General features: G+C 47.4%; 2 protein-coding genes across 7 annotated transcripts; one reads left to right on the forward strand and one right to left on the reverse strand.

Moving 5' to 3' along the window:
* Window positions 1-5,242: 5,242 nt before the first annotated feature.
* Window positions 5,243-73,302, forward strand: adar (adenosine deaminase RNA specific). Of its 6 annotated transcripts, none has more exons than XM_078534097.1 (16): window positions 5,243-5,422; window positions 37,344-38,951; window positions 41,037-41,217; window positions 44,628-44,794; window positions 48,396-48,531; window positions 49,390-49,604; window positions 52,189-52,342; window positions 54,210-54,381; window positions 60,158-60,251; window positions 63,463-63,582; window positions 64,379-64,512; window positions 65,393-65,575; window positions 66,745-66,857; window positions 67,915-68,042; window positions 68,959-72,170; window positions 72,217-73,302. In XM_078534097.1, exons 2-15 carry the CDS (start codon window positions 37,447-37,449, stop codon window positions 69,197-69,199), a joined length of 3,543 nt encoding a protein of 1,180 aa, XP_078390223.1. In that variant the 5' UTR covers window positions 5,243-5,422; window positions 37,344-37,446; the 3' UTR covers window positions 69,200-72,170; window positions 72,217-73,302. The 6 variants fall into 6 exon arrangements, with proteins under 6 accessions (XP_078390223.1, XP_078390227.1, XP_078390226.1 ...); XM_078534101.1 differs by having other exon boundaries at window positions 5,253-5,270; XM_078534100.1 differs by lacking the exon at window positions 5,243-5,422 and adding an exon at window positions 5,841-5,949.
* Window positions 73,303-74,885: 1,583 nt separating this feature from the next.
* LOC144672301 (neuronal acetylcholine receptor subunit beta-2-like) lies at window positions 74,886-84,148 on the reverse strand. The gene is made up of 5 exons (XM_078534158.1): window positions 84,104-84,148; window positions 83,698-83,742; window positions 81,579-81,688; window positions 78,947-79,931; window positions 74,886-76,846 (listed from the first exon to the last, which is right to left on the reverse strand). Exons 1-5 carry the CDS (start codon window positions 84,131-84,133, stop codon window positions 76,682-76,684), a joined length of 1,335 nt encoding a protein of 444 aa, XP_078390284.1. The 5' UTR covers window positions 84,134-84,148; the 3' UTR covers window positions 74,886-76,681.
* Between the last annotated feature and the right edge of the window lie 32,758 nt (window positions 84,149-116,906).

Genomic DNA, 116,906 nt, shown 5'->3' on the forward strand with positions numbered 1-116,906 from the left:
GCCCTCCAGGAAGCAGGTCTTACATTGAACATTTAGGCCATGTCATCCAAAGATGGGATCATGATGGACCCTCAAAACAAAAAAGCCATTACCAACTCTTCCTCCCCACCACCCCCCCCACCCACCAACAAAGTGATCACAGCTGTCCAGCAATTCCTAGGGATGGTAAACCAGGTAGGCAAGTTTACCCCAAACCATGGCCACCATCACAGAATCTATGGGATCTCCTACAGAAGCCAGCAATGCCTTCCAATGTATTAAAGACAGGCTAGTCTAAAGATGTGCTGGTGCATGTAAGATCCAACATTGCCCACCATAGTGGCTGCTGACTTTCTCCACTGGCCTTGGCATTCTTATCCAATGTCAGAAGAATGGTGACAGGAAGCCAGTATACTTTGCATCGAGATGGTTGACAGAATAATGTTGTTTCTCTATTGAGAAGGAAGCTTGAGCTGTTCTCTGATAACCTGATGGACTTGCCCCTCCATGTAGCGACACCACAAACCCCTCATTACCCTCTTGAATTCCACAGATTGTTAAAGTGCCCCTATGCATTCAACAGTTTTGCCTTTGCTTGGGCAAAGCAGGCTCAAGGGGCCAAATGGCCCACACTTAATTCATAAGCATTATCAATCCATGGCTGTCTACATACCAGGAAAGTATCAATCCACAGCTGATGCTCTCCAGAGCTACAAGGTATTGCCTTGGATTTCACACTCTTCTCAGAAGTGGAAGCATTCTCTTCATCTTGACCATGAAACTCCCCAAGTTGTCAGCGCAATGTGGCATGTGCTGAAGTACAGAATTTTTCTGCAAGGTTGGTCTAATATAGTCCTGCAGACCAGCTCCTCTGAATACCATGAGTGATGCAGACACTAACCAGAATGGATAACCATTTTAGTTCATGCAAGCAGAGATCCTCTACAGCCTCCATGGAGTCACCTAGGGATTACAAAGTGCAGAGCCCAATGCACTGCCAGGCACTGTACAGGCTGTCCAAGATTGTCCTATTCTGTCACCTACTGAATTAACAGCCAGGCACCCACTGAGCTCCAGGTGTCATTTGGTTTTCCCATACTGTCCTTGGCAGAAATTAGGTTTAGTCTCATTGATCATCAAGGCAAAACATACCTCTTGCTGTGGATTACTTCCAGCCATCTAATAGTCAGACTCCATGTCACTAAGATCAGTTGGTGATCACAGTGCTGCATCCTCCATACCCATGGCTTCCCTGATGAAATCATTTCAGATCAGTCCCCAATTTTCCAATGACCACCCCAGAAAAGTCACTTGTCTAAGTGAGCAGTCAGGACCAGCAAGACCCTGATGTCCAAGAATCCTGACCGGCATTCAGCCTTGTTGCATTATCGAGCTGCACCCAATGAATTCTCCCCAGCTGAACTATCATGGGCTAATTGTCTAAAGATGCTCATTCCTTTAATGCCAAGGAATATCCAACCAAATGTTACTCCTACTGACCACATGAGGGTGAGAAAAAGGGATATGAACCTCTTGAGAAATTTGAGCCATAGGGCCAAGACCCTACCACCTTTAACTCTGAGCCAGAGTTTGGATCCTTGATTGCAGATGGTAGAATGTGCTCCTTATCAGAACGGAGTACCCATGATCATACCTGTTTTACTGTCTAGCACTTTCCAGCACAAGAGATCTCTGATTTCACTGGTACTCATGAGACCTCATATCTTCAATTACCACATGATGTGGGATGAAGACCCCCAAGAATATTTTGAGCAGCTTGTAAGATGCTAATCTACACCAGGACCCATTCCAGACCACTGGCCCTGTGTGGCAGTGACAACAGTGGGCAGGTTTGGCCTCTAACTTTGGTGGGGGGGGGGGGAGGGCAGAGCTGATGTGATGGAAATAGCTTAGACATAGTTTTTTTTTGTAAATGTTTATTAAATGTTAAAATAGATTTGGGAGAAGGTGTAGTGTAATAGGTTAAAAGAACAGTCTATATCGGTTATTAGCATTGATGCACCTATTGTCAATGGTCATGTGCCTGTACAGCAACCAGATAGTACTCAGGAGTGATGTGCCTACTCAGTAACCCACCTACTGTAAATAAACCAGTTAGCAGTAAAGTCAGCCTATCGACCCCCCTCTTAAGATGCATATCCACGCAATACCTTTCACCACTCTGATGCTGCCAATAAAATGAACTACTCAAACAAAAACAGAAAATTCTGGAAAAACTCAGCAGGTCTAACAGCATCTGTGGAGAGAAAAAAATGTTTGTTTCAAGTCCATATGGCTCTTCTGAAGAAGAGTCATATGGACCCGAAACGTTAACAGGTATAAAAGCATCTGTGTAGAGTAAAAGGTTAGTGTTTCAAGTCCCTATGACTCTTCTTCAAAGCTGAAATAATGTGGACTTGAAACGTAAACATTTTTTCTTCTCTCCACGGATGCCGTTTAGACCTGCTGAGTTTATCCAGCATTTTCTGTTTTTGTTCCAGATTTCCAGCATCTCTAGTATTTTACATTTTATAATAGGAACTACTCACTCTTAATGTAAGAAAACCAGGACCCAATTTGTGTACAGCAAGATCCCAAATCAGTGGCAGGACCAAGTCATCAGTTTTGAGCAGATGAGAGCTGGCCTTGAGGCTGTGCAGCACAGCACACCACCACCACCTTTCTCTTCCTCCCTCTCCTTCCTGCTCAGGCCTTTACACCTAACAGGGGCAGAAGAATCTATTGATGCAATAGTGCAAAACCCCATCTCAGTCTAGGTGAGGGGTTTCTCAGTCACTTCCTAAGAGGCCATCAGAATGCAAGCCTGTCTTTTCACTATGATTACACCACCCCCCACCCCACCCCCACCCCCACCCCACATTTTGTTTTGATTGCATGACCAAGTCTACCGTCTTGAAACTTTTAGTTTCAAACCTCCAAACAGGCGGCACTGCCGTGCTTTTGGGAGTTCCTGATCTCCGTCTCGCCTTGAACAAATATTTTTTTTTTTTTTTTTGTAAAAATATACTTTATTCATAAAATATCTTCAATCACATTCCAAACCATTTCAAAAACATTACAAGGGTACAATCCAGGTTAAACTTTTACAAAATGTATCACCAGGTGCATCAGTACAAACAATATTACAATCATTTACAGCCTTTCATTTTGATCTGTACAGCCCGAGGGGCTCTAAACAGTTCCCAGTCTCTCGGTGCGCTGTGGTAGAAAGGTCTTAGACAGCGACCCTTCCCCATTGCGCCTTTGCGGCAGCTGCCCCAAGCTTTAGTGCGTCCCTCAGCACGTAGTCCTGATAAGAACAGATTTTTTTTTTTTTTGTAAAAATATACTTTATTCATAAAATATCTTCAATCACATTCCAAACCATTTCAAAAACAACATTACAAGGGTACAATCCAGGTTAAACTTTTACAAAATGTATCACCAGGTGCATCAGTACAAACAATATTACAATCATTTACAGCCTTTCATTTTGATCTGTACAGCCCGAGGGGCTCTAAACAGTTCCCAGTCTCTCGGTGCGCTGTGGTAGAAAGGTCTTAGACAGCGACCCTTCCCCATTGCGCCTTTGCGGCAGCTGCCCCAAGCTTTAGTGCGTCCCTCAGCACGTAGTCCTGGACCTTGGATTGTGCCAGTCCGCAACACTCGGTCGGGGACAACTCTTTGTGCTGGAAGACCAACAAGTTTCGGGCAGACCAAAGCGCGTCTTTCACCGAGTTGATGATCCTCCAGCTGCAGTTGATGTTTGTCTCGGTGTGTGTCCCTGGGAACAGCCCGTAGAGCACAGAGTCCTGTGTCACAGAACTGCTCGGGATGAACCTCGACAGCAACCACTGCATCTCTCTCCAGACTTTCTTTGCAAAGGCACAATCCACAAGGAGGTGAACAACGGTCTCTTCCCCACCACAGCCACCTCGAGGGCAACGTGCAGAGGGGGTGAGCCTCCTGGCGTGTAGGAAGGATCTGACGGGGAGGGCCTTTCTCACCACCAGCCAAGCTACGTCTTGGTGCTTGTTGGAAAGTTCTGGCGATGAGGCATTCTGCCAAATGACTTTGACAGTCTGCTCGGGGAACCATCCCACAGGGTCCACCCTCTCCTTTTCCCTCAGGGCCTCTAGGACGTTACGTGCTGACCACTGCCTGATGGACTTGTGGTCAAAGGTGTTTTTCTGCATAAATTTTTCCACCAGGGACAGGTGGTACGGCACGGTCCAACTACTTGGAGCGTTCCGCGGCAGCGTGGCCAGACCCATCCTTCGCAACACCGGGGACAGGTAGAACCTCAGCACGTAGTGACACTTGGTGTTTGCGTACTGAGGGTCTACGCACCGCTTGATGCAGCCACACACAAAGGTGGCCATCAGTATGAGGGCGATGTTGGGCACGTTTTTTCCCCCTTTATCTAGAGGCTTGTACATCGCGTCCCTGCGGACACGATCCATTTTCGACCTCCAGATAAAGCGGAAGATGGCTCGAGTGATCGCCGTCGCGCAGGAGTCTGGAATGGGCCAGACCTGCGCCACGTACAGCAACAGCGAGAGTACCTCACACCTGATGACCAGGTTCTTACCCGCAATGGAGAGGGAGCGTCGCTCCCACATGCCCAGTTTCCTTTTCACCATAGCCACTCGCTCCTTCCAGTTTCTAACGCATGCCCCGGTCCCTCCGAACCATATCCCCAGCACCCTCAGGCCGTCAGCCCTGACAGTGAAGGGGACAAAGGATCGGTCAGCCCAGTTCCCAAAGAACATGGCCTCGCTCTTCCCACGATTTACCTTGGCTCCCGAGGCCAGTTCGAACTGGTCGCAGATGTGCATCAGTCTGCGCACCGACAGCGGATCCGAGCAGAAGACGGCGACGTCGTCCATGTACAGGGAAGCTTTTACCTGAGTGCCTCCACTGCCTGGGATCGTCACTCCTCTTATGCCCGGATCCTTCCTGATGCCTTGAACAAATATGGCCGATCTCATGCCCCGAAAAAAGGCTTCAGCGCGGGTGTGCGCAGGCGCGAGTGCCTCGCTCTTATATTTTTTTCCCGCCTCCTGCGAAAAGACGCAAGTTCCGGCTACGCCTCCGCCGGGGGAAAAAAAAAGAGAGGGAGAGGGGGAGAGAGAGGGGAGGAGGAGGAGGGGAGGAGCGAGTTGGGGGTGGGGAGGAGCGAGTTGGGGGTGGGGAGGAGCGAGTTGGGGGTGGGGAGGAGCGAGTTGGGGGTGGGCGGGAGGGTGGGGGAGGGGTTGTTGTCATTTGAAGCCGGAATACAATAGGATCGGGTGTGTGTTTTTTTTTGGGGGGGGGGAAGGAGGGGGGGGTTTGGGGTGAGGTGTTTGTATTTACTATATAAAAAAAAAGAAGCGGGAGCGAATCAAAGCGCGGGAGCAGCAAAAGGGGGCCCTCCCCACACACCCGGCGATGCGGAGCGTAGGTAAGAACCTAAGGAGGAAAGGGGAGGAGAAAGCACCGGCGCTCGGGCCTAGCCCGGTAAATATCGGAAGAAGTCACCCTCCCGCCCGGTGGAGCCCGCCGCTTGTATGTAAATATTTAACCCCCCCCCCTCCCCCGGTCGAGGAGGCGAGAGTAAGAAAGAATTTTTGGGGTTTTTTTTTAAAAAATGATAAGGTTTAAAATCATCGCCTTACCTGAGGAGAGGCTCGAGCCACTGCCCGCGAGGGCCGGCGCGCGGACCAACCGTCATTGGAACGCGGTGTCGGCGAGCACGCGGAGAGAGGGGGCGGGGAGGGAGGAGTAGGTGGGTGGGGGAAGACAATGGATGGCCAGAGGGGGGGTCGGGGTAATGGATGGTCAGAAGTTAGTTGGGGGGTGGGGGGGGTGCTGAGAACATTGGGCGCCCTGTGGGGTTCGGAGTGAGGAGGGGGAGGGACAGCACCTGGCGCGCACGCGCCGTCGGCCCCATCCCCGGCCCGGCCGGCTGGCTCGCTCGAGCGCCACAGGGTAGGCCGCGTGTTCAAAGCACCACTTTTTAATGCCTTTAAGATCCTAATAATGTGCATGTATCGCAGTAGTGTGACCTTAGTTATTTATTTCGGCACCTTTTGCTGCATTTATTGTATTGCAAAGTCAGCATTTCATTTTTATTTTTCTGAAAAATGTCCTTTTGGGAGGGGGAGGGAACGGGGCAAAACTTTTAACGGATTTTTTTTTTCGCAGTGCTTCTGTTTTTATTTCCTTTTTTTTTTGCAAGCGGGATTGCAGCAGGCTGGCGTTTAACCATCTTTATTTGCAGGATGTTCCCCCACACAACCAACCCTCAAACCCCCCACCCCCCCCCCCCCACTCTCTGGAGTTGTTGGTAGCAAATCAAACAGCAATGGTGTAGTTTGGTAGCAGGCTGGAGCCCTGTGTATTATTCTGCTGCTAAACTGAAGGTGTTTTGGAGAGATATTATTCCGCTGCCAAGCTGGAGCCGTCTTGGGACGGTATTATTCCGCTGCCAAGCTGGAGCCGTCTTGGGACGATATTATTCCGCTGCCAAGCTGGAGCCGTCTTGGGACGATATTATTCCGCTGCCAAGCTGGAGCCGTCTTGGGACGGCATTATTCCGCTGCCAAGTTGGAGCCGTCTTGGGACGGTATTATTCCGCTGCCAAGTTGGAGCCGTCTTGGGACGGTATTATTCCGCTGCCAAGTTGGAGCCGTCTTGGGACGGTATTATTCCACTGCCAAGCTGGAGCTGTCCTGGGACGGTATTATTCCGCTGTGAAGCTGGAGCCGTCTTGGAGCGGTATTATTCTGCTGCTAGGGTGGAGTTTTCTTGGGGTGGTATTATTCCGCTGCTAGGGTGGAGTTTTCTTGGGGCGGTATTATTCCGCTGCTAGGGTGGAGCTGTATTATGCTGTGACATACTCTGCTGCAAGTGGAGCTGTTAGGTGGAGCAGTGATGTGGCACAGGGTGTTCTTGTACTACAAAGGTGGAGCTGTTGCAGCCTGTGTATTATTCTGCTGATAATACGGTGGAACTGCTGTTGCACTATTATTCTGCTGCTGCGGTGGCACGACAGCTGTGTTGTAGCATGGTTTTCTGCTGTAAAGCAGGAGATGTTCAGGTGTCCTTTTAAAGCTTCAACATCTAATTTCGGAGGATAATTTGCATTGTATGAAAGTTTTGCAGATGGGTGACTGCTTGTTAATTCCTTTGTTGCGTGGAACCAGTATTAACTGCTTGGCCTTCTGACTCCCCTGATACTTTGGTTATGTTGAAGTGTGACATGTACACAGTGTTTACTAGACTTCTGCCCAAAGAGAATATAGTTTGTAATTCTGGATCTTGCAGGAAGCATGCTGTTAGTTTTACTAAACAGTGTGAAATTCTTAGTTATTTTGAATTTCTTAAATTCTTTTACATAAGAAATTGCAGACTGTACCCTCGTACCTTTTATTTTATTTTAAAATTAATCTTAAAATATGCAACTGTGGGTGCATACTTGTGCTGTGAATATATTCTAATAGTGTAAAATTCAAATTTAAAATCTGTACCTCCAGAACTCAAGCTTGTGTATAGTTGCTTGGCTTAATTAATTTTAATCATATTTGCGTAGCTATTTGTGACTGTTTGCAGTTCTGGATGTCACACATCACCAGCAGCAAATTGTTTTTATATATTTAAAATTTTGAGCTAATTTTGAATGTTTTCATTTATGGATCACAGGCATTGCAGTACCTCACCTGTGTGTATTTTGTTTCTGCAGGTTTTATAAACCACATGCATTAATATTTGTAGTTCTGGTCAGAAATCTTGTGCACTACTATTTAATAAATAAGTGTTAAATTGTTCATTTATTTTAGAGGCTTACTATTCTGGATTCAAAATAGTTTGTGGTGGGTTTTTATTTTGATTATTGTATTTTTGGACTATGGGTGACACTGGCAAAGAGTATTAATTGTCCATCCATATTTTCTCAGAGTGCATTTAAAAGTCACACTGATTGTGGGCCGGCCCAAGTGGACATGGCAGAATCCCTTACCTGAATGACATTACTGGATTGGGTTTTGATGAACCAGTGGTTAGCTTAGTTCTGTATTTTAATGTAGTGGCTGGCTGTTATATAATTGGCTAGAAATCTGTGATGCAGGATAGCAGTTCATGTTGTTACTGTACAGAATACTTGCTGACTGATACCTTTGAGAATGATTCAAGGACATGTGATATCTGCATGAAGGGGACTGAGCTGGAGCAACAGCCAGGGTGGCTATCGGTGACCCCTCTCCTCTGCATTCCTAGGGAAGGAGAATTATCCAGGACTCCTGTTCCTGGTCACTATCTAGTGATGAGTTGGTAAGTGCATGTGTGCAGGGACGTTGAATACAGGAAGGGTTTGGGTCCAGTGTGACAATGTGCCCTGCATTTCTCCACACCATCAACCCTAATGTGAATATTTGGCTTTGTTACTAAAGTATGCCCTGTGTCTGTAGAATTTGACCTAGGCAACATCACGAGACAAAAGGGAGGAATGCAAAAAGCTGTAAAGCTAGACATAAAAGTTTGCAATTCTATAGTTCCTCATCACCTTTACCCCACCCTCCCAAAGCACTTTAAGTACTATGAATTTAAATGTGTAATTTCTGTTTTATTGACAAAAAGCAGCCATTTGTAGGACAGCAAGGTCCCAGAAACAAGTGAGAGAAAGTTATTGTTTGGGAAATTCTTTCTTTTATCCATTTTCCATGTCTAACCTAAACTTGGATGATGTAACAAGCAAAATACTGCACATGTTGGAAATACTCAACAAGTCTGGCAGTATCTGTGGAGAGAGAAACCGCATTAATGATTTAGGTCAAGGACCTTTTTTTACTCTGTATGTAACCCCATGCTGTACCTGTCCTGGGAGTGTATGATGGGGACAGTGTAGAGGGAGCTTTACTCTGTATCTAACACCCGTGCTGTACCTGCCCTGTGAGTGTTTGATGGGGACAGTGCAGTGTAAAGGGAGCATTACACCACATTATAGACAAATAGACGTAGCTAAGTGATCACACAACTAATGGATCAGATCAAAGTTCTGCAGTCCTGCCACATTGTCATGGATGATTAAACAACTAACCAAAGGAGGTGGCTCCACGAATATCCCATCCTTTATGATGGGGGAACCCAGCACATCAGTGTAATAGGCAAGGTTGCAGCATTTGCAATCATCTTCAGCCAGAACTGCTGAGTGGATGATCCATCTCAGCATCCACCAGAGTACTACAGCCAATTGGATTCACTCCATGTGATATCAAGAAACAGCTGTATGCACTGAATAACCCTGACAACATTCCAGCAGTCGTACTGAAGATGGGTGCTCTAGAACTAGCCGTGCCCCTAGCCAAGCTGTTCCAGTACAGCTATCCGACAATGTGGAAAATTGCCAAGGTATGTCCTGTCTACAAAAAAACAGGACAAATTTAACCCGGCCAACTTAACATAAGTCTACTGTTGATCATCAGCAAAGTGAAGGAAGGTGTTGTCAACAGTGCTATCAATCTGCACTATTGTAGCGATAACCTGCTCACTGACGCTCAGTTTGGGATCTGCCAGGGCCAATCAGCTCCTGATCTCATTACAACCTTGATCCATTATGGACAAAAGAGCCGAACTCGAGGTGAGCAGGGAGTGATTAATCTTGACATCAGGGGAGCTTTTGACTGAGCAAGAAGACCTAACAAAACTGAAGTCAATGGGAATCAATTGGGAGGAGGGGAATCTGTCCACTATTTAGTGTCATACTTAACACACAGGAAGACGGTTGTGGTTGTTGAAGACCAATCATCGCAGTCCCAGGACATCACTGCAGGAGTTCCTTAGGGTAGTGTCCTAGGCCCAAACGTCTTCAACTGCTTTGTCAATGACCTTCCCTCCATCATAAGGTCAGAAGTGGGAATGTTTGCTGATGATTGCATGGTGTTCAGTTCATTTGCAATGCCTCAGTGAAACAATCCGTTTAGAGGGAACTTTACTCTGTATCTAATCCATGCAGTGTCTGCCTGGGAGTAATGTTAGCATTGACTACCTGACTGGAAAAGCTGCAGGTTTAGCTCAGACTGAAATGTATGGTTTGAATGTACAGTGAGTAGACACTGCAGTCTTTGACCTTGTTATCGTAATATTGACATCAAGCGTCAGAATTGCCTGAGGTGCCTGTCTATTACTGTTCAGGCAGTGCAGTGAGTTGAGCTAGGACTTGCTGCAGAATGGTGGGACATGCTTTCCAATTTACAGGATTCATACAGGATCCAAGGTAGGCATTGACTATCTTGTACTTGTCAAAAGACAGAAGGTTTCTCGTTGTCCTTGACATTCCTCTTTCAAGCAACACTGCCAAGAAACTGATGCATTCAATACTTGTCTTGTTGCTGTTTTGTGGGATCTTTCATGTGTAAAATGGCTACGAGGTGTATGTACATAAATCACTATTTCAAAAACAGTTTGTTGAATGTTTGGCGTAATCAGAACCTTCTGCATTGATGATGTTGTATAAATGTAATTCTTTCAGGAGCATGAATTTTCTCAGAGGGAGTGTCAGTCTCATACACAGAAAGCACCCCCCCACCAACCACCCCGGCATTGGCAAAGACCTGAGAAGATTGCTTGCTCCATGCTTCATGATGGCAATGGGAGGAGGGCCAAGGAGAAAGATACCTATAATTGTAGAAAAATATTTTAATAATTACCAGCAAGCATTGAAGTCTCTAGGAGGTCCTCCTGAATGCTCAAGAGTTGAAAACATCCTCTAATCTAGAACTGAACTGTACAGGCACAAGTGCCCCAAGTTACATCATCGTCGCTGAGTTATGTAATCTCAGCAGAGGGCAGCTGGGACCTTACAATTAGTGTTAAGACCTAGAAAGGGTAATTTTTAATGCAAGTCCCTGCTCCCAATTTAGTGACCCCCTTGGTAAAGTACATCTGTCTGGATTTATGATGAATGCGATTTGTGTTGTCCGTGATTTTTTCTTTCCTCTCAGCCACAGTCCTCCCCAGGTGGACCTCCTGGAAAAGTACATGTGTGCAGATAACTGGTGAGGGCCAGGTTGGGCTCAGCTATCACGCTCCACAGTCAAGTAGTCTGACGTTCGCTGTCTAGAGTCCCACATGATGTGGGGAATTAGAGTGGTGATGATGACTAAATTTGTACACTATTGTTATGTATTTTTAAGAAAAGGAGGAATGAAAATTAGACAGTAGGTGATGGAGGAGAGAGCAAATTAATTGTTCATTGGTTTCACAAATGTTGGGTTAAACATTCCTCATGCCCACCAGGTGCAATTGGTCAATATGAACAGATGGTAGTCAGAACAACAGTTCGGCCTCAGTCGCTTTATTGGGCAGTCTGGCTGTGAGGGGACAGCACAGACCCCTTGCCAAGTATATCACTTTCAAAAATGGCAATTGAGCAAAAGAATTTGCTTTTCTTAATTTCTGCTGGTTCACTTAACCATTTATGACGTTCTTCATAACTCAACACATAAAGTTATCCCATTGCCATCGTTTTTTAGAAAAAGCTAACAGGAAAACTGTGTGCTGTTGGAATACATCTGACATTGTCTTAAAACAAAATAAATAGCAGTAACAGATAGGATTGATTGACTTTGCAAACTGCAATTTCAGTGCATTGATTTTATGATGTCCTCTAATGAAACAGGCTTACTTGCCGTGAAGCAATATCTGTAATGCAGCAAGCGTTGCTAGTGATACACAAATACTGACACATAAAAGTATAATTTGGATACAGTAAAACCTGTTATATTGGGTGAGTCAGACTGGTTGCTGCCCTGCTTCCTTTTAAAGCAAGTGTGCGGAGATGCTTGTCACTTCTCCCTGAGGAGTTTGTTTTTCCGTAACTATAAAAACTTTAGTCTTGTTGTTGGGCAGCTGAGAGAGTAGTGCTCAATGTGGAGTCCTGCGACTTTGGGGGTGATTGGAATGCCAGTAGGATGGTGGTGCTTGTTGTCTGCTGCATCCAGTCTTGTCATTTTGGGGAGAGTTCAATTCCTTACATTCCGTGATGCCTGTACGCCTCATTCTGATGATGCCATGAGATTTTAAAGTGCCCTTAATGCATTTGGATACCATTCCCAGTATTGGGTCAGGTACCTGATTTGCTTGCTCCTGTCCACATGATACCCAGAGGCTGTCTGTAGGTTGATGTGAACTAGCACACATACGTGTAGTTTTCGCAGCCTGACATCTTATCATTTAATAATTTAAGTAGGGCTCACAAGGGACCTTTCAGTTACAAAGCTTTATCTGAGGGCCCCAAACAAATAATATACGAACAAGGAGCAGGAGTAGGCCATTCGGCCCCTCGAGCCTGCTCCGCCATTCAATAAGATCATGGCTGATCTGATAGGAACCTCAAATCTGCATCCTGCCTACCCCCGACAAACTATCCCTCCCCATCTTGCTTACAAAAAATTTACCCACCTCTGCCTTAAAAATATTCAAAGATTCTGTTTCCAACGCCTTTTCAGGAAGAGAGTTCCAAAAACTTACGACCCTCAGAGAAAATATTTTGCCTCATCTCTGTTTTAAATGGACAACCCCTTATTTTTAAACAGTGACCCCTAGTTCCAGATTCTCCCACGAGGAAACATCCTCTCCACATCCACCCTGTCAAGACCCCTCAAGATCTTGTATGTTTCAATCTTGTTACCTCTTACTCTTCTAAACTCCAGCAGATACAAGATTAGCCTGTCCAACCTTTCTTCATACGACAACCTGCCCATTCCAAGTATTAGCCTGGTAAACGTTCTCTGAACTGCTTCCGACACATTTACATCCCTCCTTAAATATGGTGACCGATACTATACACAGTGCTCCAAATGTGATCTCACTAGTGCTCTGAATAACTGAAGCATAGCCTCCCTACTTTTGTATTCAATTCCCCTCGCAATAAATGATCACACGCTATTAGCTTTCCTAATTACCTGCATACTAGCCTTTTGCGATTCATGCACTAAGATACCCAGATCCCTCTGCATTTCAGAGTTCTGCAATCTCTCACCATTTAGATAATATGCTTCTCTTTTATTCTTCTTGCCAAAATGGACGATTTCACATTTTCCCACATTATACTCTATTTGCCACATCTATGCCCTTTCATTTAACCTATCTATATCTTTTTATAGCTTCCTTATGTCCTCTTCAACTTACTTTCCTACCTATCTTTGTGTCATCAGCAAATTTGGCAACCATCCCATCCATCCCTTCAACCAAGTCATTTATATAAACTGTAAATAGTTGAGGCCACCGATCCCTGTGGCACACCACTCGTTTTATTTTTATTCATTCACGGGATCTGGGCTTCGCTAGCTAGGCCAGTGTTATTGCTCATCCCAAGTTGCCCTTGAGAAGGTGGCGGTGAGCTGTCTTCTTGAATCACTGCAGTCCATGTGGTGTAGATACACCCACAGTGCTGTTAGGAAGGGAGTTCCAGGATTTTGACCCAGTGACAGTGAAGGAACGGTGATATATTTCCAAGTCAGGATGATGAGTGACTTGGAGGGGAACTGCCAGGTGGTTGTGGTCTGCTGCCCCTTGTCCTTTTATAGATGGTAGTGGTCATTGGTTTGGAAGGTGCTTCTAAGGAGCTTTGGTGAATTCCTTACATCTTGCCAACCTGAAAAAGACCCATTTGTGCCTACTCTCTGCTTTCTGTTAGCCAGCCAATCTGTTATTCATGCCAGTATATTACTGCCTATACCATGACCTTTTTTTTTATGCAGTGACCTTTGATGTGGCACTTTATCAAGTGCCTTCTGGAAATCAAAGCGCATTACATCCACCAGTTCCCCTTTTTCCACAGCACATGTTACTTCCTCAAAGAGCTCCAATAAGTTGGTTAAACATGATTTCCCTTTCACAAAACCATGTTGACTCTGCCTGATTACCTTGAACTTATCCAAGTGACCTGCTATACCTTCTTTAACAATAGCTCCTAACATTTTTCCTATGACAGATGTTAAGCTAAGTGGCCTGTAGTTTCCTGCTTTCTGTCTCCCTCCATTTTTGAATGATGGAGTTACATTTGCTATCTTCCAATCTAATGGGACCTTCCCCGAATCTAGGGAGTTTCAAAAAATTAAAACAGCCACTTCTTTTAAGACCCTAGGATGAAGTCCATCAGGACCCAGGAACTTGTCAGCCCGCAGCTGCAACAATTTACTCAGTACCACTTCTCTGGTGATTGTAATTTTCCTGAGTTCCTCCCTTCCATTTCCTGATTTACAGCTGCTTCTGGGGTGTTACTTGTATCCTCTATACTGAAGACTGATGTAAAATACCTGTTCAATTCATCTGCCATTTCCTTGTTTTTGTTATCAATTCTCCAGAGTCACTTTCTATAGGACCAAAACTCATTTTGTTAACTTGTTTCTTTTTAAAATGTTTATAGAAACTCTTACCATCTATTTTTATATTTCTGGCTAGCTTTCTCTCGTACTCTAATTTTTCCATCCTTATTAATCTTTTAGTCATCCTTTGCTGTTCCTTATACTCTGTCCAATCTTCTGACCTTCCACCTATCTTTTCACAATTATATGCTTTTTCTTTAAGTTTGATACTATCTTTAACCTTTCTAGTTAACCACAGATGGTGTGTCTGTCCCTTGGACTTTTTCTTACTTGTTGGAATGTATCTATTGTGTATTCTGAAATATCCCCTTAAATGTTTGCCACTGCATCTCTATTGACCAATCCCTTAACCTAATTTGCCAATTCATTTCAGCCAGCTCTGCTTTCATGCCTTCCTAATTGCCCTTATTTAAGCTTAAAAACATAGTCTCGGACCCACTCCTCTCTTCCTCAAACTAAATGTAAAACTCAGTCATATTATGGACGCTGCTACCTAGGGGTGCCTTCACTATGAGATCATTCATTAATCCCACCTCATTGCATAATATCAGGTCTAGTATAACTTGCTCTCTGGTTGGCTCCAGAACGTGATGTTCTAAGAAGCTATCCTGGAAACAATCTATGAACTCCTCATCCAGGCTACCTTTGCCCATCTGACTTTGCCAGTCCATATGTAGATTAAAATGTCCTATGATTATTGCTGCACCTTTCTGACAAGCTCCCATTATTTCTTCTTTTATGCTCCATCCTACCATGCGGTTACTGTTGTGGGAGTTGTGTACAGGCCCCTTAAGTGACTTCTTGCCTTTACCATTTCTCATCTCTACCCAAACCGTTTCCACATCCTGGTTTCCTGAACTTCAGCCATCCCTCTCTATTGTGCTCATACCATCATTAACTAACAGAGCCATCCCTCTACCTTTTCCTTGCTTCCTGCCCTTCCTAAATACTCTGTATCCTTTAACATTCAGGTCCCAATCTATGTCCTCCTGCAGCCATGTCTCCGTAATGGCTGTCAAATCGTAATTATTTATTTCTATGCGCACTCTCAGTTCATCTGTTTTGTTTTGAATGTTTTGTGCATTCACATACAGAACTTTTAGTTTTATCCTTTTATTCTTTTTATAACCTCTAGTCTTATCTGTTGATTTACTGTTAGATTTGTACACTCTATCCCTTCCTGTCACAGTCTGCTTTTCATTTCCTGTAATAATACCTTTCTCTTTGCCTTGTCTCTACTCTTTGATTTACCACATCTGCCCAAATTTGATCCCTTGCCCCCACCACTTAGTTTAAAACCCACTCCGCTTCCCTGGTTATACGGCTCGCAAAAACACCGGTCCCAGCACTCTTTGAGTGTAGACCCAATGGTACAGATCCCACTTCTTCAAGTACTGGTGCCAGTGCCCCACGCGCCGGAACCCACTTCTCCCACACCAGTCTTTGAACCACGGATTCACCTCCCTAATCTGATTTGTCCTATGCCAATTTGCATGTGGCTCAGGTACTAATGCAGTGATTATGACCTTTGAGGTTCTGCTTAATTTGGTGCCAGGGTCCTCATACCGACTAAGCAGAATCTCCTTCTTTGTCCTGTCTATGCCGTTGTACCCAAGATAGACCACAACAACTGGGACCTCCCCCTCCCAGCGCAAGTTCCTCTCCAGCCCCGAGCAGATGTCCCGAATCCTGGCAACGGGCAGGCAACACAGCTGCCTTGACTTGCGCTCTTTGCTGCAGAGAATGGTGTCAATCCCTCTGGCTATACTGTACCCTACTACTGCTACATTCCTTGTAACTCCTCCCACTTGAATGGTTTCCTGTATTGCGGTGCCATGGCTAGTCAGCTCATCCACCCTGCAGCCCCCACTCTCATCCAAACAAGCTGAAAGAAACAAACCTGTTGACTAATTGCAAGGGTGCAGTCTCCTGCACTCCTGCCCTCTGGGTCCCTTTACCTGCCTCATTTGTAATCACATCCTCATGTCCCTGGACACTGACCAAATCCTATGGGGTGTGACCACATCCTGGAATAAAGTGTCCATGTAACTTTCCCCCTCCCTGATGTGCTGCAGTGTCTACAGTTCTGCCTCTCAGCCAAAGTTCTTGCAGCCACAATCACTTACTGCAGACGTGTTGGTCCTGGATCGCACCGGTATCCAGAAGCTCTCATATCCTGCAATCACAGCACATCACCTGCCCTGCCATCTCCAATATGTGTTAGTTAATTATAATCAATAAAGCCTATACCTCCCAATAGGTTTCAGCATTGTGAGTAAACTTTACTGATAAGACAATACAGTAGTTACAATACTGATAAAACTAATGATACCAGTTGTTGGTTTACCTGTTCTTTCTGCTGCACCAAAGTGGAAATCAAATACTGGAGGCTTGGGGGGAAAAAGTAGAAGAAAAAAGCATCTTGTCCCCGTCCTTCATTGAACCCCCCACTCAGCACACTTTACTTCCTGCAATGAACCTTACCTAAAGCACCTCCCCCCCCCCCCCCCACCCCCAATGCACCGAATTCCCACTTTGAACCAAATTCCCAATATACTTGCTTGGTCTCTGTCTTACTCAGGCCGAAGTCTCCCCTCACTGTGCACCTCTTACTAACTGTGTGCTTTAAAAGATGTGCACCTATTCAGGCAAGGGCTTTCAGATGATTGACAGTTGACTGCCACTAAGGCAGCTGACTGTTTAACTAGGCTATTTAACTTGCTTAAAGGCTGTTAGTTCTAGGTTGTTATTTCTAGGTCAGAATCTGACTCTTAAAGTTGAACTTGAAAAAAGATTAACCAGTTGAATTCTCACTTTGAACCAAATTCCCAAATATACTCACTCGGCCTCTGTCTCACTCAGGCCGAAGTCTCCTCTCACTGGTCGTGCGCCTCTTGTGAGCAACAAATTATCCAGGTGATCTAGAAAGCCTAAGTGTCAAGTAGAGTTGTTGTGGGTTAAGTTGATCTGCTACAGTAATATTTGCTGAAAGTTCTTTTGTTAAGTGATTGCCGTTCCGGATGGCAGAGGCTGTTTAGGTTGCTGTCCAGCAGCATCGTGCTTAAGGGATGGATTATCTGGTGTGGAATTTCCTGTAGTGTCACTGAAAGAAGAGGAGCTGTTGGAGATTGATTGACAAAGGAAAGTGTAGGTGTTGTACATTTTATCCATTTCAGTCCGTCGCCTCTGCTCAAAAAGTTAACAATCCTTTGTGGGTTTTTTCAAATGTCAAATCTACCTGAGTGGAAACTTGCCAGATCTTTGGACAGGGAGAGGCTCTGTGATACACATGAGACAAATATCACTGGGTGCCTCCGAGTGCGGACATGCCTTCTATCTGAAATGCGCTAGACCAGTTGCATTACCGACCCACTGCAAGTCAATTCCAGTTTCACTTCTACAACACAGCGTAGGAGGCTCATTAATTGCAATATGGACTGGAACTGAAAACTGCCCTTATGCAGTGAAACCAGACCCTGAGATGCAGTACTGCCACTGGATACTGTATATTCAGGTATTTTCTTTGACTCTTTTAGGTACAGTCAGCCTTTCAAATACATTTGTACTTGGTTGAGTTCTTTCAACAGGAAATGTTGATTCAGTTTCAAACACTGGTGGAATCACTTCTGGATATTTGGATTTTCCACTTTGTATGTAATCCACACGTCTCCTTACTATTCAATCTTTGATTTTCCCATGGTAAGAAAGAGGTCCCATTACAGCACTTATTTCACCAAACAACCCCATGCTGGTCCTTCTCTAAAATTTTTCACAAATACCTTCTCTCCTACATTAAATGTTCTGTCCTGACTGTGACAATCATGATCCCTTTTCTAAATATTCTGCCTTCTTTCTACCTCTGCGCACCCCCCCAACCCAAGTTTGGCATAATTAGGCTCAGTCTCGATCGGAGATGGCGCTTCATCAGCAATTCAGGTGTGACACCTGTTGTCAAATGAGTGGCGGCGTTCGATAATGGAAGAGAAATCGTGCTAATTTAGTCGCTAACAAATCTCCAGACAATTCCTTCATACAGATTTGAACATCTGAACTGTTCTCTTGGCGAGTCCATTTGAAGAAGGGTGGTATGGAGATGTTTTAATTTGAATAATACCTTTGAGACTTGTAAATCGGTTAAATTCAGCACTTGTGAATATTATCCCATTGTCTGATACTAGCACTTCAGGTGATCCAGTCATAGCAAAGCTTTGTCGTAGCTTGTCTATTTTCACTGAGGATGTGGGTGACCTTACTTCGTCTATATCCATCTATTTTGAATGAGTGTTTGTGAAAAGGAGAAACATTGTTCCCATGATAAGTCCCACACAGTCGATGTATACTCATACCTATGGTCTTCCTGGCCATTCCCAGGGGTGTAACGGGCTGTTGCAGGTAATTTTTGTACTTGTTGACACTGCATACAACTTCTTGCTAGGTTTTCTACTTCTCCATCCATTCCCGGCCTACGTGCTATGACCTTCATTTTGGAAATTCCGGGATGTACGCTAAGTGCAGGTAACAATGGCTTTCGTCCTCTTGGAGGAACAATCACACGAACTCCCCACAATAAAATACCTTCTTGGCTGGTTATCTCATATCTTCACTGGAAATATGGTTTCATTTCATCAGATTCTTGTGTTTGTGACCAACCATAAAGATCTTGATTTCTCACTTTGGATAAGACTGGATCTTGGTGTAGCACATATCAGTGATGAGTCCAGGCAGTTCAATAACAAGACATATTGCAGAGGAATTGGAACATCCTCATCTTTTACTTACAAGGGTAAATGAGTGAGTGCATTTGCAATTTGACTTCCAGATCTATGAATAAAAGTATACTCACGCTGCCAAGATCAACGCCCATCTTTGAACTCTTGCTGAGGCTACCGAATAGTCCTAATAATGGCTCGTGGTCCATTATGGTAATAAAATGACAACCCTGCACATACTTGCGGTGTTAAAAAGTTTCATCAATGATCGCCAGGCCTTATTTTTCAATTTGTGAGTACTTTTTCTCTGCAGTACTAAGTGTTCACGACACACAACCTATAGGTCATTCTGATCCATCATCCATTCGATGGGAAAGCACTGCTCCCACTCCATAAAGTGATGCGTCACACGTTAATATCAACTCTTTCTTTGGATCAAAATGTACTAGAAGTATAGATAACTGTAACAACTTTTACACTTTTGTGAAAGCTTGTTGTGGTGTTTGCCATGACCATCTCTGGTTTTTCTTGAGCAAGTAATACAATGGTGCCAGTTCTGTCAATTAAATTAGGCAAGAAGGGTCCATAGTAACTGATCATCCCCAAGAATGATTTCAGTTCGGATGTATACTTTGGTTCTGCGGCTTCTTTAATAGCTTTCCACTTTTTCTTAAATTGGATGCAGGCCTTGTGAATCTACCTTGTGACCTAGGTAAGTTACCTCTTGCCTGGATTGTGCACTTTTCTCAATCTCATTCCAACCTGCGGAAAATAATTCAAAACATCTTCCAAGTCCATCAAATGTTCCTTTCAGTGAGTCAGTCATGAGAACGTCATCCAAATAGACTACAACTTGGGGCAATCCCTGTTGTAAACTTTCCATGGTTCTTTGAAATTTGGCGCAAGCAGAAGACACGCCAAATGGTAAATGGGTGTATTGATACAATTCCTCATGTGTATTTATGGTGACAAACTTCCGGATGCCTTCTCTAATTGTTGGTAGGCATGACTCAAATCTAACTTTGTGTAAGCCTTTCCACCTGCCAGTTTAGTATATAAATCTTCAATTTTAGGTATGGAGTGTCTATCCAATTTTGCCACTTTGTTAACTGTTAATTTACAGTCCCCACATATTCTAATGCTTCATTCAGGTTTGAGGACAGGTACAATTGGAGCTGCCCACTCTGAAAATTGTACTGGCTGTATCACTCCCAGTTTTTCTAATGTGTCCAGTTCAGCATCTACCTTATCCTACAAGGTACTATTCTTGCCTTAATGAAACTTGGTATTGCCTCTGGATCTCCATGACTCTTTGCTTGCCCTTCAATTTTTCCAAGTTAAAAACAGAGGCATATTTTTGTAGTAGCTGTGAAAGCCCATTAGCTTTTAGTTGGAAGATTTAATTCCGTTCCAATTTAATTTCTTTCAGCCAGTTTTGTCTGAGGAGACTAGGTCCTTCGCCTGCTACTACCATCAAAGGTACTCTCACTGTTTGACCTTCATAGTTTACTGTGACTTTACATAAGCCCTTGACTTGTATGTCTTCTCCTGTGTAACTCTTTAATTTTTCATCAGTTTCTTCTAAATTCAGCTTACGTTCTCCATGATTCAGTTATTTAAAAGTATGCTCACCAATTACTGTAGTGGCTGCACCGGTATCCGCCTCCAATCTGATTGGCTTCTCTTTCACTCTCATGTTTACATAGGCTCCATTCTTCCTACCTTTAAATTATATAGTGAATAGATATCAGCATCTATTACTTGAGGCTTTTCAATGCTGTTTATCTCATTGGGTTTTTGCCTTTGCCTGACAGTCTGCCTGATTCTGTCTTTACAATGTCTCATGAGGTGTCCATATCGATGGAACAAGAAGCATTCAATCTTTTTAAATTGTTTCTGCCTACTTCCATCTCTGTTACTATTATGCCATGCTTTTGCTGCTAAGTTTTCCTTTTTAATTTGCTAGCGGTGGCTGCTTCCCGCTTCGGAACAAAGCTCTGCACTGTCGCGGTCTTGTTAGTTGAGGCTCCCCACCCAACATGGAAGACGGTGTCGTTTTGCGTTCCTCTAATGGCTGCTGAGTCTCGCACTGCACCTTCCATTGCAAGAGCGATTTCCAACGCATTCTGAAAATCTAGATTTGTTTCAGCTAACAATCTCCTCTGAATCGCATTTTCATCTGTACCACACACCAACCGATCTCTAAGCGTATCATTAATAGATGTACCAAACTCACAATATTAAGTTAATATTCTTCAAACTTGCCACATAACAAGCAACTGTTGTCCCCCGCAGCTCTAATTCTTGAGTCAAATTTAAACCGTTACATCGTCACCGACAGCTTAGGCTGGTAATGATTCTTTGCGCGGTTCACTAAATCATCAAAACGTTTGGAGTCTGGGGCACTGGGCACCAACAGATTCCGAATTAGTCCGTATGTCTTACTCCCACACGTGGACGGAAGGAGCACGCGCCTCTTCTGCCCTGCAGTGTTGCTTGCCTGGAAGAAGAACACAAGGCGTTCAACATAGTGAGACTAGTCGTCCGAGGTTGGATCGAATGACTCCATTCTTCCAAATTGCAGCATGCTCTGACGGGACCACTTCAATACTCGGAAGGAAATTTTCTTTTACTTACAACTACATTGCATGGTACGGCCCGATTTCGGTTTTTTCAGTGCTTTTTCATGCTTTTACTCTTGTCGCCAGTTTGTTGGATCCAGTGCCCGTGGTCTGTTGGGGCTGAAGGATCCGGGTTGCACACTTAATTTGGGATGGCCGAGTTGGTACAGAGAACATCAGGAAATCGTTGTTAGAATAAACGTGTTTATTTACAAACTAATGTGTGCTCACAACATAAAACTCTGTCTTCGTTCATCAGTGACAAACTCAAGACTCTCACATAGAGGTAGCCCACGCTACTCTGCTATTGGATGTTAAGATCATGTGACCTTACATTACAATACTTGTCTTAAAGGTATATTACACATCAGATTACTATACCTCTCTCATTATTTTTAGTTTGTATTCAATTTTATATCTTGTGTGGCGCACTTTTGTAACTTAGTAATTAGCCATAATCCACAAAGGGCCATAGGCAATTATATCCTTTGGAGAGAGACAATTGGTTATATATAGCTTGTGGGGCAAGGTGAGGAGGCAGGTCTCCATGGACTACCACAGCTGGCATGGGGATTGAACCTGCATTGTTGATGTTATTCTGCATCACACTCTAGCCACCTGAGGTAACCACCCCCTACTTATGCACATATAGAATCCTGGAATTGTTACAGCACAATATGAGACCATTCAGCCTGTCTTCTCTATTCTGGCTTTCTGCAGCAGCAACTCAGCTAGTCCCACTTTCCCACCTTTTCTTTATAGTCCTGAAATTTTTTCTCTTCGGGTGTTGCTTCAATTTCCATTTTAAAACCACAAGTGAATCTGCTTCCACCACACTCTTAACGCATTCCAGATCTTGACCACTTGCAGTATAATAAAAGTTTTTTCCTCATGTCGTCATTGGTTCTTTTGCCATTCAGCTTATGCCAGTGTCCTCTGGTACTCCATACTCCTGCCAATGGGAACAGTTTCTCGCTCTCTCTCTCGCGCGCTCGCTCGCAACTGTCTAGACTCCTCATAATTTTGACCATGCCTGTCAACTCTCCTCTCAACCTTCTCCAAGGAGCGCAACCGTGGCTTATTCAATCGGTCATCCCTGGAACCATTCTTGTGAATCTTCGCTAAATCCTTTCCAGAGCCTACACATTCTTCCTAAAATGCTGTGCTCAGCTTTGGACACAATACTCCAGTTGAGGCTGAACCAGTGTTTTATAAAGGCTTGTGTGTGCTCTATGCCGCTATATAGAGCCCAGGATACCATATGCCTTTCAACCAACTTTCTCAATTTGCCCTGCTACTTTCTATGATTTGTGCACAGTGGGGGACACCTCCAGACCTCTGTTCCTGCATCCTCTTCAGAATTTCATCCACTATATTTTGATCCATTCAATGTACCTCCTTAATATTTCAATGATTTTGCTTCTTGCCCTTTTCTATTTTTAACCATTTATCAGTATTCACTGTAACTTTCATCCACTTATTTTAGTTTCATCCAGTCAGCTGTATTTTTTAATGGAAGGGTTATCCATCTCCACAACATTAACAACTCTTTTGTCTTCGCAGATGCTGGCGGACATGCTTTGTATTTTCTATATTTTCTCTTCCATTCAGATTTCAAGCGTTTGTGGGTTTTGTTTTTTTGGTTCGTGTAGCTCTTCATTCTGATTTTCACTCTCTAGGATCTCTGTGCTCATCCAGTTCTGGCATCTTGCGCATCCATGATTTCCTTTGCCTAGCCATTGGCGGTTGTGCCTTCAGCTACCAATACTGAGAGTTCTGAAATACCTTGCCTATGTGTTAGTGATGGCTCAGTGGGACCCTCTGTCCCCTCTTATTCAGAAAGTTGTGGGCTCAAATCCCACTCCAGGACCTGAGCACAATAATTTAGACTGACACTCCAGTGCAGTATTGAGGGAGTACTCCACTATTGGAGCTGCCATCTTTTGGATGAGATGTGAAACCAAGGCTTTGTCTGTTCTCTCAGATCAATGTAAAAATAATCCCACGGTTACTATTTCGAAGAAGAGCAGGGGAATTTTCACTTGTTTCTTGATTTTGTTGCGTATTGTATTTTTTCAAAATTCAATGTCGCTTGTGTGCTCACGGGTGGGTTGGGGTATGAGCAGTCTTTGTCCCTGTGCTAGGCAGTGGGTGAACAATCAGGCCAGGTCTTGGTGAAACAGCATTTGGAATGGTTCAGGAGATTGGTTAGTTTTGCTGAGAATGGAATTGGGTGGGAGGTTATGGAGAGAGTTGTCCTGCAGATGACTAGAATCCATTGTGATGAGGTGCTGAGGCAATAGAAATTGAGTGAAAGGTTGGACAATCATGGAGGTTGGGTGTCAGGAGCAAGGTCTGATTAGATTAATTGACTGCAGCCAGACAGAGAGGATGGAACCCAGCTAGGTCAAGATTGAATTATTCAGTGGGTGATTGATCATGGTGCCCTGTACCTTGGTTTGAAATTATGCCTGCTTTAGGTAGTGCTCTTGATCTATTTCCTGCATTTGAAAGTCAGGAGCTAAGGCCAATTAAATGCAAGAAACTTAATTTGACCGCAAACAAATCAACATCTAAGGTTTGAAGTATGATGGGTAGGAAATATAGTGTGATGGACTGTTATTAGTGAGAGTTGCGTATACATACTTGAGGAAGTTGACCGAATATTGCCATTGACCCTCCTTACTCTTTGGGCGCAGACTGTCAACAGTTGATTCGGTTGCCGTCGAAGTGTCTTCGTTGTGTTTTGCTATCTTCTTGGTCCCCAGGTCTGCAGTTGATTGAATCCAGATGAAACTACTTTGTCTCAGTTATTATTACTATTATTGAGCTTGTACATTAATCTGTCCTTGTCTCAACTTTAGTTGCAGAATCTGGTCCGCGCTTTGAGCTGGTTTTTGCATTATCGGGTGGCTGGGTTTAAGGGGCAAGTGACCCTGCTCTGACCACGAGAGCTTGATGAGGATGTGACGCATTTCCAAATCGGTCTGCTGAATTGGTCGGGGGTGATATTGAATCTATCTACACAGCACCCATAATGAACTTGTAGTTTGATATTATCCAGCAGTACTCTGGTTCAGCGAGTCAGTTTGATTTGAATTTCTGACCTTAGATAATTGGATAAGTTCTTTGGCAGTAAATGAACATTCATTAATACATGGAATGATGGTATCTACGAACACAAATTATAACAGCCAACTGGGAACTTGTTACTGGTAGAGATAATCCAGTAAATCAGGCATCCTATATGCGGAGTTGTGTTAGTGATGTCTTCTATTCCTGTTTTTTAGTTGTGGTTATTTAACTTTGCTATGTGAGGAATTCCAGTTCTAACTTCCAAAAGACCATGTTAAGAAATACAAAGAAAAATAACACTCATTGCAGAAAGTATATATTTTATAAATAATACCCAAGAACAGAAATACTGCTGGCAAAAAAAAACTCTCAAAAATCTAGAAATGAGAGATAGGTACCTGCCTCTCAAGAACGCAGGGACCCAGTTTAAAACACTGCTTGATTCAGTTTTCCAACGCTTCTGGGTATTTTTCAAAGGTCTGTAAGGGAATAAGATGGGTGATATAAATCACCTGCTGTGAAATACTAAAGAATGTGCTTGAAATGTTTTTCCTAGAAGGTAGCGTCCTCTAGAATTTCAGGTTTTGGAAGCGCAGGACACTTGATGGTTGAAGCTGTGCTAATGTTGCAGGTTACTGATAGACACATGATCTCTCAGTAATATCTATTCCAGTGACCAAAGCAACAGTGAAATGAAGGGTCACAGACCTGAAACGTTAACACTGTTTCTCTCTCCACAGATGCTGCTTTACCTGCTGAGTATTTCCAGCACTTTCTGCTTTTATTTTTTATTAGTGAAATGGAAGCTGCTTTCTTAGCTATGAGGCAGGGTGTTAAAATTCCAATCACCAAACTCTTCCTTTAGTTGAGACACTCGAATAGACCACCCATACAATTATCGTTCACATTTTTAGCTGTTTGGTATTTAACATAATTGGCAGAATTACACCCGTAACTTCACAAAACTCTCTTTGTAAGTGGCTTGCTACCTCCAAGGCCAAACACGGCAGGTTTACTTTTTTATTTATTCTTTCACAGGATGTGGGCATCCACAGGCTAGGCCAGCATTTATTCCCCATCCCTAATTCCCCTTGAGAAGGTGATGGTGAGCCATTGCCTTGAACTGCTGCATCCATGTGGTGTAGGTACAACCACAGTGCCGTTAGGAAGGGAGTTCCAGGATTTTGATTCAGTGACAGTGAAGGAATGGCGATATATTTCCAAGTGAGGATGGTGTGTGACTTGGAAGTGTGCAGGTAGTGGTGTTCTTGTTCATCTGGTGTCCTTGTCCTTCAAGATGGTAGAGCTTGCAGGTTTGGAAGGTGCTGTCTAAGGAGCCTTGGTGAATTGCTGTAGTGCATCTTGTAGATGGTGCACTCTGCTGCCACTGTGTGTTAGTGGTGGAGGGAGTGAATGTTTAAGGTGGTGGATGGGGTGCAAATCAAGCAGGCTGCTTTGTCCTGAATGGTGTCCAGCTTCTTGAGTGTTGTTGGAGCTGCACTCATCCATGCAGGTGGTGAGTATTCCATCACACTCCTGACTTGTGAATGGTGGACAGGCTTTGGGGAGACAGGAGGTGAGTTATTTGCAGAATTCCTAGCCTCTGACTTGCTCTTGTGGCCACAGTATTTATATGGCTAGTCCAGTTCAGTTTCTGTTCAATGGTAACTCCCAGCATGTTGATAGTGGGGTATTCAGTGATGGTAATCCCACTGAATGTCAAGGGGAGATGGTTAGATTCTGTCTTGTTGGATGTGGTCATTACCCAGCACTTGTGTGGCATGAATGTTATTTGCCACTTATCAGCCCAAGCCTTGATATAGTCCAGGACTTGCTGTATCAGTTGAGATAACTGCATTGAGACTATAACACAAGCCATTTGGCCCATGGAGTCCATACCAGAGTTTATATTCCACTGGAGCTTCCTCCACTCCTCTTCCTCCAGCTGTGGCAGCATTTATTTTGTACAATTTCCTCCCCATGACCCTAGACTTGTGACGGGGAGTGGCTCCACATCATTTTGTGTGAGCTTTGAGAATAAGCTTTGGCATGCCATCCTTTGGAGGGGAGCATGGCTGTGCTCTCTACCAGCAGGTTGAGGGCTTGTTTGTGTGTATACACCAGGGTCACAGGATAGCGATCAACAGCTATAACGTGGTCTTTTTTTCTTTTGTGATTTTCTCCTCTCTAGTCGGCGATGCTCAGGATAATCAAAGTATCCTCATTGCAGCCTTTGCAGAAATTAGCAAATTCAACACCAACTCAGAAAGCCAGCCTGGGCCCTCATGGTTGCTCGGACTCAGACACATGTTTCCTTCACCAACTAAGTGGTCAAGACTTAATTTAGTCTGGAAACATCACTGAAAGGGTTGAAAAACTGGGACTGTTCTCTGGTTTTCCAAATTACTTACATTCCATTGTGCGTGTCTCAACAAAATAAACCTAATTCCATACTGATGCAGTTTTATCCCCTACTCTCCCTTTTAAGTTTGCTTTCTGTCTGGAGTCCTTCTATCATCTCTGAGCATTCTTGTTTGAAATCCACTCCAGGAGTGACAACTTTGCTCTGTTGTTTTTGAGCTGCACAGCTAAACATGTTGGAAAAGTTGAAGAGACCGCTGCTGAATATACACAATGGTTCTTTGACTTAATGGTTTAAAAATATTTTGCTGGTAAAGTTTTCACCAAGAAACTGCTTCTATTCTGGTTAAAGGCTGGAGTGTGTATTGGAGAGATTTTTTTTAAAAGACAAAATTGAAAAGCTTGCAGCTGCAAAGCTTCTTGAAACATTGTAAAAAGCACGGTGTTTCAACAGTAACTCTTGTGATGTGGTGATCGTTATGTAGAAAAATTGATAACTGGGGTGTAGTTAACACACAGTCTGAGAAATAAGCTCTATTTGGTCCTTCAAGCTTGGTTCTTAGTCTGGTTGTTGTGGGGTTCCTCAAACCCGTAAAATCCTGCTCTTAACAGATGTAAAAGCAATTCCTGTTCACAAGTTAATTGATCCTGGAGCACATACTTTTTAAACCCAATCCATGTGTTCAGCATCATGTGCATAAGAGATGAAGTTATGTGATATAATTAAAGAAATTAGCATAGAAAGGAAGGAGGTTCTAAGTGGTCCGGCAGGCTTAAAAGTAGATAAATCTCCAGACCTGTATGAAATGTATCCCAGGCTGTTGAGTGAAGCAAGGGAGGAGATAGCAGGGGCGCTGGCAATAATTTTCAATACCTCTCTGGACACAGAAGAGGTGCCAGAGGACTGGAGGACCACCAATGTGGTACCATGATTCAAGAAGGGAGGAAGGGATAACAGGGAACTACAGGCCAGTCAGCCTAACCTCAGTGGTGGGGAAACTATTGGAAGCAATTCTGAGGGACAGAATTAATCTACACTTGGAGAGGCAGGGATTAATCAAGGACAGTCAGCATGGTTTTGTTAAAGGGAGGTCATGTCTGACCAATTTGATTGAATTTTTCGAAGAGGTGACCAGGTGTGTAGATGAGGACAATGCATTTGACGTAGTCTACTTGGACTTCAGCAAGGCTTTTGATAAGGTCCCGCATGGGAGACTGGTAACGAAGGTAAGAGCCCATGGGATCCAAGGCAATTTGACAAATTGGATCCAGAATTGGCTGAGTGGCAGGAAGCAGAGGGTGATGGTCGAGGGGTGTTTTTGTGACTGGATGCCTGTGTCCAGTGGGGTTCCACAGGGATCGGTGTTAGGTCCCTTGCTGTTTGTGGTATATATAAACGATTTAGACTTGAATGTAGGAGGGTTGATCAGTGAGTTCACGGGTGACACGAAAATTGGTGGGGTGGTAAATAGTGAGGAGGATAGCCTTAGATTACAGGAGGATATAGACGGGCTGGTCAGATGGGCTGATTTGTGGCAAATGGAATTTAATCCGGATAAGTGTGAGGTGATGCACTGGGGCAGGACAAACAAGGCACGGGAATACACGATGAATGGTAGGACCCTGGGAAGTACCAAGGATCAGAGGGACCTTGGTGTGCATGCCCACCAGTCCCTTAAGGTAGCAGGACAGGTAGATAAGGTGGTAAAGGTGGCATATGGGATACTTGCCTTTATTAGCCAAGGCATAGAATATAAGAGCAGGGAGGTTATGCTGGAACTGTATAAAACACTGGTTAGGCCACAGCTAGAGTATTGTGTGCAGTTCTGGAATCCACATTATAGGAAGGATGTGATTGCACTAGAGAGTGCAGAGGAGATTTACCAGGATGTTAAAAACAAAAAGCTAAAAGCTACTGCAGATGCTGGAAATCCAAAACAAAAACAGAATTACCTGGAAAAACTCAGCAGGTCTGGCAGCATCGGTGGAGATATTTCACCTTTCTCCTAACTATACTCAGTTCTGCCGAAGGGTCATGAAGACTCGAAACGTTAACTGATTTCTTCTCCACCGATGCTGCCAGACCTGCTGAGTTTTTCCAGGTAATTCTGTTTTTGTTTTACCAGGATGTTGCCTGGGCTGGAGAGTTTTAGTTATGAGGAGAGATTGGATGGACTGGGGTTATTTTCCCTGGAGCAGAGAAGATTGACAGAGGGACATGATTGAGGTGTATAAAATTATATGGGGCATAGATAGGGTAGATAGGAAGGAACTTTTCCTCTTGGAGGAGGGATCAATAACCAGGGGGCATAGATTTAAGGTAAGGGGCAGGAGGTTTAGAGGGAATGTGAGGAAGAATTTTTTTACCCAGAGGGCGATGGGAATCTGGAACTCTGCCTGAAAGGGTGGTAGAGGCAGAAACTCTCATAATATTTAAGAAGTATTTGGATGTGCACTTGCGATGCCACGGCATACAAGGCTATGGGCCTAGTGCTGGAAAATGGGATTATAATAGTTAGGTACTTGTTTGACTGGCGCAGACTCAATGGCCAAAGGGCCTTTTTCTCTGCTGTAGACCTCTATGACTCTGAGGTTCTAATCTCTTGGGTAACAGTTTGTGCTTCTTATTTTTAAATAACTATATTACTGAGCTGTACTTGAATTTGCATATTGAACTTGGTCACCGTACTTTCAAGTGCACACTGCTTTGTAAGTTGATTAGTACTTGGAGGTGCCTACACTTAGGATCCTGATACAGTTCTTCACCCCGGGAATGAGGGGATAATATTTATCAGGATCATTCCTTGGCAAGGCACAATGTTCTCAGAAGAGCAATAGTGTTGGCAGTCTTGGGTGTGTGATAGTAATTGGACAGGGTTGTACCCTCTGGGAGGCTTGGGGAAGAATGCAGGGGATCTTGTTGGCAACAGGCCTTTGCTTGTGCTCTTTGTTCCAGTGATTTGGTACATCAGTGTGGACTGGCAAAGAGTGAAAATGAAACGTGAAATGGCTTAATGGGTTCTAAAATAAACAGCCACCTGTTTTGCACGTGTAAACTGCAGTAAGTTTGAGAAGTTATGTGGAGTTTTAATTTAGGAAACTAGGATGATTAAAAGTATCTTCTGAATCCAAATGGAAAATGGCCCGCAACTTGTGCTCATTCCTCAGTCGCACCGGCTGTTATTTCAGCGCATCTCAATCATCTTTCACACACCAACAGTTGCTTGGAAAAGGAACCATTTATGTGCAGCAGGGCTCTTATTTTGACTATATTCTCAGTCAAGTGTAAAGACACTTGTTTGAGTGAGTTATATGTTTAGCAGGGTGTGCATATATTTGCAGGGTATTGAATTGGTTTGTTTGCTCTGCCTTGGTTTAAGAGGGACTGTGTGCAAAGGGAAAATCCAGGATCTTAATATAGCTCAGCCCTGGAAGATGGAAATTGAAACTGCAAAATAAAAATGCTGAACTAAGGAAACCTCTTCTCCATTGGGAACCAGACTAAACAACACTTTTTCTGGGGTTTTTTTCTGTATTCTTCAACAGAGACCTGGTGTAACTTTCAACAGATTGACTTGTTGCTTGGCAGTATGGAACTTGAATATTGCTGAAAAGAGACATGTTGCTGAAGCTTTTTGTCTTGCACTCATCAGGACAAATGCAACAATTTCAAATGATCACAGCAATTTATACTACAGGAGAAAAATGAGCTGATTGGTTGGCAAGTCCTCTTCGATTGGACGAGACGTTGCCATGGAGAAAGTAATGGGGAACTATGGGCTCCCCAAGCTCCTGGATAATTCGAAAAGACGCAAGGCTTGAACATATTCCTTTTCTTTGCTGAGAACGGGATCCCTACATATGAATGTATGTCACTTCTAGCAAACAGGGACCCATTGTCCATGGCCACATTGATTAGCTGAGGTGTTACAATGGAGAAAGCAGGGTCGACTTGTCAATCAATCAGCTCCTTTTTTCTCCTGTAGTGTAAACTGTTGTGATTGTTGAAATTTGGCATTCTGATGTCCTGATGCGTAAAAGACAAAAGGTTTCGGCAACATGCCTCTCTTTACATCAATATTTCAGATTGACTTCAGGTGTCTTTCATTTGACAATGAGATTTACATAGAAAAATTTCAATCATGTTGCTTTATTGTAAAAGCACTGCTCATATGTAGGGTTTGATGTAGAATCATTGATTTTATTCTCTCTCTCTTTGTTCCACGCCCCAAAGCCACTGTGTCCTACACAGCAGCACAGTTTTAAATTTGATTCTCTAATTTCTGCTGATTTGGCTGATGTCAGTGGTGAAGGCACATTGCATTGCTCTGAGTTAGGGAGTGGGGTGGGGGGGGGTGGAAATATCTTTATATGACTTAACCTGCATGCCAAAGGTGGCCCCTTTGGGTGCGTAGCAGCAGTGCTCATTGCTGATCATTTTCACCGAAGCTTTAACTTACAACTTAATATGCAAAATCATTTGAGAAAATCATGAACATATATATCTATCCCACTGTCCCTGGCTCATTTCACAGGTGTCCCCAAGCCCCACACAATTCCTCAGCCAAGAGAGTGGATAGGCTGCTTCTTCCTACTCGGCACCCCACTCATGTGCGAGGTACAAACCTGTGGGTTTAAAACCTGCATTGCACCCCATCCATGCTACCTTGGCTAGCTTTGTTCAGAGTAATATTACTGCTATAGCAAAACACAGCAAAACAAAGTTGATGCTCTTAATTCATCCTGTCAAACTGCTTTCATGCCACCAGTGACAGACCTGTAACCACCACACTTATTCACCCTAATATAGAACACAAATCATACTTGCCAAGCACCGACCACTCTTGTTTAGAAGCCTCAAGTCTAATTGTACTGCTGAATATTTTTCAAGCTCAAGTGGATATTGTGCAAGTATCACACACCCATCATACTGGCTGTAACACCACAAAATGTGAAGGATAACGGAACCCTGCAGTTGATCTGAGTTTGGACCACAAGATTAGAGTCTGCCTGTCCACACTTGCCTGTCCACTTATCGTATGTTCAATCACTATGTATATAAAAATCACTGAAATTTAATCTGTAGTTGATGACCAACGTTGTTGTTAATGTATAGTATCCAGCCTCCAGTTTCTGGATTTAATTTTTGTGTTTGCTGTTATCCATAAATATTTTAAATGTGGAGCTTTCAAGCCCAAACGGGGAGTGCCAAGGGGCCTCCACCACTAACTAGTTATTGAGGCAACCTTTTCTGGGTGCCCAGGACTATTCCCATCTTGGAGAAAAATCAACATGTGCTATAACACAGCTTCTTTGTCAGTTTCCAACACTTTCCTCCCTAAAACATAGAACTTGCAACACAGGTACTTGGCCTGTGCTGGCTTATGCTCCACACCTGTCTCCTTTTATATCATTTATTTCATCATCAAATGAACATATCCTTCTATTCTTTTCTCCTCCATGTACTTACTGAGCTTATCCTTAAATTGGAGTGTTTTAAAATAATTCTGAATCCATTACTGAATTTATCCAAAATCTGAACTTGTCAACCTCTGTGCCTTTTTGCTCAATGTTCCACTTTTTCGTGCCTTTCCCAGCACATGTCTCATCCAGCTATACTTAATGGAGTCTAGAACATCTCTGCAATACTGCATCCTCCGCAAAAGAAACCTGTAACCCAGTTGTTCTTCAAAAGAAAATTCCAATTAACTAGCTTTTGTAGCAAAGATTAACAAATCTTTGTGCAAGAGTTGCCCCAAATCTTTGTGTTTAGATTTGATTGTCTTATCTTCCATAAAATGTTGAAATAAAAACCCCACAGAAAACAAGAACTGTTGTCCATTTTTGTGTTGGTCAATTCAGCAGCTTGACACAAAGACTTGTCACCTTTTTGGGCCTCCAAACCAAGCCGCTGGGATGCTCACTGGTAGAGTTTCTCTTTGTCTATAATGTGAACTGCATTCTCTCTCCCCAGAGGAACACACCTCTGGTATATTGTCATTGGACACTGTACAGAAAGCAAGACGTGCCTTTCTTTATGCATTCACGGGATGTGGGCTTTGCTGGCTGGGCCAGCATTTATTGCCCATCTCTAATTGCCCTTGTGAAGGTGGTGGTGAGCTGCCTTCTTGAACCGCTGTAGTCCCTGTGGTGTAGGTACACCCACAGTGCTGTTAGGAAGGGAGTTCCAAGATTTTGACCCAACAACAGTGAAGGAACGGTGATATATTTCCAAGTCAGGATGGTGAGTGGCTTGGAGGGAAACTTCTAGGTGGTGATATTCCCATCTGTCTTTGCCCTTCTCCTTCTAGGTGGTAGCGGTCATGGGTTTGGAAGGTGCTGTCTAAGGAGCCTTGGTGAATTCCTGCAGTGCATCTTGTAGATGGTACACACTGCTGCGACTGTGTGTCGGTGGTGGAGGGAGTGGATGTGATGCCAATCAAGCGGGCTGCTTTGTCCTGGATGGTGTTGAGCTTCTTGAGTGTTGTGGGAGCTGCACTCCTCCAGGCAAGTGGGGAGTATCCCATCACACTCCTGACTTGTGCCTTGTACATGGTGAACAGACTTTGGGGAGTCAGGAGGTGAGTTACTCACCACAGGATCCCTAGCCTCTGACCTGCTCTTGCAGCCACAGTATTTATATGTCTAGACCAGTTCTGTTTTTGGTCCATGGTAACCCCCAGGATGTTGATTTCCATACAGTGCCATTCACGACTTCGGGAAGTTCCAAAGCGTTTTACGGCCGTTGAACCGTTGTCAATGGGAATATTGGGAACCTGGGAGCTGCTCGGTGCCTTTACGTCTCCAGATTTTTTTTTTCAATCCTGTTCCGTAGGATCAATGTAGCTCATTGCCCTTTAAGGTTTGGCATTGGTTGCTAGTCTCTAGCGCTTTGATATGCTGTGCGGAGAGGCAATGCTAGCCAGTTTGCTTCAATGGATCCAGTGGCTCTAACTTGGCGACAATTTACAGAACCTTTTATCTTGATGTTCTCAGAACAGTGCGGCCGATCGGACAGAGCTGCATGTGCATTGCACACCGGCACTCGGAATTCCGTCCACCGCCAGCGATAGGTCCCTAGCTGTGGTATTCTGCCGCTAAAATTGTTCTGCCAAGTTTGGAGAGAGCGAGAAGACAATTCTGTGCCTGGGTGTTTTCAAGGAAACCCAGAAAATTTTGAGCAGCCACCGTTACACTTCACTGCCACCCCAGTGACGGGCGTAAGATAGATGTAGCAAGTTGCGTGGAAGCGACCAACTTCTAGAACTACTAATGTTGCAGAGCGGTAGTTTTTTTTGACGAAACGAAAGTGAAACTTGTCACGGTTCCCTATAAAATGGTTTTGCCAGCAGGAGAGGTGGAGCCTCTTAAATCACATAACCAGTGTATGATCAGGCCCTGTAAAACTCCCCTCGGGTTAGGGATGGGCAAGTCACTTCCCATTACCAGGCAGTGCGGAGCGGAATCAAAACTGAAACTGGGGCCTAGTTGAAGGGACTGTCGAAGGCAGTATCTGCAGCTAACTCTGCTTGAAATCAAGTAGGATTCTTGTGGCAAAAACTGTGCCATTTAGTCTTTGTGACTGATCAATATAAAGATAAGTAACTGTTAGTAAGAGATCTGCCTGTATGTGACTTGTTTTTATGTAGAGTGAACTGTGGGATTCCAGAAGTGAATGCCCTTTCCTAGGGATCAAGTTAGTTTGAAATCTTGGTGTCCTGTGCCAAAACAATTGGCTAAATTTTAGACTCCCAATGCCAATTCACACGTGCCCCAAAGTTTCAGATAGAGATTCATCTGACTTTCATTGACTAGGAAGCTTCAAGCCAGTTCATTTCCAGCAACGCCGTGACAGGGAGACTCGAGGCTGAAACTGCTGCTCCAAACTACAGACCCTGTCAGGGCTTCCCCCTCTGCTTAAAGGTGGTGCTGTTCCAGGAGTGTGTTTAACCACAGGTACTTTATGGTGAAGCTTGTTCATTTGTGCTGTGACTTAAAATTCTAAGCATTTCATTCAGCTGGTTCCCTTCTGCGGAGCAGTTTATCCCAGCTTTGTTTTGCTAAATATCTGATGATCTAATTATCTGCGCTTGCTCACTGGTGTGTGTTGTTGGTACCAATACACAAGCTGTTTTTATACCGTTGTGTTGGTGTTGGCTCTTGGCATGCAGTCTTTGCGCAGCCAGTGATAGTAAAGTAAATATGCCAGGAACAGGAGGCTGGAAGGTCTATTTTTTACCAGGTCTTCTGTCTGTTGGCCTTAGAGAATTGCATAGAAAATACAATGCAACAGACCATTTGGCCCAACTGATCTATGCTGGTGTTAATACTCCACATGAGCCGGCTTCCACCCCATTTTATCTCATTCAATCTGTACATCTTTCTATTCTTTTCTCCCTCACGTGCTTCCTCTTAAATACATCTCTACTGTTACCTCAGCTGTGAATTTCACATTAGGGATGGGCAATAAATGCTGGCCTAGCCAGCGACCCCCACATCCTGTAAATGAATTTTAAAAATTCTCCCCACTCTCTGGGGAAAGGAGTTCCTTCTGAATTCCCTATTGGATCTATTAGTGACTGTCTTACATGTAAAGCCCTCAGTTTTGGCCTCACCTCACCACCTCGCTTTTCCTCCCACCTCTCCCCCCAGGTAGTGTCCAGTGACTGTACTAGCTGACTGTACAAGGCTCACACAGATGGCATCAGTATGACATTGCAGCAATATACAAGTAGGTTCAGCATAGATCCACAGCAATGTGAGTGATTCTTAACTGCCCTCTGAAAAGGCTGAGCAAGCCATTCAGTTATTAAGAGGGTGGTTCATCACCACCACCACCTTCTCAAGGGCAATTAATGATGGGCAGTAAATTCTGGACTTGCCTTTGCCCGCATCCTATGGATGAATTTTTCTTTTAAATGTGTAATGGAATAACAAACAGCCTGTGGAGTGGCTGGTTCCAAAATATTTGACCCAGGGAATATTGGAGAGGAGTTAACAAAATTATTTTTATATTTAAAAATAAAATTTAATTACAGAATAAGTTTCCTTTCCAAGTTCTTAATGCCTTGCAGTCTCCCCTTGATTTCTGTAAGCCAAGTCCAGTTCCATCAGAATTAGTGTTTGTGATGTGATGGAACTGAGGTGCATGTTCTTGTCCAGCTGAAACTTGACCCCACTTCTTACCCCATCACCACTTCCAGGTTACCTGACCTGAAGGAATGTGGATCTTGGCAGAGATCGTGTTGTCTTCATTGCTTTCCATAGTGCTGTTTCTAGAATTTTAATTGTTTTGTTCTCTGGAGGGATATGGAGATCAGTAATTGAAGCAGTAGGTTTCAATACATTTTCTTAATTAAAATATAATTGTTCAGCAGACAACTTGCAGGAATCCTCATTCTCCACAATCTCCCAGCCCTAAGTTACTCTCCTTTTCCTGCCTCTGCCTCTTCCCTAACAGAATGTAATGCTCACTACCATGTTGATTGGTTGATGGCTCAGCACAGATACACTTCGGGAGAACCTGAATACCTGCACGGGGGCGAAAGTAATAGGAGGATATGTTGATGGAGTGAGATGCAGGAGGAGATTGATGTGGAATGTAAACCCTTAGCATAGGCCTCTTGGGCGGAATGGCTGTAAAATTGTGTGTGTGTGTAATAGGGTTGTGAGCATGCTAAAAAAAAATACTAGCAGTTTTCACCGAATCTTTGCCTTGTGCAAATTAATCAGAGATCAGCACATCAGGGAGGCACTTAACAGCTTATACCGGCAATTTCATACATAGAATTATATAGAAAGCAAGCTACCTGGTCCAACCAGTCCATGTTGTTTATTCCCCTCATGAAATATTTGTACAATGTGCTGTGAATGGCTAAGTTCAGTACTGCTGATACCACCACATTAAGACAATAAACCCTGGGGTTCAGTAGCACCCTGGGCCTGAATTGCATTGAGAGCTATGGATGGATGCAGCACAAAACATAGACACACCCTCTCACTGCAAAAATGTGTGATTGCACTTGTACTTAGCCCAAATGGCTGTTCTGCCTGACCATCCCAGCTCGTGAATGTTGACAGGTATCATAACCCATCCTGTCATCACTCCAAAGCCCTCACGCTAATTTTCCAGCAAGAGTCACTGGGTGGCCTTCAGGATAGGGAACCCTAGCTTATTTTATGCTGTAGATCTATTCTGTGTCCGTAATGTTGATTTTCTTTTTTTTTTAAAGGTGTATTCAAGTGATTCGATCAATTGAACCAAGATTCTGGTTCCATCTGCATGCCCTTTTGTGTGTTGACAAAGGCAAACCCCACTGCTCTTATTAAAGAGCTATGAGCAGAGGTGGTGGCGGTGATAAAAGAGCACGTAGAGGTAAAGGAAAAAGTCGTCTTCAGTATTACCAGCCCCACGATCAGTACAACTACACTTATCCAGCTTATCCCTTCAATCAAGGAACGGGAGCTGATAATTTTCGAAGCCAGCAGATCCGGTTTCTCACCGGGCAGACCGCTCAGGCACCTGCCTTTGTGCTTCAGCTGCTAAACAGGAACCAGGCATCATACCAGCAGAGGCAACGAGATTTCTGCCCAGTGGCCAAGAACTGGCATAGCAACTGCTGCCAGCAGCCAGTTAGATCCCCCCGACCCCTGGCTACCCCTGCCCAGAAAGGGAACAAGAACCTCAAGGTTAACAAGGAGTTAGATCAGCTGTTCTCAAACTTTCGGAACATTTCACTAGGTGGAAACCATCGACAGGAAATTGTGTCCATTTTGGGAAAGCTTAGACCAGGGGAAAGGCTACCGGCACGTAAAATAGCCAAGCAGCTCTGTGTTGAGAAAAAAATAGTCAACCATGCCTTATATGGTCTGCTGCAAGAAAACCGGGTGAGAAGGGAAGGCACTTCACCTCCCCTGTGGTGCCTTGCAGACCAAACCAAAGCCAGAAAGGAAGTTACAAACCCTGAAAGCCAACGATCATCGCCTGAGGGCACAGCTTTACCTCTCCCATCCAAGGTAGAGGAGCAGGAGTCCGAAGACGAAGACAGCTCTGAAGGTAGCATGGCCGACCAATCCAATATTGGAGATGGCGAAAGCCAAAAAAACAAAATCTTTTCCTTCCTTTTGGAGAAGGAGAAGGCCACTGCTCTTGAGATTGCCAAAAATATTGGGCTGAAGTCAGCCCGGCAAATCAACCCCACCCTTCACTTATTTGAAAATCAAGGTGATCTCTACAAAGAATCCGCGTTTCCGCCTATTTGGACCCTTTCAGACCGAAAGAAGGAAGTGCTACTGAGGAAGAGGAAGGTACATGAATTGGGTGAGCCCAGAATTGGAACTGTGGAGGTAATGCCAATGGCAGTTCCAGGTGAAAGTGATGTTTCTCAAGAAGGCGTTGAAGGGATCACAGTCAGGGAAGAGGGGAGCATTGGGAATGGCCAGGCAGTTGCCCTTCAAGGGGAAACAAATGATTTGCAGCCCCTGTCCACTTCTGCTCTATTGCTACTTGATGTTAAAGGGGAGAGCAATAGAGCCAATCATGCTGAAGCAAACTACTACGACAGCACCACAGGAAATGGCCAGTGGGCATCTGATGATATCCCTGATGACCTGAACATCATTAATCGTGTGAGCGAGGCTGGGGAGACAGTTGGTTTGCCGCAGGGCGTGTTAGCCGGCAAGCCCGGTTCCGATCAACACCCGGCGCTTTCACCGACAGACCGGCTTCGTGCCTGCTTAACGAAGAACCCAGTCAGCGGCCTCATGGAATATTCACAGGGCTCAGCATTGCAATGTGAATTCATTCTCCTCGCCCAGACAGGGCCATCCCACGACCCTCGGTAAGAGAACTCTCTTTTTTACACGCCTGGCGTGCTGACTCGGTTATTGATGTGTCTTTCTTGCCTGAGTTAGCTGAACCATATGTGCAGAGGAATTCCTGGCCTGTACTGGCGCTCATTACTGTTGAGGCAGCAAGCAGGGCCCGGATGTCCCAGGTTAAAGTAGGACGACAAGCTGCCGAATGATTCTCTTGGTGCGTGTGCATGCATTTCCCATCACAAGTTCACACTTGACTGATCTTGCCTCTGATAAGGTCACATTTTATAGCTAAACCTCTGCTAAGAAATTTGATTATAGTGGAGGAAGGGGGTGTGCTGCTACCCCACTCTCTCAGCTGCTTTTGCACGATCCCAGAGGCGAAGAGATCCAAACCGTCTAGGTAGCTTGACAGCTGCAGTGGATGGCTGGTGCAAGGTGTTTCTCTGCTTTCGCCCTTTGTCACGGTCCCATTACGCCATATACGCTAAAAGTACCAAATATTTAGATTTTCACCTTCCATGTTTGCCCTTTCAACATCTGTCCTTCCAATGTATGGTCGAGGTTAGCAGGGGTCACCAGGAAAAGGGTGAATTGCACTTGGTGAGAGGCTTAGATCCAGAGGTGACTTCCAATCAGATATCAGCTGCCTTTTCGTTAATGAAGCGTTAGCGAGAACCCTGCTGGTAACCTAGATGAGAGTTGCCTCGCAACCCCCACCTCTGATAAAATAGCCTACTGGCACTTAATATTGACCAATGTAGAGAAACAGTTCCTTAGGTGTAGTGAGTGTTGGAACATGAGGCCATTCAGACCCTTGAGCCTGTTTTGCTATTCAGTTAGATCATGGCTGATCAGCATCTCAACTCCATCTACCCACTTTCTGTAACCCTTAATGCCCTCACTCAACAAAAATATCAATCCCAATTTTTAAATTTTCAATCTTACTTGGGGCTACAAAGTGCAGCGTTAAAAATGGAAGTGTCACCGGTAGGGTGGTCATTCTCAGTCTCTAGAAAGAGATTTTCTCCATGTCTAAAGACGTCCTTGTGTTTAATCCGGGCTTTGCTTTGGGGGGGGGAACAGCACATGTATCCATGTCGGTTTTATATATCGAATAGCCATCTTGTTCTTGGCTCTCAGAGGAACTGTAGACAAGTTTGGGGAATTACCTAATCTGGGTGGCTCAGCATCATACTGGATGCTGCACTGAAGCAGTAGGGAAGCATTGACCTTTTTTTTTGGAATGGGAACCTTTGTTACTGAGCGCTTGTTGCTCCTGGTGCAGGTCTGAATCGGCCTCTGAGAAGCTTGTCTGATGCAACTCCCTTGTAGATTTCAGGCCGATATTTCAAAACCACTCAGCATAGGAATTGCCTGGGCGGTTGTCTTGTCCAGCCCTCATGTTCCCCCCTTCCCCTCCCCACCCAATGTCCACGATCCAGGAGTCGCAGCAAAAATATAGACCTCAAAGTGCACTTGGGGTTTAGCTGTTGGTAGGTCTTCTTCAGAAATCTGAGTGATGTTCAGTTTGAACGGATTGGGATCTTGGGCAGATCAGAGCCAGCAAGATCCCAGGTCGCTTGATGGCTTTGACTCACTTGCCTGAGACCTTCTGTGGGTCAATGTTCGTGAATCCAGGTTCAGAACCGGGATTCAGTCAAACCAAGGCATCAGACCACAGAACAAAAAACAATTCAGTAAATCAGCCGCTTTCTATCCCCGTACTTCTAAAAACAGCCCTGAGAAGGTGCATAAAAATACTGAAGCCTCCACAGAGGTTTATTTCAGCATTGGCAGTTTGTTGGAATTTCCATAAAATGGTGAATAATGCAGCATTTCATTGGCCAAGGGCTTTTGTCTCTGCATCTGATACCAATTGCAATATAGCGGTCTGACGGAGTGCCAGTTCTCATAGGAAACTGTTGAGTGGACACCCGTGAGACTGCCCAATGCATCTCGTATTGCGTTGAGAGAGCAAGGACACTTCAAAAGTACTTAATTGGCTGCAGGGCTCTTTGGGATGCCTTGAAGTTGTGAAAAACACTGTATAAAAACAAGTTTTCTTTCTTCCTTTCACTGACCATCTCTTTCCCTTGTGACAAAAGGTTCAGGATGCAGGCCGCTATAGGCGGCAGGAAATTCCCTCCGGCCGAAGCTAACAGCAAGAAAACGGCCAAGAAGGACGCAGCAACCAACGCTCTGAAGGTGCTGCTGAAGGAGATTCTGGGCGAAGACGTCGAGATTCCTCCTTCCTCGCCCCATCCTGAGCCTCCGGTTACAATGGAGGTTGGTATAATGTATGGACTCAGTGCAGGCCTCACCCTCGCTGTGTCCCATCACTGGCTTCAGAAAAGTTTTGACAGAAACTCCTGATGATGTTCCTGCGTTTTAGTCTCCAGGAACCAGTAGGGAAATGTTTGTGTTTAATTTAGGCCATTTCAGCCATTCTCCTCCAAGACGATATGAAAAAATATTGGGAGGTAAAATCAAAGAAAACCCAAAAATGTTTTACCAGTATATTAAGAGCCAGAGAATAACTAAAGAAAGGGTAGGGCCTATCAGAGATGTACATGGTAACTTGTGCATTGATGCTGAAGATGTGGGCAGGGTTCTCACTGAGTACTTTGTCTCCGTCTTCACTAAGGAGAGAGATGATGCAGACATTCTAGTTAATGAGGAAGAGTGTGAAACATTAGATACAATAAGCATAGTGAGAGGGGAAGTACTGGAGCGACTGACATCATTGAAGGTGGATAAGTCATTAGGACCGGATAGATTGTATCCCAGCCTGTTAAAGAAAGCCAGGGAGGATATAGCGGATGCTCTGAGGATCATTTTCCAATCCTCACTAGATACAGGTGAGATACCAGAGGATTGGAAGTCTGTAAATATTGTACCATTATTTAAAAAGGGTGCAAGGGATAGGCCAGAAAAGTATAGACCGGTCAGTCTGACTTCAGTGATGGGCACGTTATTGGAATCAATTCTGAGAGACAAGATAAGTTTTCACTTAGAAAGGCACAGGTTGATCAGGGACAGTCAACATAGTTTTGTTAGGGGAAGATTGTGTCTTACTATCTTAATAGAATTTTTTGAGGAAGTAACGAAGAGGATTGATGAGGGTAGTGCAGTGGATGTTGTCTGCATGGATTTTAGTAAGGCGTTTGACAAGGTCCTACATGGCAAACTGGTCAGAAATATGAGATCCCATAGGATATAGGGAAAGGTGGCAAGTTGGATCCAAAAATTGGCTCAGCGACAGGAAACAGGGTAATGGTCGATAGATGTTTTTGCGAATGGAAAACGGTTTCCAGTCGTGTTCCAGAGGACTCAGCGTTGGGGCCCTTGCTGTTTGTTGTATATATTAATGATTTGTCGTGAATGTGGGAGGTATCATTGGGAAATTTGCAGATGACACGAAAATTGGCCGTGTAGTTGATAGTGAAGAGGTTAACTGTTGTCTTCACAATGATATAAATGGTTTGGTTGAGTGGGCATAAAAGTGGTAAATGGAATTCAATCTGGAAAAGTGTGAGGTAATGCATTTGGGGAGGGCAAACAAAGCCAGGAAATGCTCAATAACCGGGAGGCTATTAAGAGGGGGTTGAGGAAGTGAGAGACTTTGGAGTGCATGTCCACAGGTCCCTGGAGGTGGCAGGACAGGCGGATAAGGTGGTAAAGAAAGCATATGGAATGCTTTCCTTTATTGGACGAGGTATTGAATACAACAGCAGGGATGTAATGCTGGAACTATGTAAAATGCTGGTTAGGCCACATCTGGAATTTTGTGTACAGTTCTGGGCACCACATTACTGGAAGGACATATTTGCTCTGGAGAGAGTGCAGGGGAGATTTACAAGAATGCTGTCGGGGCTTGAAAATTGCAGCTATGGGGAAAGATTGGATAGGCTATGGTTGTTTTCCTTAGAACAGAGGAGAGGCTGAGGGGCGACCTAATTGAGGTGTACAAAATTGAGGGGGCTAAATAGGGTAGACAGTAAAGACTTGTTTCCCCAAGCTGGGGGGTCAATTACCGGAGGGCAAAGATTTAAGATGATTGGTAGAAGGATTAGAGGGGACATGGAAAAAAACTTTTTCACCCAGAGGGTGATGGGCGTCTGGAATTCACAGCCTAAGTCGGTGGTTGAGGCTGAAACGCTCAACTCATTTAAGAGGCACTTGGATCTGCATCTGAACCTGTGAGGCTACAGACCAGGTGCTGGAAAGTGGGATTAAAATGAGCAGCTAGTTATTTTTTATCTTTTTCTGGCCGGCACATACATGATGGGCTGAATGGCCTCTTTCTGCGCCATAACTTTTCAATGGTTCTATGGTTCCCTGAGGGTGGTTTTACCAGTAATCCCTGCCTTTGACTGATTTGCAGAGTTACTGTTTTCAAATCCAGTACAAGTGGTCCTGTGACACCTCAAAACAGTGCCCCAGGGTAAAGAATCTTTCAGTCATGTCTTCTTATTCTACATAATACAAAATTATCATTTGCTTTTGAACACTTATGAAATTGATGGGCAGGAAACGACCAGCTGGCCCATCAATCCTGGCCCACCTCAAGATGGCTGGGCTATTACTGGCTAAACCTTCCTTTGTGCCACTCTTTCTCCTCACACCTCCATGTAATCACCTGGGAGAGGGAGAAAAAAACAAGACTAATAAAAGGAAATTGTACTCTGACTCCTTGCCAACCCCCTCAGACAATGGAAACTGGTCCAGGAGACCACATGGGCCAAGCGTTATCGCATAGGCAAATGTCTTTATAGATACGATCTCTTGCTCCTGTCAGAAACCAGTCCAACTCCCTCTTGAAGGTGAACAGAGAGTCAGCACCCGCCGCACCAGCCAGCAGTGTAATCCAGAGACTCACTACTCTGAAATGAAAGATCACCTGACATCTGGCCTATTCCTACTCTTACAATTTAAACCCATCTCCCTGGCCCTTGCCGATCTGTTAAACTGGAGTAATCCATCAATAGGGACGTTATCCAGTCCTTTCATTGTTTTATAGATCTCACCTATAAATCTACGCTTCTCAATAGTAAATAGACCTTGGGCATCGCATCAGTGCAAGTTGTTTTTGTACCTACCCTGTCCCATCCCTGCATAATTTTAAACATTCCTCATGGGCAGGAGTGGCCCACTCGGACAGACAAGCCACTCCCAAGTTTCTGTTGCGTAGCTTGCATTATACAGGGCTTGCTGGTACTCTGCTGGGTTATGTGAGGATGGTATGGGGCATGCAGACTGCTTCATCACCCTTCCTCAGGGATAATAATCTGGCAATTTCTTACTGATTTGCCTTTTGCCTCATTGATGAAGATTTGTGCTGTTTCTGAATCACCCGTCAATAAACGTTCCACTACCAAGCAGTCAGTACACAGGCACCAACTCTACTGAGGACAGAGGGAAGCTGCTCTCTAAGCCTTTCTGCTGTAGCTCTACCTGAAAGGAATTTACATATCTGGCTGAAAAATTATCTGGGTTAATGGGGATGTTGAGATTTTCCAGAGAAGGGTAGGCTGACAGGGTGAGATGAAGTGGGGTAGGAGGAGGCTTGTGTGGAACAGAAAGACTGGCACAGATCAAATGGACTGTTACTGGGCCTTATGTTCTACGTAACATATTATTGTGCGGTGACTGTGTTTCTCCGACATGTATAAGATGTTGTCTTTTTCCCCACCCAGTGTGCACCTCTTCCAAGCGAAGTGAAGACTGAACCATGTACTGTGTCTCAACCCATGCTGCCTGCAGGAAAAAACCCAGTCTGCATGTTAATGGAATATGCGCAGAAGTCAGGCAATGCCTGTGAATTCCAACTCGTGTCACAGAGTGGTCCTCCCCATGACCCTAGGTATGTGGATTCAGATACAGAAGCTCTGAATGCAGAAAAGACATTTTTTAAAAATATATAATTTTAAGAAAATATTCTGCTCATCAATTTTTGAGGGATTTAAGTGCTGGAAAATGGAACCTTTTCCATTTCAGGCTGTAGCTTATCAAGGTGTATAGTAGCAAAGTGTAGTTATGTTATTGGACGAGAGTGATACAGGGATTTGGACTAAAGACCAAGATTCATGAGTTCAAACTCCACCACAACAGCCGGGAATTTAAATTAAATTAATTCATTTAAAATCTGGAATAAATACCAGTGTCAGGAATGGTGACTATGAAATACCGGAAATTGTAAAAATCCAACTAGTTCACTGATGTCTTTAGGGATGAAAATCTACCATCCTTTCCTGGTTTGGCGTGTGTGTGACTCCAGACTCTTAGTAATGTGGTTGGATCTGAACTGCCATCAGTGATGACTTAGCCAGTAGCTAAGTTGCATTCAAGAAGGTAGCCCACCACCACCTTCTCAAGGGCTTTATGGATTGGCAATAAATGCTGACCTCACCCACAGCGTAGCCCACGCCCTGTGAACGAATCAACAAAATGTCAAACTACGCTGCCCCAATAAACACTGAGGGCAGGTAGAGAACAGAGGTAAATACAGAGCAAAGCTCCCCTTATACTAGGCTTGTCCAACCTTTTCACATGGGGGGCAACATTTCTATTTGTTTCTCACTCAGAAGGCCAATGAGCAAATTTCAGAAAGAAGGCCTGGCACAGGTTGAGGTATGAAGAAAAGAAACAACTTGCTGAGCAAAAATAAAGCAATATCAAAGCAATAAATTGATAATTAAAAAAGTGTAATTAGTAAAGATCACCATTAGAGTGTGAGAGAGACAGAGTCTGTTTGTCTGGCTTTCTTGGCTTATTCCCTTGCCCTCACCCATAGAGTGAGTGGTTGTGATTGTGTGTGGGGGTGAGGGTAAGTGGGAATCTTGAGACTGAGTTTGAGCCAAACACATATAACTTCCCATACTCACTCAGCCTATCTCTCCCCCTCGCGCTCACACGCTCTCTCCCCCCTCGCGCTCGCACGCTCTCTCCCCCCTCGCGCTCGCACGCTCTCTCCCCCCTCGCGCTTGCACGCTCTCTCCCCCCTCGCGCTCGCACACTCTCTCCCCCCTCGCGCTCGCACGCTCTCTCCCCCCTCGCGCTCGCACGCTCTCTCCCCCCTCGCGTTCGCACGCTCTCCTCCCCCCTGGCGCTCGCACGCTCCCTCTCTCCTCCCCCCTGGCGCTCGCACGCTCCCTCTCTCCTCCCCCCTGGCGCTCGCACGCTCCCTCTCTCCTCCCCCCTGGCGCTCGCGCGCTCCCTCTCTCCTCCCCCCTGGCGCTCGCACGCTCCCTCTCTCCTCCCCCCTGGCGCTCGCACGCTCCCTCTCTCCTCCCCCCTGGCGCTCGCGCGCTCCCTCTCTCCTCCCCCCTGGCGCTCGCGCGCTCCCTCTCTCCTCCCCCCTGGCGCTCGCGCGCTCTCTCTCTCCTCCCCCCTGGCGCTCGCGCGCTCCCTCTCTCCTCCCCCCTGGCGCTCGCGCGCTCCCTCTCTCCTCCCCCCTGGCGCTCGCGCGCTCCCTCTCCTCCCCCCTGGCGCTCGCGCGCTCCCTCTCTCCTCCCCCCTGGCGCTCGCGCGCTCCCTCTCTCCTCCCCCCTGGCGCTCGCGCGCTCCCTCTCTCCTCCCCCCTGGCGCTCGCGGGCAGCGAGCCTCTTCATCCTCACCACACACCCTCAATTCCCCACCTGCTGCACCATCGCATCCAGTCTTTTCCGGCCCAGCAGTGTGTGTCTCCATCCCTGCCTTGCCTGGCCCAGCCCAGCAGCCAGCCTCTCTCTCTCGCTCGCTCTCTCTCTGAACATCTCTGGAAGAAAGACACTAGTTCCATTTGGTGCTAGGTAAAACTCGAGTAGGTTTATCTACCTTGAGACAAGTTGCTATAGGCAGACACTAGAAAGCATAAGGAACAATTTATAGTGGACACAAGCTATAATGATTATAGTTATTATACCTGGGGTCTGCTGTTCTCTCAGCTCCTTTTAGGTAAGCTGCTAAAATGAGACGGCTTCTCACAATCTACTTCCTTGTAGAGTTCAGTGCATCTGGCCACACATGAACTAAAAATTACTGAAGCAAGAAAGCTTCTTGTATTTGTGACTTCAATTCTTTCTAAAGAAAAAATCCCTGGATTTCTACAGCACCTTTCACAGCCTCGACATTCCAAAGTTGCTTACAGCCAATGAAGTCATTTTGAAGTGTAGTCATTGTAACATAGGAAACGTGGCAGCCAATTTACGCACAACAAGTTCCCAAAAACTGTAGAATGATAATGATTAGATCTCCTGATGTTTAATGATAATTTTGGGATGAATTTTGGCTTGGATCTCCCCTGCTCTTCTTTGAAACAGTGGACATGGGATATTTTACCTCCTTGGGCAGACAGGGCCTTAGTTTAAAGTCTCACCCAAAAGACAGCACCTCTAACAGTGCAGCACTCCCATGGTACTGCAACCAGGAGTGTCAGCCTGGATTTATGTTCAACTCTCCAGAGTGGGACTTGAGCCCAGAGTCTTCTAACTCATATAGTAAGAGGCAACTTTGAGTTTACTGCACAGCTGTTTGATGATTGACATGATGTTAATTGTGCTTCAGTTATACAGGGCATTGGTGAGATCACATCTGGAGTACTGTGTACAGTATTGGTCTCCTTATTTAAGGAAGGATGTAAATGCATTGGAAGTAGTTCCGAGAAAGTTTTGTAGATTGATACCTAGAATGGGAGGGTTGTCTTTATGAGGAAAGGTTGGACAGGCTAAGCTTGTATCTGCTGGAGTTTAGAAGAGTAAGAGGTAACTTGATTGAAACATTTAAGACCCTGAAGGGTCTTGACAGGGTGGATGTAGGAAAGAGGTTTCCCCTCGTGGGAGAATCTAGAACTAGGGGTTTGTTTTAAATGGACAACCCTTTATTTTTAGATGAAAATGAGATTATTTTTTCTCTTGAGGGTTGAGTCTTTGGAACTCTCCTACTCTCTTCCTCAAAAGGTGGTGGGAGCAGAGCCTTTGAATATTTTTTAAGGCAGAGCTAGATAAATTCTTGATAAGCAAGGGGGTAGAAAGGTTATATGGGGTAGGTGGGGATGTGGAGTTAAGTTTAAAATCAGATCAGCCATGATCTTATTGAATGGCAGAGCAGGCTCGAGGGGCTAAGTGGCCTACTCCTGCTCTAATTTGTATGCACATCACATCAGTTGCTAATCACATACCCATTAACAAACTCCTATAAACATATCTCCTGACATGGAAATGATTAGCTGTGACAAGATGTAAAATTTTGCAGGGCTGAATCATAGCTTGTAACCTCCAAGGAGAGTTAATTTCTTATACTAAACCAGGGCGGAACATTTGGGTCCCCTTGGATTAAAGATGCCTTGGTATGTATTGTGATATATTTAAAAATAAGCCACACATTTCCGGTATGTCCTGTTTTGCTGAATTCTGTGGCCAGTCTTTACATGCTCTGCTTTATACCTGCGTTTTGTGGTTTGATGTTTTTGAAATCCTTCCCTGTAGGTTTACCATCATGGTTAAACTGGGGAACGAGACCTTCCCAACTGCCACGGCAAACAGCAAGAAGCTGGCCAAGATGTTGGCGGCGCAGGAAGCTGTCGTCATTCTCCTGGGAAATTCTCCCCCCTTTTCTTCCAAGGTAAGCTGTGGACCCACATGGAGGCAGTATTGATTGCTCTAAGCCCAACAGTTATGGTAGGGTCGCAGAGCAGAGGGACTTGTGAGGAGGATGTTGTGTACAGAACTGACAAGTGTAAAATCACCCAGTGGCTGTATTTGTTCCAGATGTTCCATTTTCCCCCTGCCACCCTAGCATTTTACAAGGGTGCTGCAGTACTAAGCTGTCAACAACATCAACAACAATTTTCAAACAGTCTGCTAATTCGGGTGCAGCGCTTTCATTGGACCTGCTGAAGGGTTTCTGCTGGAAGGCAATGTTCTCCTTCCTGGTGCAAGCTTACCGAATATATTCAGCTCAATTCAATAATCTTCACACTGTTTTCTGCAGTTCCTCTTCCCCACGCTCCCCTCCCCAACATGGTTACTTTGCCCCTTTCATGTTGTACCAGTGAGAGTCCCTCACATTGGCACTCTGCACTAATCCTTTGTTGGGGAGATGGGCAACCTGTGGACCCGTTCTTCCACTGAGCCCTGTACTTGGGCAGGAACACTTTCGTCTATGTGTTATGCAACCACAAGTGTGTCAGCTTGGCTGAGACCGTAGCACTTCTGCCTCTCAGCAAGGTTGTGCTCCAGGCATAATCTAGGCTGATACTCCAGTTAAACCAATCCATTCAGTTGCATTTTCAAGATCCCATCTTCCTTGTTTGAAGAGAAAAACACAGCTAAAATCCATCTTAGTGCAATTCACAAGACACGTGTCATCAGAAATGTTGTCCCATATTTTTGTTTATCTTTCAGACCCCTGCCCTCAACCCCTTTGTACTTTTCCAATCAGTCTCATTGGTAACTAAATCTCTTTTTTTCTCTCTGCCAGCCCTCGGACACCAACATGGAAAATTCTGTTGCTCAAACCTCCATTCCATCCCTGTCAACAATGGATTTGGAAGCTGCCCAGGCAGCTGGCTTGGGAGAGCTCATCGCCTACCTGAACAAGAACCCCATCGGAGGCCTTCTGGAATACGCACGCTCGAAGGGATTCGCAGCAGAGCTGAAGATGATAGACCAGTCGGGACCGCCCCATGATCCCAGGTTAGTGTTTTCTCTCCTTTTTTGAGAATTTATCCAATTCACATTTGAAAGTTCCTATTGAATCTTGTTTCCACCACCCTTTCAGGCAACTCATTTCAGATCATCATAGCTTGCTGCGTTAAAAAAAAACTCCTCATTCCCTCCCCACCGCATGTTTTGCCAATTACCTGAAATCTGTGCCCTCTGGTTACTGACCCGCCTATCAGTGGAAACCGTTTCCCCCTGTCTGCTTTATCTAAAGTCATGATTTGAACACACCGATTAAATTTCCCCTTAACTTTCTCAGCTTTAAGGAGAACAAGCCCAGCTTCTCTAGTCTCTCCACAATAACTGAAGTCTTATCATGCCTGGTAGCATTCTAGTAAATCTCAGCACTGCTTCTATTCCTGCACCTGTTAGCTTTCCACTGAGGTATCACGAAGCGATTGTGAGCCTGTGAAATTTCTGTATTTATAAACTGGTTTAAAAAAAAACCATCCTAAGCAATTATAGATTCCAAAATTGGTTGTGCCCAGAGAGAGCTTTTTGAGTTGTGCAACACCTAAGGTGAAATACTAACAGGTCTGCTTACTTGTGAGGGGAACAATTTGAGGTGATAAATTAAGAGCATTGCACAATGCTGAAGTGTAGGAGCTTGCTATCCCAGTAGTGTGCTTATGCTAAATGAGCCTCATGATCAAACTGTTCGCTTGACACCATGCGCCTCCTGGCGTGACTGGGAACTGGAGCTAGTTTTTGGTACTATTTACGTGAACATTTCAACACTACAGCATAGAGACTAATCCTGAAGTGTAGGGGAAAGAAATCTGATCGTTTGCTGTTTAAACCCACTGTTCAACTGAGCTGAGGTTTCTCTTTTTTACCGCATAGCCTTGAGTTTTCATCAGTTAGAATCGCAGAACCTTGAATCACAGGAGAATGGCATAGAGCTCTCTGGATCTGTACTGGCTCTCAGAAGAACATCCACTTGAGTCCCACACCCTTGTTTTATATCCCATAACCAATCTGATTCCACCACCCTTTCAAGTAGTGAGTTCTAGACCTTAGCAACCCCATGTGTGAAAGTTTTAGCTTTTGAGGGGGGAATAAAAAGTGTTTGCAATTTCTGCAGTTACCTCCAGTCTATCACGCTATTAACATAACCTTCTATTTCTTTCCCTCTCATTTATTTATGTTGCTATTGTAAGAAACATATCTTTTTATTTCTGTTGGACTGTTGTAAAGAACATATGTTTATTTTATTTTCTGTTGGAATGTGGATTAAAATTACAATGGCTGCAGTTTGAAAGACATGTCCACTGGAACAGGATGAGAGATATATACAGTGTTGCAGTCCTGGAACAGTGTGTGCCATGAAAGACGGGATAGTGCCGGAAAGGAGTCCTGGACCAAGGGAGCTGCCTGGCAACAAGGTTTTAATTGGCTCCTAACCAGGTGTCCAGGTTTTTGTGTGGGGGCAGTGCAGCAGAATAGCTCCGAGCCTGAAAGGAACAAGACCAAAAACCTCTTTCTCCTGTGTGTGGAAGATTCCAGTAATTCCACTATAATAGATATCTGGCTTTTTCTCTTCCCATCTCTATAAACTGCTCTCTCTGAAAACCCTTGTCAAGAGGAAAAGGGGAAAATCACTGTTAGCGACATTGAAAGGCAAGTGCTCAACCAGTGAACTAAATACTGAAAGTGCTGGAAGACCACTTCGCGTCATCAACAAAGAACTGAAGGAATTTGGAAGACACTGATCAAAATCAACCCATGGTGCTATTGAACTGTTTTATCCCACCCTTAATCTGTGTGTGTGTGTGGATTTAAGAAGGGGGCAGAGTTTAATTTAGAGTGTTAGAAATCAGCAGCTCATATTTCTTTCTTTTGTCACTGGTTAACAACAGTCTGTTCAATAGACTTATTAAGTTTGCAAACCTGATGCTTGTATTCTGTTAACCTAAATTAAACAGTTAAGTAGAATTGGGGCAATCTGGTGGTTTGGTCAAACTGTTCACATTTGTCACGGCTCGGGGAACAGTGGAACTTGATATTATAGCACATTATCCCCAGTGAGTCGTGACACTATCCCTAAATACATATGTACTATTCATCCCAACCAGCCCCTGTGGGAGTGAGTTCCACATTCTCACCACTGTCTGGGTAAAGAAGTTTCTCCTGATTTCTGTATTGGATTTATTAGTGACTATCTTATATTTATGGCCCCTAGTTCTGGTGTCACTTGTACGTGCAAACACCTCTATACATCGATTGAACCTTTCATATTCTATCAAGTCAATCCCCGGCCTCCATCTTTCTAAAGAAAAGAACCCCAGCCTGTTCACTCTTCCCTGAAAGTTATAGCCCCTCAGTTCTTGGTTGGATTTGTAACTGCCACCTGCAGTTGATAAGCCTGTTAACCTCCTGCAAGAACGGTTACTTTGGGTTACCAGTTGGCACCATGTGCCTGTAGGATGATGCTTAAACACAAGGTTAGGAGGTGAGAAGTAGGTCATATTGTATACCACCATTTGATGTTACTCTCCGAACACTTTACAGTAACCTAAGAAAGATTGACATTTTTGTGTCTCTCTCCATGCCACAGGTTTACCTACCAGGCAAAGGTTGGAGGCCGATGGTTCCCTCCGGTGAGCTCAAGCAGCAAGAAGCAGGCGAAGCAGGAGGCAGCAGATGCCGCTCTCCGTGTCCTTATTGGTGAGGGCGAGAAGGCAGCACGGACTGGAGAGTTTCCCTCAGAGGTGGGTGCTTCAAAATAGCATAGCGTGTTGTGCGATGTCTCGTAAATGGCAGCAGCCTACATAGCTGCAGCTGGGGATTAAATATTTTTAACCTCTGGACCAGAGACAGAGAAACTCAGACAGTATTCCCACTCCTAATCAGATTCAGTAAACCCTTGTCGTAGTGTGTCTGTGTTTGTGTGTTGCGTGTGGTGTGTGTGAGAGAGAACTTGGCCTGAGAGTGGGATTGCGTACTGCTGTCAGGTGCCCCACAGTGCTCACTGTAGCCTCACACCTGATGAACAAAACACTTGGATGAAGTTGAGAATGGACAATCTCTGTGCACCTCCTGTGATGAACACTTTAATCACAGAAAATGGTTCGTCTTCAAGGACTAAGAGCATTCTGGAAGAATTTGCGTTTTAAAAGACAGTCCCTTAAAGGGTTAATGCAAGAACTATGATTGCTTTTCTTGGAAGAGACATCCATTTACAAGAAAAGTTAACCAAGCAGTTGTAAAGAAACTGGAAACTTCTTGACTGTGGTGTACTGTGTCCAAAAGGGCTCACATGGTAGTTTGTGGCTCTGAAATAAAAAACATGCCTGGAACTGTGTTTAAAAGTTAGTTTAGGTTTCGCTTTGAGAAGAAAGAGGACCAACTGCTTATGAAGGAAGACTGCAGCCTTTTTGCAGTCCAAAGACAAAGTGAATATGAACTGCTTCTGAGTTGCTCTAAGAGCTGGAATTGAGTACCTGCAGGTGTTCCTCGAGTCCGCCTGAAAAGCGGTGCAAGAGTCATCGATTGTTTCGCAGGTCTGCACTGAAAGACCAGTTGTATAACCCGGACGCCATTTCAAGAGACCCCATCATCTTTCCTTTTCCTTGGAACCTTTGGCAGAATTCCTCTAATTTTATTTTATTATTCATTTTGGTGTGTGTGTATGAGTTAGTTTAGAGTATCCCGAAAGAGTAATTGGTATACTTTCATATTCATACTGTATGTTAATGAGCTTTGCCTTTTTATTCGACAAGACTGGTTTTATAATAAACTAATAAGTTTGTTGTTTATTGAAAGAAGCCTGGTTAAAGCCCATTTTATTCTGGGTACAGTAGAAAAGTAAATGATTGGCCATTTTGGTGGGTGAATCAAACTTTTAAACTTAATGGTGCGACCTGTGGAGCAGTGGGGCTAGATAAACTGCGCACTCCTCCTATCATGGTCGTAACACTCCCAAGCTCATAACAGCCACCACTAACTCGACGGATAAGAGCATCAGATGCATGGGAACACCCCCACTCCCAGGCTCCCCTCCAAAGCCACACATCATTCTGACTTGGGCATATATCATCTATTCCTTTATTGCCATTGGGTCAAAATCCCTGGCTGACATCAGTGTGGGAGTACCTTCACCACAGGTTGCAGCTGTTCCAAGACGATGGCTCACTGCCACCATCTCAAGGTCAACCAGGGATGGGCAGTAAATGGCAGCCTTACCAGAGATGCCCACATTTCAAGAGCAAACTGTAAATAAAAAGCTGTTCCCTGGCCTGAGTTGTTACTACTCAGCTGAGGAGGGAAAAAACTGGACAGGAGGTTCCAAACCTCGTAACGTGGCAAATCACATTTGGCTGCTGAGCATGTTGTTTGGCAAAGCGGAGTTTTCCTTTGCTACCACGGCAACCAAAAGCACCTTGTGGAGATGATGGGCTTTGTCAGTGGAAACCATACTACATTTCAGTACAGTGAGCAAGAACAATGTTTGCTGATAATATAACTGCAGGTTAAATCACCTGTGACCAAAGCATTTGCTGTGTGCAGAGTGTACTTAGCCTCAGCAGTCCCCCACTACCCCTTACATGAGTAATTCTCTCTCTCCTGTTTTTGCAGCTGCCTGTGTCCGGGGGTACGATGCATGATCAGATCGCCATGCTCAGCCATCAGTGCTTCAACAGTTTGACAGCACGTATCCAGCACAGCCTGCTGGGCCGAAAGATCCTGGCAGCCATCATCATGAAGAAAGGGGATGAGGACCTGGGAACCACAGTCAGCCTGGGCACAGGTACACATTCATGGGATGGGAGTGGGCAGAGCTGTGCAAATAATCAGGGTTTATCTTTTGGAGTTCCCCCACATGTGACTTAATTACATAGGATAGGGCACAGAAACAGACCATTCAGCCCAACTAGTCCATGCCAGTGTTATTGTTCCACATGAGCCTCCGCCCATCTTTCTGCAACAAAATCTACCCTAGTAACTACTTATTCCCTTCTCCCTCATATGCTAGTCTAGTTTCCCCTTAAATGTATCTATACTATTTGCTTCACCCACTCCCTGAGGAAGCAAGTTGCACATTCCCACCACTCTTCAGATAAAGAAGTTTCTTCTGAATTCTCTATTAGATTTCTTGGTATCTTCTATTGATGGCCTCTAATTATGCTCTTTCCCACAAGAGGAAACATTCTCTTTGTATCCACTCTATCAAAATCTTTTAGAATTTTAAAGACCTCTATTGGGTCACCCCTCAGCCTTTTTTCTTCAAGAGAGAAGAGATCCAGCCTGTCAACCCTTTCCTGATGTGTATACCCACACATCTCTGATATAATCATTGTAAATCTTCTCTGCGCCCTCTCCAGTGCCTCTATATCCTGTTTATAATATGGCGAACAGATCTACATGCAGTAGTTTAAATTTGGTCTAACCAAGGTTCAATCAATTCTATCCTTTTTGAAATAAAATCTAACACTTTGTTTGCTTTTTTTTATGGCCTTGCTAACCTGTGGCACAACTTTTAGTGATCGATGTATTTGTGCTGCGCGATCTCTTTCTTCCTCTACCCCACCTGGACATGCACCTTCCAAATAATAAGTGACCTCCCTATTCTTCCCACCAAAATGTACCACCTCACTGCACTACCTGATGTGGCACCAAGTCACACAAGGGGGTGAAAAATATGACTAGCCCTTTTGAGATGTCTCTCCCTTTATAAAGGACAACATTTGACAAGAGTGAAGAAATGTGATGGTAGATTTCTACAAAACAATGGCTAGACCTAATTTTTGGACTCCACATCAGAGAAATGGTTATTAAAGTGTGCAGTCTGGATTAATCAGGGTGATGCCAGAGATGGGAAACTATAGTTCTATGAAGAAACTTGAGATACTCGGATTATTCTTCTGAAGCAGAGCAGGTGAAAACTAGATTTAATTGAGCTTTTTAAAAATATGAAGTGTTTTTATAGAATAAGATGGGCGAAACCATTCCCTCTGATGTAGGATCAGTGACAAGGTGTGAGTAATCTAAAATTGGCACTGAAGGTGAGGGAAGGGGGTGTGTAAAGGTTTCTTAATACAGAAGGTTGTTGGAGCATAGAATGCTTTGTCATAAAGAGTAGTTGAGGCAAAGTCCATTGCATCTTTTAACAAGTGAAGAGCATATATCTCTGCCACACTGTGTTAACTCTGTTATTACAATTACGCAGCTCTTCCTTGAGACTTTTCCCTGTCTGGTTGATGCTCCATAAATACAAAGCCAAAAGAAAAAAGTCTTTTCAATAAGAGCTTCCATCTCACTGAGGAGGCCTCAGGCCAATCCACGTCCAACAGCCTGCTCCGAAAACTATTCCCATTTTGACTGCTGTGACAAATGAAAAATTGGATACATATTTGAAGAGGAAGAAACAAGGCTATGAGGAGAAAGAGCAGAGCAGTGAGGATCTGTTTCAGATTGCCTAGAGAGAGCCAGCACAGGCATGATGGGCTGAATGGCTACCTTCTGTGCTATTGACTTTTGTAGCTTGCTTATAGTTTAGTTTGTTCTGTGCATTCGCTGCATCTAATGCAATTCTTCAGGGAATTGTGATTTCAAATACAGAGACCTGGAAGCATTTCAGCTTCAGTTTGGGAGGCTTCTGGCCTACAGGGTTTGATAAATGAGAACCCTAGAGGTTGGTGCAGTATTTGTATATGCCTTTGACCTTTGCCTGTTTCAGATGCTTCTCTAGAGAAAATTGTAGAGGCAGCTGGCAACTCAGCAACTTGTTGGGAGTTTAGCTTTTCTGTTCTTCTAAAAGAAACAAAAGCAGGAACATTGGAAAGCTGAAATGAACGGTCTGAGAGAAAGTAAGATTTACATTTCTTGGTCCCTTCCAAACCCACCAGTCATTTTCGCCTTCAATTGCTGATCGACTGCACGGGAAAGCACAGCGTGTTGGTGCTGCACATCAGCATTCAGCACTCCTGGGGCATGTGTTTGATGCATGGTAAAACTCCCTCCACACTGTCCTCATCAAACACTCCCAGGATAAGGTAAAGCACGGGGTTAGGTACAGAGTAAAGCTCCCTCTTCCCGGTCATATCCCTGTTTCCACCTCAGAAGTGAGCATCCTTGATACACGAGTGGCATTTTTGCATATTCCTCACCACACTTTCTGTGACAGTGGTAAGTGCAGAAAGTGTAGGCTGCCTTCTCCGCCTTCCAGCAGCATTCCCACAGGCTGTATATAAGAGGTCCGTGCCTGCTAGGAAATAAATTGAAGTTGCAATGAATTAGAACCATAGAACACTACAGCACAGAAAAACAGGCCATTCGGCCCTTCTAGTCTGTGCCGAAATATTATTCCACTAGTCCCATTGACCTGCACCCAGTCCATAACCCTCCAAACCCCTCCCATCCATGTATCTATCCAATTTATTCTTAAAACTTAAGAGTGAGCCCGCATTTACCACGTCAGATGGCAGCTCATTCCACACTCCCACCACTCTCTGAGTGAAGAAGTTCCCCCTAATGTTCCCCCTAAACCTTTCCCCTTTCACCCTAAAGCCATGTCCTCTCGTGTTTATCTCTCCTAATCTAAGTGGAAAGAGCCTACTCACATTTACTCTGTCTATACCCCTCATAATTTTGTAAACTTCTATCAAATCTCCCCTCATTCTTCTACGCTCCAAGGAATAAAGTCCTAACCTGTTTAATCTTTCCCTGTAACTCAACTCCTGAAGAACCGGCAACATCCTAGTAAATCTTCTCTGCACTCTTTCAATCTTACTGATATCCTTCCTGTAGTTAGGCGACCAGAACTGCACACAATACTCCAAAGTTGGCCTGACCAATGTCTTATACAACCTCACCATAACATCCCAACTCCTATACTCAATACTTTGATTTATGAAGGCCAGTATGCCAAAAGCTTTCTTTACAACCCTGTCTACCTGTGACGCCACTTTCAGGGAATTATGTATCTGAACTCCCAGATCCCTTTGCTACTCCGCACTCCTCAGTGCCCTACCATTTACTGTGTATGTCCTACCTTGGTTTGTCCTTCCAAAATGCAACACCTCACACTTTTCTGCATTAAATTCCATCTGCCATTTTCAGGCCCATTTTTCCAGTTGGTCCAGATCCCTCTGCAAGCTTTGAAAGCCTTCCTCACTGTCCACAACGCCTCCAATCTTAGTGTCATCAGCAAACTTGTTGATCCAATTTACCACATTATCATCCAGATCATTGATATAGACAACAAACAACAATGGTCCCAGCACAGATCCCTGAGGCACACCACTAGTCACAGGCCTCCAGTCTGAGAAGCAATCATCCACTTTCTTGGTAACCTCCTCGAAAAACTCTACAAGGTTCGTTAAACACGACCTACCACGCACAAAGCCATGCTGACTATCCTTAATCAGCCCTTGGCTGTCCAAATAATTGTATATCCGATCTCTCAGAACACCTTCCAATAATTTACCTACTACTGACATCAGGCTCACTGGCCTGTAATTACCTGGTTTACTTTTGGAGCCTTTTTTAAACAACGGAACAACATGAGCTACCCTCCAATCCTCCTTAAGTTTTTTTTTGAGTGGGTGCATCATTAGTTGCATTTTACCTGGTGCCTTGATGTATTAACGATGCAGCTTTGCTTGATTGTTCTTTTGCCTTGAGACTGTAACTGCATTTGGAAGACACATCTGGGTACCTGCTGACCAGTGTCTCCCAAACATCAATAGTAAGGTTTGAATTTGTGGCTAGTTGCAGATTTCTGAAAGGTTACCACAGTTAGACCCTCTGTGTGGAATATGTTGCTCAGTTTGTCTCCCCTTCCTCAGGAGGATTAAAGGTTGCAAAGAAGGGGTGGGAAGTTGGGATTAAAACATTGGAGCTACCATAGTTAATCAAAAATACTTGAGGTCGTATTTCTCGTTAAATGTTGCAGTGGTATTCTTGGCATACACCCAAGCTTGCATATGGGTATTCTGTTGCAGAAGATACACATATCGCAGATTGGTGAGTTCAACTCTCCAGATTGTTCCCTTCTTTGTTTTCTCCTCACCCACCATCCACCTCTCCCCTCCAACCGGTGCCCTAATACAGTACAATGTTGCTTTTAAACTTATCCAGAAGGCTATTGCATCACCACCTCTATAACTCTTAATCTCCTATGCTGACGTCTTACAGCCTTAACTTGTATGGGAAGGAAGGAAAAAAAATCAGTGTTTTAGAATCAATGTGATGCCTTGTTAGCAAAACAGCGCTGCTGATTCTCTAGAGTGATAAAGTGAATCCAAATGTAAATACCAGCCAGTCCTTCAAAAGTGCCCCTTGTACAGAGACACTCAGTTTTTAAATTTTGGGTCTCTTTTTAAGCGACAGGTCATTTCTGTAATCTGTGGAATGTAAATAATTCTTTAATGTAAAATGGATTTATTTAACTGTTTCTCAATCTTAAGCTCTAACAGCGTCAGCTGGGACAGTGCATTCAGCAGACATGTGCAGAGCTGCTCAGTAATAGATCACCATCTGTGCCTGAGAAATAAGGATTTATTGAATTGCAAATCGTCAAAAAACAAGGCCATTTCTTGAGGCTTTTAATTTGAGCTCTTATTTGCTGTAATCTTCCTCTGAACTGCACTTTGATTTGCAAAGATTTTCTGCTGTGCAGTCTCCGAGGAGATTTACCAAGCCCAGCTCGCTTTGATTAGTCTTCATTTATTAGGTTATATAAATAGACTGTGAAACAGCACTTCCAGTTAGGTAGAGGAAGGGGTCCTCCATCAATCTAAACAATTGGTGAAAAATTGGGCATGCATGATCATGAAGCAGCCAAGATCACAACCCCAGTTTGTACTGAGTTAACTGGTCCCAGCCAAGCAAACGTTTTGGGTGCAGTTCAGCTACACTGTGTGATTTTGAATGAGAAACAAAGGGGGGGGAAAAAGACAAGTTCCTGCTCCTGATCACTGTTTAGTGGCCCCTGGATTAGAAAGAGGGGAAACCAGCCAGGGTTCCTGTTCCTGGTCACTGTCCAGTGGGCCCTGGGTTAGAGAGAGGGGGAAATCAGCCAAGGTTCCTGCTCCTGATCACTGTCCGGTCACCCTTGGGTTAGATAGACGGGAAATTAGCCAGGGTTCCTGCTCCTGATCACTGTCCAGTGACCCCTGCTGGAAAATGCCTATGTTTGAGTGGCAGCATCAGGCTTGGCTATGATACAGTTGCCTGGTTGAATAGTCTGTTGAGTTGTGAATGATGGTGCTTGAGTGAGACATGGGAAGGTGCATGTAAATCTATCCCAGCACTGTTTCAATGTTTTCCTGTTTCCAAGAGAGTGGGGGCTGTGTTCTTGACATTCAGTAGCATTGTGGCTCGTTAACATGGTCACAGCTGGTGCTGCTGCAGTGTGACCCCAGGATGAGAGGAGATGATGAATGATGCATTTATAAGTTTCAGAGTTCAGTTGATAGTGTTGTGGGCAATCCTGGGACCTGTCAAAAATGTTGGGTTTCACAATTGGAAATGTTGGGGTTCACTGAAACAATCCTGATGCACTCTCCCTTGCTTTCTTACAGGTAACCGATGTGTTAAGGGAGAAGAGCTAAGCCTTAAAGGGGAGACGGTTAATGACTGTCATGCTGAAATCATCTCACGGAGGTGCTTCATAAGGTAAAGCCTTTCCAGGGGAAGGGAGAAGGGCCGAGAGGTTTAATGTGGTCTAATGGGCTTCTTGTTGTGATACTGTACTACACAAACGAGGAAGATCCCAATTTTGATTCCTGGTCTGTGCTAGGTTAATCGGGGAACCACTAATGGCCTAACAAGGGAAGGAATACTAATGTTCATGTGGGGTGGTGAATGTATGTAATTGTGATGCGCAGGGTACCACAATTGTGTGGGAGAGGCTGGATGGGCGAGGGATCTCTTACAGTGAGTCCCTTGACATTGCATTGTCTCAGCTTACATGTCGAGGAAGGCCAGCTTTGTTAGTCGTTAAATGGCCAACACCTGTGGGATCATACCCCAGTTAGAACTGACACCTTGGGAGAGGAATGCCTCACAGTTTGTATGGAACACGCAGTGCTGCGTCTTGTGGTCGCCCCACCAGCAACCTGACCCAGAGCTCCCCGTAACAACACAGATGCAGGAATTATGTTATGCTTACGAAGGTTATGTTTACCTCATCCCAGTAAGCACTCACTTCCCTCCTTTGTTCCTTCAGCTTCCTCATTGGACTAAGGATTGTTGATTTAGAGGGCTGAAGCCCAGGGAACCACTGAGACCAAGAGGACTAGAGACGGTGAAATGAATTAAGAACTAGTGATTAGGAACAAAACAGATTATTGATTGACAAGGAAGACGAGGGTTTTGGGGGGGAGACAGGAAAGTAGAGTTGAGGCCACAATTAGATAAGCCGTGATCTTATCAATTGCTGGATCGGGCTTTAGGGGCCAGAATGGCCTACTCCTGCTCCTAATTCTTGTGTGTATATGTTGCTACGTATGATGAGGTGACACCAAGGTTAGCCTTATAAATTTATAGCTTTAAGAGTAGACTGAAGGAGAGAAGCAGGCCCACATTACTGAGGTCCTTGGAAAAACTGATTTAGAGTAAGCGACAGTGTTTTGGAATTTAATCTGGAATCCAAAGCTGCTCTCTAACGTGAAACCATGGTGACCATGAAACTGTCACCACTTATTGTTAAATCCCACCTGGTTCACTAATGCCCTTTATGGAAGGAAATATGCCGTCCTTACCCAGGCTGACCTACATGTGACTCCGGACCCACAGCCATGTGGTTGACTCTTGAACAACCCTCTGAATTGGCCGAGCAAGGCCACTCAGTTCAAGGGCAGATAGGGTTGGGCAACAAATGCTGACCTCGCCAGCGGTGCCCGCATCGCATGACCGAATAACATTGGAAAAGAGAGAGTATGTGAGAGGAGGGCGGTCTTTGGAGCTCTGGGTGGGATGCTGTCACCTGAAATGTGATTGTGGCGGTGAATTTCCCATTGTTAGGCTGGTATCTGACTAAATTGGAACTGTAATTCTCCCACCCTGATTAGAGGATGAAAGGAAGATCGAAGGGACTGAGGAGCACCATGTATTTATTTTAATACATTCTAGGGATATAGGCTCCACTGGCAAGGCTAGCTTTTATTACCCATCTTTAATTGCCTTCTGAAGGTGGTGATGGTGAGCTGCCGCCTTGAACCGCTGAAGTCCATGTGGTGAAGCTACTGTTAGGGCAGGTCCAGGATTTTGTTTCGGCGATGATGAAGGAATGACCAATATATTTCCAGGTTGGGATGCTGCCTGACTTTGGAGGTGATGCACCTGCTGCCCTTGTCCTTGTAGATGTGGCAGAGCTCTTGGGTTTAGGAGGATGCTGGAAAATGTGACAAATATTTCAGCAAAATACACAGGACAAAGTTAAGAGATTCGTTGCTGAATGACTGGATCCTAGGTGCCTTCACGAAATGTGCGCTGTGTGTCAGCAATGTTGCATTAAGCTGGCTGGGGACTGAGGGTAATTTTCTTTCCTTCCTTCTCGTTCCCCTCCATGGTATGTAATTAAAGTTAGCCTCGTCTCAGCAGTGACTGTGCTGTCCAAATCCCTGCAGATCCTTATTTTTAATATTCCCAACAGGATCCTACGGTGCTAAATCCATTTGTGGCACGGTTAACCTTGACTCTCCTTCACGAACTACCAAACTGCAGGTTTTCTCCTCATGTAACTGTGTGCAGTGGCCCCGTAACTGAATCGAATTCATAAACTTAAACCAATGTTTACAGGTTATTTTTGCATTTTGGAGGGGGGATGGTGGGTGTGAGGGAGCAGGAAAGCATCTCTCTGGAACAGATGGTTCGACATTAACAAACTTCTTCTGCATCATGGATAGGAGCAGCATCACAATGGGCTACTTCTGACAGCTTTATAGGGACCGTTCAATAGCAGGATTTAATAAGGTGGACTGTAGCAGAGACAGGTTGTACGCCACTGGTGTACAAAATTAATTAAAGAAACAAATGCAACAAAGTAAAACCTTTAATGAAGATGAGCCGACCTATAATCTTAACAGCTCGCTTCAGTTTTTTTTTATTTAATCCCTAGTGAAAGCTGCAGCCTGTGCAGGAACAAACATCCAACTTAATGTTTTCTTTCACTTACTGCTCTCTCCTTCCTTAGTGCATTATTCTTCTACCAATCCAGCACCCATGGTGTGCAGCCTTGCTTTCAGCATCTTAGACTCCAACTCCTACCCAGGAAGCATGTGTCGACTTGTGACGATGTTTTCCCCTCTCTGTCAATATTGACACACTCCTGGGACTCCCCCAACCCTACACCCATTGACGAGCTCCTGTGGGTCCGCTCTGTAGACATTGAATCTCTTGGGATTCTACCCCCATGGCCCCAGTAGATATTGACATGCTCCCTGTGCTTTGACAAGTGAATGTGGGTCTCTACACTGTTTCTCCCTGTCTAGCCAGGGCTGCCTGCTCTTGCTTCCTTGCTGCTGGATAACATTGCTCTAGTGCTGTGTTAGACAACTCTCTCCTCCAGACAGTGGCAGCATTGTAGTGTGATGACACCACAGAGGGATACGCTTATCTCAGGAGTTAAGACCTATTGAGAAAAAAGCTTATAGGTAGTAGATATAGAGATAAGATTTTTAACTTATTAATACAGATATGGGCAGGAGGGGAGAGGAAAATTCTTCAGTACAGAAATGAAAACAGAAATACACAACAAGTCCAGCAGCATCTGTGAAGAGAACAGTCCAGCCAAGGTTACAATTGGGGAATCTGTTGTGCCTTGCAAGTGGTTTAGTATTTTAGGAGTTCATACCTTTTAATCAGACTGCTGCTTCCTTCACAGATTCCTGTACAGTGAGTTGTTGAAGTATGACCCTGCATCTCCAGGTGACAGCCTTTTTATCCCAGCTCAGGACAACAGGTTACAGATTAAACCAGGAATAACGTTTCACCTCTACATCAGGTTAGTTTAAACATCCCACCCACCTTCCCCATTACATTCTACTATGTGGATGGTCGTCCATGACAGTTCACTGTGGTCTGTGCTTGTGTAGAGGCTTCAGGTTAAAGTGAGAAAGACAGATTTGAGGATGTCCCAAAGTTCTTTACTCCCACTGAAGTGCAGTTACACTTGTAATGTAGCAAACACGGCAGCCTATTTACGCACAGAATGGTCCTGTAAACATCAGTGTGATAAGGACCAGGCTGTCTGTTTCAGTAGTGTTGATCGAGGGATAAATATTGGTGCAAGGACTCTGGGGAGAGCTCCACATTCTCTTCCAATAATGCCACGGAATCTTTTATATCCAGCTGAGTGCGTAGACTTCGGTTTAATTTGTTATCCAAAAGATGCCATTTTCTACAGTGCAGCACTGCCTCTGTATTGCACTGCAGGAATTGACTTGGATTATGTGCTCAAGTCTCTGGCGTGGGGCTTGAACCCACAGCCTTCTGACGCAGAGGGGGGAAGAGAGTGAGCGTGCTACACACTGAGTCATGGCTAACAGAAGGTGACAGCAAGAAGGGAAACCAAGCAGATGTTTATTGTCCAAAGAATGATCGAGCTATGGAGCAGCAATCTAATTTTGAAGATAGGACTACACCTGATGACAGTGAAGGGATACTGCAACAGATTTTAATTTCATAGTAGATGCTGTGGGTTTTATTCGGAGGTTTTATTCATAGGCAACAAATGTCTGGAGTCCTATGAGACATGCCTCCCCTCACTCTACACCTATTTTTTGCTGTGCCTTTCCCAGTACTGCCCCCTGTGGTGATGGAGCCCTGTTTGATAAGTCATGCAGCGAACCCCCCACCAAAGAAGGAGACGATTCACACCACCCACTGTTTGAGAACATGAAACAGGGCAAGCTGCGCACCAAGGTGGAAAACGGTGAGTCTGCAAAGAGAGTGAAGAAAACGCATGCTGCAAATTCTTGTAAGAGGTGACTGAATGCAGTCGCGCCAAAACAATTTAATACTGTACCTGTAAGCGCTTGTGGCATTCAATTGGGTACAAGGACTGTATTAAACTCTAAAACCTGATCTCTGACCCAGACCAAACATGAAGATAAAACATTCTTCTCTATTCTGGGAGGATGTGTGCTGCAGGAATTGAAAGATCATAATGGAGCAGCTCGTCGGAGTAAAGGGAGTTTTACTCTGTATCTAACCCCGTGCTGTACTTGTCCTGGGAGTGTTTGATGGGGACAGTGTAGAGGGAGCTTTACTCTGTATCTAACCCCGTGCTGTACCTGTCCTGGGAGAGTTTGACGGGGACAGTGTAGAGGGAGCTTTACTCTGTATCTAACCCCGTGCTGCACCTACCCTGGGAGTGTTTGATGGGGACAGTATTGAACTAGCCTATCTAACCCATGCTACAGTGACACTAATGTATTTGTTGCTAACACTGGGTACCAAAAATGTGATACATTCAGTTTCCATAACAGTGACATCTCTCACTGTCTAAGCAGCAAGTTTACTCAAGCTGAACTCTGGTTACAGATAGTTGTGAGTTTAGTGCTGTTTATGCCTTAAAGTGAAGCGAAAATCTCAAGATGTGTCCTTTAGATCAGGTATCTACATTCAGATCATGCTAAGAATAGTGGTTCCTCCGATAGAAAGAAAGCCTTGCATTTATCAAAACCACTTTATAGCCAATTGTGGTGTAGTCGCTGTTGTAATGTTGGAATGTAATACTGTGTGCAGCAGGTTGAGCCCTGCTGACCAAGTCATTTGGGCATTTAATGACTCACTGTTTGCCTGGTCTGCAGGTGAAGGTACCATCCCAGTGGAGTCGAGTGACATTGTCCCAACATGGGATGGGATTCAGCATGGGGAGCGACTCCGCACCATGTCCTGTAGTGACAAGATTCTGCGCTGGAATGTGCTGGGCCTTCAGGGGGCTCTGCTCTCCCACTTCATCCACCCTGTCTATCTAAGCTCCGTTACCTTGGGTAAGCTTCCAGTTGGATTGTTAGCCTCACTCTGCAAGGTATGAAATTAGATCACGGGTATTAGGATCAGATAGGCAAGGAATTGGCTTGTGCCGTGTGAACAGGAAGACTTGAGGTACCCCATATCGGCAACATCTAATTAATTACTTTTCAAGTGTATTCACTGTTTACGTAGATAAACACGGAATTGCATAGAAATTAAAATGGTGTAGGACAAGAAGCCACGACGAGATATTCTGTGTAGGTAAAAGGAGGGCAGTTCCACCAAGGTGGCGGGAGGAAAGTGTTGTCAACTATATCAAAGACCACAGAGAAAATAAATATTTGCACTTCTATAGCTCCTTTCGTGACTCAGCATGTCCCAATGAGCCAATGAAGTACTTGTCTGTCACTGTTGTAGTTGAGGAAACATGGCAGCCTATTTGCACACAGCCAGCTCCCACACAGTGATGTGATAACGACCAGATCATCTTTTTTTGCAATGTTGATTGAGAGATGAATATTGGCCAGGACACCAGGAATAACTCCCCTGCTCTTCATCAAAATAGTGCCATGGGATCTTTTACATCCAATGAGAGGGAAGACAGGATCTCGGATTAACATCTGAGCGGTGGCATCTCCGACAGTGCGGCACTCCTGCTGCACTGGAGTGTCAGCCTTGATTTTTTTTTTTTTGCTTGGGTTTCTGGAGTGGGATTTGAACCCACGTCCTTTCTGACTCGGGTGGTGAGGTCGGTGCCCATTGAACCACAGCTGACATGGCAGAGAGGCCAAAGCGACACAGTCAGCACCATGATGGGCTGACATTGGATTGAAGAGATTCAAACGGAGCCGTGGAGAAAGAGGGCCATGGATTTGGGAGGCTTTAATAAGAAATGGTGGTTGGAAATGGTATGGTAGTTTGCAAGGAGATTTGGATTGAAGATTGGGTTTTTTTGAGGAAGCAGATGATGACCATGGTTTTGGAAGGGGGCATTACCTGAAGAGAGGGAATGGTCTCTGGTTCTGCTACTATCTATCTAAAAGCGTTCTGTGTTCCCACAGGTTGTTCCCCGCACCACCCCACCCCACCCTGCCCAGGGAGTTTATGTGATGATTATTGTCCTGGGGTTTTCTCTCCATTTTGCAATGCTGCTCAGAATAAACCCGTTTCATCCTTCGACTTGCAGGTTACCTTTACAGCCACGGACACCTGGCCCGTGCAGTATGCTGTCGCATGTCCAGGGATGGTGAAGAGTTTCAATCAGGCCTGCCTTACCCTTACACATTGAATCACCCACAGGTAAGAACATCAAGAGTTTGAACCTGCTTCTTCCGATACAGGGTGACAGCTATCATCCATCCTGGGTGGGCTGGGAGTAAGAATATAGAAACACAGTGAGACCATTCAACTGATCTAATGATCCAGCGATGATGAAGGAAAGGCCAGTGTATGTCCAAGTAAGGATTGTGTGTGGCGTACCCATGTGCCAGGTGTCCCTGCATATATTGGCTGAAGTCTCCAGGAGGCCCAGCAATGCCAGCACTCAACCTTTGTGGATGTATCCTAAATGGTAGAACATGCAGGATCAGCCCATTCAACCCAGCTGGTCCATGCTCCACACGTGCCTCCTCCCACCCTACTCCATCTCATTCTACCTATCAGCATGTTACTTTCCGGTGCTCTTCCTCCAAGACGTTCTGTTCAGGATGGCAACAAACTGGTCGAGGCTTCCCAACCTTCAGCATTGCCACGTAAAGGAGCTTGCGTCTGTTTGAAGAATGGAAAACAATATGGGCTAGGAAGCAACTAAACCAGCAACTGACTGACGAATTAAAGTATTCCAACATCTGACAACCAGCTTGAAGAATTAGCAGCCTTGCCCCACAGAGGAGGGACCCAGTCCTGTTTTGGGCTCCACTCAATGTGTAGAGGGTTAAGTGGTGAACAATGAAAGGGAAGTAGAGCCCTATTGTGGAAAGCTAATGAAGAAGAGAACAATTAGAACAAGCAGTTAGAGGTGGACAGACATGAATGGGAACATGACATGCATTCCTGAGCGTATACCTATGTGACCCAGGGGTTATAAAGCTTGGACACTCCGTCTGTAAATGCTCAGAGAAGGGAAACATCCTGAGCATTGCAGGGAAAATGGGACTGTGTTGCGATATGTTGTTTTGTGTCAGTGGTTTGTGCTATGTTGCTTACTCTGTGGCATTCTTTCCCCCTCTCCTGATCCCTCTCTCTCTCTCTTCCCCCACGCTCTCATCCTCACCCTTGCCCTCTCTCTGTCTCCTTCTTCCCACCCCCACCCCCAGCCACCCACAAGTAAAGAATTGAAACTGATTTCTGATTGCAGATCGGCAGGGTTAGCGTCTATGACTCAACACGGCAAACTGGGAAAACAAAGGAGTCGAGCGTAAACTGGTCCTTGGCGGATGGAACGGAGGTAGAAATTCTGGACGGAACCAAAGGGAAAGTCGATGGGTAAGAAAAGCAGATCACTCCGCCTGTTTAGGCATTGAGCGATGTAATGTTACTGAATGGAATCAGTTCCGCCTGCCGCTGGCATTAATCCCAGCTCAGACTGGAATTGGGACCTCCCTTCACAGCAAAACCTAGGCCAGCGTCCAAAGTGCAAGATACCAAGATTGCAAAAAGGGTAGCAATGAAACACAGAAAGAAAGACATTTCACACAGCACTTATATGCCCCCAAGCACTTTGCAGCCAATGAACTACTTTCGACCCATAGTCACTGTTGTAATGTAGGAAATGCATGCAACCAATTTGTGCATTACTTGCTGCAACAAAACCTGCTTCGGTGATGTTGGTTAAGGAATAAATCTTGGGCCCAGGACACCAGGGAGAGTTCTCCTACTCTTCTTCAAAGTCATGGCCATGGGATCTTTTGCGCCCATCTGAGAGGGCAGACAGTGACCTCGTTTTAACATCATCTCTGAAAGATGGCACCTCCCACAGTGCCCTGATCTGTCGGCTCCAATCCTCCACCAGTGCGGCGCTCCCTCAGTACTGACCCTCCGACAGTCCAGCGCTCCCTCAGTATTGACCCTCCAACAGTGCGGCACCCACTCAGTACTGACCTTCCGACAGTGCAGCGCTCCCTCGGTACTGACCCACCGACAGTGCGGCGCTCTCAGTGTTGGCACTGGGAGTGTCAGCCTGGACCATGTGCTCAAAAGTCCCTGGAGTGGGCCTCAAATCCCCAAACTTCCGACTCGAAGGCAAATGAGTATTGCCCACTAAGCGATGGCCAAAACTGACCGAATCAAAACTCAATCTGCAAGTGGAGGTCAGCTAGAGTCAGGGCACCAAATCTTCACAGAAAACCTGCCAGAAATTGGAGCCTGTTAATTTTGCTTCTGCTTTTCTCCCGACCCCTAGGCCTCAGCTTGACGTCTCGCGAGTCTCCAAAATCAACCTATACAATCTCTTCCGGCGGCTGTGCACGAAGAGCAATCGTCAAGACCTGCTGGCGATGGCCTCCTACTCTGACGCCAAGGCAGCGGCCGCAGATTTCCAGAACGCCCGGACCCTGTTCTTCAAAGCCCTGGAGCAGATGAACTATGGCAACTGGATCCAGAAGCCTCTGGAGGAGAAGAGTTTCATGAACAGCGAAGTGTAGGGGACAGGAAGGGTGAAAGGGGGAACAATTCTGTACAGAGGTTGTAGAGAATTTAAAAAAAAAACGCAGAAAACTTTTTTTTAAAAAAAAAGTTACCACACAATTCCCAACATTCCTTTATAAATCTGTCAAATGTTTATAATCGAATGTAGTTTAAAAAATAATGATGTAGGCCTGATTTTAAAAGGAGAGTCACTTAAGCTAAGAATCGTAGGGATTGGGGATGGAGGGTGACCTCTTTCACGCAAATACTTCCACAAGATCAGGTGCTGCGTGTTCCTCTTGAGAAGGAAGTGCTTGGAGTGGGATACCCAGACACAGCGCGACACTAATAATTCTTTGTCCTGGATTGTTATTGGACCAACTGCATGACTCTGAAAAGGACGGGGATGAGGAGAGAGAAAGCAAGGGCGCATATGGTTGATAGATATCCAGCGGCAGCAGACTGTAGTCATGTTGCCGGTGCTTAGAACTCACTGCCTTCTCCATTCTCATTTCTCCCCACCCCCAGAGTCCCCGCTTGCCTGCTTAGTAGCTTCAAGACACTGGTTACATTTGCTTGCAGTCAGGTGATGGAACGAATTGAGGAGCCAAGTTTTTGACTGTTATACTTTAATTGAAATTTCCGCAGAGACAACTTTGCGAAAATTTAAATTTAAAAGTTACGCTCAAAAAAAACTTTGCTCCTCTCTCTCTCTCTCTCTCTGCCTATTTCGGAGAGCGATCCGCATGAGGTCAGTAGACCACATGGTTTTACCCGAGTTATAGTTCCACATCTGAGGCGCTCGCTCTCCTTTCCCTTACTTCCCAGCTATGTTTCTATCACCTGTTGTTCTCCCTGTTCGAGAGTCGAACATGAGGATGAAGAGCACCTGTTAGAGTAATGGAAGCTGTACCCTTGAAATGCTGCACCCTTGTAAGTTGGTCCACCATCTCCAGGAGAGGGTAGAGATTTTTGGGGGAGATGGGGAGGGACTATCAACAGGATAGGAACATGATCAGAAGCCAAATTATTTGTTGCTGCTTTGTTGGAAGATAGCGTCTCGTAATTTGACCTTCTGTTCTTCGAGGTAGTTGCAGACACTGACAATGTTTGATATCTTGGCATGGGATTGCTGCGTGACTTCCATCAGGTGTAGGAGTAAGGCAGGTGCAGTCTTGTATGGAGCGATGAGCTAGGTGGGTCCAAAGCGCCTCCCTTACATACATGTGTCCAAGTGAAATCACTGCAGTCCTGTTAGTGTTGCATGTTTTTCTTTTGTTTGTTCAAAGACTGACCAACAACTGTGTGGAACTTTGAAGCAAAACCCCAAAGTATTAAAAGCTGCTCAGAGCTTGCGCTCGCAGCGTTAAACCTGTCTTGCACCTTCACAGACAGACCTGCGCGTTTCCATCCCTCCATGAGCACTGCGTGATGCCTATGACAGGACATCAGCACACAGGCTGAGCTTGGCTGTCTCCCAGCTGCTTTTACAAACTGTTTCCACCCTCTTCATACAATGCAACTGGGGGGTTGGTTAATGAGAGTGCCACTGACCTGTCCCCTTGGGGTGAGGTGCCTGCTGCTGAGCCCCAGGGTTTGTGCCAAGATGTTGGCCTGATTCAAGGCCGTTTTATCTCCTGCAACTACCTGCCTCCCACCCAAAGCTTTGGGCACCTGATGTTGTGAGAGTTTGCAGTTACAGAGCCTGGATGCCTGCTGTTCTCTATGAAGAATGTTGGCACAGGGTGGTTAGAGAAATCGAGTCCATGGAATGAAGTAGAACCATCTTGTGGTCCTTCACCTCTGGGGACCAGCCTTGAGTCCAGCACAGAATGCTGAAAATCAGCACTTGTAGTTAACTTGTTGAGCTGTATAATACTGGGGTACAGTACTGGTGGGGACAGGTCTATCACTATAACACTGGGGTACAGTACTGGTGGGGACGGGTCTGTCCCTGTGTAACACTGGGGTACAGTACTGGTGGAACAGGTCTGTTGCTGTATAACACGGGTGTAGCACTGGTGGGTGCAAGTCTTTCGATGGAGCTAGCAGCAAAGGAATCAGTTTGTGGTACTGACTGAGCTGAGTATTGGCCATAGGTGAAGACTGAGTTTGTCGAAGGGTTTCTGGCTGTGTTTTCAGCCACTACAGATGGGTGCTATTGCCTGCATGGTTCACACAGTCAAGTATGCCCCTACCACTCATCCTCACCACTGTGTAAGTTTTTACTTGTTTGAGAAGTGGGTAGCAGTCAGGGTCTTGCACCATTACTTGCAGTGGTGAGCGAATGTTTAATGAGCATCGTACTTTCTCTTAGCAATTGTGAAGAAACTTGCCAGTGTATTTTTTTTAAATAAAAGTTTAATCACTTTCTGATGTATTGCAGTTTTGGAAAGTCTGCCTGCATTATATCTGATTTTAGTTCCCATTAAATGTTCTGCGGACAGAAGCAGGATTGAAGCTCTCGTGCTCCAGGTGTGTGTTTTTTTTTTTTGTTATTGCAATCCAGGTTTGCAGCTCGGTTGGTCTTAAACAGACGACCCCAACCCCCACCAATGAATGGGTGAAGGGTTTGAAGATATCAGACAGCAAAAGAACCCGGTTTAAAAGTCTAACACTTCTACCTTTACTGCAATCAAAATAAATTGCTGTTTATTTTTCCCGTTTAGTCCCCACCCATTGATTCTCTGTCTGACTCCAGGTGCAGTGTGCGCTGACCACTCTTTCCTCTGCAAGGCAGAGGTGTCAGTCAGGCTAGTGTTGAGTGGGTAATGATCAACTGATTCTAAAATGAGCAAAAGCCACAGGCTGGGTTTAATATCCTGTGTTACCTCCCTTGCCACCTGCCAAGCCTTGCACAGTGCTAGTGCAGCCACATTCCATCCTGGATCATTGGAAATGTGGATGTGCAGCAGGGGGCCTGAGGAGGGAATGGAATTGGTGAATACTCTCACTTGGAGCTGCAAATTCTGGGGAAACTGGAATTTAGTCCCTGCCCCTGCTCCGCCCAGTTCCTGATGCGAGCTGTGCTGAGCAATGGCTGTGGAGGCCAGTGGTCTCTGACTCCGCCTGACAGCCTGTTTCAAGGGAAGTTGGTTTTGGGAGGTGGGGGGGCAGCGGTGTTCATTAGGAGTGTGTGCACAGGCAACATGCCTGCCCCTTAGTCCCAAGCTACCCAAGGGTGAGCACATGCAACTGCACATTGGTTACCTCAGCTTTCAGCACCTCTCTCTTTTTAATCTGTCTTTTTCTTGGTGGGTTAGTTGGACCTCGCTCCACACAGCCCTCCCTGACGGTGACGGAAATGGTAATCTAATTTTTCTGGGGAACTCCAGGCATGAGGAACGCCTTTCCATTCCACAGAGAAAAATGGTTTACATGTTTACCATGGACTGATTCAGTCCCACTTCCCATCCAGTTTGCAATTGTTGATGGTTGAAATGTCAGTCAGTCTTGAATTAAAACATATTGTGTACAGTAGAGAGGGATACGCAACACAGAGAGGACAAAAACAAGTTCGGAAAGAATTACTCTTTGCTCTTCCTGTCTCCCCAGCACACATGCTACTGAATCTCTGCATGAGCCATTTTGGATCATGTTTGTCAGTTTGCTTTTTCTGCAAACGTAATGATTGGGGTATTACTATAAACCAGCATCTTGCCTGTTCCATTTGGGGTTCCCGTGTACAAGAGGAAACCTTACTGGACAGCGCGAGGCTGTGCCACAGGCACTGTAGTTTCTTTCTGACCTGCAGTATTCATGGGAAGGGAGAAGGAAGAAGCTGTCACTTTCAATCTTGGGGATCTTTTTAATCAGCTTTTCTTAATCCTTCCTTTGAGTAGTGAGGGCACCTAATACTGGGAGGCTGTTTGTGTGAAAGAGGCCTGGAATTGTTTTTAATGGCAGTGCACTGCATGTCGATCAGCTTGTTCCCAACGCTTGTTAGTATGCTTTGGGGGTTTTATTGGGGCTGGGAGGGTGAGGGAATGTGTTACTTCTCTGTGTGCGTGTGTATATGCTCCGTTTTTACAGGATTTTGTTTTTTGTAACAGCTAGCAAGTGTCTTGTTTTCATCCATTAAATCCTCTAGAATAAATTGGATGTTCATCTTTTAAGAGAATTGGTGTAGGACTTTTTATTTTGTACCTTGGGACGGGAGTGGGTTGTTGGTATGTAGCAGGGAAGCCTTTGTCTGCGGTAGTATCGTGCTGTGGACATCTCAGACTGTGGACCTTGGGGTGGGCGGGGGGGGTTGATGTATTTGCTCATAAAGGACAGGAGTCTCGAGAGTTACTGTTCCCCTTATCAGGAGTGCGATGTAGAGTTCGGAGAGTTGTGATATACCCTTTCAAATTGGCTTCTGATGTTTTGCTCCACTTTATGTTCCTTAAACCAACATTATTCACTTGGATTTTGTGCACTCATCATGGAGCAAGGCACCTATGCTGGAGAATATAACTGTCTCAGTTACTGGCACCCAGCATTCACATTCAGCATGGGGTTAGATACTGAGTAAAGTTCCCTCTACACTGTCCCCCTCAAACACTCCCAGGACAGGTACAGCACGGGGTTAGATACAGAGTAAAGCTCCCTCTACACTGTCCCCATCAAACACTCCCAGGGCAGGTACAGCACGGGGTTAGATACAGAGTAAAGCTCCCTCTACACTGTCCCCATCAAACACTCCCAGGACAGGTACAGCACGGGGTTAGATACAGAGTAAAGCTCCCTCTACACTGTCTCCATCAAACACTCCCAGGACAGGTACAGCACGGGGTTAGATACAGAGTAAAGCTCCCTCTACACTGTCCCCATCAAACAGTCTCAGGGCAGGTTGTTTAGCCCTCCTGTTTTGTAGTAGTTTAAGTATAGGTCATCCTGCAGTGCTTGACATCAAAAGGATCCCAGCTGCGCCTCACCTGTCCTCTCGTGGTGGCCGCAAGCATTTCTCAAAGTCGTCATTGACTTGAGCCAAGAGGCACCGAGGGCTCTGCTGTCCCAGGTGAGATCAGAACAGGCTGAAAAAATTCTAGAAGGTGGAACGAATTTGCCCCTCCCATCTCCTAAAATATCAGGGTTGTATGGGTAAGTCTTAATCTTTGACCATGATTGCAGGTAGCTGCAATATGAATGTAACTGTGAGCTGGTGTTGATATAAACTCTTTCTGCAGCCACTGGCCACCCCCAACCCCCCGGCCCCAAACTAAAGTACTCCAATTCCTTATGTGAGTCTGAGCAGTGACAGGATATTTGATTGTGGGAGGCGACACAATGCATGCAAAAGCCAGACTTCTGTCAGACGCCTGCAGTCATTTTGGGGTGGAGTGGGGAAGGGCAGTGTTCGTCAGTGGATTCGGCTGGGTGGGGGGAAGAGGGTGAGGAACAGAATCTGCATTTTCTCTCTCATCCTTCTCGATTCCTGGGCACTGAGGTGCGAACCCTGTTGCCTGACCCAGCCCCTGACTTAGATCAGCCCTCACTCCAGCACGGAGCAGGGTGTAACCTTGGACTTCCCTGCTCAGTAGTACACTGAGGAGGGACGCACTCACCCACCAAACCTTCCCTGGCAATTTATAGATTTATCACAACCTTTCATTTTGAAGTGGCCTCTTGTTTAAATCCACTGTGCCCAGAAACCAGACTGTGATGGAGAAAATCTGTAGCTGAGGAGAAAGAAGTTTAAACCTCATTCCTATTACGTTTTGCAAAAACACTTTTATTTTATTTGACACAGAAACACAATTGAACACCAGTGAATCAATGCTATACGCAATCTGGGCCTGCCCCCTCTGGTTAAAATATGACTCCCGGCAGACAGCCGGCGCATCTTTTTTTCCCCCAGCCCCTCCGCCCTGGCCCTACGTGTGATCTTTGAACCCTTCCGTTAAGCAGCTCAAAGACTTTGGGTTGATCCCAGGCGCAGAGAGAGTGGAGGTAAACTGGGTCCGTGGTGGGAGACTGTGCTTTGTGCCGAACTAATGGTGTCTTTGTTGGGTGAGGGATCTTGCACGGCGTGTGGTGCAGTCACTGGCATTGGAGGGGCGGTGGCCGCTCTCCAGTAACCTCTATCAACTAGGGCAGAGGGGAGGGGGGGGAAGCTGTCGTGTTGAATTATTTCAGGCTGCAGGGAGGGTGCTTCATTCTCTGGACTAAACGTGTTTATGGGGAAGTGGCATCCGCTTCAGTTTTAAGGCTGTGCATTTAAGTCCTTCAGGTGTGGAAGCACAAAACACTTTTAGATACAAAGGGTGGTGAAAATCTGGAGCACTCACCACACACACCCCCCCCGATTTATGTCGGATAGAATATTGAGGCATATAGAGTAAAGGAGGGCAGGGTAAATGGGAGTTGAGGTACAGCTTGGCCACAATCAGATTTGGGTGACGGAAGGTTCAGAGCTGAATGGCCTCTTCCAGTTTTTCCATGAACATTGAAGGACTTATTTTCAATGGGTGAAAGACTGAAGGAACAGAAAATATTCTTTTTTTTTAAGTGTTGAATGGAATGGTTTGCAGGAGCAAATTGAGGAACTAAGGCTGAAAATTCACCAGCCCAAAAGCAAGAGGAGGTTTTCACCCCCCTTCCCCAGCACACGCTGCAGTGGAACATGGAAGCCTCGACAAAAACATTGAGGCTGAGTCGGTTTAATTTGTCCTAAAAAGAGCTGCACGCCTACTTGATTGGCAGTGGGACTGGACGTTACAGGGGCCGATAAACTGAGAGATGGTTAGATACTTCACAGAACTTTCCGACAATGTTGCATCAAACCCTCCCAGGGCGGGTACGGCGCGGGTTAGATGCGGGATAAAGCCTAAAGTAATGTTGCTGGGCCCCCTTTCTCCTTACTGAGCCAGTGTGTGATTTTCCCATTCCCAACAGATGTTGTGGCCTACCTGAGTGAGCTCTGCTGTTGGTGGGAAGCTGAGACCTTGTGATGGAAAGCTTCACTAAATTCACCTTTTGAAAAGCCAGTGTAATGTTAAGATTTTCCTCTGGGTGCCAATAGCAAAGATTTTCCCCCACCATCCCCTCATCTTCCTTACCTGACGATGCTGCCTCTTTTGCCTATGGGTGCTGGATGCCAACTGCCCTCTCCCACCTCCCCTCACTCGTCCATTTTTCAAGTGAGGCCAATAATGGCAGCTATTCAACTTGGATGGCACCCCAGCCCATCCTGGTTCCATCCTGATGCGCACACTGTAAGATGGTGATCAGTATCAAGGTTGATATTCCACCCACCCACCCCCGACTTCTCTCTCTCCTTGTCCTTCCCCCTCCTGCAACTCAATCACTGAGACCCGTGGTGGGACCCTAGCCACCTCCATGGCTAAAATCAGTTTGCAGTAACGGAGCAGGGATGAAATCCTGGACTCTGGCTCTGTATGGTAGTCCCGTTGAGTGGTGCTTGGAAGTGGATAAGAGCAAGAGCTTTGATACAAAATTTCTTGTACATTAGGGGAGTGAGATGAGCAGAGAATGAGACCTCGAGGCTCCTACTTCTATTCCTCTTCCGGACCGACGAATGGGATTAATTTCTTGAATTTTAGGTTCTGGAAGAGCGGCTGGAGAAACATCCCAGTGGTCCCAAACACACAGACCACCACGAAGATCCACAGGAAGAGGCGGTCAATCACCATAGCAACGTATTTCCAATCCTCAATCACCTGGAAAAACAGAAGAACTTCGCATTATTTATACAGCACCTTTAACCACCTCAGGACATCCCGGAGTGCTTTACTGCCATTGAGATGTACTGGCTGTGTGCTATTGTAGGAAAGGCAGCTGCCAATTTGCACAGAGAAAGATCCCACAAACTGTAATGCGATAATAGCTGTGACTACACAATCTGCTTTTGTTGATACTGGCGGAGGGATAACTATTGACTGGGGAGAAAATCCCTTGCTCTCTGAAACAGTGCCCCCTGGGCCAGTTCATACCCGCCTGTGAGGTCAGGTTTAATGTCTTGTCCAAGTGAACATCTCCAGTAGTGCAGCACTCCCTCAGTACTACACTGGCATTGTCAGCCTAGATTTTATGCTCTGCAGTGGGGCTTGAACCCAGGATCTTCTGACTCGGGCAAGAGTGCTACCTGCTGAAGAGAGAGGCTTAAATGTGCTACAACTAAAAAAAAAAGCCTCCATTAATTCAGCCTTTGCTTCCCATCCATGCCACCACACTCCCTTTAATACCCTGTGCGCTTTAATGGTGCCAGCAAGCCTCCTTATGTAGCACCCCTTGCCCATATACACAGCATCCATTGCAATCTCCCTATCAACAACCTCCACTATTCCCTCGAAGAACTCTATGAGATCACTTGACTTTCTCTGGCAGTTCCTAATCCACGTTTCATCGCTTGATCTCCCTGTCCTCACCCGTTCTTTCCCAGGCTCTTTACACTGCTCACTTCACTTCTTTACTCCCTTCTACAACCTGCTGGCTTTTGAAATTTACAAGAGGGATTTCCTTCATCCTCCTATTTTCAGGCTGCCTTCCTTCTGGGCCTTGGCCGTTGTCTTGAGTTATACAAATATCTGCAGGTTAGATACTGAAAGACCAGCTGGCCAATCAATCTGCCCTTCAGACACTGTCCCTTCCCCAGACCTTCCCTGAACCATGAAACCTCCTGGTAGAGGTTAAAAGAACCCAGGGCCAAGAAGGAAGGACGATGGAAACCAGTCCAGAAGATCACACAGACAGAGGGTAATCTATAAAAACTCTGACCTATATGATGCAATCTCTGCTCCAGTTAGTGACTAGTCTGGCTTCTTCTTGAAAATGAGCAGAGAGTCAGCACCCAATGCCGGCAGTGTATCCCAGAAACTCACTACTCTCTGGGAAGTGATTAAATCGCCTGACATCTGGTCTATTCCCACTCTTACGCAGTTTAAACCCATGTCCCCTGGTGGTCCCCAATCGGCTGAACTGAAATAATCCGTCAAAAGGATTATTTCCTTTGTGCCGTTTGCCCAACTTTCCCCTCTGAAGTACAGTGGGTCCTGCTGGGGCAGAGAGTGGGGGGCGGGAGAGCCGTGGAACGGGGTACTGTTCCCTGACTTCCAGCACCCCTTTGGTGTATCAACCAAATGCCCATCCATTTGAATCAGTCGTGATTTTCCACAGCCTCTGTAGCAATGGAGGGCTTTCGCTCCAAACCTGGTCCTATCCTCACCCAGCACCTTCTGGCAGGAACCTTGGATGATTTCCTACTTCCCCCCCCTATCCATGATCCCACTCCCCAAGCCCCAGGAGCACTGATGCGGAATATAGTTCCTCCACTGAACTGTACACGGCAGATCGAGCTTGGGACATGGATGAGTTGCTTACAACAGCAACTTGCATTTACGTAGGACTGTACCCAGGAAAACAGCCCAAGGCACTTGATATGAGTGTCATCTGACAGAAATTGCCACTGAGCTCAAGGAGATATTAGCTCAGGTGACTAAAAGCTTGGTCAAAGGGAGAGGTTTTAATGAACAACTCTAAGGAGAGAGAGGTGGATACAGTGTAAGGTCCAAGAGTGGGTCGAGTTGGATTGCACTTTCAGGGAGCCAGCACAGGCACAATGGGTTGAATGGCCAACTATATTCAATAAGAAGCTTAAAGAGGAATTCCTAGAATTTAGGGCCCAGATGGCGGGAAGACTTGGCCAGCAAAGGTTGGGTGAAGGGTGTGGGGGATGCGCAAGAGGCCAGAGTTTTTAAGGAGTCGCAGTCTAAACACTCTGGATCCCCGGTTTTGTTCCGTAAATCGGACAACACACTCACGCTCTGATCATCATCCTCGCTTTGCATGTGATCAGCAATGAACTCCACTCCATCCATCGTATCTTCAATCCTGTGGCTGCAGAACTGTTCACGTGACGGCCTCTTCCCGTGGTCTCGCACCCCGTTGGCGCCCGCCGGCAGCTCCACGAACCGCGCCCCGTACCCGTGGGCGGAGGCCTGGTTGACGAGGCAGGCGCAGGGCTCGGCGCTGATCCTGGGCGGAAGCCACCTGCCTCTTCCGTGTGCCGCCATCCTGCTCCTCTGCCGCAGCCTCTGCTTGGCGCAGTTGTTCCTGGGCTGCTTCATGAAAAGGATGGCGGGCAGCTTGTCCAGGAACACCAGCCTGACCCAGAGGGGCATGGTGTGGGTGGTTGGTGAGCGGTGGTGCACGTTGAGCACGCACACGCTGGTCACAATGGAGAAGGTGACTAGGACCATGGTGAACATTAAGTACTTGCCCATCAGTGGCACGTCCAGCGAGGTGGGGGGCACGATCTTGGAGATGAGGAGGAGGAAGACGGTGAGAGCCAGCAGCACCGAGATGCAGAGGGTCATCTTCTCACCACAGTCCGAGGGCAGGTAGAAGACCAGGATGGCCAAGGAGGTGATGAGCATGCAGGGGATGATGAGGTTAATGGTGTAGAAGAGCGGCTTCCTCCGTATGATGAAGTCGTACGTGATGTCCACATAGGTGTGGTCGTCGGGGTTCTCGTTGCGCCGCCCCGGCAGCGCCACAATGTCCCACTCGCCACTGGGCGTGAAGTCGTCCAAGCTGGCCACCTCCGAGCGCAGCACCAGGTCGATCTCCGTGCGGTCGTAGGTCCAGGAGCGGAACTTGAGGGTGCAGTTCTGCTGGTCGAAGGGGAAGTGTTTGACCTCGATCCTGCACGCACTCTTGTAGATGGCGGGGGGCAGCCAGAAGATGCTGCCGTCGTGTGAGACCACCGCGTTGGAGTAGAAGGACACCTCGTATGTGCCATCGGCGCTGCAAGGGGGCAAAAAGCAACACCGTCAAGTGAAGCAATGACTTGCATTTGTACAGCACCTTTTACGACCTCCAGACATCCCAAAGCCAATGGGCCTTTCTTTTTTTTGAAGTTTTGTAACAGGAAACGCTTGCAGCAAAATTCTGCACAGCAAGATCCCACAAACAGCAATGACCGGATTTTTAGCGGTGTTGGTTCGGGGATAAGTATTGGTCCCGACGACACTGGAGAGAAGCTCCCCTTCTCCAATTGCAGTAGTTGGAAGGGATTGTTTACCCCCAACCTGAGAGGGCCTCAGTTTTAATGCCTCATCCAGTAGATGGCATCTCCTGAGTGCTTGCTCAGTACTGGCAGCAGGAATGCCGGCCTGGATTATGCGCTTAAGACTCTGGAGCAGGACTCAAACCTATGAAATCCTGGCTCGGGGGGCGAGAAGCTGCTACCCACTAAGCTATGCCCGACTGCTGGACTAGAGCACAGTGTGTCCACATCACCGGGTGGGCAGATGGCATCAGATACCACTGCCTGCAGGAGAATGTCGAGAGGGGTAAGTGCTGAGCTAACGCTGCTGTCCTTTCCCACCATCGACCTGGGAGTCTGCCAAGGGCCGCTTACACCAGACTAGTGCCAAGCCTTGGACCAACCCAGGACCCAACAGAGGTGGGGATAAACATATAACCCTCAGGGCACATTGGGGTTGAACTTCAGCGAAGAGGAGGCCACTGCTTTCTTGAGGTCCCGGCCTTGTTTAAATTCCAGCAGGCGAATGCAAGGTGCCGAGGTCAAACCCTTGAAATGGGACAGGGTAGGCTGCCAGCAAGGTAGGTTACTGGGGCCACAGGGTCACGAGGGTGGAGGTTCGGCCAGCCTAGGTTATCTTTAATCGGGTTCTCCTGCGGAACTGTGACAAAGATAATTCGGCACTCAACCTTCTCCTGGGCCTCCTGTGCATCCAGTCCAAGTTTCAACCTAAAATGGCCCCCGGGGCCCTATTTGGATTATTAGTGCCAGATTCCTACTTGACGAAGGGTTCATCGATTTGAAACGGGCACAGATGCCCGCTCGTGGGTTCCCTTCACGTCAGTGGTATAAAATGCAACCGACCACCGCTCCGAGGCCATTGCTGTCCTGTCACTGCCAGGCTGAAACTGTTAGTCCAGGGTGTAACCAACACCACAGTCAGGATGAAGCCCTCTGTGACCATTGCTACACCCAGCACAGCCAACCCCAATCCTGGTCTGGGCTGCGTTAGCTGCTCTGAAGCTGGGCAGTATCCTGGGAAGAGTGGGGGGGGTGGGGTGGGGGGGGGTGGGGGGGGCACTGTCACATTGCTCCCCTCCCCCCCCCACTTTCCTGATCACCCGTCCAGTGACTCCTGGACCAGCGGGTGACAGATGAGGGCCATGAGTGAGGGCCCCCCCTCCCCACCAGAGTTCATCTATTAGAGGTGGGCAGTGCCCATGGAAACTCAACAAGTTTCCGGGGGAAGGGGGAAAATGGGAGTGGAGAAGATTCATCTCTTGATTCACAATTTGACCTTTTCCCCCAGTAAAGTTGTATTGTTTCTGCCCCTAGTCTTATAGAATGGGGCCTCCCAAAAGGATGTTTCGGACCTCACTGACTTGAAGAAACAGGTTGTCACCTACTTATTGTAAAGGACCACGTCCGGGAGCCAGATGTGAGTGGATGGGAGCCGCACCTTTACAATCCCCTCATAGTCTGCTGGATTCCAGGTCAGCCGATAATCCTTCCATTCCTGGCAGAAAGAAAACCAACAGGTCAGGCTTTAGGCCAAGGGCGATGTTATAGGGATAGGGTTGTCTGTGCGAGCTCCTGCAGTTTGTCAGTTTTGTCCACATCAAGATAAGGAAAGATGGTGCTGACAAATGGAATAGATCAGCATCCAACACTCCCAGCACGGGGTTAGATACAGAGTAAAGCTCCCTCTACACCGTCCCCATCAAACACTCCCAGGACAGGTACAGCACGGGGTTAGATACAGAGTAAAGCTCCCTCTACACCGTCCCCATCAAACACTCCCAGGACAGGTACAGCACGGGGTTAGATACAGAGTAAAGCTCCCTCTACACCGTCCACATCAAACACTCCCAGGACAGGTACAGCACGGGGTTAGATACAGAATAAAGCTCCCTCTACACCGTCCCCATCAAACACTCCCAGGACAGGTACAGCACAGGATTAGATATAGAGTAAAGCTCCCTCTACACCATCCCCATCAAACACTCCCAGGACAGGTACAGCACGGGGTTAGATACAGAGTAAAGCTCCCTCTACACCGTCCCCATCAAACACTCCCAGGACAGGTACAGCACGGGGTTAGATACAGAGTAAAGCTCCCTCTACACCGTCCCCATCAAACACTCCCAGGACAGGTACAGCACGGGGTTAGATACAGAGTAAAGCTCCCTCTACACCGTCCCCATCAAACACCCCCAGGACAGGTACAGCACGGGGTTAGATACAGAGTAAAGCTCCCTCTACACCGTCCCCATCAAACACTCCCAGGACAGGTACAGCACGGGGTTAGATACAGAGTAAAGCTCCCTCTACACCGTCCCCATCAAACACTCCCAGGACAGGTACAGCACAGGGTTAGATATAGAGTAAAGCTCCCTCTACACCATCCCCATCAAACACTCCCAGGGCAGGTACAGCACGGGGTTAGATACAGAGTAAAGCTCCCTCTACACCGTCCCCATCAAACACTCCCAGGACAGGTACAGTACGGGGTTAGATACAGAGTAAAGCTCCCTCGACACTGTCCCCATTAAACACTCCCAGGACAGGTACAGCACGGGGTTAGATGTAGTGTAAAGCTCCCTCTACACCATCCCCATCAAACACTCCCAGGACAGGTACAGCACGGGGTTAGATACAGAGTAAAGCTCCCTCTACACTGTTCCCATCAAACACTCCCAGGACAGGTACAGCACGGGCTTAGATACAGAGTAAAGCTCCCTCTACACTGTCCCTATCAAACACTCCCAGGACAGGTACAGCACGGGGTTAGATACAGAGTAAAGCTCCCTCTACACTGTCCCCATCAAACACTCCCAGGACAGGTACAGCACGGGTTAGATACAGAGTAAAGCTCCCTCTACGCTGTCCCCATCAAACACTCCCAGGACAGGTACAGCACGGGGTTAGATACAGAGTAAAGCTCCCTCTACACCGTCCCCATCAAACACTCCCAGGACAGGTACAACACGGGGTTAGATACAGAGTAAAGCTCCCTCTACACTGTCCCCATCAAACACTCCCAGGACAGGTACAGCACGGGGTTAGATACAGAGTAAAGCTCCCTCTACACTGTCCCCATCAAACACTCCCAGGACAGGTACAGCACGGGGTTAGATACAGAGTAAAGCTCCCTCTACACTGTCCCCATCAAACACTCCCAGGACAGGTACAGCACGGGGTTAGATACAGAGTAAAGCTCCCTCTACACTGTCCCCATCAAACACTCCCAGGACAGGTACAGCACGGGGTTAGATACAGAGTAAAGCTCCCTCTACACTGTCCCCATCAAACACTCCCAGGACAGGTACAGCACGGGGTTAGATACAGAGTAAAACTCCCTCGACACCGTTCCCATCAAACACTCCCAGGACAGGTACAGCACGGGGTTAGATACAGAGTAAAGCTCCCTCTACACCGTCCCCATCAAACATGCCCAGGACAGGTACAGCATGGGTTTAGGTACAGAGTAAAGCTCCCTCTAAAGAAGGACACATTATCACTGACCTGTGTGAGCCAGACGTTGGTGGTCATTATCTGTTCCCTTTCATGCTGAAAAACAAGAAGCCAACAATCATTGATTGATTGGCAATAGACATGATTTTGTCAGATGTTTATTTTGGAGCTGGTATCTGTTATGTTCATTCATCCTTAAGAGCCATTGAGAATGTGAGTCTGATTCTACCAAAGACCTGTTGCACAGTGGAGATAGGCTCACCAACTATTCCTCATGCATCAGGCGTAGAGATAGCTCTGGAATCGGAGGAGGTAACAAACCAAACCCTGTACTTTCCACCGCCTCTCTCTCTCTTTCTTTGTCCTTCTGTGTGTGTGTGTGTGTGTGTGTGTGTGTCTATGTCTCTATCTCTCTCCTGCATCTCCCTCCCAACCCCATTTTGCTGTGCGCACTCACCACACTGATCAGCTGTGCCAAAGAGACCATCAGTTGTACCGACACCAGTTGTGAGCTGTTGGTCGCTGGTCGGATTAGCTTGTTGTAATGCGCTGGGTTAAGGAGGTGAATCACCAGCCTTTCCTCTGTGGAGATTGACAGGCTCCCTGAAACAGAAAGAAGTTGTCATTTTCTTTTCGAAAAAAAATCCTCCTTTCTGGTGTTTCCTTCCCTCTCCTCTCCTGAAGCTGCTGACTCTCACTGGGGTACAGGTCCCCCTCCTCTACTGAAGGTGCTGACTCTCACTGGGGTACAGGTCCCCCTCCTCTCCTGAAGGTGCTGACTCTCACTGGGGTACAGGGTCCCCCTCCTCTCCTGAAGGTGCTGACTCTCACTGGGGTACGGGGTCCCCTCCTCTCCTGAAGCTGCTGACTCTCACTGGGGTACAGGTCCCCCTCCTCTCCTGAAGGTGCTGACTCTCACTGGGGTACGGGGTCCCCTCCTCTCCTGAAGCTGCTGACTCTCACTGGGGTACAGGTCCCCCTCCTCTCCTGAAGGTGCTGACTCTCACTGGGGTACGGGGTCCCCCTCCTCTCCTGAAGCTGCTGACTCTCACTGGGGTACAGGGTCCCCCTCCTCTCCTGAAGGTGCTGACTCTCACTGGGGTACAGGTGTATTATTGGGTGTAACACTCCTGGATATATTATATAACACACTGATGCTGATGTGCTTATGCAAGTCTAGCCAATCACACTACAACCAGTGGACCAACTCTGTCTATGCGGAGGGGTCAATTTGTCCGTCAGCCCAGTAACCATCAGTAATTGGTGTCACAGTCTGGGACTGTGCTCATTAATCGCTCTGTTGCTGGATCTGTGCCCAGTACATTCTGTCACATCTTGTTGAATCAGTCACCATTAATCACCTCACTGGAGAGTGAGATGAGACACTTGCTTAGAATGAAAAGTGGAAAAATCATTCTGCCTCGTTGGGCCCTGTTTCCATGGAGATCTGATAGTTGGCACACAACAAACTGTTTCCGCAGCCTTTGGCATGGTTGGAAGCGACTCTCTTCCTTGTGAACCTTTGGGACCTTCTGACTTGGAAATATATCGGCTGTTCCTTCACTGTCGCTGGGTCAAAATCCTGGAACTCCCTCCCTAACAGCACGGTGGCTGTACCTACACCACAGGTACTGCAGTGGTTCAAGAAGGCAGCAGCTCACCCACCACCTTCTCAAGGGGCAATTGGGGATGGGGTATAAACGCTGGCCCAGCCAGCGACCCCCACATCTCATGAAAGAATAAGAAAATATCCTGGTGCTCATTTATGTATAAACTCACAAAGTGAAGGACTGCGGAAGAAACATGCCGAGCTCTCACTTTCCAGCAAAAGGGTTTTTGCCCAGCAACCAGGAGTGAGTTGCCTGGCTTACCCACTCCACCCACCATCCCCACTCCATTAACCGAAGGACACTGAGGCCACTTTTTAATCACCCAGTACAATTCCGAGTCCCCAGTTGATTTTGTGAACCGTTCTGACACTTGGATATGCTTTGCTCCTTTAGAACAAGAGTGCCAGTCGCCCTTCAGCCTCCACGGTTGACGAGTGGGGAAGGGGGAAGTGGTCCCGGTTGACAGCCCTCCCTTGAGCAACGCAAGTTTGGGATCTTGCCCTGCAGAAAAGGACAAGCTTTCCTTGCTGAGACAACAGCAATTGGCGAGCTGCAGTTTAACTGTAGACACTGTGGTAACAGTATAACTACAGTCTGTTCTCTTTCTTTCGAGGGGCATGTGCTGCAATTTGACGAGGGGTATGGGCACCAACACAGCTTACCACCACCAGTTGGGGCACTAACTGTTTCCACCATTCCATGCCATTATCTGCCTGGGGGTCCTAAGCTCAGGAATTCTACCCCCAAACCTTTCCTCTCCTCTCCTTTAAGAGGCTCCTTAAAACTTACCTCTTAGGGCAAGTCTTTGTTTATTCATGGGGTGTGGGCATCGCAGCCTAGGCCAGCATTTATTGCCCATCCCTAATTGCCCTTGTTCAGGGGGGCAGTTAAAAGAGTCAACCACATGGCTGTGGGTCTGGAGTCTTTTTTATTTTTTGCAAAAATATACTTTATTCATAAAATATCTTCAACCACATTCCAAACCATTTCAAAAACACCATTACAAGGGTACAATCCGGTTCAACTTTTACAAAATGTATCACCAGGTGCATCAGCACAAACAATATTACAATCATTTACAGCCTTTCATTTTGAGCTGTACAGCCCGAGGGGGTTTAAACAGTTCCCAGCCCCTCGGTGCACTGTGGTAGAAAGGTCTTAGACAGCGACCCTTCCACATTGCGCCTTTGCAGCAGCTGCCCCAAGCTTTAGTACATCCCTCAGCACGTAGTCCTGGACCTTGGAATGTGCCAGTCCACAACACTCGGTCGGGGACAACTCTTTGTGCTGGAAGACCAACAAGTTTCGGGCAGACCAAAGCGCGTCTTTCACCGAGTTGATGATCCTCCAGCTGCAGTTGATGTTTGCCTCGGTGTGTGTCCCTGGGAACAGCCCGTAGAGCACAGAGTCCTGTGTCACAGAACTACTCGGGATGAACCTCGACAGAAACCACAGCATCTCTCTCCAGACCTTCTTTGCAAAGGCACAATCCACAAGGAGGTGAACAACGGTCTCTTCCCCACCACAGCCACCTCGAGGGCAACGTGCAGAGGGGGTGAGACTCCTGGCGTGTAGGAAGGATCTGACGGGGAGGGCCTTTCTCACCACCAGCCAAGCCACGTCTTGGTGCTTGCTGGAAAGTTCTGGCGATGAGGCATTCTGCCAAATGACTTTGACAGTCTGCTCGGGGAACCATCCCACAGGATCCACCCTCTCCTTTTCCCTCAGGGCCTCTAGGACGTTACGTGGGACATGGGCGTCGCTGTCTAGAGGCCAGCACTCATTGCCCATCCCTAATTGCCATTGTTCAGAGGGCATTTAAGAGTCACCCACAATTCTGTGGGTCTGGAGTCACATGTAGGCCAGACTGGGTAAGGACGGCAGATATCCTTCCCTAAAGGACATTAGTGAACCAGATGAGATTTTACAACAATCATTTCATGGTCATCATTAGACGCTTAATTCCAGATTTTATTGGATTCAAATTTCACCATCTGCCATGGTGGGATTTGAACCCAGGTCCCCAGAGCATTACCCTGGGTCACCAGTCTAACGACAATACCACTACGCCTCCATCTCCCCCAAAGACCAAGTCTTTGATCACCTGCCTTAATATCTCCTTATATGGCTCAATGTCAAATTTGTGTCTGATTGTCTGCTCCTGTGAAGTACCTTGGGATGTTTTACCATGTTAACAGTACAAGACAAGTTGTAGAATTTCCATTCTGCTACCCTCTGCGGAACAGCAGAGCAAGATGGCAAGATGATACTTAAGAAAGGATATAGTTGCTTTCGAAGCAGATCAGAGAAGGCTCACTCTACTGCTTCCTAAGATGAAGGGGTGAGGAATGGCTGGACAGGCTGAGCCTGTATCCATTTGAGTTTAGAAGAGAAAGAGTTAATCTTATTAGAATGTAAAAGATCTTGAGGGGACTTGACAGGGTAAATGCTGAAAGGATGTTCCCCCTCATGGAGGGACTCGAACTAGGGGGTGCCGTTTAAAACTAGAGGGCCTCCCATTTAACCGGGAGATGAGGAGAATTTATTTCCTCTCAGGGGGTCGTTAGTCTGTGGAATTCTCTTCCCCAGAGAACAGTAAAGGCTGAGTCGTTGAATATTTTCAAGGCTGAGTTAGACAGACTTTTGATTAACAAGGGACTCAAAGGTGTAGACAGGAAAGTAGAGTCCGAGGCCACACTGAAATCAGCCATGATCTTGTCAATTGGAAGAGCGGGCCCAAGGGGCTGAATGGCCTACATTCGTACGTTTGCATGTCTGAACATCTTCTCTGACTTCTCACTGAGGTATCACTATGGGATGCTTTCCAATGGAATACAGGAAATCTTAAACAAGTGGAAATATTAAGCTTAGGCAATTTGTCTTCCTAATTCCACCCCTTCCCTCACCTCTCCCAACTCCAGCTGGAGCTCAGTTTCACCAACTGCCCACTGACATCTCACCCACGTGCCCTGTCCATACGCCTGAACCAAGACTATTTGTCCATGCAGGGCATCATTGCTATAAAGGACAATGGTGGTGTAGTGGTAATGTCACTGTGCTAGTCATCCAGAGACCCCGGGTAGGGACATGGGTTCAAATCCTGTCATAGCAGCTTGTGGAATTTAAATTCAATTGATAAATCGGGAATTGAAAGTTAGTCTCAGTAATGGTGACTGTGGCAACTATCCACAATTGTCATAAAAACCCCATCTGGTTCACTAATGTCCCTTTAGGAAGGGAAATCTGCTGTCCTTACCTGGTCTGGCCTACGTGTGACTCCAGACCCACAGCCATGTGGTTGACTTTTAACTGCCCCTCTGAAATGGCCGAGCAAGCCACTCAGTTCAAGGGGGCAATTAGGAGTGGGTGACAAATGTGGGCCTTGCCTGTGACATCCACATCACCTCAGAGAGTTAAAAAGACCCCATCATCTTCCCGCCAGAGCAGGACCTCTCGTTAGTTGTGTCTTTCCACAACCATCATCTATCCTCTCACACGCTCAGGTTTGGGGCAAATGTGATTTTTACTCAGTTGGAGGGTGAGTCTCCGTTGGATGCTGCATTTCTGAAACTGAGACACTGGCTCTGCAAGCAACATCATTGACCATTGCTGAGCCCAGTGCTCAGTGGGTTACTCTCTCACCACTGAGCCAAAATGTCATGGCTTCAAATCCCACTCCATAAACAATTGAGGCTGACGCGACAAGTGCCGCACTGAGGGAGTGCCGCACTGTCGGAGGGTCAGTGCTGAGGTAGCGCCGCACTGTCGGAGGGTCAGTACTGAGGGAGCGCCGCACTGTCGGAGGGTCAGTACTGAGGGAGCGCTGCACTGTGCAAGGATCAGTACTGAGGGAGTGCCGCACTGTCGCAGGGTCAGTACTGAGGGAGCGCCGCACTGTAGGAGGGTCAGTACTGAGCAGGTGCTGTACTGTCGGAGTGTCAGTACTGAGGGAGTGCCACACTGTCGGAGAGTCAGTACTGAGGGAGTGCTGCACTGTGGCAGGGTCAGTCCTGAGGGAGTGCCGCACTGTCAGAGGGTCAGTACTGAGGGAGTGCCGCACTGTCAGAGGGTCAGTACTGAGGCAGTACTGCACTGTCGGAGGGTCAGTACTGAGGGAGCACCGCATGGGCAGAGGGTCACCTCTGAGGGAACGCCGCACTGTCAAGAGAGTCAGTACTGAGGGAGTGCCGCACTGTCAGAGGGTCAGTACTGAGGGACTGCCATACTGTCAAAGGATCAATACTGAGGGAGCACCGCACTGTCAGATGGTCAATGCTGAGGGAGGGCTGCACTGTCAAGAGAATCACTACTGAGGGAGTGCTGCACTGTCGGAGGGTCAGTACTGAGGGGGCCCCGCACTGTCGGAGGATCAGTACTGAGGGAGCGCCGCACTGTCGGAGGGTCAGTACTGAGGGAGCGCTGCACTGTGCGAGGGTGAGTACTGAGGGAGTGCCGCACTGTCGGAGGGTCAGTACTGAGGGAGTGCCGCACTGTAGGAGGGTCAGTACTGAGCAGGTGCCGTACTGTCGGAGTGTCAGTACTGAGGGAGTGCCGCACTGTCAGAGGGTCAGTGCTGAGGGAGCACCGCACTGTCGGAGGGTCAGTACTGAGGGAGTGCCGCACTGTCGGAGGGTCAGTACTGAGGCAATACTGCACTGTCGGAGGGTCAGTACTGAGGGAGCACCGCATGGGCAGAGGGTCACCTCTGAGGGAACGCCGCACTGTCAAGAGAGTCAGTACTGAGTGCTGCACTGTCAGAGGGTCAGTACTGAGGGACTGCCATACTGTCAAAGGATCAATACTGAGGGAGCACCGCACTGTCAGATGGTCAATGCTGAGGGAGGGCTGCACTGTCAAGAGAATCACTACTGAGGGAGCGCCGCACTGTCGGAGGGTCAGTACTGAGGGGGCCCCGCACTGTCGGAGGGTCAGTACTGAGGGAGCGCCGCACTGTCGGAGGGTCAGTACTGAGGGAGCGCTGCACTATGCGAGGGTGAGTACTGAGGGAGTGCCGCACTGTCGGAGGGTCAGTACTGAGGGAGTGCCGCACTGTAGGAGGGTCAGTACTGAGCAGGTGCCGTACTGTCGGAGTGTCAGTACTGAGGGAGTGCTGCACTGTCAGAGGGTCAGTGCTGAGGGAGCACCGCACTGTCGGAGGGTCAGTACTGAGGGAGTGCCGCACTGTCGGAGGGTCAGTACTGAGGCAGTACTGCACTGTCGGAGGGTCAGTACTGAGGGAGCACCGCATGGGCAGAGGGTCACCTCTGAGGGAACGCCGCACTGTCAAGAGAGTCAGTACTGAGTGCTGCACTGTCAGAGGGTCAGTACTGAGGGACTGCCATACTGTCACAGGATCAATACTGAGGGAGCACCGCACTGTCAGATGGTCAATGCTGAGGGAGGGCTGTACTGTCAAGAGAATCACTACTGAGGGAGCGCCGCACTGTCGGAGGGTCAGTACTGAGGGAGTGCTGCACTGTCGGAGTCTCAGTACTGAGGGACCGCTGTGCTGTCAGATGTTCAGTACTGAGGCAGTGCCGGACTGTCAGAGGGTCATTTCTGAGGGAGCACCGCACTGTCATAGGGTCAGTACTGAGAGAGTGCCGCACAGTCGGAGGATCGGTACTGAGGGAGTGCTGCAGTATCGGAGGGTCAGTACTGAGGGAGCGCCGCACTGTCATAGGGTCAATACTGAGGGAGTGCCGCACTGTCGGAGGGTCAGTGCTGAGGGAGCGCCGCACTGTCGGAGGCTCAATGCTGAGGGAGCGCCACACTGTCGGAGGGTCAGTGCTGAGGGAGCGCCGCACTGTCGGAGGGTCAGTACTGAGGGAGAGCCGCACTGTCGGAGGGTCAGTACTGAGGGAGTGCCGCACTGTCGGAGGGTCAGTGCTGAGGGAGCGCCGTACTGTCGGAGGGTCAGTACTGAGGGAGTGCCGCACTGTCGGAGGGTCAGTACTGAGGCAGTACTGCACTGTCGGAGGGTCAGTACTGAGGGAGCACCGCATGGGCAGAGGGTCACCTCTGAGGGAACGCCGCACTGTCAAGAGAGTCAGTACTGAGTGCTGCACTGTCAGAGGGTCAGTACTGAGGGACTGCCATACTGTCAAAGGATCAATACTGAGGGAGCACTGCACTGTCAGATGGTCAATGCTGAGGGAGGGCTGTACTGTCAAGAGAATCACTACTGAGGGAGTGCCGCACTGTCGGAGGGTCAGTACTGAGGGACCGCTGAGCTGTCAGATGTTCAGTACTGAGGCAGTGCCGGACTGTCAGAGGGTCAGTTCTGAGGGAGCACTGCACTCTCATAGGGTCAGTGCTGAGAGAGTGCCGCACAGTCGGAGGATCGGTACTGAGGGAGTGCTGCAGTATCGGAGGGTCAGTACTGAGGGAGCGCTGCACTGTCATAGGGTCAATACTGAGGGAGTGCCGCACTGTCGGAGGGTCAGTGCTGAGGGAGCGCCGCACTGTCGGAGGGTCAGTGCTGAGGGAGCGCCGCACTGTCGGAGGGTCAGTGCTGAGGGAGCGCCGCACTGTCGGAGGGTCAGTACTGAGGGACTGCCATACTGTCAAAGGATCAATACTGAGGGAGCACCTCACTGTCAGATGGTCAATGCTGAGGGAGGGCTGTACTGTCAAGAGAATCACTACTGAGGGAGTGCCGCACTGTTGGAGAGTCAGTACTAAGGGAGTGCTGCACTGTCGGAGTCTCAGTACTGAGGGACCGCTGAGCTGTCAGATGTTCAGTACTGAGGCAGTGCCGGACTGTCAGAGGGGCAGTTCTGAGGGAGCACCGCACTGTCATAGGGTCAGTACTGAGAGAGTGCCGCACAGTCGGAGGATCGGTACTGAGGGAGTGCTGCAGTATCGGAGGGTCAGTACAGAGGGAGCGCCGCACTATCATAGGGTCAATACTGAGGGAGTGCCGCACAGTTGAAGGGTCAGTACTGCAGGAGCGCCACACTGTCGGAGGGTCAGTACTGAGGGACCATTGCACTGTCCTAGCGCCAGTACTGCAGGAACGCTGCACTGTCAAAGGGTCAGTACTGAGGGAGCACTGCACTGTCAGAGGGTCACTATTGAGGGAGTACCGCACTGTTGGAGGGCCAGTACTGAGGGGTGCTGCACTGTCGGAAGGTCAGAACTGAGGGAGTGCCGCACTGTCGGAGGGTCAACCCTGAGGGAGTGCTACACTGTCAAAGCGTCAGTACTGAGGGAGCACCGCACTGTCAGAGAGTCAGTACTGAGGGAGTGCTGCACTGTCAGAGAGTCAGTACTGAGGGAGTGCTGCACTGTCAGAGGGTCAGTGCTGAGGGAGTGCTGCACTGTCAGAGGATCAGTACTGAGGGAGTGCTGCACTGTCCAAGAGTCAATATTGAGGGAACACCGCACTGTCGGACGGTCAGTGCTGAGGGAGAGCTGCACTGTCAAGAGAATCACTACTAAGGGAGTGCTGCACTGTCGGAGTCTCAGTACTGAAGGATCGTTGCGCTGTCAGAGGGTCAGTACTGAGGGAGAGCTGCACTATCAGAGGGTCAGTACTGAGGAGCGCCGCACTGTCATAGGGTCAGTACTGAGGGAGTGCCGCACTGTCGGAGGGTCAGTACTGCAGGAGCGCCACACTGTCATAGGGTCAGTACTGAGGGAGCACCGCACGGTCAAAGGTTTAGTACTGAAGGAGCGCTGCACTGTCAGAGGGTTACTACTGAGGGAGTGCCGCACTGTTGGAGGGCCAGTACTGAGGGGTGCTGCACTATCGGAGGGTCAGAACTGAGGGAGCGCCGCACTGTCGGAGTCTCAGTATTGAGGGAGTGCTGCACTGTCGGAGTCTCAGTACTGAGGGACCGCTGCGCTGTCAGATGTTCAGTACTGATGCAGTGCCGGACTGTCAGAGGGTCAGTTCTGAGGGAGCACTGCACTGTCATAGGGTCAGTACTGAGGGAGTGCCGCACTGTCGGAGGGTCAGTACTGCAGCAGCGCCACACTGTCGGAGGGTCAGTACTGAGGGAGCACCGCATGGTCAGAGGTTTAGTATTGAAGGAGCGCCGCACTGTCAGAGGGTCACTACTGAGGGAGTGCCGCACTGTCGGAGGGCCAGTACTGAGGGGTGCTGCACTGTCGGAGGGTAAGTACTGAGCGAGCGCCGCACTGTCAGAGGGTCAGTACTGAGGGAGTGCTGCACTGTCCAAGAGTCAATACTGAGGGAGAACCGAACTGTTGGACGGTCAGTGCTGAGGGAGGGCTGCACTGTCAAGAGAATCACTACTGAGGGAGTGCTTCACTGTCGGAGGGTCAGTACTGAGGGAGTACTGCACTGTCGGAGTCTCAGTACTGAGGGACCGCTGTGCTGTCAGATGTTCAGTACTGAGGCAGTGCCGGACTGTCAGAGGGTCAGTTCTGAGGGAGCACCGCACGGTCAGAGGTTTAGTACTGAAGGAGCGCCGCACTGTCATAGGGTCAGTACTGAGGGAGTGCCGCACAGTCGGAGGGTCAGTACTGAGGGAGAACCGCACTGTCGGAGGGTCAGTACTGAGGGAGTGCTGCAGTATCAGAGGATCAGTACTGAGGGAGTGCCGCACTGTCATAGGGTCAGTACTGAGGGAGTGCCACACAGTCGGAGGGTCATTACTGCAGCAGCGCCACACTGTCGGAGGGCCAGTACTGAGGGAGTGCCGCACTGTCGGAGGGCCAGTACTGAGGGGTGCTGCACTGTCGGAGGGTCAGAACTGAGGGGTGGGCCACACTGTTGGGGGGGTCAACCCTGAGGGAGTGCTACACTGTCGGAGGATCAGTACTGAGGGAGGGCCGCACTGAGGGAGGGCCGCACTGATGGAGGGTCAACCCTGAGGGAGCGCCGCACTGTCGGAGGCTCACTTTCTCGGTTAAGTTATATCGAGGGCCCGTCTGCCTTTGAATCCACTTGACCCTCCCTGAACTTGTGCTGACATTCCCTGTGTCCGCCTCCCTCACCTGCCCAGTCTGTCCAGCAGCCCTAGCCTAGAACTGTTTTGCTTTGGAAACCATTTCCTTTTTCATGCACAATTTTCCGCACCAGTTCCGACGCACCAAGGAGCAAAAATGCTGAGGTGAGCAGGTGGTGGGGGAGGTGGAGGGGGGGGGTAATGGAGAAAATGATGGTTTTGCAGAGAGAACTCACCTGTCAGACCAGCCAAGAACCAGGCGCACGTCAGGAAAACCATTTCTGCCCAGCGGGCTGTCCGGTAGCACATCCCCTCGGAGACCTGCCCCGTCCGGCGAGGGAAGGGGCCAAACCGGGACAGGAACGGCCGGTCGAGGATCAGCACCCGCATGGATGGAGAGGGGATGAGAGCCGCAGCCGGAGGAGGAAAGGCTTACCTGCCTCTGTGCCTGTGTGTGTCCCAGGAGCTCACTGACTGGCTCTGTCGCTGTCCTCGGTGCTGAAAGTGCCTCAGACGCTGGGTTCCAACCAACCAGTGCAATGCAGCTTAATGAAGGTCTACACAAGTGGTGGTGGTGGGAGGGTGGAGGTGCAGTGGTGGGGGCGGGGGGTGGAAATAAACCTACATTGCTAACATTTGGGGGGCCAGATCTCTGCTCTAGTCACAGACACAACTCCCCTCCCTCCTTAACATCAACTCACTCTGGCGCATGGAAGATAATGATGTGTTGATGGGATCCTTTCCCTGTAAATTGTGCATGTGTAAAATTCGTTCTTGTGGCCCTCGGGATGTGTGTGTGTGTTTTTATTTTTATTTAAAAGATCTGTCCAGCGAGTCCAGGCTGGAAATTGGGACTGAATAAAGAGAGAATGACAGAAAACGTTCAGCAGGTCAGGCGTCCTCTGTGCAAAGGGGGGAAACAGAGGGCTCATGTTTCAGGGTGATCACCTTCCACCATCGGAAGGGGAGGAGGCCATTCGGCCCTGCGAGCCTGTTCCACGAGTTCATTTGATCATCGATGATTCCCCCTTCTTAACTCGATCGATCTGCCCGGGTTCCGTCACCCTGGCTGACCCGACAAGAAAAAAGATTTGGACCTCTGTTCTTGCATCCTTTCTGGGAGAGAGAGTTCCAGATTTCCACTACCTTTTCTTCCAATCAGTAGGGTTTTTTTTTTCGTTCGTGGGACGTGGGCGTCGGTGTCTAGAGGCCAGCATTCATTGCCCATCCCTAATTGCCCTTGTTCAGAGGGCATTTAAGAGTCAACCACATTTCTGTGGGTCTGGAATCCCATTGTAGGCCAGCATTGGTAAGGACAGCAGATTTCCTTTCCTAAAGGACATTAGTGAACCAGATGGGTTTTTAACCCAGCAACAGCGAAGGAACGGCCAATATATTTCCAAGTCAGGATGGTGAGTGGCTTGGAGGGAAACTTGCAGCTGGTGGTGTTCCCATGTGTCTGTTGCCCTTGACCTTCTAGGTGGTAGTGGTCGCGGGTTTGGAAGGTGCTGTTGAAGAAGCCTTGGTGAGTTGCTGCAGTGCATCTTGTAGATGGTACACACTGCTGCTACTGTGCATCAGTGGTGGAGGCAATGGATGTTTAAGGTGGTGGATGGGGTGCCAATCAAGCAGGGCTGCTTTGTCCTTGGAAGGTGACAAACTGCTTGAATGTTGTTGGAGCTGCACTCATCCAGGCAAGTGGAGAGCATTCCATCACACTCCTGACTTGTGCCTTGTACATAGTAGACAGGCTTTGGGGGGGTCAGGAGGAGAGTTACTCTCCGCAGGATTCTCAGCCTCTGACCTGCTCTTGTAGCCATAGTATTTATATGGCTGGTCCAGTTCAAGTTCTAGTCAATGGTAGCCTCCAGGATGTTGATAGTGGGGGATTCAGTGATGGTAATGCCATTGAACATCAAGGGGCAATGGTTAGGTTTTCTCTTGTTGGAGATTGTCATTGCCTGGCACTTGTGTGGCATGAACGTTACTTGCCACTTATCAGCCCAAGCCTGGATATTGTCCAGGTCTTGCTGCATTTGGACATGGACTGCTTCAATATCTGAGGAGTCACGAATAGTGCTGAACATTGTGCAATCATCAGCGAACATCCCCACTTCTGACTTTATGATGAAAGGAAGGTCATTGATGAAGCAGCTGAAGATGGTTGGGCCGAGGACACTATCCTGAGGAACTCCTGCAGTGATGTCCTGGGACTGAGATGATTGACCTCCAACAACCACAACCATCTTCCTTTGTGCTAAGTATGACTCCAACCAGTGGAGAGTTTTCCCCTGATTCCCATTGACTCCAGTTTTGCTAGGGCTCCTTGATGCCACACTCGGTCAAATGCAGCCTTGATGTAAAGGGCAGTCACTCTCACCTCACCTCGGGAGTTCAGCTCTTTTGTCCATGTTTGAACTAATGTTGTAGTAAGGACAGGAGCTGAGTGACCCTGGCAGAACCCAAACTGAGCATCAGTGAAAAGGTTATTGCTGAGTAAGTGCCCTTTGATAGCACTGTCGATGACTCCTTCCATCACTTTGCTGATGATCAAGAATAGACTAATGGAGCATTAATTGGCCCAGTTGGATTGTCCTGCTTTTTGTTTGCAGGACATAGCTGGGCATTTTTCCACATAGCTGGGTAGATGCCAGTGCTGTAACTGTACTGAAACAGTTTGGATAAGGGTGCAGCTAGTTCTGGGGCACAGGTCTTCAGTACTATTGCCGGAATGTTGTCAGGGCCCATGGTCAGTGCCTTCAACCATTTCTTGGTATCACGTGGACTGAACTAAATTGGCTGAAGACTGGCATCTGTGATGCTGGGGACCTCAGGAGGAGGCTGAGATGAATCGGCACTTCTGGCTGAAGATTGTTGCAAATACTTCAACTTTATCTTTCACACTGATGTGCTGGGCTTCCCCATCATTGAGGGTGGGGATATTTGTTGGAGCCTCCTCCTCCAGTGAGTTGTTTAATTATCCATCACCATTCATGACTGGATGTGGCAGGACTGCAGAGCTCAGATCTGATCCATTGGTTGTGAGATCACTTAGCCCTGTCTATCACTTGCTGCTTTCACTGTTTGGCACACAAGCCATCCTGTGTTGTAGCTTCTCCAGCTTGACACCTCATTTTCTTTAGGTATGCCTGGTGCTGCTCCTGACATGCCCTCCTGCACTCTTCATTGAACAAAGGCTGATCCCCTGGCTTGATGGTAATGGTAGAGTGGGGGATATGCCGGGCCATGAGGTTACAGATTGTGTTCGAGTACAATTCTGCTGCTGCTGATGGCCCACAGCACCTCATGGATGCCCTGTTTTGAGTTGCTAGATCTGTTTGAAATCCATCCCATTTAGTACAGTGGTAATGCCACACAACATGATGAAGGGTATCCTCAATGTGAAGGCAGGACTTTTCTCCACATTAACTGTCCGGTGGTCACTCCTACCAAAACTGTCATGGACAGATGCATCTGCGGCAGGCAGGTTGGTGAGGATGAGGTCAAGTATGTTTTTCCCTTTTGTTGGTTCCCTCACCACCTGCCTCAGACCCAGTCTAGCAGCTATGTCCTTTAGGACTTGGCCAGCTTGGTCAGTAGTGGTGCTACGAAGCCACTCTTGGTGATGGACATTGAAGTCCCCCACCCAGTGTACATTCTGTGCCCTCACCACCTTCAGTGCTTCCTCCAAGTAGTGTTCAACATGGAGGAGCACTGATTCATCAGCTGAGGGAGGGTGGTACATGGTAATCGGCAGGAGGTTTCCTTGCCCATGTTTGACCTGATGCCATGAGACTTCATGGGGTCCGGAGTCAATGTTCAGAACTCACAGGGCAACTCCCTCCTGACTGTATACCACTGTGTCACCACCTCTGCGGGGTCTGTCCTGCAGGTGGGACAGGACATACCTGGGGATTGGTGATGGTGGTGTCTGGGACATTATCTGTAAGGTATGATTCCGTGAGGATGACTATGTCAGGCTGTTGCTTGACTAGTCTGTGAGACAGCTCTCCCAATTTTGGCACTAGCCCCCAGCTGTTAGTAAGGAGGACTTTGCAGGGTCGACAGTGCCGGGTTTGCCATTGTCATTTCCAGCGCCTAGGTCGATGCCGGGTGGTCTGTCCGATTTCATTCCTTTTTGTAGGCTTCGTGTCAGTTTGACACAACCAAATGCCCATTTCAGAGGGCATTTAAAAGTCAACCACATTGCTGTGGGTCTGGAGTCACATATAGGCCTGATTCCCTTCCCTAAAGGGACGTGAGTGAACCTAATGGGTTTTTATGATAATTGGCAATGGGGTTTCATGGTCATTATTACCGAGACTAGTTTTTTTAATCCCTGATTCATCAATTGAATTTAAACTCCACCAGCTGCTGTGGTGGGATTCGAACCCATTTCCCCAGCGCATTCGCCTGGACGGCTGGATGTCACTAGCTCAGGGGACGTTACCGCTACACCACCATCTCCTCCCCCTCTCCCTCCGCCTCTTCATCTCCTGCTCCGAGATGCTCCTTAAAACCGACATCTTTGACTGTCCGTCCTGATATCTCCTGAGGTAGCTCGATGATAAATCTCACTTGACAACATACCTCAGACAGTCGCTACCATCACAGGCGCTACCTCAGCACAAGCAGCTGTTTGCTACGTGCATTTGGGCTTGGCTACGGTGATTCCCTCACAGCCAAACAGCGTAAAGCCTGCTTGCTCAGCAATTGAATGGCCAAGTGTGCGGAGGTGCAGCGCCAACATCAGTTAGCAGTGCAGAGGCTTGTTGGACACACACACACACACACACACACACTGTGTCCTGTATGAAGAAGCCCTTCACTGCACAGCCCTATATATAGATTCCTGCAGAGGAGCCTGCAGGACGATTTCAACCTATATACAGGCTCATACTGCCGTTCCCCTTCAGTGCTCGCTCGAGTGGATAGATAACTGAGTAAACAAACAGTATCTCTCATACTCCTTGTGTCCATTCTATTAACTACAGGCCTTTCCTTATCTCCACTTACTTACTGGCAAAGCTGACACCTTTTTCATAATCTGTTTCATCTCCCCGACGTGTTTTTTTTTAATGGTCAGCATGGCCAGCGTTTGTTGACCGGCCCTAGTTGCCTCTTTCAGTCTCAAATCCCACCGAGGTTTGTTCAGTGAGCTTGCATTTTGCTGACAGAACCTGGCTCTAATCAGCCAGCGCCGGGAAAAGTGACTGTGAATTTTCCAAATGAACTCAGCCGGTCACAAGTGCCCCTTTAGGGAGGGAAACCAGGTGTTCCTGCCCCATCTGGGGTATGTGTGACTCTTAAATGTCCCCTGATGTTGTCAGCAAGCCCACCCGGTTACATTACACGAACGACGAGTGCTGCTCTTGGCACTGATGCCTGAGGAGAAATACTTCTCAAAACAATGACACTATGAGACACAGTCAGGAAAACACTGGAAAAATTGGTTTTAAATTACTCTCTCCTTCAAATCACTGTTAAAATACTGATGGGCTCAACCACAGATTAAATTACACAGATTCCTGCAGAGGAGCCTGCAGGACATTTTCAAACTCTATATACAGACTCAAACTGCTGCTCCCCTTCACTGCTCACTCAAGTGGACATGAACTGACATTGTAGAGGGAGCTTTACTCTGTATCTAACCCCGTGCTGCACCTGTCCTGGGAGTGTTTGATGAGGACAATGTGGAGGGAGCATTACTCTGTATCTAACCCCATGCTGTACCTGTCCTGGGAGTGTTTGATGGGGACAGTGTAGAGGGAGCTTTACTCTGTATCTAACCCCGTGCTGTACCTGTCCTGGGAGTGTTTGATGGGGACAGTGTAGAGGAAGCTTTACTCTGTATCTAACCCCATGCTGTACCTGCCCTGGGAGTGTTTGATGGGAACAGTGTAGAGGGAGCTTTACTCTGTATCTAACCCCGTGCTGTACCTGCCCTGGGAGTGTTTGATGGGAACAGTGTAGAGGGAGCTTTACTCTGTATCTAACCCCATGCTGTACCTGTCCTGGGAGTGTTTGATGGGGCAGTGTAGAGGGAGCTTTACTCTGTATCTAACCCCGTGCTGTACCTGTCCTGGGAGTGTTTGATGGGGCAGTGTAGAGGGAGCTTTACTCTGTATCTAACCCCGTGCTGTACCTGCCCTGGGAGTGTTTGATGGAGACAGTGTAGAGGGAGAGTCCTGGGAGAGTACAGCTACATCTGTAGCTAAAAATATTTTTAATGACCTAACTCAAACTCATTAAACATGAAACTTTCAGCTGAAGTGTGAGATGTGCCATCAGCCACTAATATCATCAGCTTCCCCCTCCTGTCAGTACAGTGAGCTCTGTGTGTATGCTGCCATCTGCTGGGGGCTCAACTTCTGTTCTTTAAATTTAGCCTGCTTATGCGCACACTGATTCTCACTGGGGTACGGGTCCCACACACACTGACTCTCACTGGGGTACGGGTCCCACACACACTGACTCACTGGGGTACGGGTCCCACACACACTGACTCTCACTGGGGTACGGGTCCCACACACACTGATTCTCACTGGGGTACGGGTCCCACACACACTGATTCTCACTGGGGTACGGGTCCCACACACACTGATTCTCACTGGGGTACGGGTCACACACACAATGACTCTCACTGGGGTACGGGTCCCACACACACTGATTCTCACTGGGGTACGGGTCCCACACACACTGATTCTCACTGGGGTACGGGTCCCACACACACTGACTCTCACTGGGGTACGGGTCCCACATACACTGACTCTCACTGGGGTACGGGTCCCACACACACTGACTCTCACTGGGGTACGGGTCCCACATACACTGACTCTCACTGGGGTATGGGTCACACTCACACTGACTCTCACTGGGGTATGGGTCCCACACACACTGACTCTCACTGGGATATGGGTCACACACACATTGACTCTCACTGGGGTACGGGTCACACACAAATTGACTCTCACTGGGGTACGGATCCCACACACACTGACTCTCACTGGGGTACGGGTCCCACACACACTGACTCTCACTGGGGTACGGGTCCCACACACACTGACTCTCACTGGGGTACGGGTCCCACACACACTGACTCTCTCTGGGGTACGGGTCCCACACACACTGATTCTCACTGGGGTATGGGTCACACACACACTGACTCTCACTGGGGTACGGGTCACACACACACACTGACTCTCACTGGGGTTCGGGTCCCACACAGACTGATTCTCACTGGGGTACGGGTCCCACCCACACTGACTCTAACTGGGGTGCGGGTCCCACACACACTGACTCTCACTGGGGTACGGGTCCCACACACACTGACTCTCACTGGGGTACGGGTCCCACACACACTGATTCTCACTGGGGTACGGGTCCCACACACACTGACTCTCACTGGGGTACGGGTCCCACACACACTGACTCTCACTGGGGTACGGGTCCCACACACACTGATTCTCACTGGGGTACGGGTCCCACACACACTGACTCTCATTGGGGTACGGGTCCCACACACACTGACTCTCACTGGGGTACGGGTCCCACACACACTGACTCTCACTGGGATATGGGTCACACACACACTGACTCTCACTGGGGTACGGGTCCCACACACACTGACTCTCACTGGGGTACGGGTCCCACACACACTGACTCTCACTGGGGTACGGGTCCCACACACACTGACTCTCTCTGGGGTACGGGTCCCACACACACTGATTCTCACTGGGGTACGGGTCACACACACACACTGACTCTCACTGGGGTACGGGTCACACACACACACTGACTCTCACTGGGGTTCGGGTCCCACACACACTGATTCTCACTGGGGTACGGGTCCCACCCACACTGACTCTAACTGGGGTGCGGGTCCCACACACACTGATTCTCACTGGGGTACGGGTCCCACCCACACTGACTCTCACTGGGGTACGGGTCCCACACACACTGACTCTCACTGGGGTACGGGTCCTACACACACTGACTCTCACTGGGGTACGGGTCCCACACACACTGATTCTCACTGGGGTACGGGTCCCACATACACTGATTCTCACTGGGGTACGGGTCCCACACACACTGACTCTCACTGAGGTACGGGTTCCACACACACTGACACTCACTGGGGTACGGGTCCCACACACACTGACTCTCTCTGGGGTACGGGTTCCACACACACTGACACTCACTGGGGTACGGGTTCCACACACACTGACTCTCTCTGGGGTACGGGTTCCACACACACTGACACTCACTGGGGTACGGGTTCCACACACACTGACTCTCACTGGGGTACGGGTTCCACACACACTGACTCTCACTGGGGTACGGGTCCCACACACGCTGTCTCTCACTGAGGTACGGGTCCCACACACACTGACTCTCACTGGGGTACGGGTCCCACATACACTGACTATCACTGGGGTACAGGTTACACACACACACTGACTCTCACTGGGGTACGGGTCCCACACACACTGACTCTCACTGGGGTATGGGTCACACTCACACTGACTCTCACTGGGGTATGGGTCCCACACACACTGACTCTCACTGGGATATGGGTCACACACACATTGACTCTCACTGGGGTACGGGTCACACACAAATTGACTCTCACTGGGGTACGGATCCCACACACACTGACTCTCACTGGGGTACGGGTTCCACACACAATGACTCTCACTGGGGTATGGGTTCCACACACAATGACTCTCACTGGAGTATGGGTTCCACACACACTGACTCTCACCGGGGTACGGGTCACACACACATTGACTCTCACTGGGGTACGGGTCACACACACACTGACTCTCTCTGGGGTACGGGTCCCACGCACACTGACTCTCACTGGGGTACGGGTCCCACACACACTGACTCTCACTGGGGTACGGGTCCCACACACACTGACTCTCTCTGGGGTACGGGTCCCACGCACACTGACTCTCACTGGGGTATGGGTCACATTCACACTGACTCTCACTGGGGTACGGGTCCCACACACGCTGTCTCTCACTGAGGTACGGGTCCCACACACACTGACTCTCACTGGGGTACGGGTCCCACATACACTGACTATCACTGGGGTACAGGTTACACACACACACTGACTCTCACTGGGGTACGGGTCCCACACTGACTGACTCTCACCAGAATGAATTGTTAAAAATTGTGGTTCCCTCAACTGCCAAGCACCCCAACCCCCACCCCCACCCCCACCCCCACCCCTACCAAATGAGCTCAACAAACGCTGTGGGGCAGGAATCGCGTTCTCCGTTCTTTGTGGCTCAGCCATGTCACTTCCACTGTTGAACAGGTTGAGAGGCAGGGGAGGTGGGCAGAGGAGTTCCTTCCTTTACTGGGAAAGAATTCAGGAGTTCAATCAGTGAAACAAATCGCTGACTTTGGACGTTGTTACCATCCTAGGTTTTGGCACTGTTGCCCTTGCCCTGGGCATCACCGTGCCTGAGGCGGAGGCATCCAGGATTAGGACAAGGGCATCAGGACAAGGAACGGGACTGGCCTGCCGGGAACGGGGACAACAGGTGTGGAGTCCTAGCGTCTGCAGTTTCCCACGAGAGGATGTAGAATCCCTGTAGGAAATCCCCCAAATGCCCTAATGATGTTGGGCATCGGCTAAACCAAATTCAAGTCTTTTTGAGAACAGTGCTACTTAGCCTGGAGGTAAGTTCAGATGACTTCCCTATGAGGAGATCAGGGCTACACACCGTGTTAACCAAATCTGAAAGACTTCAGCCTCTGGTAAGCTGCTGCATGGCAGAAAAGTCACAAATGGTGTGTCACAGGAAGCGAGTATACAGCCAACAGGAAACTGTACTCCTGTGCAAGAATTTTAATGCCCTATCTGTAAATTGTAATATGGTTCCCCTTAATCAGTTGATGAAAGTGAAGGTTTTTTTTTTAACATGCGAGGTAATGACAGAATTGGAAAAGAGATATCGGAAACTCACTCCACTGATCCATCTAGTGGTCAGGTTCTGTAACTACAGTGTGACAGTTTGCACAAGCCAACTTGAATGGGGAATGTTGACATAGAAATTTGCAGTGGAAAATGTATTCACAAAATGCCGTTTTCAGGTGAAGCAGGGTTAGTGTGAGGGCTGGCAATCACCGGATCATCAGAAAGTACAGATATAATTCAGCCCTCATTTTAAAATGATAAAAGGATTCTATACAGTAGAAACTATTTCCTCATAAGGTGGTTGTGGGGGTCCAGATCAAGGGGGCAGGACCTTAAAATGGTTGGGCTGTTGAGTGGAATCAGGAAACATCTCCTTGACAAAGGGTAATGGAAATCTGGAATTCTCCCTGTAACATTGTGGACGCTGGGTGTCAGTTGGAGCTTTCGACACTAAGATGGATAGATTTTTGTTGGGAAGGGTCTTAAGGGGCACAGAACCAAGGCGGGTAAATGGAGTCGAGGTGCAGATCAACCGTGGCCTAACTGAATAGCAGAACAGGCTCGAGGGGCTGAATGGCCTCCTCTCGTTCCTTTGTCCAGCCAGGCTGTGTGAAAATGAAGTCAGCCTGCCTTGCCACACACTGAGTGCCATAGGGGCTTTGGAAAACGTTCAGAGGAGCACCACTAGGAAGGTGCCTGGCTTAAAACACCTGAAGCTACCCAGATAGGCTTTAGAAGTTGAGTCTGGTTGGAGATGGACAGGAGCAGGAAGAGGCCATTCAGCCCCTCGAGCCTGCTCCGCCATTCCATTAGATCATGGCTGATTTGTACCTCAACTCCAGCCACCCACCTTTGCTCCATATCATTTGGTGCCCTTACCCATCAAAAAAGTTGTGGTTTCTGAGAGAGGTGTTTAAAATGCTGGCAGGACTATGTTCATATTAATAGTTAGATAGGTTATATGGAATAACTTAGAATGTACAGCACAGAAACAGGCCATTTGGCCCATCTGTGTTCAAGTTGCAATCCTGTCACCATTAACTGAGTGCTGTAGTTGTATGCGAGAGTAGCTGTTCCTAATTGGAGAAAGGTTCGGGTATTATTCTTAAGTATATGTAAGAACCGGTTTCCACCTGTGTTGGGGAGGGAAAGAGAGTCTGTGCCTGTGTTCTCTATGTTCTGTGAATAAACCTATGTTAAGAATTACTGGCTCCAGATTCCTCCTTTACTCAGTGAATGAGCAGCGAATTATAATAACCTGGTCTGTATTGCTGAAAAAAGAGACATGTCGAAGTTTTTCGTCTTGCACTCATCAGGACACTTTGCAAGAATACCACTATAAGGAGAAAACAACAATTTATACTGTATGAGAGGAGGGTGCTGATTGGTTGACAATTGGACTCTGATTGGGAGAGACGTTGCCATGGAGAATGATCAGTGATGATGACTGACAGTTAACTGCCAAGCATTGTTTGAAGTTTAAACCAGGCAGCTTGGCCCTGATTGGTCATGGCATTTCCCTGAGGAGTGAGTCAGCGAATGGCCATCACTTATTTTGTTTAGCTGAAACAGGCGCAATGTGTGTACATGTTCTTTCTATCTGACCTGTGTATTAATATGTGTAGCTTCCAGTACATTCAAATGCGCCACATTGTGAACCCGACTGACAATCTTAAATTGGTTGTCAGCGTAATTCTTAGCACACTGAGGATTATTTAGCAAATGTTGTCCAATCGCGAAATCACATCTAATGTTGGACACTGTGCTTTGAGTTTAGCAAGCACGGGCTGGTTGGGTAGGGTCTGAACCCTGTCCATTGCGAACAGCGGCTGAGACATGCTGTTTGATACAATCCGCCACTCTTTGGGATGTACAGCCTACACAGCTAGCAAATTGTTGTTTTCTCCCTATATTAGTAACCTTGCAAAATGTCCTGATGAGTGCAAGACGAAAAGCTTTGACATGTCTCTTTTTTCAGCAAAACTCAAGCTCTGTACTACCAAACGACAATCTGGTCTGTGCCAGTGTTTATGTTCCACATGAGCCTCCTCCCACCCCATTTTACCTCCCCCTCCCCACCCCCCCTCCAACACCATATCCTTCTATTCCTTTCTCCCTCACGTGTTTATCCAGCTTCCCCATTAAATACATCTTTGCTATTCACCTCGACCCTCCCTCCCACCCCATGGTAGTGAGTTCCACATTCTCCCCACTCTCTGGGTAAACACGTTGTTCCTGAATCCCCTAACTTACATTGACGGCCTCTGGTTCTGGTCTCTCACCCACAGTTGGGAACGTCTTGTCTACATCAAGGCAGAGATGGATAGATTTCCAGCTATTAAAGCTATCGAGGGATATGGGGATAATGTGGTGAAATGGCATTGAGGTAAAAGATCAGCCAACAATCTAGTTGAATGGCAGAACAGGCTCGAGGGGCCAAATGGCCACTTACTCATACATACTTACTCATACATACATACATTAGGACTAGGCCACTCGGCCCCTCGAGCCTGCTCCGCCATTCAATAAGATCATGGCTGATCTGTTTGTAACCTCAACCCCACATTCCTGCCTACTCCCCGATAGCCTTTCACCCCCCTTGTTAATCAAGAATCTATCCATCTCTGCCTTAAAAATATTTAAAAGCTCTGCTTTCACCACCTCTTGAGGAAGAGAGTTCCAAAGACTCGCGACCCTCAGAGAAAAAATTTCTCCTCATCTCTGTCTTAAATGAGTGACCCCTTATTTTTAAACAGTGACCCCCTAGTTCTAGATTCTCCCACAAGAGGAAACATCCTCTCCACATCCACCCTGTCAAGACCCCTCAGGATCTTAAAGGTTTCAATTAAGTCGCCTCTTACTCTTCTAAACTCCAGCTGATACAAGCCTGACCTGTCCAGCCTTTCCTCATAAGACAACCCATTCATTCCTGGTACTAGTCTAATAGACCTTCTCTGAACTGCTTCTCACACATATACATCTTTCTTTAAATAAAGTGACCAATACTGTACACAGGACTCCAGATGTGGCCTCACTAGTGCCCTGTATAACTGAAGCATAACCTCCCTACATTTGTATTCAATTCCCTTCCCAATAAATGATAACATTCTGTTAGCTTTCCTAATTACCTGCTGTACCTGCATACTGATCTTTTGCGATTCACGCACTAGGACACCCAGATCCCTCTGCATCTCAGAGCTCTGCAATCTCTCACCGCTTAGATAATAAGCTTCTTTTTTATTCTTCTTTCCAAAATGAACACTGGCAAATGTGAAATTGTCCATTTTGTCAGGAAGAATAAAAAAGAAGCTTATTATCTAAGCGGTGAGAGATTGCAGAGCTCTGAGATGCAGAGGGATCTGGGTGTCCTATTGAATGAATTATATACGATTTGCCAGATCTTTGCCTACTCACTTAACCTATCTATGTCCCTTTGTAGCCTCCTTACGTCCTCTTCACAATTTACTTGCCTACTTATCTTTGTGTCATCAGCAAATCTAGCAACCATTCCTTCGGTCCCTTCATCCAAGTTATTTAGATAAATTGTGCATATAAACTTGTGCTCCTATGTCCCTACAGCACCCTAATGGGACCTTTCATCATTTTAAAGACCTCTGTCTATCAGGTTACCCTGGAGGAAAGAGCCCTCTGCCTTTCCAGCCTTTAGAGATAGTTACAACTTCATCATGGCTGTTCTGGTTGTGGTCTCAACTCCCCTTTGCCATCTGCTCCCCATAACCCTCGACTCCCTTGTTGATCAGAAATCTGCCTAACCTCCCTTGAATAAATTCAATGACCCAGCCTCCACTGCTCTCTGGGGAAGAGAATTCCACAGACTCATGACCCTCTGAGAGAAAAAAATTCCTCGTCTCCGTCTTAAATGGTAGACCCCTTATTCTTAAACTGTGTCCCCCGGTTCTAGTCTCCCCCACAAGAGGAAACATCCTCCCGGTATCCACCCTATCAAATCCCCCCAGGATCTGAAACGTTTCGATAAGATTACCACTCATTTATCCCAACTCTGATGGGTATGGGCCCAATCTGTTTAACCTTTCTTCATAAGACAAACCCCTCATCCCAGGAATGAGTCAAGTGAACCTCCTCTGTGCTGTTTCTCCTGGATTGATATCCTTTTTCAAATAAGGCGACCAAAACTATACACAGTACTCCAGATGTGGTCTCACCAAGGCCATGAACGGCCTACTCCTGCACCTATGTTCCTCTCAGTTCTGGTTTTATCCGTGACAATCTAGGTTAGTGAGAGTCGTGTCTATGGGTTGCGCAACGAGAGAGCGATGTTGAAGGTCAGGAGGTCTTTGTACTCCCAAAGGATCGTAGGCCTCTAGAAACGAGTGGCTGACTTGTGAAATGAGTGCTTATTCACTTCTGTCAGAGTTGCATTAACAAATATAGCAGCTTTAACATCGTAAAACATCCCAATGCACTTGACAGGACCGTTGTCAAACAAAATGAGCCTCGTATCAATCACAGGCAATGTCTTGCTCCCCCTGCATCCTTTTGGTTGACAACCACCCCTTCAGCTTCAATGCCCGCTCTTTAAAAACATCAAGGGATATGGGAATAGTGCGGGACAATGGTATCGAAGTCAAAGATCAGCCATGATCTCATTGAATGATGGAGTGGGCTCCAAGGGCTGAATGGCCTCCTCTTGTTCCTATTTCTTATATTCTTATGAGATCATTAGGACAGGAGACCAAACGCTTGGTCAATGAGGTACACTTTAAGGAGGGGAGAGATTGGGAGAGGCTTGAGGAGGGAATTCCTGAGCTTAGAGTCCCAGGCAGCCAAAGGCACGGCCGCCAATGGTGGAGCGACGGGAATCGGGGGATGCACAACAGGCCGGAATTGGAGGGGCTTGGGGGCTGGAGGACATCACTGCGATAGGGAGGAGTGAAGCCATGGGAGGGATCTGAAAACAAGGGCTGGCCTTTTTGAAATTGAGGCATTACCTGACCGATTGCCAGTGTAGCTCAACGAGCAGAGTTGGGGTCAAGTTGAACTGGACTTGGTGCACGTTAGGACATGGGGCAACAGAGTTTGGATGATGTCAGATGTAGAGGTAACAAAGGCATGGTGAGCGCTTCAGCAGCAGGTCAGCTGAGGCAGGACTGACCCTGGCTAGATTAGTATCTGTCTGGAGCAAAGGTCACCATGTACCAAATGTTGGTGGAATACTCCCCGTCATTCAGGTACCACATCCTAGGAGGGCATTGGCAACCATAGGCTTCCATTGGATTGGTCCATGATTCTGCTTGGCAAAGTACTGCAGTGGTTTGCCGTTGCCTTCTGCAGTATGGCTGACCAGAAAACCCTCCCGCTCTTACTGCCTGCCATCAGGCGTTCTGGAAGGACTTACAGGCTGATAATCAACCTGTCTGGCCACATTATGAACCGCACCTCCTGTGGCCATCTAGTCCTGAAGTGGGATTTGAACCCGGAGCTCCTAGGCCCAGAGGTAGGGATGCTACCATTGCACCTCTTCGGCGGAGGGGGGGGATACGAAAGAATATAATTTCGCTGAGATCTCATGGGCAGGTTTTGACCCTCTCGGAGGGGCATCGGAGAAGAATATTTCAAGCTTCCATTCCTCCCCCTTAATGGTCCTTAGGCTTTTTATATGTTTTTTTGTTTTGCCCCGAGAGAGGAGGAATTACATGCCTGCTGCCTGCTGATGGGGTGGGGAGGAGTCAGTGTAGAACCATGATGGGAATGACCATTTGAGTGTGGGCCTGGATTGATGGGAGAGCTTTGTTTACTCAGTCCGCCCTTTCCATGGTTTGGAAGGTAGGAGTGGGGATTATTTTTATTCTCTCACGGGATGTGAGTGTCACGGGCGAGGCCAGAATTTGTTACCCATCCCTAATTGCCCTTGAGAGAGAAGAAAAAATCACCACGCTCTGTATGCGTCGTCCAACCAACGGAAAATCTCGGACTGGCGAGATGTAACAAGTGATGTTCCTCAGGGATCTGTTCCTGAGGCTCACTTCTTCACCAGTATTCAGCAATGACTAGGATTAGGGGATAGCTGTTTAGGCCTTTGGGCCTGTCCCCACATGCAATCGCTTCAGGGTTGATCCGCACCTCAGCTCTATTGACCCGCCTTTGCGGCATGCCCTGTAATACCCTTATTCAGCCTCTGTCTCTCTCTCTCTCTCTCTACCGCCTCGAAGGACAAGGGCAGCAGACACATGGGGAACAGCACCACCTACAAGTTCCCCTCCCAGCCCACACCCACCATCCTGACTTGGAAACATATTGGCCGTTCCTTCGCTGTCGCTGGGTCAAAATCTTGGAACTCCCTCCCTGACAGCACTGTGGGTGTACCTACACCACAGGGACTGCAGCGGCTCAAGAAGGCGGCTCACCCACCACCTTCTCAAGGGGGCAATTAGGGATGGGCAATAAATGCTGGGCCCAGCCAGTGACGCTCACACCCTGTGAATGAGTAAAAAAATACAAAGGGTGGGAAGTGATGCTTCAGACACACACACAGCCTTGGTCAGTGCCCATCTGGAGTAACTGTGGGGTCTGTAAGCCCCTCCTCAGGGTAGAGTGGCTTTGGAGGAGGTGCTGCACAGATTCACCAGAACACGGCAGCTTAAAGGGTTAAACTACGAGGGCAGGTCAAACAGGCCCAGCCTTGTATTCCCTCGAGTGTAGAGGAATAAGGGGTGATCTAATCGAGGAGTTTAAGATGATTAAAGGATTCGATAGGGTCGATAGAGAGGAACTATTTCCTGTGGGGGAGGTTGGGGGGGGCGGGGAGTCCAGAACAAGGGGGCAGAACCTGCAAATGCGCATCAGGCTGTTCAGGGCTGATGTCAGGAAGCACTTCTTCACACAAAGGGGAGTGCAAATCTCTCTCTCTCTCTCTCTCTCTCAAAAGGCTGTGAATGCTGAGGTTAATTGGAGCTTTCAAGACCGAGTTTGATGGATTTTTTGTTGGATAAGGGGGTTAAGGGGCATGGAGCAAGAAGAGGTAAACACAGTTGAGGGGCAGATTAATCCTGGTGGGACAGGCCCACCGAGCTGAATGGCCTCTTCCTGTCATTAATGTTCCAATGGACCCACCCCACCCCATTTAGGGGAGGTGATGGTGTAGTGGTATTATCACTAGACTAATAACCCAGAAACCTAGGATAATGTTCTAGGGATGTGGGTTCAAATCCTACCATGGCAGGTGGTGGAATTGAATGCAATAAAAATATGGAATTAAAGGCCTAATGATGACTCTGAAGCCATTGTTGATTTTGTTTTGTAAAAATCCATCTGGTTCACTAACGTCCTTTAGGGAAGGAAATCTGCTGTCTATACCTGGTCTGGCCTACATGTGACTCCAGACCCACAGCAATGTGGTTGATTCTTAAACACCCTCTGAAATGGCCGAGCAACCCACTCAGTTGTATCAAACTGCGACAAAATCTCAAAAAAGGAATGAAACCGGACATACCACCCGGCATCAACCTAGGCACCGGAAACAACAACACCAAACTCAGCCCTGCCAACCCTGCAAAGTCCTCCTTACTAACATCTGGTGGCCTGTGCCAAAATTGGGAGAGCTGTCTCACAGACTAGTCAAGCAACAGCCTGACATAGTCATTCTCACGGAATCATACCTTACAGATAATGTCCCAGACTCCACCATCACCATCCCTGGGTATGTCCTGTCCCACCTGCAGGACAGACCCAGCAGAGGTAGCGGCACAGTGGTATACAGTCGGGAGAGAGTTGCCCTGGGAGTCCTCAACATCGACTCCGGCCCCCATGAAGTCTCATGGCATCAGGTCAAGTGTGGGCAAGGAAAACTCCTGCTGATTACCACGTACCGCCCTCCCTCAGCTGATGGATCAGTGCTCCTCCATGTTGAACACTGCTTGGAGGAAGCACTGAAGGTGACAAGGGTACAGAATGTACACTGGGTGAGGGACTTCAATGTCCATCACCAAGAGTGACTCCGTAGCACCACTACTGACCGAGCTGGCCGAGTCCTAAAGGACATAGCTGTTAGACTGGGTCTGTGGCAGGTGGTGAGGGAACCAACAAGATGGAAAAACATGCTTGACCTCATCCTCACCAATCTGCCTGCCACAGATGCATCTGTCCATGACAGTATCGATAGGAGTGACCACCACACAGTCATTGTGGAGACAAAGTCCCGCCTTCACATTGAGGATACCCTTCATCATGCTAAATGGGATAGATTTTGAACAGATCTAGCAACTCAAGACTGGGCATCCATGAGGTGCTGTGGGCCATCAGCAGCAGCACAATTGCACTCAAACACAATCTGTAACCTCATGGCCCAGCATATCCCCCAATCTACCATTACCATCAAGCCAGGGGATCAACCCTGGTTCAATGAAGAGTGCAGAAGGACATGCCAGGAGCAGTACCAGGCATACCTAAAAATGAGGTATCAACCAGGTGAAGCTATAACACAGGACTACTTGCGTGCCAAACAGCATAAACAGCAAGCGATAGACAGAGCTAAGCGATCCCACAACCAACAGATCAGATCTAAGCTCTGCAGCCCTGCCACATCCAGTCGTGAATGGTGGTGGACAATTAAACAACTCACTGGAGGAGGGGGCTCCACAAATATCACCATCCTCAATGATGGAGAAGCCCAGCACATCAGTGCAAAAGATAAGGTTGAAGCATTTGCTACAATCATCAGCCAGAAGTGCCAAGTGGATGACCCATCTCGGCCTCCTCTGGAGGTCCCCAGCATCACAGATGCCAGTCTTCAGCCAATTCAATTCACTCCACGTGATATCAAGAAATGGCTGAAGGCCTGGGTAGTGTGAAGGCTATGGGCCGTGACAATAGTATTGAAGACTTGTGCTCCAGAACTTGCCATGCTCCTAGCCAAGCTGCTCCAGAGCTGCAACACTGGCATCTACCCGGCTATATGGAAAATTGCCCAGGTATGTCCTGTACACAAAAAGCAGGACAAATCCAACCCAGCCAATTACCGTCCCATCAGTCAACTCCTGATCATCAGTAAATTAATGGAAGGGGTCAGCAACAGTGCTATCAAGCAGCACTTGTTTAGCAATAACCTGCTCACTGATGCCCAGTTTGGGTTCTGCCAGGGCCACTCAGCTCCTGACCTCATTACAGCCTTGGTTCAAACATGGACAAAAGAGCTGAACTCCAGAGGTGAGGTGAGAGTGACTGCCCTTGACATCAAGGCCGCATTTGAATGAGTGTGATATCAAGGAGCCCTAGCAAAACTGGAATCAATGGGAATCAGGTGGAAAACTCTCCACTGGTTGGAGTCATACCTGGCACAAAGGAAGATGGTTGTAGTTGTTGGAAATCAGTAATCTCAGCTCCAGGACATCACTGCAAGAGTTCCTCAGGATAATGTCCTCAGCCCAACCATCTTCAGCTGCTTTATCAATGACATTCCTTCCATCATAAGGTCAGAAGTGGGGATGTTCGCTGATGATCGCACAATGTTCAGCACCATTCGCGACTCCTCAGATACTGGAGCACTCCATGTCCAAATGCAGCAAGACCTGGACAATATCCAGGTTTGGGCTGACAAGTGGCAAGTAACATTCACACCACACAATTGCCAGACAATGACCATCTCCAACAAGAGAGAATCCAACCATTGCCCCTTGATGTTCGATGGCATTACCATCACTGAATCCCCCACTATCAACATCCTGGGGGGTTACCATTGACCAGAAACTGAACTGGACCAGCCATATAAATACTGTGGTTACAAGAACAGGTCAGAAGCTGGGAATCCTGCAACAAGTAACTCACCTCCTGACTCCCCAAAGCCTGTCCACCAACTACAAGGCACAAGTCAGGAGTGTGATGGAATACTCCCCACTTGCCTGGATGAGTGCAGCTCCCACAACACTCAAGAACTCCACACTGTCCAGGACAAAGCCGCCCTCTTGATGGGCAGCACATCCACAAACATTCACTCCCTCCACCACCGACACACAGTAGCAGCAGTGTGTGTACCATCTACAAGATGCAACTCACCAAGGCTCCTTTGACAGCACCTTCCAAACCCACGACCACTATCATCTAGAAGGACAAGGACAGCAGACAGATGGGAACACCCACCACCTGGAAGCTCCCCTCCGAGCCACTCACCATCCTGACTTGGAAATATATCAGCCGTTCCTTCGCTGTTGCTGGGTCAAAATCCCAGAACTCCCTCCCTAACAGCGCTGTGGGTGTACCTACACCACAGGGACTGCAGCGGCTCAAGAAGGCAGCTCACCACCACCTTCTCAATGGCAACTAGGGATGGGCGGTAAATGCTGGCCCAGCCAGCGAAGCCCACATCCCTTGAATGAATTAAAAAACCAAGGTTGGACACCCAGATCACCCAAAGCTGAATAATATTTCCCACTTTAACCACTCCTTAGCCCCTACATTGGTGAAGCTAGTCCTGATACACCAGTTCTGATTCACTGGGTATAACCATCTGTTCTGAGTCAGAAGGTCATGAGTTCAAGCCCCATTCTGGGACCTGAGAAAAAAAATCCCAGCACTCGCAGTGCGCAGTATGAAGGTCTGCTCATGTCAGAGGTTAGTACTGAGGGAGTGCCACATTATAAGAGGGTCAGTACTGAGGAAGCGCCGCACTGTCGGAGGGTCAGTACTGAGGGAGCGCTGCACTGTCGGAGGGTCAGTACTGAGGGAGAGCTGCACTATTGCATGGTCAGTACTGAGGGGGCACTGCACTGTCGGAGGGTCAGTACTGAGGGAGCGCCACACTGTTGCTGCATCAGTACTGAGGGAGCGCCGCACTGTCGGAGGGTCAGTACTGAGGGAGCGCCGCACTGTTGGAGGGTCAGTACTGAGGGAGCGCCACACTGTCAGAGGGTCAGTACTGAGGGAACACCACACTATCGGAGGGTCAGTACTGAGGGAGCACCGCACTGTCGGAGGGTCAGTACTGAGGGAGCACCACACTGGCGGAGGGTCAGTACTGAGGGAGTGCCACACTGTCGGACGGTCAGTACTGAGGGAGTGCCGCCCTGTCGGAGGGTCAGTGCTGAGGGAGAGCCGCACTATTGCAGGGTCAGTACTGAGGGAGCACCGCACTGTCAGAGGGTCAGTGCTGAGGGAGCGCCGCACTGTTGGAGGGTCAGTGCTGAGGGAGCGCTGCACTGTTGCTGCATCAGTACTGAGGGAGCACCGCACTGTCGGAGGGTCAGTACTGAGGGAGCACCGCGCTATCGGAGGGTCAGTACTGAGGGAGCACCGCACTGTCGGAGAGTCAGTACTGAGGGAGCACCGCACTGTCGGAGGGTCAGTACTGTGAGGGAACACCACACTGTCGGAGGGTCAGTACTGAGGGAGCACCGCACTGGTGGAGGGTTAGTACTGAGGGAGTGCCGCCCTGTCAGTGGTGCTGTCTTTCACATGAATCGTTAAGCCATCTGCCCTCTCAGATGAGGTGAGTGAGAGCGGCTGTCTTTGCCATCAAGGCAACATTTGACCGAGTGTGGCATCATGGAGCCCTGGCAAAACTGGAGTCACTGGGGAGGTGGGGGGGGGGGCGGTTTGGAACTCCACTGGTTGGAATCATACTTCGCACACACAGGAAGATAGTTGTGGTTGTTGGAGTCCCATCATCTCAATCCCAGGACATCGCTGCAGGAGTTGGTCAGGGCAACGTCCAAGGCCCAACCATCCACAGCTCACATCTCAACACGCCCACATCCCATGATAGAATAGAGAAAGGTGGATGTAAAAGTTGGCACAGCCAATGTTGAGTAAAGAGTGCGGGGAGCGAAAGAGTCCTCCCTGATGCCCTGCTGAGGAGGAGGAGGAGGAGTAGAGGGGGGAGGGCAATATTTATCCCGCAACCAACATCACTGAGAAACCGATGACCTGGATCATTGTCACACTGCTGTTCGTGGGATCTTGCTGTGCAAACGCCAGCTTCCGCATCTCCTGCAATACAACGTTGGCTACGCATTCCAGAACAAAAAAAAAACCAAACTGGACATCGTTGTCACCCCGCAAAGGCTTCGGCGGGGGGGGGGGGGGGTGGGGGGTGGGGGCGAGGCGGCGAAGGGCGGGCGCTACACCAATACAAACCTTTCTTTCGGGACCTTGTCCTGTGAGTTTTAGGTGCTGACCATTCCCTCCCCAGTGGCAGCTGTCCGAAGGCAATGGAAGGGATGGGATATGGGGGGGGGGGGGGGGGTTTAAAAAGGAAGTGATTGGATTTCCAGCATTTTTCAGTCCCTATACTACAACAACAACAACAACAACAACCACGACGAATGGGTTATAAAATGGGTTCGATTCCTTTCAAGGGGGAGGGGAGGGGGGGGGGATGGTGCGGGCGAAGGAAAATTAAAGGGGGCCCCAAGGAGGAGGGGGTGGGGGGAGGTTTGCCATCATTTCGGTCCTGGGACCGAAATCACTTCCGGGTAGGGCGCTGCGGCTTTAAGGGCGGGTGTCGCTTTAAGGGGCCGCGGTTCCTCTTTCTCTCTCTCTCCCTCTCTCTCTCTCTCTCTTTTCCCTTTTCTCGGATCTCACGGGTTTTTGGTCGCGATTAGGATGGACGCCGGGACCCAGGGCTCGTTGCCGTCGCCATTTTGAGGGTTGTGAAGAAGTTTTTTTGTGTGTTTGGGGAGGGAGGAGGAGGAGGAGGAGGAAGAGAGAGAGGGGACAGAGCGAGAGAGAGAATCTCTTTTTTTTTGTGTGGTTTGTTTTGTTTTTATTTTTTTATTTTGTTATTGTTGCCGGGGCCTCCGGGGGATCTGATCCCTCTGCTGCATCCGA

The sequence above is a fragment of the Cetorhinus maximus genome, chromosome 36 (genome assembly GCF_964194155.1).
Source record: "Cetorhinus maximus chromosome 36, sCetMax3.hap1.1, whole genome shotgun sequence".
NCBI lineage: Eukaryota > Metazoa > Chordata > Chondrichthyes > Lamniformes > Cetorhinidae > Cetorhinus > Cetorhinus maximus.

What these genes read in the sequence shown, in the direction of transcription:
- adar (XM_078534097.1), top strand. Translation starts at nt 37,447, where the DNA reads ATGAGCAGAGGTGGTGGCGGTGATAAAAGAGCACGTAGAGGTAAAGGA. An exon ending in GGGCCATCCCACGACCCTCG is followed by an intron (nt 38,952 to 41,036) that starts GTAAGAGAACTC and finishes TTGTGACAAAAG; the next exon opens with GTTCAGGATGCAGGCCGCTA. An exon ending in ACACATTGAATCACCCACAG is followed by an intron (nt 66,858 to 67,914) that starts GTAAGAACATCA and finishes TTCTGATTGCAG; the next exon opens with ATCGGCAGGGTTAGCGTCTA.
- LOC144672301 (XM_078534158.1), bottom strand. Translation starts at nt 84,133, where the DNA reads ATGGTCTCTTTGGCACAGCTGATCAGTGTG. An exon ending in TGGCACAGCTGATCAGTGTG is followed by an intron (nt 83,743 to 84,103) that starts GTGAGTGCGCAC and finishes CTTGTTTTTCAG; the next exon opens with CATGAAAGGGAACAGATAAT. An exon ending in CCAACGTCTGGCTCACACAG is followed by an intron (nt 81,689 to 83,697) that starts GTCAGTGATAAT and finishes TCTTTCTGCCAG; the next exon opens with GAATGGAAGGATTATCGGCT.